The 119207-nt window shown below is 47.7% G+C and overlaps 1 protein-coding gene across 3 annotated transcripts; it reads left to right on the forward strand.

Annotated features, from left to right (window-relative positions):
* Positions 1-47637: 47637 nt before the first annotated feature.
* On the forward strand, positions 47638-109019 carry KIRREL2 (kirre like nephrin family adhesion molecule 2). Of its 3 annotated transcripts, none has more exons than XM_053398375.1 (15): positions 47638-48135; positions 86133-86282; positions 86445-86594; positions 89188-89345; positions 91366-91516; positions 92547-92652; positions 93865-94013; positions 96730-96857; positions 97325-97451; positions 97865-97965; positions 100913-101111; positions 101879-101989; positions 103053-103162; positions 106163-106246; positions 108102-109019. In XM_053398375.1, exons 1-15 carry the CDS (start codon positions 48066-48068, stop codon positions 108543-108545), a joined length of 2238 nt encoding a protein of 745 aa, XP_053254350.1. In that variant the 5' UTR covers positions 47638-48065; the 3' UTR covers positions 108546-109019. The 3 variants fall into 3 exon arrangements, with proteins under 3 accessions (XP_053254350.1, XP_053254351.1, XP_053254352.1); XM_053398376.1 differs by having other exon boundaries at positions 101882-101989; XM_053398377.1 differs by lacking the exon at positions 106163-106246.
* Positions 109020-119207: the final 10188 nt, after the last annotated feature.

Raw genomic sequence — 119207 nt, forward strand, 5'->3', positions numbered from 1 at the left:
CCCTTCTCCTTGTGCCCTCCATCTTTCCCAACATCAGGGTCTTTTCCAGGGAGTCTTCTCTTCTCAGGAGGTGGCCAAAGTATTGGAGCCTCAGCTTCACGATCTGTCCTTCTAGTGAGCACTCAGGGCTGATTTCCTTAAAAATGGAGAGGTTTGATCTTCTTGCAGTCCATGGGACTCTCAAGAGTCTCCTCCAGCACCATAATTCAAAAGCATCAATTCTTTGGCGATCAGCCTTCTTTATGGTCCAGCTCTCACTTCCATACATCACTAGCTTTAACTATACAGACCTTTCAGCTCCTTTAAAGGTAAAGGTACCCCTGCCCATACGGGCCAGTCTTGACAGACTCTAGGGTTGTGCGCTCATCTCACTCTAGAGGCTGGGAGCCAGCGCTGTCCGCAGACACTTCTGGGTCACGTGGCCAGCGTGACGAAGCTGCTCCGGCGAACCAGCACCAGAGCAGCACATGGAAACGCCGTTTACCTTCCCGCTATAAAGCGGTACCTATTTATCTACTTGCACTTAAGGGTGCTTTCAAACTGCTAGGTGGGCAGGAGCTGGGACCGAACGACGGGAGCTCACCCCGCCGCGGGGATTCGAACTGCGGACCATGCAATCGGCAAGTCCTAGGCACTGAGGTTTTACCCACAGCACCACCCGCGTCCCTATATAAAAGCTCCTTTACCAGGATGTTATTATCCTTCTGCTTGCAGTGGCTAAAAGTAATGCTCTCTCACTTTCACATGAATAGGTGCGATGATCACAGATCGTTAAAAGTTCAAGGGTTTGCTGTGTGAATACCTGGGCACATTCAAATCCTCCCAAAGTCAGGCCAGCTCTTACCAGCAGAGGGCAGCAGCATCACACACACTCTGCGACAAGGAGGGCGCTCAGCACCCTGGAAACAGCAAGCCTGTTTAGGGACGAGGCAAGTTCTGCAAACATGGTCAAAGTCAAAAGGACAGAGAAAGCCACCGGCATCTGTGAAAGTTACCGAAGCAAAGGTAAAAGGGATAACCTGATTTGGGGACTGCCATCCAAAAACGTTTCGCCCTGACAAGTGACCACTAGCAACAGACACCTTGCCAGGGACAAAGGGTCCTGTTTTCCTTGGCAGCACCTGCGCTGACCAGAGGCTGTGCGTGCACAAATGCCCATTTGCATTGGGCGCGCCTTGGCGCAGATTGCCTGCACGCCCCACTCCGTGCTATCAGGCAGTGTGTGTGCCAGTTCACGACCAATGTATGCGATCTGCATTGCAGCACAGGCATAATCTCAGGTATAATAGCAATCAGAGCGGGTTGCAGGAAGAGCAATGGCACCAGGTCATCCTGCAGCGCACCACATTAGTATGTTGGGCCATGCGCCTTGCTGCCGCTCTCGTTCACATTGGACCTACAAGAGCCACTTGTAAAGGCGCTGGCCTTTGGCTTGTCATCCCAGGCTCCCTCAGCCAAGTGTCCTCAGAGACAGCAGATTTGGCACTCGGTGGAAGGGACATATATTTTATAGGGGTCTCTTGGCAGGTGGCCTTCAGTCACAGCACAGGAACACAGGAAGCTGCCTTACAGAGAGTCAGATCAACAGAGCGGACAGCCAAAGAGGAGAGTGGCTCGGGAGGAATAACCATACTGCTGCCTCCGAGCATCTGCCGCCTGAAGCAATTGCCTCGCTCTGCCCAATGATAGGGTTGGCCCTGCCTAGCTAAGCAGAGGTGGGGAATATAGGGGGCTGCCTTGTACAGACAACATCTAGCCCAGTTTTGTCTACCCTAACTGGCAACAGCCCTCCAGGTTTTTTAGACAGGACATTCCCAGCCCTACCTGGTATCGAACCTGGGACCTTCTACTGCAGAGCCACAACCCTCCCTTTCATGTCTTCAGCAGAATGTGAGCTGGTTTGTCCTCCAGCTGCATGGATTCTGCCAGTTTGATGGTGTCAGAGCACTCTGCGCATGAGTTGGGCTTAGACAGAGACAGGGGTTTTCTAGCACTGTCCTTGCTCCTGCTTCAGCATAACTTATGGAAAAGCCTATGCACACACACTATGGACCCTCATGGAGGCTTTGTATGCACCATTGGGGGGGCTGCCCTTTTCAGGGGGTTTGCAGGGGGTTTGTGCACCCGCATGCTTTTACGTGGACATCCTCCTTCAAAAGCTGAAAACGCTCTTCCCTCTAGGCCCACTGATCATTAAAGAGGGTTCTTGCAGAAGGGAATATGCCCTGTTTCCAAAACGCTTTAGCAGAGCACACCAGGCATCCAGCTCCATAGAAGTCTTCAGGGATGCCTCAGTACATTTTGCTGCCCGAGGAGAAGAGCAAAAATAGTGCCTCCCTCACCTCCAAACTCCAGATACAGAAGTCAATCAGACTCACAGCTGATTCTACTGAATCCTACTGGGATAGCTCAGTCAGTAGGGCATGAGACTCTTAATCTCAGGGTTGTGGGTTTGAGCCCCATGTGGGGCAAAAGATTTCCTGCATTGCAGGGGGTTGGACTAGATGATCCTAGTGGTCCCTTCCAATGCTGCAATTCTGTGATTCTTATTTCAACTGTGGGGATGGAAGGACATCCTCAACCACACAGGAGGGCAGCAGGCTAGCTTAGGGGGCACAGGGCAGGCTGAGTGGCAAACAGAGAGAGCCCTGTCCTCCAACAGAGGGGGATGGATACAGGGCTTGGGGAGAGCGACCATTGCTCTTTGACACACACACAAGCATTTAATGCAGGAGACATTGTCAGAGCTCTAGGACACACATTCCATCCAGGCAAAAGGACTCAAGGCAGGTGCACAAATCAGCACTAATGGTAGAGTCATCTCTGCCCTGTTGCCATTCCTTGCTCTGCCGTCTCAAATAGTGAATTGTCCATCATGGGAAGAGGAGTGGAAAGGGGTTGGTTTATTGCAACGACCCTGGTGGCTTCCTGGTGTGTAGAGAGGCCTACAATCGAATAGGACCCTGCCAGAGACAAATGCCTGACTGGCATGTTCTCTCCCTCCTGGTCGTTCATTTGGGAGCTTCAAAAGCTTTCTTCGGCCCAAACATCACAGCGACCGATGCCAACCGACACCGACACACTTAGGGATCTGCAGAGTTTGCACATCATGCATGACAGACCTCAGCAACTCGGCATTTTGACTGATCTACTTTATTTACATATAAACACACATGAAGCACTGTAACATGGCTCCCTCTCTCTCTAGCGCCAGACAGCAAAGAGAATGAACAAAGGACAATAGTCCCACTTCACGGAACACAGTAACACAAACATGCTGTCTCCGTCACTTCCCACTTGGTGGAGTCAAAACATATACAGTCATGTGATAGACAACAATCCCATGACTGCAATCATGGAGCAGGAATTCTAACAGGAAGAAGGTTATGTTCCTCCTGCATGGGCACATCATAGAATTCTACAGTTGGAAGGTACCCCAAGGGTCATCTAGTCCAACCCCCTGCAATGCCGGAATCCTGACCCCAGCCATCCCTGGATGGGCTCGAACTACCAACCTTTTGGTTACGAACCAGGTGCCCTGACCCACTGCCACCAGCTTAGGGACTCCAATGACGTGCTTTAATTTTTCTCCCGTCCCAAATAAGACTGAATAGCATCCATTACAGCAGACAGTGAAAAGCTGCACTCTGGAACCTTTGAAGGATAAGAGCTAAACCAGCTCCCCACCCCCAATGACCACAATTTCCTGGGGGTGGGGGTGAGGAGGACAGGTCTTGCCATTAGACCAAGAGCCCAGTCCGTTGCCATTTGTATTACAGTACTTAAGGAGGAGGCCTCAGCAATGAGAACTGATCTTGTTGCTATCTGCATTGCCAAACACCTCCATCGGTTTGCACCTTGAGCTTGTTGATTCATGAAAGAAACATGAGCCAGCTGTGTGATGCAGCTGCTTAAAAAGCTAATGCAATCATAGGCTGCCTACTCCTACTCAGAATCACAGAGTGCCAGACTGCAAACCCAAGTTGCACACTGCTTAAAACTGGTGCCCAGAAATGGACACAGTATTCCAGAAGTGGCCTGACCAACACAGAACAGAGCAGAACATTAAACTCTTGCCACACATTAGTCATCTCTAGGGCATACAGCAGATGTTTTCAACCTTTTGGGGCCCATGGCTCCCTTGATCAACTACCTTCTTTCTGTGGGGCTCAGGAGCCCAGTTATGTCACCCCTTGCCTGCAGAGCTGGCAGTCCCTCACCCCTTTTTGAACCTTCTCAGTGTTCCCTCAGCCGCCTCTCCTCTCCCTTCTCCTTGGGAGTCCTCTGAGCAGCTGTAGCTGCTGCCCCCGGTCTCTGAGTTGCCTCCCTGCCCCAGAGAAGGTGCCTCCTCATGCTGCCCCACAGGGGCCTGAGAAGCACCCCTGGCCAGCACCAGAGACACCATTCACCTAGGGAGCTTGTAGCAGGGGTTGCTGCAACAGACAGTTATGCAATCCTTTGGGAGGCAGAGATGCGAGAGGGCATCAGAGGAGGGAGGGAAGAAAAGAGGGAGAGGTCAGTGTTGCCCGCAGCACCCCAGACCACCATTCTAGGCACCCCAGGGTGCAACAGCACACTGGTTGAAAAACTCTGGCATAAAGTGTGGGGTGGGAAGCCTGTGGCCCAGGAGCCAAACACAGCCATCCTATTTGGTTATTGGGACTCTCCCCAGCCTACAACAATTCCTCAGCCACACACTCTCCTCAGGCCGCACCATTGACCAAGCCTGGTTCCCGCCATCCTTGAATGTTTTTGCCTGGCTGGAATGTGTTTCGAAATGCTCTTTTCCTACCTGGGTGGAGAATACAGAGAGACAAGTGTAGAAAATAGCCTACTAGATAAAAGTAAAAATTGCATGAGTTGCACCACTCACTTTTGCTTCTGCCCACCACCACTGGCATGTGGCCCCCGCAAATGTTGCCCAGAAGGTAATGTGGCCCTTGGTCTGGAAAAAGAAGAAGTTCCCTACTCTCCTGGTGTAGAACAAGAAGTAGGGCCATGATTTTGCCCCACCTCCAATGTCCTTGTTCTCTGTTCCTCCCACGGCTATATCTAGAACCAATGAGTGGAAAATGCAAGGAAGCAGATTTCAGCTAAAGGTCCCATCTGCACTATACATTTCATAGAATTGTAGAGTTGGAACCTAACAATAAGAACTGTGGAACAGACTGTCTCAGGAGGTGATAGGCTTTCCTCTGGAGATACGATATCTCAGGGATGCTTCAGTTGCATCTTGCACTGCAGATCCTGCATTTAACAGGGGGTGGATCTACACACGGGGGGGGGGATGCTATAAATAAGTCAGAAATTAAACCATTAAAACAAAAGAAAAAAATGCTATGGGAAATCGCAAAGAAATTTTGTTTGCTCTCCAGCGCCATCTGGTGTTGCATGTTTATAACGCATTCAAAACACTGCCTTTTGATGAATGTAGCTGAGTCCCCAATTGAACTAGACAGCCTTCATGGTCTCTTCCAATTCTTAACGATTCTGTGATAGCCCACCTTTTCTCAAGGTCATGTTAATGGTTCTCCCCTCACCCCATTTATCCTCACAACATCCCTGTAAGGTAGGGCCCAATGGCTGAGAGGTCGTGGCCAGTCCAGGGTTGCAACCAATGAGCTTCATGGGATAAATTGAACGTTGGTCTCTCCAATCCTCATTGGACGCTCCGACCACTAGACCACGCTGCCTCTGTTTCCTCACGGTGGAGCAGCTCTGCCCAACTTCTGGCCCCACCATAGTAAAGGACGGCCCACGAACCACGCAACGTAGCCTTGCCAGGCACTCGCAGACTCCCGCTGCCATGGTTTTCGCAGCCCTGGGCAGGCATCCAAAACCAGCAGTTTATTGGGCTCCTGGAGGGCTTATTGCGGGGTGAGTTGCACGGTGCTTGAAAGGTCACAAGTTAGCTTGGCAAGGCATTATCCAGGAACTGTGGAGGAACTGCTCTTTCTTGTCGCTAGGAAAGAAAATTTATATGGAAAAAAATCCAAATCATCTCTCTCTTCTCCCCCCCCCCCAGCAAATAAGTAATGAAACAGAACTAATACCCCAGCAGGTGTTTCTTTATAGGATTAATGGGTGATTATTAATTTCTGCAGCACTTCATGGGATTCAGAGCTCTTTGTATCTCATTTCATCCTCAAAACAACCCAGTGAGAGGATTTTCCCAGCGCCGCAACACTTACGTGCTGCGTGGAACTGGGCTGAGATTTGGTTCGGCCAATCCCGTGTGTAAACCTAGCACAGTCCATCTCGGCACACTCACCAGTGAGGCGCATGGCCAGTCAGACTTGACTGACAGAATCAGGGCTGGCACAAGACATTTCTGCTGTCCGAAGCATCGTCCGGCTGGCACCCAAACCCACCCCTCGTACGACCGATGCCAGTGGCAGGTGAGCCCAGGGGCAAAAGTGGATGTCTGTTTTTACTTTGTAAAATAGGCACAGATCAATTCTGTCGCTTAGGGTAGTCTGAGAAGGCTCCCATAGATATAAGCTGCAGGAAGGTAGAGGTGAGAAACCGTGATGAGCCCAGGAACAACATTCCCTTCTGAGCAACTTTCTTGGGCGGGACATGATAGTGGTGGGCGGAGCCCAATGAAAAAGTGGGTGGAGCAACACATACAATTTTCACCTTTGGACAAGCGGCTAGTTTCTCCACACATTCTCACCCTCCTTATCTATCCTTCACCTAAACCAAACAAGAGGCCTTATCAGAGGTCAAGGATACATTTCACCAAGCAAAATACTCAAGATACCAAGCAAGGTTGGCAGGGGAAGGGGCCTGGAAAGTTTGGAGGGCCAGGAAGTAAGCATTGGAGGGCCGCATCCGTTCTCACTGCCTGAGGGTCTGCAGCCCTGCCCAATTCTTTCAATAGTCTTGCTGCATCCTTTCAATGTAGTACTACTTTCTAAAGTTGCCTCTATCCATATCATTTAACATATGGATACCTGATGCGAATAAATATTGGCTTCTTTTTTGGCGATACCTCTTTCTTTCTTTCTTTCTTTCTTTCTTTCTTTCTTTCTTTCTATCATATCCCACTTTTTTAATATCCCACTTTAGAGACTCAGTTTCCCTCAAAGAATCCTGGGAGATGTAGTTTGTTAAGGGTGCTGGGTGTTGTTAGGAGAAGCCCTATTCCCCTCCCAGCTCTACAGTTCCCACAGTCGTTTAAACAACCAGTCCTCCTTCACAGGGAACCCTGAGAACTGTAGCTCTGCGAACGAACGTAACAAACTACAGCTCCCAGGATTCTCCCGGAGCAAGCCATAACTGTTTAAAGTGGTATCATAGCACATTATACGTATGGTGTGGAAATGGCCTAGTAGGCTGGGCTGGCTGAAACCTCTTGACGCGGCAACCTTCGAGGGAACCCTCCTCCTCCTCCCTTGCTCAAAGACCTCAGCCTGGCTGTTTATCCATGTCCTACTTTTGATGGGCTGTGTGCGCAGATCTGATGAGTTAGTGCATTTTCCATACGGCTGCCAGGGAGGAGGGGGTGCGCACTGGGGATACAGCGGCAGGCCACACTTTGCTCCTCCAGCAACCTCAGCCGCAGGGAGGGACCCTCCCCTCATGCACACGAAACTGGGCGCCCGGACAGATTTGCATGCGCGTTGCGCTGTGCCAAGCTCTACCCGGCAGAGGGTAGCAACAGGCCCTCCATGCCCCGGCTGCGGCGTGCACGCACGGATGAGCATAATGGAGCAACATATGCCCTTGCAAGCAGCTGAGGGTCTAATCCGCCGGCAGAGAAGGGTTTAAAGCCTTGCCGGTTTAAACCTCCCGACCGTGTGAAAATCCCACCTCGCTCACAGATGGGGAACGGGAGATCATGGGGCGGCATGCGCCGTTCTGCATCTGCAGCCGGAGAAGATGCTCCGCTCAGGTTGGTTGTTGCTTCTACCAGCGGAGCGGGGCTGCCTACAAACAACCCCTTCAAAGCACAGTCGGAGCAAATCCTTTCCCTCAAAGAATTCTGGGCGCTGTAGTTCACACGTAGCAGAGTTACAATTCTGAGCAGCCCTTGACAGACTACAGGGCCCAGAATTCTTTGAGGGGTGAAATGGGCTTTGACTGTGCTTCAAAGGGATGGCGTGTGCGCGGCCTGATTCTTTCGAGACTTCAAAGCGGGGTTTGTTCCAGGGATGGATCCAGGACCATATCTGCGAAACATCTCCCCGTACTTGAGGAGAAAAAGGTGCCCGCTTCAATATCAATAGGCAGCAGGAAATCCTAACCCCTTCTCCCAAAAGTGGGGCGTTCATCTCTTTCAGAGAATTTCAAACACACTCCCAGTGGTGGACCTATATATGGGGGCCCTGAAGCTTCAACTGTAATGGGGGTCCCTTCACAACCAGCAAGAAGGTCTGGGCAACCACTGTTATCTTCTTCAGTGGGGTTGTTCCACGACAGATCACCGCAATATTATTATTTTTTTAAAATGTAACTACCACATCTCGGATTTTGATTACAATTCCTGCACTGGATTATCTCCTATTACATGAAGCACATTTAACAAAATAGTCTTTATTCCGGTTTCTCTAGCAACATATTCATATGCAGTTTCATCCTACGAGAGCTTCCTCGCGATGCCATTTTCCAGAGACATAGCGCATAAAGAATTGGCGCTCTCTTCAGCGGAGCAGCCAACTTAACCGTGACACTTTTATCTTTACAACATCTGTGCTACGGATTCTCAGACTTTGGGGTTGTTGAAATATATACAGCCCAAAATTAATCAACTTGAGTCGTGCGGCTCAAATTGGGTCTACTAGACCCAATTTTGGGGAAGCCTACCAGACCCAATTTTGAGGGGTCTACTAGACCCATTTTTAAGCAACGTGGACTAAGGCAATGTGGGGCCCTTCCAGGATTAGGGGCCCCCAAAGCTTAAACGTCATTCGTTTCATAGTAGATTCACTCCTGCACACGCCTCACCCCTGTACCCAAACTCTGAAGCCTGCTCACCAACTGTTTTGGGTTTTTCCCTTCTTTTTTGCCCTGCATTAGCCTAGCTCCTTTCTCTTCCCCCTGCTCCATATATACTCTCCCTCTCCACAGTTTTCCTCATACTAACAATAACAGAGTCTGTGTTGACCCAACATTGCCTCTCTTCTCTCTCTCTACACACACACACACACTGCCCAGTCCCTCCTCCCTTCTCCTTTTCTAATTAACTCAGGAGCTATTTGGCAATTAAAGAGCTCTTGTTAATGAGATAACAGGATTAGCTAGGGGGACACCATCCACCCACTCGCCCACCCCCACCTCCTTGGCAAAGGTTCGGCGAACACCTGCCAAGATTAGATGGAAGAAGCAGAGCAGGGCGGGGGGGAGGTATTGGTCTGGCCCATTCTTGGTTCCCCCCACCCAAGACTTTGGTTGGGCTCTTGTCCAAGATGAGACTATGGAAAGGAGCTGAGCTCTGGGCAAATACCATGGCATTCCCAAGCAGACACAATCCCGTTGCCCCAAAATAGCGGGGTTGATAATGAACTGCTTGTTCAGAAGCCCTTAGCTGGAATCTGATACAAAGGAGAAGGGGTTCGTTGAAGAATAAGGAACATAGGAAGCTGACAGATATCAAGTCAAGCTATTGGTCCATCTAGCTCCATATTGTCAACACTGGCTGGCAGCATCTCTCCAGGGGTTCAGACAGAGGTATTTTTAGAGATTCTGGGGACTGAACCCTTTGCACACGTACTAGTGCTCTGCTGCCAAGCTGTCTCTTCCCACCCGCCAAAGGCCTTGCTATAGTTGTCATAATCTCCACCTCTCTTGAAGTTACATTTCTGAGTAGAAGGTGTGTAGTGCTTAGAGGGTCAGAACCAGTGGTCAGGGATGATGGGAGTTGTAGTCCCAAAACATCTGGAGGGCCGAGTTTGCCTATGTCTGGACCAGTCACTGCCTCTCAGCCCAAACTGCCTTGCAGGGTTGTTGTGGAAGAAGGAGAACCACATATGTTTTATTGAGCTCCTGTCGGGAAATGGTGCGTTATAAATGCAGCAACAAATAATTTTTTTACAGAACTAGGCAACATTGTGTAGAAACGTGCATAGATTTGGTGGCATTCACATGAAAATGCGTACAGAATTCCATGCAGGCTTTGGGAAGAAAATTGCAAATGCGGTCAGGGCATGCAAAGTGGAGTGCATAGGGGCACTGCCACTCCTAAGGATGGGGTAGGACAGGGCAGAGTTTAGGGCAGGGTGGCACTGTGGTCTGGGTGGCGCTGTGGTCGATCAGAAGGTTGGCAGTTCGAATCTCTGTGACGGGGTGAGCTTCCGTTGTTTGGTCCCTGCTCCTGCCAACCTAGTAGTTCGAAAGCACAGCAGCACAAGTAGATAAATAGGTACAGCTCCGGCGGGAAGGTAAATGGCGTTTCCGTGTGCTGCTCTGGTTCACCAGAAGCGGCTTAGTCATGCTGGCCATATGACCCGGAAGCTGTACACCTGCTCCCTTGGCCAATAAAGCGAGATGAGTGCCACAACCCCAGAGTCGGCCATGACTGCACCTAATGGTCAGGGGTCTCTTTATATTTATCTTTATGGGATGTTCCCCTGCCCCATCCCAGCCCTGGCAAGCAGCAGCTCCCCACAGCCAGGAGGACAGCACAACAGCAGCATCTCCCTCGTACACCACAACTATCCAAACATATGCAGCAATGGGACAAACTCCTCCGTTACTCAATGGCTTGAACATCTTACTGCCCTTTCTGTGGCTGAACATATATCTTATAACTGTTAATCTCATTTGGAAAGCTATTAGGTCATAAAGACTGCCAATATATATGTTCAAATTAGAATTTATGGGTAAGGTGAACTGCCATTGGCTGCAAACATGCTATACATTCAAATCACATTCCCCATGCCGACAGATCCTGGGAACTGTAGTTTGTGAAGGGTGCAGGGAATTGTAGTTCTTTGGATAAAACTACCATTCTCAGAATTATTTGGGGAAGCACATGTGCTTTGTACATGCAGCTGTTTTCTTTCTGCTGTTTTTGCAATAAAGAAATGGGGCAAATTGAGCTTAAGACTGAAAAAACCGAGAAACTGGGTGAAACTGAAATTGACAGATTTCATCCATTCCTAGGAAAAGGGCTTCCACAGCATCCTCCTTAAGCACACCTCCTTATTTTCATCGATAAAACGCTGGAGAGCATGCAACGCTAGCGCTACAAATCTTTGCTGCAGCTCATGGTTGGAGAAGGGAGATCTTAAGCACAAGTCGGGTTTAGATGTCACCATGCGAAGCTCACGTCTTGGCTTAGCTCAGCATGTTGTTGTTTAGTCGTTTAGTCGTGTCCGACTCTGTGTGACCCCATGGATCAGAGCACGCCAGGCACTTCTGTCTTCCACTGCCTCCCGCAGTTTGGTCAAACTCATGCTGGTAGCTTCGAGAACATTATCCAACCATCTCGTCCTCTGTCGTCCCCTTCTCCTTGTGCCCTCCATCTTTCCCAACATCAGGGTCTTTTCCAGGGAGTCTTCTCTTTTCAGGAGGTGGCTAAAGTATTAGAGCCTCAGCTTCAGGATCTGTCCACGATCTGTTCCAGTGACCACTCAGGGCTGATTTCCTTAAGAATGGATAGGTTTGATCTTCTTGCAGTCCATGGGACTCTCAAGAGTCTCCTCCAGCACCATAATTCAAAAGCATCAATTCTTTGGCGATCAGCCTTCTTTATGGTCCAGCTTTCCCTTCCATACATCACTACTGGGAAAACCATAGCTTTTACTATACGGACCTCAGCATAGTGAGGATGTAAAGAAAAGGGGAGGAGCATGAACCCGCAGTCGCAGAAAACGAGAGTTTGGCTCACCATGACATGTGAACCAGGCTAAAGAATACGAGGCAGGATTGTGCGGGTGGAGGCAGGATTGTGAGGAAGCTAACATGACAAATGTGTGCACCAGAAAAACCAGGCCTGAACGGCCCATTTGCAATTAAGGATTTCAGACAATTCCAATGAACACAGAAGCAGGAGCAGCAATCGCAGGTTTGCCCCATGCCCAGAACGGAAATCAATCCAGCAAATACGATCAATATTTGCTGCTGTTGATTTCAGCCCGCAAAATAATATGTAATTGATTACGTACCCTCCACACACACACACACACATTTGCATGGTGTTTCCTTTGCACTGAAATGAATGGGGGGTAGAGTTTTGACCACATACGTTATGCACTTTACTTAAATTTGCATTTGCTTTGCTGAGCTTCACAATTGCATTTCCTTGATTGCACAAAACATTTTTTAAAAAATATGTATTTTAATGCAAATGACAATATGTCAAACCATTTTTCCTTCAGGCTGGGATCAATGTCTGGATAAAAGTGAGGCTTCTCCCTCTAGTCAAACAAAGCCCGCATCCCAGCCTCCCCACACTGAAGCCCTAGATAAGATATGAGCCCAGAGGGGATCTTAAAATTGCAACTGCTCTCCAGCTTCTCCCACACATCCTCGTGGGAAGGATTCCGGGCAGGTGCTGCATGCAGTGATGTGACTTGAGCCTGCAAAACTCTCTCTGGCTCCTCGAGAAGAATTTAAAAGGCATCTCCTATCATCTGCATAGTTCCTCAGATAAAAGAGCCCGGCTTGTGTAATGGACAATAAAGTGAGTTGCCTTTTATCCTCAGTCAATTCCAGGGGATTAGCGTTCCCTGAACATCTGCATTAAACACTTCCTGGATCCAGGGCACAGTCAGTGAATGGCTGCTGCAGCTTTGAGAGCTCCCCCGCTGTCTCCGCCCTCCAGACTGGCCCCACCGTGGAGGAAACGGTGCGTTTGCCGCTAATGCTCTCAGCTCCACAGGTGGCGCAGCCGCAACCCAGCGGTTGAGCAGTTCCTGCTGCCCTTCGAAACTGGTTGGGTGGAAGGCAGGGAGCCCAACAGTAGGGGGAGCTGGAGAGTCAATGGCAAGAATCAGAGCCCAGAGCCTGCCTGACGTCTAGCCCCCAAAGGCTTGGGTACCGTACCCAGATGGGCCTCAGCACAAGGCATGCCTCTGAAATGCTCAGGTCCTTTGATTACACATGGAAGGACAACTCTTCAGCCAATAACTCTATTATCATTGTGAAATCCTTGACATCTCCAGGTGGGCTGGGAGAGTCCTCTGCCCAGAACCCTGCAGAGCCGTTGCCACTCAATGTAGACAATATTGAGTTAGATGGAGCAATATATATTGGTATAAGGCAGCTTCCTAGGTTCCTAAATACAAGGAAGAAAAGAAAATAATCTCACGAAATGCTCTTCTAATGTATCCTCTCTTTTTGAAGGATGGGGAAGAGGCGGTGAATATGATTTTTGAACGCATCCATGAGCAGGTTTTGAACTTGGTTGAATTTCCTTATCCGCTGACTGTTTCCCCAGTCGCAGCCACCCACAGACACATTGAAATTCAGACTATTCAGGTGCATTTGGAGATAACATTATGTAATGTTGGGCAAGGGGATTGCTCTTGATGGCAGAAGAGCCTGGGCTCAGAGTAGGCAACAGCTGCTCTCAAAGTAAGCCGGGGCTTAATTTGAACCCGGGTTCAACAAAGGCTCGCTCTCTGCAGCTTGAAAATTCAGCTCCGGGAGCTTCTCAGCTCTGGTGTGTAAGGAATGGGAGCACAAGGAGCTGCCTTGGAGGAGTAATTAGATTCAGTTTGCATTTAGAGGTGAACCTACTTAATTTGCACTTTCTGAAACATTATACCAATTGAAACACAGCCTTCTTGCAAAATGTCCACTTACCTGAAATTTTCAGTGCTGTTCTCCAGTCAAGTAATGAGTGCAAAAATGCATGTGTTGGGGTATAGTGTGCATAGAAATGCATATATTAGTGAAAATCCCTATAACCATTGTCATCTTCAAAATAATGTACAATAATGCATGATATCAGGGGAAAGTGTTTTGCAAAGGATGTTCATATTAGCACTAAAATGCAGGTGAATTTTCATGTGGGATTTAATATATATATATCAGGAACTGATGTGGAAATGCAGTGAGCTGCATTTCAAACTGGAAAAAGGAGAAACTGAAAGAATGTGAAACTGAAATTTTGCCCATCCCTACCTTATACCAAGTTAGACCACTTTCCCATTTAACTCAGAACTGTCTGCACTGAACGGAAGGTGTTCTCCCAGATTTCAGACAGGATTCTATTCCAGCCTTGACTAGGGGAATCAGAAAGTGGAACTTGGGACCTTTTGCACGGAAAGTGTGTATTTTACTATCAAGTTACAAAGTAACAAAGACAAGAGTGCCTCAGGGCATGTGTTGAGTTCATTTCCCTCGTCATTGACTCATCTCCACACATCATGGATCAGAAGGGAGAGCTTCTGTCTCAGGAGATTCTAGACCCCCTCACCTTTCTCCTGTCACCTGGGTCTAGTAAAGGGGGATTACAGTCGCACCTTGGTTATCGAACGCCTTAGTTGCTGAACAAATCGGCTCCCAAACACTGCAAACTCGGAAGTAAGTGTTTGTGAATGTTTTTTGGAAGCCGAATTTCTGACACGACTTTCCGCTTGAGTACAGGAAGCTCCCGTGGCCAATCGGAAACTGCACCTTGGTTATTGAACGGTTTTGGGAGTCAAACGGACTCCTGGAACGAATTAAGTTCGATAACCAAGGTACGACTGTAACTTCACCATGAACACTGCACTCTGGAGATCAGGGACTCCTGCAGATGCCAACTTCTCAGGAGGTCCAGATTGTACAATGTAGGAATCAGGTCTTTAGTGTCATTGTGCCTAGCCTTTGGAATCCCCTCCCCTTAAATATCAGAAAGGGACCATCTCTGTTGTCTTTTAAGCACCTGTGGAACCTCATCCAGCAAGCCTTTTAAGCATAGCCTCCAACATGCTGCAGAGGAAAACCAGGACGTGCATCTTTCGGGGCTGAACTCTCACGGGAGAAAGGTGACTCGCAAGAGAGCACGGCCCCCCAAAATGCACGTCTTTTGGGGCCAATCTCTCATGGACCCAAGGATAGGATAGAAAAGTGAGCCAGTTGACCCCTGCCAAGTCCTTATAAGCCCACTTATATATAATGAGCAAAACTTTAAGAGCATTTTCAAGCCTGACAATTCATACATTCTTTAAAGTGGTCAGCAAACCTTTTCAGCAGGGTGCCGGTCCACTGTCCCACAGACCTTGGGGGGGCGGACTAAATTTTTGGAGAAATAAAATGAACGAATTCCTATGCCCCACAAATAAACCAGAGATGCATTTTAAATAAAAGCACACATTCTACTCATGTAAAAACACCCTGATTCCCGGACTGTCAGCAGGCCAGATTTAGAAGGCAATTGGGCCGGATCCAGCCCCCAGGCCTTAGTTTGCCTACCCATGCTTTAAACTGTATTCACACGGCCACCCCATAACGTAAGTTCTCTGGGTGGCTCAAGATACAAACATAACAATCGCCGTATTATACAAAACCATTAAACCTGTTAAAAATTAAACTACACATTATAAAACTAAGAAGACCGTACCGTAAACTGTAAATAATTTTAAAGGTTTCTGAACTTCTTTTACACTGCTGCATACATATTGGGAAAGAGGAAGTCATTTGCGAAAATTTCCTAAGAGCGTTTCTAGGGCTTAGTTGGAGCATCTTTGATCCTTACAGGAGTGCACAGACTTCCAAGTCACACAGATCCCTTCATCAGGCCAGCCCCCTTCCTGACGAAGAGCTTTGCGTTACTCCGAAGCGTGCGTGTCCGTCTTTAACGACGGTGCGATGGCGAAAAATGATATTATTCTCTGGAGCTCGCGCAGCAGCTTCTGCCTCTATCAGGACAGATGACAGAAATGCACTAAAAATGAGCGTAGGGAGCAGGTAGACAAAATTCCCGTGTACCATCTCAGCTTTCCAACGGATGGGAAAATTCCAATAAATGAAAGGAGGCTTCCGTTGAGAAGCGGGGTGAAGCAGAAGTTCGGGGGGGGAGAGAGGCAACGGTTGTAATATCCCTTCCCCTCCTCCCCCCCCCACCCGCACCGCCAACATGTCAGGAGGGAGTAAACACGGCAGAAACAGATGGTGCTTTTGTGACCTTGGTGGGGGATAATGGTGGGGCTGCTGGGAGCGCGGGGGAGGGGACTGTGTCAGGCAGGATTAATAGACTATGCAGGAATGTCCAAACCACACTTTTAATGAACTCCGATAAAGATTTAATGAAGCAAAACACAGAGAGACAATAAGGGTCTCCGACCCCAGTGGGGGTGCAGGGGTCTCCATGGTGAAAAGAGCACCCTCCTGCCTCAGCAGAGATACACAAAGCCTGAGGGAGGCCTCACACTTGGTTATAGATTAAACCAACTGCCAGGCTTTAGACTGGGAAGGAGGAGAGGGGGAAGGTGGGTGGAAGAGGATAGCCAGGGATTAGATGGATGGATAGATGATAAGATGATAGATGATAGATAGATATAGATAGATAGATAGATAGATAGATAGATAGATAGATGATAGATAGATAGATAGATAGATAGATAGATAGATAGATAGATAGATGATAGATAGATAGATGATATAGATAGAGAGGGCTTTTTTCTATTAAAAAATGTTTAGGGGTACTCTCATTTTCCTACTCATATTGAAATACTGCCCCTCAATGAGGCCAAACTTAGATTCACAAAATATTTAGGGGTATGTGTACCCCTGCGTCCCCCCAGGAAAAAAGCACTAGTTAGATAGACAGACAGAAGATAGATAGATATAGATGATAGATAGATGATAGATAGATAGATAGATAGATAGATGATAGATAGATAGATAGATAGATAGATGATAGATGATAGATAGATGATAGAGATAGATAGATAGATAGATAGATAGATAGATAGATAGATAGAGATAGATAGATAGATGATAGATAGATAGATAGATAGATAGATAGATAGATAGATAGATAGATGATAGATAGATATAGATAGATAGATAGATAGATAGATAGATAGATAGATGATAGATAGATAGATAGATAGATGATAGATGATAGATAGATGATAGAGATAGATAGATAGATAGATAGATAGAGATAGATAGATAGATAGATAGATAGATAGATGATAGATAGATAGATAGATAGATAGATAGATAGATGATAGATGATAGATAGATGATAGATAGATGATAGATATAGATAGATAGATGATAGATAGATAGATAGATAGATAGATAGATAGATAGATGATAGATAGATAGATAGATGATAGATAGATAGATGATAGATAGATATAGATAGATAGATAGATATAGATAGATAGATAGATAGATAGATAGATAGATAGATGATAGATAGATGATAGATAGATAGATAGATGATAGATAGATAGATAGATAGATAGATAGATAGATAGATAATAGATAGATAGATGATAGATAGATAGATAGATAGATAGATAGATAGATAGATAGATGATAGATAGATAGATAGATGATAGAGATTTCACACAGGATGGCGGTTCCCCCTGCCCTCACGATCCACAATCCCCAAATTTCCTGATTATTATTTTTTTAAGTACATTCCTAGCATTTGTAAAAACCTGAGCTATCCTTTACTTATTTCTTTCCTATCCCGTCTTTATCCCAATACAGGACCCATAGCATGAACTTAAAACCAATACAGCTCAAAGCACAGATATGAGACAAAATGTGCAGAAACAATTCCTCTCATTTTTTCAGTGCAAATTTAGCCTGCTTTCTCCCCCTCCCCCCCTCCCCAGTTTCAGTTATTTGCTTTGCACCCACCCCCGGAAAAAATCCCACCCCTGGAAAAATTCCTGCAGTTGCCTGTGGATGGATGGATAGCTGGATTGTACCGTCTTCGCTCTGGATCAATATGGGCTTTATTTCAAATTCCTCATTGCTTTAAACACATGTAGGGAAGGGGCAGGGAGTGCCAGCCAATTCCATTGAGATTAAGCCAGTATTTACTCAAAACAGCTTGAACTTAAAATTCTCCACCTCACCTTTCTCTCCAAGGAAAATAAATATGGACCACCAATGGACGTCCAGACAGTAAGAGGGATTATAGCTATTAGGTTTCCTCTTTCTCTTTTTTCTAGTTTAAGGAAGCAGGGCCCAGAACAAACTGATATCAACTGAGTCTGTCTTGCATTCTGGTTGATGAAGACTCTAGTGTAGCTTGCAAGCTGGCGCTTTCTAATTTCAGATGACATTGGGGTGATAAGCAGGTGATTATATAACTAGCTTATTCTGAATGAATTAAGTCTAGCTGACTTCAATGGGCATATACAGTAGGACAGGGGGTCAGCAAACTTTTTCAGCAGGGGGCCGGTCCACTGTCCCTCAAACCTTGCGGGGGGCCGGACTATATTTTTTGGGGAAAATAAACGAATTCCTATGCCCCACAAATAACCCAGAGATGCATTTTTAATAAAAGCACACATTCTACTCATGTAAAAACACACTGATTCCCAGACCGTCCGTGGGCCAGATTTAGAAGGTGATTGGGCCAGATCTGGCCCCTGGGCCTTAGTTTGCCTACCCATGGAGTAGGATTTCAAGAGAGGGATGGGGGTTTTGTAGCCCTGCAGGTGTTGAGATCCAAACTCGTATCCACCCTGGCCAGCATGCCTCATGGTCAGAGGATTGTAAGAATTGTAGTCCAATACAATTTGAGGGATTGTAGCCTCAATCTTGGACCATAAAGAATGCTGATCGCCGAAGAATTGATGCTTTTGAATTATGGTGCTGGAGGAGACTCTTGAGAGTCCCACGGACTGCAAGAAGATCAAACCTATCCATTCTTAAGGAAATCAGCCCTGAGTGCTCACTGGAAGGACAGATCCTGAAGCTGAAGCTCCAATACTTTGGCCACCTCATGAGAAGAGAAGACTCCCTGGAAAAGACCCTGATGTTGGGAAAGATGGAGGGCACAAGGAGAAGGGGACGACAGAGGACGAGATGGTTGGGTGGTGTTCTCAAAGCTACCAGCATGACTTTGACCAAACTGCGGGAGGCAGTGGAGGACAGAAGTGCCTGGTGTGGTCTGGTCCATGGGGTCACGAAGAGTCGGACACGACTAAACGACTAAACAACAAGCCTCAATCTGTGTTTCAGGTCCAACAATTGCCTTCATATTTGTGTGGGAAAGTACGTTCTCGGGTGACAGCTTGGACAGAGTGCCGCACAGTTGGCACTGGGATGATCTGCTTGCAAACTATTTTAGTGACCCCCTTTAAAATGGGAGGCTTGGGGGGGAGGGGTACCCCGAAAGATAAGATACAAAATGCATCATATAAAGTAAGTAAATACTGAATTACAGAACATCAGCAGCTCCACTAACGGAAAAAAACATTGGGAATCATCAATCGGCTGGCATTAATGAGGTACTAAAAACGAAGGCATTTTGCCAACTGGGTAGCAATCTGCTCATTTCGCCACTTTTTCGAGGGAAAATGACTTGGAGCCATCAGGGACACATATTCAAACAAACCACTTTGATGTGAATTAATTTCCCAATTCTTAGAGCAGTAAATGAATACTCAGCCAAGGAGTAAAAAGGTGGGAGGTTTTTGTTCTGCCTTCTTCAAAGCAGGCTCACAGGTAAAGCAGGGAATGTGGAATCCTACCTGTGCCAACTTTGAGAAGTAGGTCCCTCTGGATTCGGTAGGAAGGTATTCTCAGTTAAGAGGGTCTATAGCAGGGATGGGGAACCTGTGGCCTTCCACATGCTGCTGGGCTCCAACTGCCAGCCAGCATGGCCATTGGTCAGGGATGATGGGAGTTGTAGTGCGAGAACATCTGGATGGCTAGTCACAGGTTCCCCAGCCCTGCTTTGATGTGTGAGCTACGTTGTGGGCTACACAAACAGTGTAGATTGTTCTGATCATATCCTACAAGCAGTTGAGAGCTACCTTCTGGGAGATACAGTATGTTTGTGCTCTTTAAAGTTAAAGGTAAAGGGACCCCTGGCCATTAGGTCCAGTCGTGGCCGACTCTAAGGTTGTGGCACTCATCTCGCTTTATTGGCCGAAGGAGCCGGCGTACAGCTTCCGGGTCATGTGGCCAGCATGACTAAGCCGCTTCTGGCAAACCAGAGCAGCTCACGGAAACGCCGTTTACCTTCCTGCCAGAGTGGTACCTGTTTATCTACTTGCACTTTGACGTGCTTTCGAACTGCTAGGTTGGCAGGAGCAGGGACCGAGCAACGGGAGCTCACCCCGTTGCGGGGATTCGAACCTCCGACCTTCTGATCGGCAAGCCCTAGGCTCTGTGGTTTAACCCACAGCGCCACCCACCTTAGAAGTTAGAAGAAAGCAAAATGAAACATCTCATATATATTACAAGACTAAGAATCTGAATAACCATCCTCTTTAGCAGAGAAATCAAATGCAGATCCTTGCAAGTCTGCCAGCCCAGAGGAAGGAGATGAACCGAATGACACATTGAGCAACTCTCACTGACGGCATTTTGACAAGGCTACAATAGGGACATTGTAAGGCGGGGGAGGGGGGCTAATCTGTGGCACTCCAGATGTTGTTGGACTCCAGCTCTCGCCAGCCAATGGTCAGGGGATGAAGGGCGGTGTGTAGCCCACACGATCTGAAGGGACACGGGTTCCCCATCCCAAGGGACAAGATACCTGACATCTAATTTACATTAGTGGCTGTGGCTATGGGAACCAGGGAGTGGCAGCTATTCTGCATTAGTCAGGCTACAACCCCAGACCCTCCAAGTGTCCCTATTTTCCAGGGACGTCCGTGATTTGGAGAAGCCATCCCGGTTTCTGATTTGATCCAAGAATGTCCCACTTTTCCTTAGGGCATCCCTATTTTCATTGGAGAAATGTTGGAGGGTGTAGTAGGATGTCCCTATTTTTATCAGATAATTATTGGAGGGTATGGAGTTATCCAAACGCCAAGCCATCTGAAGGCAATCCTCTATAGGGAAGGGGTTTTTTAATGTTTTATTGTGTTTTTTATATGTTGGAAGCTGCCCAGAGTGGCTGGGGCAATGCAGTAAGATGTGTGGGGTATAAATAGTAAAATCAGCATTATGGAATAGGACGTCCTTATTTGCATTGGAGAAATGTTGGAGGGTATGCAACCCTACACACACTCACCCAGGGAAAACCTCTATTGAACATTGCTCGAGTTTCACATGAACAAATATGCATAGGATTGCACTGGGTGAGTATCAAAAAGCCTGACCTTGAATATTTGGTTATGGACCACAGAACTGTTGAAAAGGGAAGGTTTTCCATTTCAAAAAAATTTCTGCTGTTTTTGTGCCAAACCATGGCGCAGATTCAGCTTCTGGCCTGCTGCAACTTGACTCTCCTATTAATAGATCCTCTGGACCCTCCCTCGCCCCTCTCTGGTGTCAAGTTCATAGCAGCGAAGTTAGAAAGAGGAGGTAATTGTGGCGGGTGTGAGGTGGTGAATCATGTTGCTGCTAAAGAGTAACCAAGGTGACTCACTGCATGGCTACATTGCTGCCTCTCAGCCTCAGTTCCCCATTTGTAAAATGGGAACAATCTTGGTCTAGCTGACCGGCCTATTGTGAGGCTGGAGGAGACAGAAGGATGCCCTTATCCAAACAGAGCAATGTATGTTTATTTTAAAATGCACCTCCCTTAATATCCCCCCCGCTCCCTTTTACTTCGTTAAATTTCACCTTGTGCAGAAACGTGTAAAGGTGTATTGTTGTTGTTTAAGGAAATAAATCTATATCTCCGTTAGACGTGGTCCTTCCTGTTGGCTTCAGTCCCTAGGTTTTTGCTGAGGAGGTTGTTCTGAATGTTTATAGCATTGTGGGGTGGCTGTGCTCAGCCTAATGAGTCACAAGCTGTGGAGACTCAGCATAAAATGACGAGCATGATCACACCTCTGAGTATTATCCGTGAGTGGGTGGCTGAGCTGCTGTGATGTCACCGTGTGGGCCTGTGCTAAGGGGAGGTTCACAATTTCTGGCTGACATTGGCCCACCTACTCTGATGTCACAGAGGACTTAGTCAGCCGTGGGACAGGCAATTGGCACGATGAGGAGAATCTAAATGCCTTGCCTTGAAAAACCTTCGTATAAAGAGAGCTCACAACTTCTCTAGGCAGTTTCTTCTCTCGGGGGGGGGGTGCTACTTAAGATCTCCCTAGTATTTAGTGTAAGTGTTATGTTTCTCATGAATTCATCCTTATTTGTACTCATGATAGTACCAGAAGTGATTATACAAACTTTGGAAACAACCTCAATTTCAAAACTTTCAGAGCAGACATTCTGATTCTTTCCCAGTCAGTAGAAGTCGAGTAGCTTCCTCCTGAAATCCTATAACTTTTCATACTACAAATGTTCCAGGTTAGAATCATAGAGTTAGAAGAGATCCTGAGGATCATCTAGTCCAACCCCCTGCAATGCAGGAACATGCAGCTGTCCCATACGGGGACCAAACTTGCAACCTTGGTGTTGTCAGTACCATGCTCTGAGCAACTGTTGAGCTGTAGCAGAAAAGTGCCCCTCCAGATGGGTTGCAAACGTGATCCGTGTGGGAAGCACATTCGCAACCCGCAGCTTTTGCAACCCACGTCTGCGGATGTGCGGGTTGCGATTCGGCGTTTCTGCGCATGCGCAACCACCAAAACCCAGAAGTAACCCATTCCGGTACTTCCAGGTTTCGGCAGTCCGCAACCTGAAAAAATGCAACCTGAAGCAGCTGTAACCCGAGGTATGACTGTAGTGCAATAACCTTGGGTTATATAACATGATAATTATTAAAGCAGGAAAGTGTTTGGATGCCCCAGTAAAAATCCACCACCAATGTGCTATTATTACCTCAATGGCATGTTGCAGAATACACCTGGGGGGAAACCCACCACCAGTCTGGAGGGGACCCTCAATCAGGGAAGTGCATTGCTTGACGAGTAAATGCAGCCCCCAGGTCTGGCCTGAGACACTTGGCTGCCTGAGGTGAAGGGCAAGATGGCTCCCCCCAACTTCCAGGTACAGAAGTCAGCTGCCTGGAAGATGGACCTCAGTTCAACACTGGCAGCAAGACAGCAGCCTTCACTGCATTTGAAGGCAGCAAGCTGGCTTAGGTGACTATTCCCTACCCGGCAGCATCTGCTGTTGCTTCACTCTGTCTAATGGCTGGACCGGACTTAAGGACCAGGACAGTCTTACCCATAGGCTCTAAGGGTGCGGGGCACCCAGGCCCCGGGCTCTCAGGGGCGTCAGGCCGAGAGTCCGGGGCCCGAGAGTTGAGTCCAGGGAAGAGCCTACCAAGAGCTTGGGGGTGACCGAGCCAGCGAGATGCTGAGGTGGCTGGCCAGCTCCACCCTCCTGCGTGCCTGGGACTGGGCAACCTGAGGGGGGTGCCGGGTGGATCTTTGCACCCCGGCGCTGCACATGCTTAAGACAGCTCTGTTAAGGACCATAGGACGTTGCCTTATATCTGTCCAAGTTAGATGACTTGTGCATCTTTTTTGCCCAATATTGCCTACTCTAAGTAATGGTGGGTTGTACCCAATGTCAGTCCTACTCTGAGCAGACCCATTGAAATGAATGGGCATGCCTAACCTAGACCGCATTCACACCTTACATTTAAAGCCAATTTAAATGGTCATGACTTTCCCCAAAGAAATCAGGAGTTTGTTAAGAGTGCTGAGAGTAGTCAGGAGGCCCCGCTATCCCCCCCACAGAGCTACAATTCCCAGAGTTCCCTGTGAAACGTGATTGGCTGTTAAACCACTCTGAGCTCACTCTGTAGCTATGTGAGGGGAATAGTGGGGTCTCCTAATTACTCTCAACGGTCTTAACAAACGGCAGCTCCCCGAATCCTTTGGGGGAAATCATGACTCTTTAAAGTGGTATCATAGTGCTTTAAATGCATGGCCTTGGGTCTTTTAATTTTCATGTCTGAATATAACTCTGTGTCTGAATATTACAGTAAGAGCTGTTCAGCAGTGGAACAGACTCCCACGAGAGGTGGTGGACTCTCCTTCCTTGGAGGTAGACAAACCCCAAAGTTGTTGGGCTTATTTTTTTACCACACCAAAAAACCAGAGTTTTTCGATTGACTTGCCTAAGATCCAGGACAAAGCACACACACACACACACACACACACACACACACGGACATCAATTCCACCTTGGAAATCCCAGTAATGTCAGCCCTAGCCATCAGTCATGGATGTTTTAGCTGAGATTCCTGCAATGCAGGAGATTGGCCTAAGATTCGGTGATTCTATGATAACTTCATTGGGTACAACTCTGTGCTTCTCCAGAATCTTAGGCAGGGAACGGTCTTTCACCTCATGTTCTACCTGGTCTTTCCAACAGGAGATGCCGAGGACTGAACCTGGGACCTTCGGTATGAAAAGCCCCAGCTCTGCCACTTAGCTTGGGCCCCAGACAAGCAGCAAAGCCAGAGGGCTTTTCTTTTACCAGGTCCCCAGCAACCTGCCCTTCATAGCTGCTAGGCTGCCTTCGACTCCTGGGGTCACACAAGTTGCGTCGCCCTGACCTAAATCCACATTCCGAGGAAGCAGGGCCCTTTTTGCACCTGAGTGGAAAAATCAATATCTCGCACATAAACAATAAACACGCACACAAAGAGAGATTTGTTTGTGTGTTGTTGTTTTTTAAGAAAAGGCAAATAGAGACGCAGGCTGGAGGCATGGAAAACAGTGCACCCTCTGGAATCGGCTGTCGCATGAAGCAACTGTTTCCCAATGCCTCACGATAAGCTTTGCAGCCCTGCCAGGCAGGTAAAAGGCCATCCCTAAGGTATAGGCCATTCAAAACAAATAGAGCATAAGCAGCCACAAAAAGAAAAATCCAAGCCAGACACTAGTATCATGTTCAGGAGAAGAGAGGGAGGAAGAGGGCTTTGGTGCCTTTAAAGAGTTGTAGAAAACATGGCATTTCACCAGGTGTGAGATTTTTGGGGGGTGCAGGGGTACAAAAATGGAGCATCTACTAGAACCCCTCTTTTACATAATGCTTAAAATAAAAGCTATTACGTTTGAGTTAGCTGAGATAAGCAGAGATACAAAGCAAAAAAGAACCGTACTGCAGTGGTTTGCCGAGTTGTCCTACTAGTCTCAGGTTCAAAAGGCCACTCGGCAAGCAAAGCTCAGAAGGTGACATTCGGCCGGTCCCTCTCCCACTCTCTCCCAACCTAGCCTGCTCCCTCACAAAGTTGTTGTGAGAATAAAACGGAGAGGGGGCAATCTTACACACTAGGAGCAGGCAGAATTTTGTTGCCCCACTCCCAAGGTTCATACGCAGCCAGGGGTGCCAACCTGAATAAAATATTGGGGGGTCCCAAGTAAGCAGTTCGAAAGCACGTCAAAGTGCAAGTAGATAAATAGGTACTGCTCTGGTGGGAAGGTAAACGGCGTTTCCGTGCGCTGCTCTGGTTCGCCAGAAGCGGCTTAGTCATGCTGGCCACATGACCCGGAAGCTGTACACCAGCTCCCTCGGCCTACAGAGCGAGAAGAGCATGCAACCCCAGAGTCATCCGCGACTGGATCTAACGGTCAGGGGTACCTTTATCTTTAAGTAAAGATAAACAGATAAAGATAAAGATCACATGATCGATCACAAGGCACTGCGGCACATGCACACCATTTGAATGGCAATGGACATCGACTTTAAGAGGTCCCTGCCCCCCTCAGTTTTGGGGGGTGGCTGAACAGACCTTGGCTCCTAGGATTTGACTCCTGTTTATGCAGCCATAGGGGAGTGGTCAGGAGATGCATGCTATTGGGTATGGCTGGAGCTGTTGGTGACAACAACACAAACAACTTAACAGGCTGTACAATGGTACCTCAGGTTAAGAACTTAATTCGTTCTGGAGGTCCATTCTTAATCCGAAACTGTTCTTAACCTGAAGCACCACTTTAGCTAATGGGGCCTCCTGCTGCCACCGTGCCGCCGCTGCACGATTTCTGTTCTCATCCTGAAGCAAAGTTCTTAACCCGAGGTACTATTTCTGGGTTAGCGGGGTCTGTAACCTGAAGCGCCTGTAACCTGAAGCATCTGTAGCCCGAGGTACCACTGTATGTAACTATATAAATTCTTTTAAAATGTGATTCAACATATCATATCAAAATATATGGTTCTATAGACCAACTTACCATATCAACGAAACATTTTAATAAGTTGGTCTATAGAACCATATATTTTGAGATGATGTGTTGAATCGCATTTAAAAAGAATTTACATAGTTACATGCAGCCTGTTACATTGTTTGTGTTGTTATCAGTTTTGTATTTACGTGACAAAGGGTTTGGTAGTGTTTTGGAGCTGTTGATGAGCAGTGCCAGAACAGGCAGTGGGAGTGGCCTGGGCTACTGAATAGGTGGGACACCCACTTCCCCGCTGCCCCATCAAACCCCCTTCCCCCTTTTCAGTTGATTTAGGGGGTTTTTTAAACATAATTTGGATGACACTGCACTAAAAATTGCCATGATCCGTTGCTGATCTTCCTCTCTACTCTTTCTGTTCACTGATTGTAAATAATTTAAAATACCACACACACAAAAATGCCATAGATTGATATACAGAGCACACATATAGACTCACAAATGCACACAAATGTGCATACATTTGTACACATGCTGAGAGCGGACCTCCCTATTTGATCTAGTCCTGTCTTCTGAGGCAGTGAATAACAGGTATTTGGAGGTTTGGGGGAATGCGAACTTGGCAGAGAGGCAGTAAAATTCATGAGTGGAGCAAATTTGGCGACAAGGTGGCTCGGTCACCCACGTGGTCCACCCAGAAGGTCCCTGACAGCTGCAGGCAGCCTACAAATTGCCCGTATGTTTTGCCTGCTTCCTTGAACTCCGTAGAGGAAAACATGGCTCTATATGTAATTAATAATAGCAAACCAGCTTATTTCCTTTCCCGGGACACATCTTTCTTTATTTAATCTTTCCCAACCTCAATCCAGCCCTCCAATATTCAGCTATGCTGAATATATATGCATCCATCTCTAGACAGACAGACCAGGGCCTATAATGTGAGCTGAATCGTGGCCCCTCTCTCTCTTATTTTTTTGTTTCCCCAAATTTATTGTGTCCATAATCAATACATCCCATAATTTATACCCCCAAGCTGTCTCTTTTTTTGTAGTCGTGTTCGATTTCCATCACTGAGTTATGAGCATCTGTGCTTCTAACAGCATATTTTGTGCAAACTTTTTACCGGAGTAAGTGATGTTCTCTTCATGAATAGATCCCAGCAACAGGGTCAGTGGCTGGAATCCCAACCTTTAAATCTTAAAGGTACAGGAAAGGTTGAAGGACTTGGGTATGCTTAGCCTGGAGGAGAGGGAGGGAGGAATACATTTTGCATTTAGACACTACAAATAGTAGTGACCCTATACATCTGGGATAAGGAAGCTCAGGCAAAGGCTTCGCTATCTAGCCCTCAGGACTCTCCCCAGACATCCCAGACATGGCCCCTCTCCCCAGGGTTGGCCCAAGACATTTTGGCACCTGAGGTGAACCACAAAATGCACCCCCCCTACACACACACACAACAGGGAAGAAGGGGTGAGTGAAGATCTACATTGAGAAAAAGGAGGGGAATCAAATCCTGGGATAGCTCAGTTGGTAGAGCATGAGACTCTCAGTCTTGGGGCTGTGTGTTCGAGCCCCACATTGGGTAAAAGATTCCTACATTGCAGGGGGGCTGGGCAAGATGAGCCTCACCGTCTCTAAGGAAAAAGGTAAAGGTAAAGGACCCCGGACGGTTAAGTCCAGTCAAAGGCGACTATGGGGTTGCAGGATTCATCTCACTTTCAGGCCAAGGGAGCCAGCATTTGTCCACAGACAGCCTTCCGGGTCATGTGGCCAGCATGACTAAACCGCCACTGGCTCATGAAGGACCATGACGAGTACCAGAGCGCACGGAAATGCTGTTTGCCTTCCTGCCACAGTGGTACCTATTTATCTACTTGCACTGGTGTGGTTTCAAACTGCTAGGTTGGCAGGAGCTTGGACAGAGCAATGGGAGCTCACCCCGTTGTGGAGTTTCGAACCGCTGACCTTCTGATCAGCAAGCCCAAGAGGCTCGGTGGTTTAGACCACAGCACCACCCGCGTCCCCTTCCAGCTCTATGGTTCAATGAACAGTTGAAGTGTGAATCAGAGGCTGTTGTAGGGTGAGGAGGAGGGCCTGCTCTGAATCATACTGAGCCCAGGAGATCCCGGAGGGCAGCCTCCACAATTTCCTCCATAGGGGTAGGATGAGAGCAGCCACACCTATTTGCCAAGAGGACGCTGTATAGGGGGGCTGCCAGGTAGTGGCAGCTCCATTCTCAGAGGAGAATGGCCCCCACAGATCCTGCCACCTGGGGTGGTGGCCTCACCTTGCCTCATGAGTGGGCCAGCCCTGCCTCTGCCTAAGCCAGACCCCTCACCAGCGCCGCGTCGCATCCTCCCTGACTGGAATGTGGACGTTCTTCTTGCTTACCTGGGTTGAGGATAGAGAGGGTCGTGTGAATGTTTGCAGAATGCAGCCTACAATAGAAAATGTAAAGTAAATGTAAATGTAAAGTAGAATTTACATTTGTTGCTCCAGCCACTTTTTCCTTTGGGCCCCACCCACTGCTGGAATGTGGCCCCCAGAAGGTTACGCAGAAGTGAAAGTGGCCCTCAGCCCAAAAAGGTTTCCCAGTGCCTACTATGGCTCCTTACATCTTAAGCCAGTGGTTCTCACAGGGTGTGGCAGGAGAGGGTGCCAGGAAGATTCAAGGACAATCCATATTATATTTTGGGATTGACTCAAGGTCTTATGTAGCTGCTATGTTTTATATTATCTGGATGCCCCGTGATCATATTATAAAGTAGTTGCGTTCTGCGTTCTGTCTTTTTGGTTTTCCAATGGATTTATTATGAGTAAAAAGTTGAGAGTGCCGTGAGCAAATTTTTATTCCGAAAGTGTAGTTTGAGAAGCGCTAGCTTAAACTTACGGCTTCTTGAACTTCCCTCAGCAACAGAATAGAGCTGCGTGTTTCCTTTTCTTTCCGGCATCCCTCTAAATATTTCAAAACTGGCAATACACCCTCCCTTTAATTTTCTTGTCTGTGGGCTGAACATGCCCACTTCTTTCGGTCTGCCCTCTTTGGCATGTATCTTCTAGACTTTTGACCATCCTCCTCATCACTCATCTTCTGTGAGATGGTCCCAGCGGCAGCTTCCCCCGCAGCTGATAAAGTGCAGTAGTGCAGAATTGGAAGTGGGGTGTGGGAAGATTATCTCAGCGAAGGAAAGCTACAACCGTAGGAGACGGTAAAGGGAAGGTTCCACTATGCTTGCACCTTTGGGGCTGAGCTCCTGCACTGATCCTGCTACTCCACTGCATGCTTTCTATTTAGATTACAGTGATCAGCATGGGGAGGGAACCGGAGGACTAGTTAACATATTCAGCAAGATTAATTGGTTAAATTTTTAGTGGACTGTACCCCTATTAACATGAGTTTGACCAAACTGCGAGAGGCAGTGGAAGACAGAAGTGCCTGGCGTGCTCTGGTCCATGGGGTCACAAAGAGTCGGACATGGCTAAACGACTAAACAACAACAACAACAAACCCCTATTAAGCACAGATAAATCTGTCAATTTCAGTTCTTTCAGTTTCAACTTTTTTCCACACTTAAACGCAGTTCTCCACATTGACACAATGATTTGTTGTTTACTTATTTTTTTAAAAAAAAATCTTATCTAAACCCATCAACATTTTAGTGAAAATTTCTCCTTAAAAAGCCCACATTTTTGTACACAATATAATGCCTTTTTCATGAACATTATTTTCATGAACATATGAATTGCTATGCATGCTTTTCCCTAACTTGTGCGTTATGGCATGTCTTTTATTTTTAAACATTTATTTCCTCCTTGATTGTAACAAAACCTCTGTGGGTTGTTTTGTACGCATTGTTCGGGCGGAGAACTGCTTTGCAACATTAGGAGAAGTGTGAATTCTGAAGGAAAGCTGTGCTTCAATTTGCATACTGGTTCCAGAAGTGCAAATTAGTGACTTCCTTGCCAAAATGCAAACAAAGCCGAATGTCCCCATCTTTAACCCCATAGGCTGCGATGGCATGTTTAAATACTCCCTGCACATTAAAAGCTAGCATGTCAGGGGGGCAGGCTTGCTACTTCAAGGGCAAACAGCAACTTGGGGTGGGGTGGGTGGGTCGTTTCTGCAAGAAAAAGGTACAGGGAAAGAAAGTTATGCCCCCTCTCCAGCACCACATTCCCGAACCAGATGAAAAGCCGTGTTCATTTTTAATCAGAGAGAGAAAATAGAATCCCAAGTGCAGGATTCAATGGCATCTAACCTTCTTCCTGACATGCTATTTTTCTATGCTTAAGGATGTTTGTTTGCTTGCTTGCTTGCTTGCTTGCTTGCTTGCTTGCTTGCTTGCTTGCTTGTATGGGGGGGACTTTTCAAACACGGACCCTTCCTCAACTGCAGCCTGATGTGATGCAGAGACAGCCCGCTTAATTGTGCTTTATAGATGAACTGCCTCCGACACTCCGAATGCCTGATGTCTGGAAGTGCCTTTAGTAGTCCAGAGAGGCAGCCTCTCTCTTCCCCACCCACTCTCCTCCCCCTTCTTCCCCTTGATCAGACAGAGCCCGGGGAATTTACCAAGCAGCAGGAATAAGCACATTGGCCTGGATCCCTGGAAACGCCACTAGACCGAGGAGTGAGTTAAGTTCCTCACAGTGGGAGCCCACTAGCCCAGGAAGAACAACTGTGAGGCTTCCAGAGGGTTGCAATGAACCAACCCCTCCATTCCTATCTTAGACATTTCTTTTACACACACATACACACACACAAATAGAGAGAGAGAGAGAACTTTCCTTTTGTTTTATAATTGGCAGGCTGTGCATTAAAGTTGTCTTAAACTTTTCCACAACATACGATTCCTTCCTTCCCCCAATCCTGATTTGCACATGCCTGTCTTGTAGATGGCACATAGAAAGCAAGGACTTGACATTTTTTTGCAGGGGTGGGGGACACATGCTACAGCGCCTAGCACATTTATGTGCAGCAATAACAACTGCAGTAAAGCTGCCCGTAAGCCGCCATTAGGGCTTGTTTGAGCCTAAAATGTCTGGTTGTAAATTAAGAAGAAAGGAAGAGGGAGAAGCTATCTGGGCCATGCTGAACACTCAGAACAGAGCATTGCTAACACAGCTTGGGAACCATTCATCAAACTGCACAGCAGTATTTCTGCAACGTAAGTTCCTGAGCAAGTTACACCAGTCGCCTGTCTCAGGCCACTTCCAAACCGCCTCCTTGTTGAGCACTCATCCTGATTTGCTTGCGAAAAGTTTGCAGGGAGGTTAGACGGCAACAGGTATTTGTTAAACATTCATTCAGATTTGTTTGCGGAGAGTTTAGACGGCGTTGCATAAAATGCAGGTTCAGGTTGCAATTAAGGCAAATCCACCCTTTCTGAAACAGGATGTGAACTTGAAACAACCGTCTGAAATTTGCACCCCTTTGAATTTTGCAGTTCAGCCAAGCAACATGTACAAAAATGCCTAAGCTGGGGTAAACTGTGCATAGAAACACACAAAAAGTAAAAAAGTGTGTTATTTTCAGTCCCATTGCATTGCCAATATGTGTCCGTTAGGCAAAACTGCATACAAAATTGAGCGTTTTGGGAGAAATTTGTACAAAAAGGCTGGTTAGGACTTCTTTTTAAACTGACATGGAAATGAGAAATGGAGGGAAACCAAAATTGACAGATTTGCCTCCCTCTCACTTCAAAGCAAGTGTTAGCCCACATTCCCCCACTGCCTCCCCCCCCCCAGCACTTTCCTTAAAGTTCCCATCCTGAATTTGCCAGTTATATGACTGAAATTAACTACAGTCTGGAAGCACTCAGAGAAGAGGTTGCTGGGACCGAGACGATTCCAGGACCTTCACTCCCCTGCCTCTGTTTCCAAATTCAAAACCATCCATCAGCCTCTGGCTCCCACATTGATACAATAATTTCCCCCCACAGCTCAGGAATGGCATATTGCACAATTCTCATGAATAGAAGTAATAAAGCCAAGCCGACGAGCACCGTCCCCTCCTTTATCTCAAACCCCCCTCCCCGCCCTGTGGATCCCCAGCAAAGATGGCTGCTTAGACCGTGGAGGAGGAGAAACCCCATCTGGAGCGGCCTGCAACATGCCATCGCCAACAGAGAGGACAACTCTTGCCAGGCTGTTCCCGTATGGGAAGCAGATGGGTGACCGGCCACGTACACCGTCCATCATCCGGCCTGTCACGGCTCTATGGAAGCACTCGACAGGGAGCAGGCCACAGGCAAAGGTAACAAGGAGGGGAGCAGAGTGCACACTGGAACAGGGCAAAGGAGACAGCAGAGAAAGGGGGACGCTGTAAACAAGCTGAGCTATGCAACTCGTGTCCGCTCCTACCCTCTCCCCCTCCTTACAGCTTTCCTGCCCAGTAGGAATCAAAACACGTTGGAGGTAGTCTTAGGACGGCCACTTGCACACAAGGACAAGGAAAGAATTCAATTCGTTTTGCATTTTAAGGTAAACTCACCTAATTTGCACAGTATGGAACAATGCTAGAACCAAGAAGCAGCCCGCTTCAAAATTCGCACATCTCTGAATTTTGCAATGCAGTTCTCTAGCCGAGTAATGTGCCAAAAAAACACATATACTGGGGTAAAGGAATGCCTATATTAACAATAAAAGCATGCAAAAATTCATTATATGAGTGGGGAGCAACCTGCTTTGCAGCTTAGGCAAAATTGCATACAACATGTGTGTGTTAGGAGATATTCACACCAAAATACTGGTCAGGACTTTTTCTTTTTTAAAAAAGAAAAAAGAAAAAGCAAACTAATGTGGAAGTGTAGAGAAAGGAACTGAAAATCAGAAACATGAGAAACTGACATTGTTAGATTCACCCATCCTGATTTTCATGTCACCAAAAAAGAAGACGCCGATTTTCATAACATTTGCATATGCTAAGTTATACGGAGAACTAAAAATCTAGAAATCAAGTTAGACTTTAGAGAGAAACCCCAAGCATCTCACTAGCATGGAAAAGGCTACAGTCAGGTGAGTTGTACACCTGCTCAGCCTGTTGTCCAGGTGCTAAATGTGGTTAGGCAACTTCAAGAACCCTCATGTTCTCCTTTCTTATGGTTTGCTATCTTCAAAATTGACATGGACCCAGGGCTGGCCCAAGACATTTGGCACCTGAGGTGAACCATAAAATGGCACCCAGCTCCCCACTGGGGAAGAAGGGGTTAGTGAAGATGTGCATCAGAAACAAGGGGGGGAATAAAGAGCTACTTCGGGATCTGCTGCCCCTGTGGATCCTGCCGGCTGAGGCAATCGCCTCACCTTGCCTCACAAATGGGCCGGCCCTACTTGGTCCCATCAGCCCATCACGATAAAGGGTTCCTTCAAACAGAGGACTGACCTCTGGAAAGTAGGGCATGTGGCCACCCTAACCAGCCTCACCATTAGGCCGAGTGAGGTGACGGCCTCAGGCAGCTGATTTTAGACATTACAAAAAGGTAACAAATTGTTCGTTGGTTATTATTAGGGCATTTTTCCTGACGGGGAGAGCGAGAGACGCTAATGAGATTTTGAGCCTCAGGTGTCAAAGGACTTGGCTGGCCTTGGGTACTGGGCACCTTGACTTTGCGTCCTGCTCCCACCCAAAACATGCAGGCAGAGGCTCTTACTTGTAAGTAAGAATTAGATCTTTATTTGGGCAAGTAACAACACAGTCCCAACATGACACTTGGGGTGGGGGGGTGCCGTTTGCTGCTCTGTGTCAAGCAGAAAACTGTCTTGGACTGGCCCTGGGCAAACCAGTTGGCTTTTTTCAACAGGCCGCATTGTGAGAGCATAAGCAAGTCCACATGTTTCACTTTAAGAAGAAAAAGGGAAAGAACAGCGTACTGCTCATTGCATTTCAAGCTGGTGTAAACATATCACATCTAACCCCTTTGAAAGATGTAAATTCACAAGGTATGGACTTCAGAAATGATGCTGTGCATCAAGGATACAAGAATGGCAAAGCGGCTGGGTAGCTACAGGTGACCATTTGGCTGCATATGTACGTCTGATGCGTGGGAAAATCCTCCTTATCACTCTTCTGAATGTTTAAATTTTATTATAATTTTAATGCTTGCAATGCTAGCTCACTTTGTTTATACTGATACTGTGTATATGGATACCATTTATGTGTTTGCTTTTTAAATGTAAATCACCTGCATTGTTCTGTTGTGCGCACACACACATACACACACACACACACAAATACATGCAACTCAATGTGTAAAACAACTAACCATGAATTGGTACTTTCCCCCCCACCCTTGTTTAATCACCCAGCCTCTCCTTCCCCTCATTCAACAGCACTGCTTATCATTTCAAGTTCCCCCGCAGAAACTTATCCAGGTTAATTAAATAAAAAAAGGCCTGAGCCTCTTGTGGTTTTTACACAATTATTATCCTGCCAACTTGAGAAGGCAGTACAGATGTCCAAGCAAAACCACTTCCTGGGGTACTTTGTCTATCTCCGTGAGCCCTCAGCCTCCTCCAGAACCAAACCTGCACGAAGCACAGATATCAACTCTTGCAATGGAAAAAATCTCCTCTCCCGTGAGACTCTCAGGTTATTATTGTCTGGAAAAATTGAGCTTTAATTAGCCATTCGTTAGCATGCTGTTTATTTTTCTTGTGTTCGTACTCCCGTCTCCCTTCTACAGCTGCTGTCCAGGACAGAACCCCAACCCCATTCATGGCACTGAGGATACCTCCCAGTGGAGATAATTATTGCCTTGGCTCTACCTGCTTCCTTCCATGAGCTCACCCAGCAATCCCATTAGGCCCCTCGTGGTGCTGGCACATAAACACAGGCACGTGTATGTGGGCAGGAGCAATTTAGTTAACACACTTTTACATCTTAGAGGGTTCTTTAGGGCCATTTGGGCAGCCTGGTGGCCCAGGTCATTCCATTCCAGCACGTGAGATGTAAAGTTCAACTCACTTTCTCTGGATTTATGGTGGCCAGTTACCAAAAAAGAAAAGGAAAGAGCGGTTGCATTATCATTAGCAGCAGCATCCACCCCCCCCAAAAAAAAAAACAGTGGGGGGTGTAGCAAAAAAAAAAAAAGAAGGCAGCAATTTGCTTTACATGGTGGTTTGCATCACCAAAAAAGGAAGACAGCAATTTGCATATAAAACAGTAATTGATATGTATAGCTGCCAATTTAGAAACAATGACTATAATTTAAATAGAAATGCAATACCTCTAACCATAGTGGGCAAGACAGCAGGTGCCTTGCATGCAGGCTTAATCTGCTGACCAAGTGCTGCAAACTGGGGGTGGGCAACTTCAAAGCGCCTGCTCTTTCTCTGGTTCCTTATCTTTAAAGCAGACTCGGGACTGCTAGGCAGTCCTCGGACTGCTCTCCAAATTAAAGGGCTGCTCTCTGTAAAGTAGGACACCGAACTACCCTAACTGTATGAGAGCCACTGAGCAGAATCCAGTTCCCTTCAGTGCATTTGCTGGGTGATGGAAATACAAGCGGCAAGGGGGGGGGCATTTTCAGGGGAGAAGCAGTAGCTGGGAGTGGCTTCACCCTTCCCCTACATGTGATTTCCCTTCCCCCACCACCATCACAATGTGTTCTCCCCCTCGCCATCCTCCCCACGAGCTTACTTTTTATCTTTGAGCCAGCTAGGGTGGAGGGGGAGTTACAAGCCAGTAGAGGCTGGGTCACTAGGGCACTGCCCCATCAAACTCAGTCTGCTCCCAGCCAGCCCCTACCTGCCTGCCTTCTTACTTGCAACCAGTCCGAGGTGTGGCATTGCCTGTGTGCTTCCGTCTCTTTGCTCTCAGTGTTGCCCTTCTAGAACTCAGCATCAAGGAGGAGGAGGGCAAACCTAGAATTACTTGGCTCTGCTCATTCCACCTACTATTGGCTCCCCCTACTGCTGCCCCAGGGACGCGGGTGGCGCTGTGGGTTAAACCACAGAGCCTAGGACTTGCCGATCAGAAGGTTGGCAGTTCGATTCCCCATGACGGGGTGAGCTCCCGGTGCTTGGTCCCTGCTCCTGCCAACCTAGCAGTTCGAAAGCACGTCAAAGTGCAAGTAGATAAATAGCTACTGCTCCAGCCGGAAGGTAAACGGCGTTTCCGTGCGCTGCTCTGGTTCGCCAGAAGCGGCTTAGTCATGCTGGCCACATGACCCAGAAGCTGTACGCCTGCTCCCTCAGCCAATAAAGTGAGATGAGCGCCGCAAATCCAGAGTCGACCACAACTGGACCTAATGGTCAGGGGTCCCTTTACCTTTTTTACTGCTGCCCCACCCTGCCTTCTGCCCTACTAGTCCCAAGGGGGGTGTTATTGGGTTGTTGTTTTCATTCTGATTATATATTTTGTGGTTTTATATTTTGATTTTGTTCTGTGAACCACCCTGAGACCTCCAGTATAGGGTGGTATGATGATGATGATGATGATGATGATGATGATGATGATGATGATGATGATAGGCACCAGTCACCACTAGGTACATCCCACTCACATTCAGTTTATTCAGTCTATATGAGGTAGAAACCAATGCCTGCTGATTTTAGCATACAGTTCTACCCCAAGGTAGGGAATTAATGTCAATTTGATTTCTGCACCATTCATATCGGTCATCTAGCACACTTCACCAAGCTGACATTGTCACTATCTTGTGCACAAGACCTCCAACATCACGCAAAAGCTATGCATGTTGATTTGGCAACGTGTGACTCCCCCTTTCAGGCTATCTGTTTGTGCACATTCCCTGCTAAATATATACACAGCATTTACTGACCCTCTTACCCAAATTCCTAGGCTGGCTTTATTGCATCGCTGACACTTGATGGTTGACACCTACTTACTTTTCAACAAGTCTACAGGAACAGAGGAAATTACTGGGAGCAGAGCTGGAGGAGACAGGCTTTTAAGGAATTCGCAGTGTGCAATCCGCTGTAAGTTTGCCCAAAGTGTGTTGTATTTTCTTCAGTGGGGCTTATTAAGTATGTTCCGTGTTGCAGCCACACAGAGAAAAAAAGGTGAGAAAATGCATTTTGCAGCTGGCTACAGATCACTGAAGCAAATCACGTCAGGCAGGAGAGCAGAAGGGTGGGGAGTGGTGGTTCCCCACATTGTAAATGCTTCTGCACATGTTTTAGCACATGTTTTGATCATCATGGGGTTAGCAAGCATCAAACGTCAAATCTATTGGAAGGGGAGGTGAGAGTGGCTAAGGGCAATGATTGTAGGGCAGGGTCTCCAGCCCTGAAGCAGAAGGAAGAAGCTTGCTCCTATGGGACAGTTATCAAGGCTTGGATAACTGCTTTAGTCTTAAAACTTTGATGTGTTGTTGTTTTATTGGTTGTAAGTACGCCATTCTCTTTTTAGCATATTGTAAAATGCCCTGTGGTTTTCGATGAAGGGTGGCCCATAAAGGAAACAAAATTAAATTAATAAACCATTAGCAAAAGACTCAACCTGGTTTAGACTCAGATATTACCTAAATCAGGGATGCCGATCAGAAGGTCGGTGGTTCGAATCCCCGCGACAGGGTGAGCTCCAGTTGCTCGGTCCCTGCTCCTGCCAACCTAGCAATTCGAAAGCGCATCAAAGTGCAAGTAGATAAATAGGTACTGCTCCAGCGGGAAGGTAAACGGCATTTCCGTGCGCTGCTCTGGTTCGCAAGAAGCAGCTTAGTCATGCTGGCCACATGACCCGGAAGCTGTACGCCGGCTCCCTCGGCCAGTAAAGCGAGATGAGCACCGCAACCCCAGAGTCAGTCACAACTGGACCTAATGGTCAGGCGTCCCTTTACCTTTACCTTATTACCTAAATCAGGACTCAGCCCTGCAACATGAGAGCCTGTGTGGGGTAATAGTCAAAGTGTCAGACTAGGGCAGGGGCAAAAACTGGGTTCAAATCCCCACTCAGCCATGAAGGGTGTCCTTGGGTCAGTCACTGAATCTCAGCCCAACCAACCACATGCAGGATTATTACATAGGGGATATAAAAGGAAGACAATGTGTGTTGCCATGAGGGCCTTGGAGACAAGGCGGAATGTGAAGCATAATAACAAAAATCATGCACACCATACAATTAAAGAGAAAAGAATCCCAGGAACTGTAGTATGCTAAGGGTGCTTGGAACCTCTTTGAGGGGTAAACTACAGTTCCCAGGATTCTGGGGGAGGCAGAAGATGTACACAAGACAAAAACAGGGACGTGGGTGGCGCTGTGGTCTAAACCACTGAGCCTCTTGGGCTTGCCAATCAGAAGGTCAGCAGTTTGAATCCCAGCAATGGGGTGCGCTGCCATTGCTCTGTCCCAGCTCCTGCCAACCAGCAGTTCGAAAGCACGCAAGTAGATAAATAGGTACCGCTGTGGCGGGAAGGTAAATGGTGTTTCTGTAACAGTATCCCGTTGTGCCAGAAGCAGTTTAGTCATGCTAGCCACATGACCCAGAAAGCTGTCTGTGGGCAAACGCCAGCTCCCTTGGCCTGAAAGCGAGATGAGTGCCACAACCCCATAGTCACCTTTGACTGGACTTAACCATCCAGGGTCCCTTTTACCTTTACCTTACAAGACAAAAAACCTCAAGAGCATAGGGAGAGCATCATTACCTCCCCACGTAGAGCAGCCAGAACAGGCTCTCATTCATCCAGGATTTGGTGGTATTGCTTCTGGGTCAAAGAGTAGAATGAAACTCTGAGAAAGAGCTGCATCTCTCTTGAAAACCTGAGCTGGCTGTGACAGAAGGGATACTCTGACACTCCTTCCCCCAACCCTTCCAGCATCCCAACTGTCCCACCTGAGAAGGCAAACAGCTGCTATGTGATGGCACTCTGAATGTAGGCTGTTTTGCATCCTTCTTGGGAAACTCCTTTGAGCAGCAGAGAGAAAGAGAGAGAATGGGTGGGAATGCATGTTCTCTGAGCGACAACAGCTTCTCTGAACATCACACACCCCTCTTCTCAGGGATGGGGAGAGAGCATTGAATTGTTGTGGGGGTTTTTAAAAAGTGGGGGACGGGACATTCAACCTTCCCAGCTCATTCATCCCCTGGGACTCCCTGCTGCGATTATCTGTGAAAGGGCCTGTGAGTGCCAACTGCCAACCGGCGCTTGGCAGGCCAGTCAATAAGGAGAGCCCCGCGCATGAACAAGTGGCGAGACTCAAGCAGCTTTGGGTATCTCGCAGGCCCAGGAAGGGCCCCTGGTCCCCACCGGTGGCACTTGAGCTCTGTTTCTCACCAGCTTCCTCCTCTCCCACCTGCCTCGAGTTCGCCCACCCGCCCTGCTCAGCTCCTTCTCGCCCTGCCAAAATGGAAAGGGGGACTCTATCAATTGGCAGAGGCATCAGAAAAAGCTGTCGGAATTCCCAGGCCCAGCGAGAGGCGAGAGCCGAGCACAGGCCTCGTCTCCCTTGGTTACGCGGCCTGCTGTGTCCCTATTGAGGGAGCAGCAGAAGGGGCGGTGGTGTGTGGCGGGGCTGTTGTTGTTGTTGTGTGTGTCTGTGTGTTTTCTTCCTGAGGGGGGAAGAGAGAGAGAAAAGACAAAACTTGAGAGGGATGTGTGAAAAAGCCAAAGCCGCTCCCCTCCTCGCCAACTTTGTTTGAAGGCATCTCTTCGAACACACACACCCCCGTCCCCCGTCTGAAGCCATGGCAGTGGCGGCAGAAGAGGAGGCGGAGGCGGCTGGGAGCGCAGCCACACACTGTCGGCCGGCTATGGCAACATGTGGCTGCGCTCCCACCGCATCCTCGGCCGCTCGCTCCGCAGTCCAGCTGCCGTCAAACAGCCGCCACTCAGTGGAGTGCTGGAATTGGGGGGCCAAGAGAGTGGTGATGGGGGGGGACGACAGGCTCCAATAGACAGAAGGTGCTGCTGGGGTGGAGAGTAAGGGGCTTGGGAACCACAACACCTGGGTGCCATGCCACTTTCAAGCACCCGTCTTTACTAGTCATGCCCTCAATAGATCATATTTTGCCTTTGGGAAAAATGTTGGGAGGTGCCTTTTTCTATATATATATTTTAAAGGGACGTAGGCATCAATATTGACAATTCTATGGGGTTCAGTCCTATTCTCTGGGTTTCTAGATGTTAAATACCTGACTGGGGATACAAACACAAGGTCCTGGAGCAGAGGAAACACCACAGAGCACCTGCTGAGGCCCACACCCTTGCATAGGGCATGATGGCAAGGGGGGGGGAAACCTTTTTCAGACCCTGAGGGTCATCTAGTCCAACCCCCATGTGTTTGTGTTGCTGCTAGAAGTGCTATTGGCTCCATTGTGAAATCCAGATGTTTTGCTTAAGGGTTCCTAAGGGGTTTTATTGCTGTTGCTGAAAATGAAACCACTATGATCGACAAAGAGTCTTGTAGTGTCTTAAAGACAAACAGATTTCTTCTGGTACAATGGTACCTCGGGTTAAGAACTTAATTCGTTCCGGAGGTCTGTTCTTAACCTGAAACTGTTCTTAACCTGAAGCACCACTTTAGCTAATGGGGCCTCCCGCTGCCACTGCACTGCCGAAGCACAATTTCTGTTCTCATCCTGAAGCAAAGTTCTTAACCCGAGGTAATATTTCTGGGTTAGCGGAGTCTGTAACCTGAAGCGTCTGTAACCCGAGGTACCACTATACATGTTTTTGCTGGTTCGGACTCCACTTGGGTCAAATTAACGGGGTGCAGAATGTTGATGGGAAACCTGTGGGCTCCAAATGTTTTCGGACTCCAGCACCCATCACCCCCAATCTGCATGGCCAGCGGTCAGGGATTTTGTGAGATGTAATTGAACGATGGAGGAGGCGTGTGGCACAAGTCCTCCATTCCTGGAAAAGAAAGAAACAAAGAAAATATTAGCTGTGAGGTCAGTGGGAAATTAAATTCAAGAAATAAAGTGCTAATTGTACTAAAGCTATTTTTTTCTCTCTCTCCCTACACCCATTTCTCTCTGCATATCTTCAAGTATGGATAATATTTCAGGCATCTGATGTCGACCATGAAAGCTTATGCTATAGTAATGCTCAGGGTTGGAACCTGCATTGTTAGTTGAAGACAATGGGACAAGTTGACTTAAGTCCCATTGGTTTCTGTAGGAACGAAGCAACCAACTTATAGTGCAGGGTTTGCCAACCTTTTGGGGTCTGTGGGCAGGTTTGCAAATTGGGGGAACTGTTGTGAGCATCACACACACACACACACCCTCACAACCAAGCACAGACTACAGCTGATTCTACAGGCTACAATAAAACTATTCTTTCAAGCCTAATTTCAGAGGGCAGTGGGGACCAGGGAGAGACATGGTGGGTGCAAATGCTCCTCCAGACACCCCATTGTGGACCCTTGGATATTGCCATCCTATACATGTATATTCAAAAATATGGTTAGGCAACCTATGGCCCAGGGGCCGGATATGGTGCAATCGCCATCAGCATGTTTTTACATGAGTAGAATGTGTCCTTTTATTTAAAATGCATCTCTGGGTTATTTGTAGGGCATAGGAATTCGTTCATTTTTTATTTTATTTTTCAAAATATAGTCCAGGCCCCCACAAGGTCTGAGGGACAGTGGACCAGCCCCCTGCTGAAAAAGTTTGTTGACCCCTGCTCAAAAACAATCCCCACTAAGTTCAGCAGCACATAGCGCAAATTAACCAAGTAACCAGGTCCAAACCGTCCTTAATCCTGGTCTGAATCCATTCCTTTAAGGGGCTGCATGACTCTCTGCAAACCCTGTTGCAACAGACGAGCAGAGCTAATGTGTCTCGAAAACACTGTAACCATGAAGGCAGAGCAGGACAGGCTTTTGTAGAGTAAAGGACTGTCTGATTTGATGCTTGATGTTAGAATATGCGTTACAAATACACAAGCGTCTTTATTTTTCACCTGTGAAATATTGAGGAGCTTGTGAAAGTAGTGTCAAGAGCAAGGACTTCTGGTTTCTAATACTCCCATCTCTGGAGGAGGGTTATTGGGGTGAAATCAGCAAATGCATTAAAAATTGGATTTATATCACCACCATAAAGTTGGGCACTTGAGCTAGAAGCCTGAGGTCACTATAGGGACCTCTACATGTGCTTCCTGTATATGCAACATTATCCCGAATATTCTGCTATATAGCATGCCACCGCCTTTTCACTTGTATCCTTGAAGGGAGATTAAAATGCATTGTACTACCACAAAAGCGTACAGCCCCAAGGCTTGCTACAGCAAAACAACATGAGGGCGGGAAGGCGCATGCGCTCTGATTGGCTGAGTTTGAACCACGCAGAAGTGTGGGGTAGTGGTTAGAGTGAAACCAGGGTTCAAATCCCAGCTCAGTTATAAAGCTCACTGGGTGACCTTACCTCGTAGGGTTGTTGTGAAGGTAAACATGCAGAGGAGGAGAACCATGCATACCACGTTGAGGCCCTTGTGGAAAAATTGAAATAGAATCATGGAGGTGGAAGGGACCACGAGGGCCATCTAGTCCAACCCCCTGCAATGCAGGAATCTTTTGGCCAATGTGGGGCTCAAACCCATGTCCCTGAGATAAAGAGCCTCCTGCTCTACTGACCGAGCCAGAAGTAGTGCAGTTACTCTGAACAAACCCCTGGAGTTGTATGTGCCACAGTCTGCTTTTGCTGATGTAAACACGGGCAAGAATCCAAAGCTTCCATTCATGGGGTCTGATGCTTCTCCCAGGCCCTGCCTCTGCCGAGAGCACAATCATTCCCCCTCCCATACAGATGCCAATTTCCACCCCCCTCTTTAATCCCCAAATCTTCAGAATATTCTTTTCAAATCCTCTTGGAGGGGATTTTCAGCGGGTGCTTTGCTTAGTGTCTTGAAGCTCCCCTCCCCCAGGCCAGCTGCAACGCTCGCCCAGAATCCTGCTTACACGTGTACAAAAACACACACATGTACTACTGGTGCACGCGCGCGCGCACACACCAATTGCAAACACAGCATCGCAGGAGAATTTCTGCCACCACACCTCGGCCGGTTTCTGCTGGTGATGGTCTGTGTGTCAGCAGGGCTTGGCCTCAGCGTGGCAGACCGACACATGTGGAGATTTAGAGGGAAAGACGCTGGAGCATATTTTCCAGGGCTGAGCCTTCAGCCAATCTTCCTGGCCCGCTTAAATCTCCACCTCAGAAATATATATATGTATAAAGCAGCAGAAATCGCTTTAAATCTCCCCCTCCCACTCTTTGATCAGCAATCTGCTTCCCATTCGCTGAGCTTCACTCAGGGGACTAACCTGTGACATGGAATTATTCCCACTAGTGGCTTGGAAAGAGGAACCTGAAAGCGGAGAGGGATATGTGGGTTGTTCCCAGCACTTTAAAGCTCTCGGGCTTTGGACAAAGAGGAGCGGGGCCTCAGGCAGCAGAATGGCTCTCTCCTTTTGAGAGGCTAGTGGGCTCAGTGGATCGAGGCGTGGATAGCAGAACCAGAAATCCTGGGTTCTAATGTGTGGGGCTGGAGCCAATTGCATGGAGTTACATCTTCAGATCTGAAAGGCTCCCATAATTCCATGTTGTAAACTGTCATATCTCCCCCCCTAAAGAGTAAATAAAATGAGACCTGCTTCAGGATAGGACAGATGAAACGAAAAGCCCTGACCAGTGCAGCAGTGAATGCCATTATTGTGACATGGGGTGGGGGGGAGAGAAGCAAGCTCTGCGAGTCCCTTCACCCTACCCCAGCCCCCAGCTGCCTGTTGCACACACTTCCAAGAGATAATTGGGAACAGATGCTAGCGGGAAAGGCGTGTGCTAAAGAAGGGAGGGGGTGTCCGCAGTCTAACGGCATCTTAGTTCTCTGCTGCAGAAGGGCATCCCACCCGGGAACCAGCAAAAAAAAAAAGGTCAGCGGAGGGGCAGCCTCAATAATTTTGTCCTCCTAAACAGAGAGTATTGGAAACAGACATAGAGGGAAAGGAGGCCTAGGCCTGGACTGATGGATTCAAAACTCTGTGGTGATGCAGCCAGAGTTGTAGAGTTGGAAAGGATCACGAGGATCGATCATCTAATCCAACCCTCTGCAAAGCACAAATCTTTTTTGCCCAATGTGGGGCTCAAACTCAGGACCCTGAGATTAAGAGTCTCGTGCTCTTCCAACTGAGCTATCCAGCTGCTGCAGATGATAGGGCAGCGGAGGCTGGAACTATTAAAGCAAACTGGGCACTGCCCAACCAACCTCTGCCTCCGCTCAGCCAGATCTCACCTGCCTACTTACTCACATATATCTAGACTAGGAAGTGGCGCTGCCAGCTTCCTCTTCCTTAGTGCCAGTGCTGCCCTTGTAGGAAACAGGGAAGCCATGAAGTTCACCTTGGGCCAGGCATTTTCTCTCAGCCTGTCGCCGGGGGGGGGGACGAGGAAGGGGAGGCTCAGGTGAGATCCTTGAAGGAAAGTTGGGATAGAATTGTAGTGATTTTTAAATAATAATAATAATAATAATAATAATAATAATAATAATAATAATAATAATTTATTATTTGTACCCCGCCCATCCAGCTGGGTTTCCCCAGCCACTCTGGGCGGCTTCCAACAAAGATTACAACTACATTAAAATGCCACACATTAAAAAATTCCCTAAACAGAGCTGCCTTCAGATGTTTTCTGAATGTCAGGTAGTTGTTTATCTCTTTGACATCTGATGGGAGGGCGTTCCACAGGACGGGCGCCACTACCGAGAAGACCCTCTGCCTGGTTCCCTGTAGCTTTGCTTCTCTCAGTGAGGGAACCGCCAGAAGGGCCTCAGCGCTGGACCTCAGCGTCTGGGCACAACAATGGGGGTGGAGACGCTCCTTCAGGTATACTGGGCCAAGGCGATTTAGGGCTTTAAAGGTCAGCACCAACACTTTGAATAGAGCTCGGGAACATACTGGGAGCCAATGTAGGTCTTTCAGGACAGGTGTTATATGGTCTCAGCGGCCGCTCCTAGTCACCAATCGAGCTGCTGCATTCTGGATTAGTTGTAGTTTCCGGGTCACCTTCAAAGGTAGCCCCACATAGGACTGTATTATGCAGCCTACCTGCCTCTCACTTCTTCCTGGTCAGTCACAGGCCTTACCTGTGAACCTTTTTTTCCCACCTTCTCACTGAACCACAGAGCCAGCCCCTTACAGGATGTGGAAGATGCATTTAGCAGGTCCATCCAAATGATTCAATCTCACTTATAGGTCAGAACAGAGCAGACCTATCAGATGTGCTGATCAAACCTCCTACATCTCGTAGGTCAACAATCCCTGCTGCTCACACCAAGAAACATGGCTGTGCTCGCAAGGAATGCAGGGACGCTGCAGTGCCAATTCACATCATCCCATGCGATCACCACATCAAAAAGAACAGAGTTGCTTATTTTGGCAGTGTGGCATAACCTGTCTTGCAAATGCAGAAATGCAGCCCATCCTAACTCTACATGCCTTTCACTCACAGCAGGTGACAGAACAGTCACAAAGCCATGCCAGTTGACACCTTTTTTTCTACCTCAAACCATTAGCATAAATCAGCCTGTCTTTTCTCATATTGTGCAGAATTCCAAGCGCACGGGGAGCTACCTTTGAAAATGCCCCGCATGTGCACATATATTAATGGTAGCATTGCAGGATCAAAAGCAGAAGAAAGCTATTTTTGAGACTGAATATATTTTCTAATCGGTGTAGGGTTTGTAGTCAAACTACGGGCACAGGAAACGAAGAGATAGTAATCATGGTAAACATGATGCAAAAATGCCTCTGACTCCCCCCCCCCCCTTCTCTCCCAGGTCATCCCCCACCCACTCATAATCATACACTGCCCATCAACCAAAAATCAAGAAAGCCAACCACTGGTGCAGCCAAGCTCAGAACTGTTCGCACTGACTGGCAGGGTTTCAGGCAGAGCTCCTTCCCAACTTTATCTGGAGGTGCAGAGATTGAACCTTGGATTTCCCGCTGTAGCCTTTCTGTAATCTCTTTCATTACAGAAAGTATTTTGCAGGATTACCATAGGTCCAGGCCCGGTCCAGGTTGCATGAAGTCATGGCGGTGTGCATTTTCCTCACCAAAGAGTAACCGCAACTCCGAACATCTGGGATCAATGAAAAAGCCCAAGCCGCTCTGCCTCAGCCTCACCCCTCTCCCATCTTCAGTATGGGGAGAATACCGACCCATTCTGCAGCGCTGTTGTAAGGATGGTTGAGATCAGGCATACAAAGTTCTCTGAGCCGTCTCAAAGCACATTCCTATCCACCGCATTCAGGATTGCAGCCTGGTAGTGCAATCATATACTTGTCTACTTCAATGGGATTTAAGGTAAAGGTAAAGGTACCCCTGACCGTTATGTCCAGTTGCGGACGACTCTGGGGTTGTGCGCTCATCTCACTCTATAGGCCAAGGGAGCTGGCGTACAGCTTCCAGGTCACGTGGCCAGCATGACTAAGCTGCTTCTGGTGAACCAGAATGCCGTTTACCTTCCCGCAAGAGCGGTACCTATTTATCTACTTGCACTGGTGTGCTTTCGAGCTGCTAGGTTGGCAGGAGCTGTGACGAGCAACGGGAGCTCACCCCGTCATGGGGATTCGAACCACCGACCTTCTGGTCGGCAATTAGACAAGCCCCTCCAGCCTACGATTTAAACTATGGTTTTGCTTAGGCCTGCCTAGGACAGTTTAAGGAGGGAGCTAGGTTATGTGCAAAAGGGGACAGGCAGAGTCTCTTGGGGGCAAGCAAGGCCCGGTCAGAAAGCTGCCTTGATGCATGTAGTTGTTGCATCAGATTGTTGTGCAGCGTGCTTTCCCACCCCAGGGCCTTGCTGTTCAGCCCCCGCTATTTCTCGCCTTTCTCTTTCCCTGCAAAGCGGGTCAGCAGATCATCCCACCAGCACCCCCAACACAAATAAATAATGCAACTTCCACACTTTTCAGCATAGGAGCCCAGAACAGGCAAAATATTAGAGGGGAGATTGGATTTCAACAAAATAAAAAAATACCTTTTTCCAGGGTAGGGGAGAGAAATCAGGAAAACAAATACTTTCCCCACCACCACCCCAGAGAAAAATGCAATTTAACGAGGTTTTATATGGAAGGTGTTTGGAATATGAGAAGGCACCACTACATCCTTTCTGGGACTATCAGATGCTGGCATTCTCAAGATCCTTTTAAATATTAAAAAAGGACAATTAGCAACACACACACACAGCCTTTAATTTAACACTCAGTATATGATGTGCCCCATTGTGATACACGATGCGTTGGACGAGGTGCGTTTGCTAGCGTGCTGCACACCCTTCCGCAGGCAGCAGCTGTCTCCTCCCCCTCACACTCCCCACCGCACCCACTAAGCTCGGACCTTTTCACCCACGGGGGTGGGTGGGGAGGCGGGGAGGGGAGGCGAGGGGGGGCGATGCGCGAGCTGGTTCACCCATGCCCGCCCGCCCGCGAGCGAGCGAGCGAGCGAACCAGCAAGCCAGCCACCGCTAGCCAGCGAGCGGTTTCTGAATGCGAGCGTGTGATATATATTTTTTTTTCTTAATGAGTGCAGCTTCCCAGGCAGCCAATCCGGAGCCGCGGTGGGCGTGGCCATGCTCTACCCTTGCTGAATGAGCAGGAGCTCCCTGGAGGTGGACGGCTACAGTGTGGAAGTAGCTGGGGAGCTGGCGAGTCCTGCAGGAGGGGCAGGAGAGCGCGAGGAAGGCAGGAAGGGAGAAGGGAGAAAGTGGTCCGGTCCCTCCCCGCTTTCCTTTCCTTTTTTATTTTAAGGAGATGAGCTTCGGGATTTTCCTTGCAACTTCAAAAATCCCTCCTCCTCCCCCAACATCCTCCACTTTTGCTTTAAACCATCCCAGTCCCAGGCACCAAGGTCACGGTAGACGCCCCCTCTCTTAAAAGCAGGAAAGAACCCGCAACTGTTGGAATCCTCCAGACCCGGGTCAGCCTCGCTGAGGAATTCGAAGGCGGACACGGGAGAAGGGCGGTCGTGTGAAAGGGAGGCTCCTGCAGTGAGACCCATCCCCGCTGAAGCGCCCATTCCCACCAGCACCCACCCTCGATGCCACCCACCATGAGGACGGCGCTCCTGCTGACCTGGACCGTATCCCTGAGTTACTTTGCAGACCCAGGTATGAACTGCAACTGCTTTATATTTGTCAAACTTCCTTCTGATGGAGACGCGTGGGGTGTGTGTGAGGGGGGAGGAATCTCCCAGTCTGCCAGCCTTAAGGGGACCCCCCCCTAAAAAAGACACCCCACCCACTGACGCTAAACTTAAGACTTAAAAAAAAATTGAACTGGTCCAACTCTTTCACGAAAGATACCAGGCTATATATTATTAGGATTGGGACCGGGCTGAGAGTGCGGGGAGGTTGCTCTGTTTCTGGCTACAAGGGGGGGGGGACAAGGAGCAGTGCCTCAGGACACCTGGGTTCTATTCCTGACTCTGGGGGAGATCATGGGGCTTAATGGTTTGAGCAGAGGAACGGAGGCGGCCGGCTGGGACCTTCCTTGAGGAATGGGTTGGGACTCGGAACTGCTGGGGCGGGTGTTTTTTCTTTCCTGGGGTGGGTGGGGGGCTCATCCGGACTGTGCCAGTGATTCTTGAGTACGCATGTATGTATGACCTTGAGGAGAAGTCGCCTTTGTACCACTGCCTTTGCCGCTCCCTCTTATCTGCGGGGGTGAACTTAAGCAAATAACCTCTGGTGCAGCCAGCAACGAAGTGAGTGGGTCCTTCCCCCCTTCTATGGGGGGGGGTATTACCCCCCACACACCCTCGTTAAAACCACGCGTTGCAGTGTCATCTCAGGGAGGGATTATTATTTTTTGCGCGCGGGGTATGTGTGTGAGAATAATTATTCTAATTTTTCCCTGTGGGAGTAGGAGGGCGACCATCGCCCTGCCTGATTCCCTGAAGTCTTCTTCTCCGCGGGGGCGTGCTTGGGGTTAGGGTTGATCTTTGAGTTCCCTTCCACCCGCAGACTCCCTCTCGTGGTTAACCTTGAACGGCTAAATCTCAAGCGAGCTCGGTTCGCACGCCGACCAGCGCCCCCCTCCCACCCACTCCCCCTTCCCTCCCCCACAGTGCTGCAACCCCAGCACCCACACCTCGTTGTCATTCAGGTGCGGCTTTATTATTTAGCAAGCATACGCGATCAGTCTTGAAGGGGGCGGGGGGGGGGAGGAAGAGGAGCGCGGAACCTCTGAACTCCCCCCTCCCCTTCTGAATCTGGGTAAGCCTCGCCTGGCACTGGTGTGCTTCTCCCCATCCCACCCCCATCCCGCAGCACCTTTACTTTTAATATGATTTAATTTCTCCCCCTCCCCTTCCTGTCTTGTAATTTCTACCAGAGGTTCAGGTTTTGGGGGGGGGGGTGTTTCAGGAGGCCTGGCAAGTTCAATGCTAACCCTTCTCTATTCAGAAGTCCTATTGAGTTCATTGGACGCTTGCGCCCAGGTAAGCGGAATTTAGGATAAATTCCAGAAATACCAAACTCTGGTTATTGTGGATGCGTAAGTGGAAACTTGGGGGGGGGCCCTCTGCAGATGCCCAGAGTTGTGCCTCTCGCCTCTCACCTCCCTCAACTGGCATTGGTGTCTAGGGAAAGAGTTCTGTGATTGAGTCATGTAGGGAATGTGGGAAGGTGGTTGGCTAGTTAACCTGCCAATCAGCTTCAGTCTCTGGATATGAGATTTCTTTGCCTAGATTTGGGGTCAGCCCCTCCATAGGCTGCACCCCCTACATGCACAGGAGCAGGCCTAGCTGGAGACTTCATATGCATCATATACATTTAAAGCAATCCCCCCCCCCAAAAAAAGAATTTTGGGAATTGTAGTTTTAAGAGTCCTGTGAATTGTAGCTCTGGATGAGTAAACTACAGCTGCCAGTGTGGTCTTTGGGTGGTGGAAATGTGCTTTAAATGTATGGTGTTTAGGCAGCCTATGGCATGTTGGAGCCTGAGGTGGGAGGGGGGCAGAATCCAAAGAGCACTCTTCTCTCCACACCCTGTCCCCACTGGCATGTAGCGCCATGCGCTGGGAAAGTTTGCATGTGCACACACACACACACCCCATGGAAAGAAGCAGGTTCTGCATATTAAGATATAGCATGGTTCCATCTCAGTGGGGTTTGTGCGGTGCAGCGGACAGGCCTGGTGGATTGTGGGTTAGGCATCTGCCTGCGTTCTGCTGTGCCTCCCTTAAGGGCATCATACACACACACACACACACACACACACACCCCTCTCCCATTGGCCTGCTGCAACATGGGAAGCCTGCCTCCAAGCAGGGCACCCCAGGGTCATCCTGGCAGTGGGTCACTGGGAGGAGCCACCTGGGCCAGTGGGCAGCTGTGGTTGTGCCTCCTCCAATGTAGAAATGAAATCCTGTTAAATGGCTCTGCTGTTCGGCCAGGACGAGCTCTCCTCCAGTCGCAGTGCAGTGATGGGGGAAGGTGCACCTGCTGAACTTCTCCCTGACAGCTCTTAAAGGCACAGGAGCAGTTTCATTTGGAGAGGACCAGAAGCTGCCTTATGCAGAATTGCACCAATGGTCTGCCTATAAGCTCAGTATGGTCCATACCAACCCTGGCAGCGCCTCTCCAGGGTTTCGGACAGCGGCCTCTCCCAGTCCTAGCTAGAGATGCTGAGGACTGAACCCAGGGCCTCATGAGTACAAAGCAAAAACGGGACTCTACCACCGATGCAAGGAGTTGAATGTGTCTTCCTTTGGGCCTGGCAACCCTCCGGAGTTGGCCGGGTTCTCTTGGCTCATCTGCTGTCAGATGCCTTCAGTGGCAGCGATGGGAGTGCAGAGCGGCGCCCCCAGGGCAGGGTTTGGGGGTGTCGGGGATGCGTGGGTTGCGGAGGTGTCGAGGGGATAAGTGAGTTCACACTTGCACGCCTGGCTTAGCCTCTGCCCCCTGGCTACAAGTTCCCTTTGCAGTAACGCTAATGATTCCTGAGTGGTTGTGGCGCTCTTTTCCCCCCATGGCGCCTGCTCTTCGCTGGCGTTGAATCAACCTCTGCACAAGGGTGGGGAGGGAGCCGGGGACGGGGGGGCAGTGTCTAATGATGATGTGTCTTGAGCCAGCAGCCAGAGGCAGCAGCCGGAACATGGGAGACTAAGATTCAGGGCGGGGGAGTTTAAGGACAGAAACAGGATTTCAAACGGTCGCGTTAGGGCAGCTGAACACTTCTCCCTAGAAAATGAATTTCCCTGTGGCACTAATGCATGGGGTGGAAAGTTAACAGCCACTGCAGTCCTTGCACTGTGATTTATGACGGGGAACCTGTGAGCATCCCCTGATGCCGTACTACAACTCCCAACACCCCCTGACCATTGGCCATACTGGCCATGGGCCAATGCATATAAGCACCTGGGGGATACTTACTCCATGCACAAGATGGTCTCACCGGTGATGCTAGAGAACACCAGCCTATTGTAACTGGGGCCTTCAACATCCAAGCCAAGGCTCTCTTATCTGGGCTGCCTCAGGAGGACTCTGCGGCTGCCATGGGACTGTCTTGGAGACCCTGTAGGCATCCAGATGTTGGCAGATGATCATTGGTTATGCTGACTGGAGCTGATGGGAGTTGGAGTTCAACAACAGCTGGAAGACCACAGCTTCCTCCTCATCTCTTTACCAACAGAATTTGGTTCAGTTAACTTTAAAAACAAAAAAACCACATCCCTACTGTTCCTGTCTTCATTTCCCACAACAGGTTCGGTGTTTGCAGGAGACCGAGGAAGCAACCTGCAAAGTAGGTTGTTGTCTGTGATGGTGTGTGCAGTGATGCACTTAATTTCCAAGGAGCTGTTTTTCGTTTCCCCCCACTCATTCTCTGACATTGCAATGTCCTTATAAACTCCGACTTTTTTTCCAGCGCTGGAACCTCTCTTTAACATGGATCTCCAACACGGAACCCCTTTCTAGGTCTGATGTCCTCCTTTGCCGCATTTTTTTCTCCCCCCTTAATCTCTTTCACCTTCTCTAAAGGCAAAAGTCCCTCAGTTGCTTCCCCCCAAGCCCCAGATAAAACAAAGGCTCCATCACTGACACAACCCAGTACACCAGGGATGGCCATGTTGGACTACAACTCCCATCATCCCTGACCGTCAGCCATGCTGGCTGGGGTTGATGGGCGTCGGAGTCCTAACCCGCATCACACCATTTGAAGGCTATTGGTCTTTGTCAATGTTTGTTGGTTTGTCCCATACTTCCTGCCTTCATCAAGGACCTACCACATATCTGGACCAACACTAAGTACTACATTTGGCAAAAGATCCTAAGAAATGTTTGGAGGAAATCTTGTTTTCAGCCCAGGGACCACTTTCCTCAGAGGCAACCTTTCAGGGGCCACTTGGCCGAGGTGGGCACTCAAAGGAAGACACAGAGCAAGGCTGGTCAGGGGTGTGGCCTTGAGTGGGTGGGTGTGGCTGTGAAGGGCAAAGGGGCGTGGCCTGAGGAATAGTCCTATATGTGGACAGAGGCCTTGAGGATGATGTTTGAGTTTCTCCTCTATTTTATGGTGTACTTTTTTGTCAAGGGTAACAATGGGTTGGTGAGATCAGGTTCAAGGGGGGTACAAAAATCGCAACTCTCCACTCTGCTTGGGAGTGGCTAGGTGCCCACCCACCTGTTTGCACATTCTCCTTGCCAAGGGTTCAAGGGACAAGCAGGGGACGCCCATACAGCTCGTTGCCAAGGGCACAAGGGAGCCTAGGTATGCTTCTGCTCTTGGTTCCCATAAGGACCTGGCTATGGCTTTGCAGTTGTGACCTCCACGCTCCCCTTCATTGTAGGGGAAGGTCTGTCATTGCGGAGACTGTGCCTTTTGCAGGAGCTGCTTTTCTCTCCATCAAGGAACCCCTGGCAAGCTGCTGTGGAACCCCAGAGTTCTTTGGAATATATTTTGAAAAGCACTGTTCTATTTTAGTAACATAGAATAAGGCAGACTCTTCCCCCCCCCGACACACGCACACACACTTTCCCTCTTTTTCTTTAGTTTAAACAAAGCTTTCAAAGAGCACACAATTCTCCACCAAGCCAAAGGTGTTCCAAGCTGGCAAAAAAAAAAAAATGGTATTGTGCGTCCCTGTTCTGTCCTTGCTTTAAAAAAAAAAAGCATCTGATCTGAAATAGTCGTAATGAACCTGCTATTGTCAAACATTCACAGCTTCTGCCCATCTAAGGCTGCTTTTCTCTCTTCCCGCCCCCCCTCCCCTCCTTCCTCTGTGCTTCAGGGTTCTGTTTGGTGTTCCAGCAGCACAAATAAATAAATAAATGCATTTCCAGCTGGCTCCCAGAATTCTAGAAAAAGGGATAATTTTCCCTCTTAAACCTTCAAAAAAAATTATTTTTATTTTTTTTTAAAAAAAAATGCAGCCATCTCATTGAGAAGCTGTGTGACTGAAATTTGGCAGGAGCAAAAGCTGGCCTGGGGGATGTGCCTTCTGTTGTCTCTGTGGAAATCCACTCAAATTTGCAGTGATCTCAAGTTGGCAAAGTTGCAACGAGTGCATTTATCTGAATACTAATGCTGAGCCTTGCCTGTATTAAGTTATGCAAATGACTACCCCCTCCGCCTATCAGTGACACAGAGCTGGGAGGTGGGGTGGGTGGGAGGAATGGCTGGTCGGCAGCCCCCAGCAGTGGTGGGGGTGGGGTGGGAGAGGAGGAGGAGGAGGAGGAGGAGGAGGAAGAAGAGAAGGCTGCCTTGGTAAGGCTGACAAAACAATTATAACTGATGCATTGATCAACTAAAAATAAGCCTTGCCGTAATTCAAGGTGATCTTTAGAGTATCTCGGAGGAAACTTAACATGGTGCGGCTTCTTTCCCCCTCTCTGGGTGAAATGACAAATCGTTGAAGTGCTGGGAAACCTGCTTAGCCAGAGAGCTGCAGAGAGCGGGCAGGAGGGGTGGAGTGGGGGCCACGTGGTCGTCCACATGCCGTCAGACGCCAACTTCCGAACCATTGGGCATGCTGGCTTGAGCCAGCAGGAATGGAAGGGCTTCAGGTTGGCCGTATCTGGTATGCACAATGCATGCATATACAGTGGTAGCTCGGGTTACATACGCTTCAGGTTACATACGCTTCAGGTTACACACAGTCTTTCTCAACCTGTGGGTCCCCAGATGTTGTTGGACTACAACTCCCATCACCCCAAACTAGAAAGCCCAGAGCTCAGGGATGATGGGAGTTGTAGTCCAACAACATCTGGGGACCCACAGGTTGAGAACCACTGGTACAGAATCCGCTAACCCAGAAATAATACCTCGGGTTAAGAACTTTGCTTCAGGATGAGAACAGAAATTGCGTGGTGGCAGCAGGAGGCCCCATTAGCTAAAGTGGTGCTTCAGGTTAAGAACAGTTTCAGGTTAAGAACGGACATCCGGAATGAATTAAGTTCTTAACCCGAGGTACCTCTGTATATATATTTGCATACATTAAACTTCTGCAGGTCAAAGGGGCAAAAATGCATAGTTAAATCTAGTCCTATGATCCACTGGAAAACACCAAGTCCTTCAAGCCTTCGCCATTTCACCAGGCCCTGTCTGCAAACATTTAAGCCGGTCTTTTTAACCCTATGGGGTTAAGCACACTTTTATACTTTAAAAAGAAGAAGTGATTTTTCCCATGAGGCTGAATCCGTCACTCGTTACCTGTTTCCACACTTGCACAAGACGGGTTACGGGAATTGGAAAATGGACACCATCCTGTCCGTAGTTTGGGCCATAAGAACTGAACAAATGCACTGAATGATGGGTTGCATCTAGAGCCCATGGGCTTAACAAGAAGAGAGAGAGACTTCTATGCTGATGTGTTCTTTGTTGTGGAATGCTATTTGCTTCAATCACTTTGCATCTGTCCTGGGTTCATGTTGCAAAATAAAGTATTCCATGCATGTACAGACCACCACATATAGAAAAGTGTTAATAAGTTAAGTTTGGCACGGCACCAGGCAATTTGTCCCTGGCTGTTGGTGACCCAGCCGCTTAGGGGGAATCAGTGGCAGTTCTCGTCTTGCCCCTCGGCACACAAAGAAACTTGAGTATTGGAAAACCATGCTTTGCAGGAGCTTTTTGCTGGTGGGCACAGCTTGCGTTCTCCCATTTTGCTTCTCTGTTGGTTCAAGCAGGTAAAAAAAAAGCTACAGGTATGTGAGGGTTAGCGCAGGGCTGGGTATTTGTGACACCTGGCCCTCCAAATGCTCTTAGACTCCATATCCCATCAGCCCTAGGCCAAAGGTCAGGGATGAAGGGAGTCGGAGTCCAACAATAGGTTTTCCGGCCCTGAGCTAGCATCAAATTCCATCCAGAATCCTGGACTGTGGTTTGTTTTGCTAGCCAGCCTTGAACCACGATTTGCTGGCTTTACTGGTCATGGTTCATCAGGGCAAAATGCGAAGGTTTGCCCTTTTGCAGTGCCTTTATAAAGTAAGGGATAAAAGTGGGAGCCTTGAGCCTCATGCACCAGCCCATAGATCAGCAGTTCTCAACCTGTGGGTCCCCAGATGTTGTTGGACTACAACTCCCACCATCCCTGAGCTCTGGCCTTGCTAGCTAGGGGTGATGGGAGTTGTAGTTCAACAACATCTGGGGACCCACAGGTTAAGAAAGGCTGCCATAGATCATGTGCATTGTGTAAACCAGGGTTTCCCAAACGTGGATCTCCAGCTGTTTTTTGACTATAACGCCCATCATCTCTAGCTAGCAGGACCATTGGTCAGGGATGTTGGGAATTGTAGTCCCCAAACATCTGGAGACCCAAGTTTGGGAAACCCTGGTGTGAGCCAAGCTAGTTAGCTGGACAGTGTGTCCAAACACAGCCAGTGCTTGGCTGAGGATCCCCATTGCGCCTTTCCCCAAACCTTGGTGTTTTCTATGGATTATTCTGTTTACAGTTTTTGGTTTGTGTCCACCAGCCTGTTGCATTGGCACAAACCGGGGCGGGGGGTGACGGGGAGGAGGAGAAGAGTCTATAGATTTGAAAAAAGGACGCATGAAAACAAATGAACAGCTCAGTCCCATAATGAATGGGGCATAAAAGTGCCTATCTCTCCATCTCCTGTAAATACTGGCATGCTTTGTGGATGTGAGGCTGCTTACACTGTATGAAGTGGCAGTTGCTATTAAACAAAATAAAGCTCTTATTTTCTCGCGTCTCATCTTCTGTCACGAAGTAATTGTCTGCTCCCTTAATTTCCTGCGGCAGTAAACATTTTGGATTGATTTTTCCTCTCTTTTTTTAACACGTCTGGAGAGATGCTTTAAGATAGCCATTGATTATTACCAGTGAAAATTGTTGGAGGAAATAGGGAAAATTGAATTTTCTCGGGGAGAAAAGACACAGAAGCCTTCAAAAACTGCAGTTATTACATGCTTGATGGCCACTAGATAGATTGGCAGGCTCCCAAAGATTTTGTCACTGCTGAACATATTTCATGGGGAAGAGAGGATTCAAAGAGCCGTGTGACTCTTCTCCTGCAGTTATTGCTCCTTCCAGAGCCAGGACTTAACTTGATGTATTGGTTTCGCCCTAGAACCTGGGGGTTTTTGTGCTTTTTTACTGCCAGAGCCCAGCCCCAGAACACGTGGAGCTGTAGAATAATGGATGTATCTGCTGTAAAATGAGGACGCTGTTCTCAAGACATTGTTTTCTCCTCTTGCCATGGTGGGGCAGGGCTGTGGTTCAGTGGTAGAGCATGCACCACCTATGCAGATGGTCCAGATTCAATCCCCAGCATCTCCAGGTAGAACTGGGAGAAACACTGGTCTGAAATCCTGGAGAGCCACCAACAGGGTAGACAGTACTGAGCTTGATGAAGCAATTCTGTAACAAGCCAGTTCATCTGTTGTTGAATTCAGGCTCCCATCAGCCCCATTCAGCATGAGCAATGGGTCAAGGTTGAAGGAGGCTGTAGTCTGGAAGACCATGTCATATCTGCAAGAGAAGTGGAACACAATGATCTGCCCCATAAGCTGGCTTCCATGGTGGTAGACAGCCTGCTGCCATCCAGATGTTGTGGACTGCAACACTCGTTCTCCAGGGTTATTGGCCAGACTGGCTATGCCTCATGGGAGTTGCAGTCCACAACTAGAGGCCACCGTGTCTGGCCGCCCCAATGTCCAATACAGTGGTACCTCGGGTTACATACACTTCAGGTTACAGACTCCATTAACCCAGAAATAGTGCTTCAGGTTAAAAACTTTGCTTCAGGATGAGAACAGAAATTGTGCTCCGGTGGCACAGCAGCAGCAGGAGGCCCCATTAGCTAAAGTGGTGCTTCAGGTTAAGAACAGTTTCAGGTTAAGAACGGACCTCTGGAACGAATTAAGTACTTAACCCGAGGTACCACTGTACATTGTTCAGCTGTGGTTTGTTACATGTTACGCACCTCAAGGACCTTCAGACAGCTTGAACAAGAGCAGAATCAGCTTTTGTCCTTTTGTGTTTACACCCTCCGCTTGTAGTGGTGCAATGCTCTCTCTTTCTTGGTGTGTCATAATGGGTATGAGTCCAGAACAACCTGGGATTTGGCTGCCACTGCAAAAATCAGTGTTTTGATTCCCTATGTTCTGTAGCACTTGGCCCACATGCAGCTTTGGTACTATATAAATTTTCTAGACCTCATGGTTGTGGTATGAAGTTGGGAAATGTGCAGCTGATGTTTGCTGAAGGCCTTGAAAACCAGAAGACTGAACTGGGTGGGGAACCCCAGAAACCCATCTCCCTATGGGCATAGCCAAGATTTATTTTGGGGGGCAGGTATTGTTAGAGGCAGGCAGAACCGAGTTATCTGTGATACAAGTGGTCAATTAAGTATTTTTATTTATTTGCTTGATTTAGGGGGGCAGCTGCCCCCCTGGCTACACCCATGCAGCTTCCCACTCCATAGGTGGGGTTTTTTGTTTTTCATTAAAGGTAAGTGTAGCTTCAATGCATCCATAAATTAGGACAATCTTTACAGGATGTTATCGTGGCTTAATAAGCCAATAATCTATTAATGCCTGTGCATTCAGCTCCTTCTTTCCCCCCATTGTAGCACAAGGAACCTAACCAGGACCTTTTCCGGTTTGTCCTGAACTGGAAACCTGTGGTTACCAAATTCAGAACAAAGCTGGATATGAATCCATGGGGCTAGTTCCTTTACATCCTGTCTTTTTTGGAACAAACTTCGCAAACCCTTTTTAGTTAAGAGTCTTCCTGATTTAATCACAGTTGGTCCAAAGGTAAGAGAGCACAGGGGCTCTGTTGGGGAATAGGCTAGGTAATATTTCAGCTAACAAACCTGAGATATTGTCCATACCGCACAAAGTCTCCAGCTGTAACTGTATCGCTTCACGAACACTATCTCAAGTGCAAAAACGCGTACAAAAAAATGATGGCCGGGACTGATGGAAGCTGGGCTTCGACAACATCTGGAAGGCAGCAGGTTTGGGAAGCCTGCTTTTCTGTTACGGTAACCCTGGAGAAACAATATAAACTTTCAGAAGTGCCCATCTGTGATCTTCCAGTTGTGGTTGGACGACCATTGGCCATGCTGCCTGAGGCTGATGAGAAGTGGAGTCTGGCAACATCTGGTGGGTCACAGGATTCCCGCCCCTGGTCTTCCTTGCTTCCCCTTCTGCCTGGAACTGCTTCCCCAAACACCTTTGTGGTGCTGTTTCTCTCTTCCGCCTACCCTTCAAATCCTTCATCAAAGGCCAGCTTCTCTGGGACGCATTTAGCCCAGCCTCTTCCCTTAGTCCTCACCCCCTACTGCAGATATAGCCTATGCAGTGGCCTCCAGATGCTAGTGGCTTACAACTCCCATTATCCTTCAGCATTGGCCAGGCTGATGGGAGATGGAGTTCCGCAACTGTATTATATCATTTCCCACCCCACCTTTGCCTACTCTCCACCTGTTATGTACTGAAATTCTCACCCTGGGCCAGCAGGTGGATGCTGTAGATAGTTTTCACTCAGGTCCACATATGCAAATAAGGAATTGAAAGTGACGTTCAGTGATTGGATAGTTACAGAAAGTTGTTACTGTTGCCTTGTAGTTGAGCTCTGTATAAGCAGGTTGGCTGAACCCTTCAGTTCAGTTTTGTTCTGGCCTGTGAATAAACAAGAGCTGTTTGAAGAATCGCTGTGTCGTCTGATATGTTCACCCACAACTTAACACCACCTTTCAGCAGTATCTGGAGGGTCACCACATTTGCTGCCCCCCTGCATTATGACAACGAGGCTCCCCTTTTTCAGTCACAAAAATAAAATAATAATAATAATAATAATAATAATAATAATAATAATAATAATAAATTTATTATTTATACCCCACCCATCTGGCTGGGGTTCCCCAACCACTCTGGGCGGCTGCGAACAGAATAAAAAAAGATAAAACATCAGACATTAAAAACTTCCCTAAACAGGGCTGCCTTCAGATGTCTTCTACAAGTCAGGTAGTTGTTTATTACCTTTACATCTGATGGGAGGGCATTCCACAGGCCAGGTGCCACTACTGAGAAGGCCCTCTGCCTGGTTCCCTGTAACCTCACTTCTTACAGTGAGGGAACTGCCAGAAGGCCCTTGGAGCTGGACCTCAGTTAAAACCCTTCTCAACAGAATAAAAACAAACAGACAAGTGGAGCGTTGGGTGCCACAATTTAGGGAGGGGGTTGCCAAGCTGGAACTTGTGCAGAGCAGGGCAACCAAGATCATCAAGGATCTGGAAACCAAGCCTTATGAGGAATGGTTGAAGGAGGTGGGTTAGTTTGGCCTGGAAAAGAAGAGACCCAAGTGGGCTGTCACATGGGAGAGGAAACAAGCTTGTTTTCTCTGCTCTGGAGGGGAGGACTCAGACCAATGGATTTAAGTTACAAGAAAGTAGATTCGGACTAAACACCAGAGCTCTTTGACAGTGAAGCAGACTCTATCAGAAGGTGGTGGACTCTCCTCCTTTAGAGGTTTCTAAGCAGAGGTTGGATGGCCATCTGTCATGGATGCTTTAGCTGAGATTCCTGATTGCACTGGGTTAGACTAGGTGAATTCTATGATTCTCTATTCTGTTTCTGGGTCTGTCATTTGTTCTGCTTCTAATGTTCAGGTGGGAGTAGCGGTGCTTGCATTGCCAAAACAGTGCCATGCAAGAGGGAGGTATGGGCAGGCTTGTGGGAACCACAGAATTTGTAGAAATACCCCCCAAATCAGAAAAAAATTGATGGCTGGGGGAAAACAGAAGGGGGAGGCGAACCCCAAAACAGACCAGTTGTAGACTACATGTGTGCAGCGGCCACAGAATTCTGGCAGGGTCAGAGGGGGAATGGGATGGAATATCCTGGAGGGGGAATGTGGCTGGCTGGCTGGAACAGGATCACTCCGCACTGCAACACTTTGTTGCTGGTCCTACTTGTAGGTATTCAATTTGCCTCCCCAACACACCCAGCAAGCCCACGTTTGGATTGGATTTGGATTTGGATTTGATATCAAATGGCATTGGTGGTGCTGTCATGATTCGTGAAGCTACGTAACTCATTAAGACACTGTTGTCTGCCATATTTTTGAAGTGTATATCCTTTAAAGACCGGGTACATGAATCACGAGAGCCGCATTTAAAGTGCAGTGCTGGTTGCGCATGATCTGCGGAGGGAGCGCATCAGAATGTGCCAGATAATTCCCCAGGTGGTTAGTGACATCTATATGCAAATATAGATGGATGTACATCCTGCAATCTGTTACATGCCACTGCCTCTTGGCAAAAGAAAAAAGAAAAAAAGAAAAATCCTTCATATACAAGGTAAAATGAAATGTGTCTGTATCATCCCAGTGCCTGAGACTTGTGGGGCAGACCATAGTGCTATCATAGGGTGAGGCTATGTAGGACACCATGGGGCTGCCAACATAAGAGATCTAACTCATAGATCTCTTGAATAATTTGCAGCAGATGAGCAAGATAATTGACTTCCCACTGTAATAACAAAAATAAGGGTCCCCCCCCCCAAACAAGGCAGCTGAGATTAAGAAAGCTTGGATTGTGGGGAAAACCAGGAGAAAACATGACTGACCTCTATTCTGGTACCTGAAACAAATTCCTGAGAATGTTCTCCAGGGGAATTCTGTTCCATAAACCTGAAGGTACATGTCTCACCAACACCCACTGCCAGCTGCTGTTTTCCACCTGGTTCCAGCTGGTGAATCTCTAGATTCCGGTGACAAATGAAGTAGATCACACAAGCCTGGTGTCTGCTTGCCCAAGTTACAGAAGACTTGCAGCCAAAATCTAGGCAGGGCCCGGGGAAGTGGTCCAGCAGGAAAAGGGCAAAGGTGACGATGTAAAGATGCAGGAATATGACAAACAACGAGGCTTTCCAGGTTTTCTCTCACGTTTTGGGCAAATTTTCCACCATGGAAAAATGAGGATCTGGGGGAAGCACTGGGAAAGAGGAGCATATTCTCTCTTTCATACCACTGTTCAAAAGCAACAGCTAGTATTTTGAAATAATATTGCTGCAAAACACCCAGGCCCAAGATTCAAATAGGTAGCAATATAAGGCTGGTTCATGGTCTTGATAGTGATGCTCACTGGCCTCAGGCCCTGAGAATGGGCTTCCCAAACTGGATACTGGGCAACCTTAACTGCACATGTTCAGAAGTCTCTGGGACAGCAAGGGAGCAGTGGAGGGATTGTGAAAAGACATGACAGGAGGCTTGGCAGTGTTCCTGATCCACGCTAGCTTTTGCCTTGAATGCAGCTCTCTTCCCACTTTCCAACTCGTGTGTCAAATGAGGGTGGCTGCTTGCACATTGCTGATAAAGACTCAATGCATCGCCAGAAAGACTGTTTTTGCATGCCATGTGCATTTGTTTGTTAATGTTAACTGCATCGATCTGCTAATTCATATGGATGGAGGCAAATTTAGAAATAACTACTATAATTTAAATCAGGGGTGGGGAACGTTTTTCGGTCTGAGTCATAGGCAGCCTTCTGGGGACCAGCCACTTGGTAGTTGTGGGCAGCAAAAGTGGGCAGAGCAATGGATGCAAATGTTCTCCTTGTATGGTAGGCTAGTTTCTGCACATACTCATGTTCCCCTCTCTCTTCGTCTACCCAGGCAAGCAAGAGGCATTAGCAGAATTTGAGGAAACATTCCAGGCAGGCAAAAAAAATTTAAGGGAGGTGTAAAGCAGGGCTAGCAAAAGGGTGTGGCCCGAGGAGAGTGGGGTGGTGGTCCAGGAAGACTCCTGGGGCCATGTTTGGCCCCTAGGCCTAAGGTTCACAACCCCTGATTTAAATAGAAATATGGCACATCTCCTCCAAGTGGGGAGGAAGAACTGACCTATGCAGTCTGCTGTCCTACACATTTTGCTGTCCTGGTGTTTCAAGGTCTCTGCTTTCCCACAGCTCAGTTGGTTAGAGCATGGTGCTGATAATGCCAAGGTTGCAAGTTCAATCCCCGTATGGGACAGCTGCATATTCCTACATTGCAAGGGGTTGGACTAGATGATCCTCAGGGTCCCTTCCAACTCTAATATTATTCTTGCCATTATTCATCTTTCAACCGGGCTTCAGCCAGACAGCTCTTCAGATAGGCATGGGAAACCTTTAGGCCACCAAACATTGCCAAACTACAACTCCCATCATCCCAGGCCGTTGGCTACGTTTGCAAGGACTGATGGGAGTTGTAGTTCGGCAACCTCTGGAGGGCCAAAGGTTCCCCACTCCTGAAATAGAGGGTTGTCCCTCTGCAAAGCAGGGCTGATGGCCAACCGACTTCAAACAGCTTTGGGAAAAGCCCTAGCAATGTTGAAGAAGTGTTAGGGTGAGGCTGCTGCCCCTCTCTTTCCCTCTCTCCACCCGGCCAGCTCAGGCTCACCTTGGTCCAGAACATTAACCAGACAGAAAAGCCCTTAAATTTGGCATGTGGCTCTGTGCTAATCTGCTCAGGAGTCCCTTATCGGGCCTCACAGCCACTTAGGCATTTCCAAAAAGGAGACGGCGCAGCCGACTTGCACTTTGTCACATCTTGAACACTTGTTGTAGCAGAAAGGGGAGAAGGTGAAAGAATTGGCAGGAGCTGCACCAAATGAATTGTCTGCCTCTCTCCCTTTCCTTTTGGGTTTTTTTTGGGGGGGGGAATGTCTGCTGGGCAGAACTGGTGGGGGATTCCTGGGCAGCAGTTTCACGGTTCCTCAACCCAACCAGCCACCATCAATTAGTGAGAAATGAAATTGCATTTTAAAGTTATGCACAGAAAGGAGAAGGGTTGGTGGAAAACTCGTGGCAGAGTGCATTGTTCTGGTTGTGCTTTCATCACTTTTGAGTCCACCAAGGCGTTGGGTGGCTGTCCGTCCTTTTATTCTACAAATGATATCTCTGGTAGGCTGCATCCTGCTCCTTTTCAGGGTGTGCGTGTCTCCTGGGGGGAAAACTACAGCATCCTCTGCGGGGCTTCTCTGTAAGGGCAGGAAGCTGGGAAACCAACCTATTGTACACCTGACTGCTGCTGGTCGTGGTTTTTTTAAAAAAAATTGAATGTAAAAGAAATCATTCTGGAAAGGTTTCTTTAAAAACAAAAGAAAGATAAAAGGGAAGACTCCCCTTAAAGACAAGATCAACAGATGCACCTGTTTCAGGCACAATGGCTGCCAGCCTCCGTTCTTGAATTCAAGCCCAGAGGAAGATATCAGAACACAATGGGGTGAAATTTGATTCAGTGCGAACCTCCCCGATTTGTACTTTCTGAAACAATAGATGAGCTGAAATGCAGCTATGCTTTGAAATCCACACCTCTCCAAAATTTGCAGCGCAGTTCTTCAGCCAAGTAATGAGTACAAAAATGCATATACGTGAGACCAAATATGCATAAAAATGCATATATTAGTGGGAAATGCCTAAAAACGTGGTGGGGGGAATATGGATAAATTTGGCATTAAAATGCCGGTGAATTTTCTGGAGGGCTTTTAAATAAAAATCAGAAACGGATGTGGAAATGACAAGAACTGAACCTGAGACTGGGAAAATGAGAAACCGAGAGACGTTGAAAATGGCAGATTCTCCCATCCATCCTCCTATGAGGTTTTTCCATATCGGGAAGCAGCTGCAGCTTAGGAAGCTGCAGAGCACAAGGCAAATGTTTAATGGAAAGAAAAGTACACCACACCAACCAGAGCGATAAAGGACGTTCAAACCTTTCTTGGCTGTGAATGAGGAAGCAGCAGCAGAAGCCTCTTTCACAGGAGCAGAAAACTTTCAAGTAGTTGGAAGAACGGTTTTGACACAGCTCATGCAAAGGAACGGAAGTATCCAGTATGCAGCACTAATTCATAGGGAAGAAAGTGGTCTGCTGCAGAGGACATGCAAACAGTGTTCTGGAGCTCTTTACACCATTCTTGGGGCCAGCCTCAACAAATGTGTCATAAGTCACAGGGCTCATCTACACTCACTTGCCCTGACACTTCCCTCTGGGAAAACCCAATTTTTACTGCAAATGTCAAATGGGTTTTCTCCTGGTTGATGTTTGCTCTAATTTAGCTCTAAAGAGCAGGTTTTCCTGGGAAAAGTGGAGCGGCAAAGGCAAAACTTAACAGACCCTCCGGGTGTCCTTATTTTCCAGGGACAGTCCCAGATTTACAGAAGCCATCTCGGTTTCTGATTGATCCTGGAATGTCCCTCTTTTCCTTAGGACAGCCCTATTTCCACCAGAGAAATGTTGGAGGGTTGTGAGTCAAGCTGAGAAACCACTCAGACCCAAGCTTCCTTGGCATGAGACAAGCCCTTATTCAATCTTAAACACACGGTTATTATTAATATAGGACGTCCGGGATGGAGAACCTGTTTCTCTCCACATATTTCTGGGCTCCAACTCCCATCCGCTGCATTCTGCATGGGCCACGACCACTGAAGAGGATAGGAGTTTTATTCCACCATCCTCTGGAGGGCCACAGGTTCCCCATCCCTGACACAAACACATAATGGGTGGTGTTTGCTGTGAGCCCTACTCAGAGTAGGCCCCTTCAAGTTAACAAACTTGACTAATTTAGGTAGGTTTGTTCATCTCAGCAGGTCTATTCTGAGTAGAACTTAGTTCTACTGCAACCCAGAATTCCTATTCCAGTTTTCAGATGAATATTATTTCCCAAAGGAGTTGGTATCAATAAAACAAAGTTCCAGACGAGAGCCATCTCCCTGCCTTACGGCTTACAGACTAAAAAAAGACAGCCAGGGCAGGAGAGCAGAGGGAACAGGGACATCCGTTTTGACAATGCCAGGACAAAGTCGTGAGTTATAAACAGACATGCACATCCAGCTGTGGCCAAGCTGGTTTTGTCTTGCTTGGGCAGGGGTTGTGCAACTAACCCAGGAGCCCTTAGTCCCTGGGATGATGGCAGAGGCCAGAGTGTGCTTTCTTCCAGCTCTACAATCCAAGGGCTATCCATACAGATATATCTTAAAAGGAGATGCCCTCTTGGCTTACTAACACACTTGCTTCAGAAGTACAGGGCAGTTGATTGCACGGTCAAGGGATGTAGCAGGTGGAGAAGAGAACCGTAGAATTGTAGAGTTTGAAGGAATCCTGAGCATAGTCTAGTCCAGTGTTTCCCAAACTTGGGTCTCCAGCTGTTTTTGGACTACAATTCCCATCATCCCTGACCACTGGTCTTGCTAGGGATGATGGGAGTTGTTGTCCCAGAACAACTGGAGACCCAAGTTTGGGAAACACTGATCTAATGCAACCCCTTGCAATGTGGGAATATTCAGCTATCCCATACTGGGATTGAACCTGCAACCTTGGTGTTATCAGCACCTGACTCTAACCAATTGCGCTATCCATCTGCAATAGCAGTGGAGGCTGGTCCATTAGGATAGATGAGGCCTTCTCCACCAAAGATCATCTGCCCTCAGCCAGATATCACCTCCCTGCCTTCTTACTTCTTACTTTGCGTCACTTTCTCCAGCCTGAGGGCCTCCAGCTCCCATCAGCCTATGGTCAGGGATGAAGGAAGCTGTAGTCCAATTACATCTGGAAGGCAACAGGCCAGGGGAGGCTGTAAACAAGTTGGAGCGTATGTCCTATGGCAAGAATAGACAGCCTATGTACCTCCAGAGGTTGCTGGATTTCTCCTCCATCAGCCCCAGCTAGTATGATCAATGATCAGGGATGATATGAGTTGTCATGGAACAACATCTAAAGAGCCACATGTTCCCCACCTCTAGGAACATAGAAAGCGGCCTTATCCTGAGTCAGGCCATTGGTCCATCTAGCTCAGTACTGTCTACACCAGGGGGGCCCAAAAATGCGTGAGGGCCGACCATTTTGCCTGACATTATTTGATTGTTCCCCCAAAGTTTTTGACTTTTTTTTAGGATTGAAGTCAATGCAGGGTCTCACAATCCTTACAAAATGGAATAGCGGAAACTAGGTTCATAGCAGAAACTAGGTTCACAGGCAGAACAGAGAGCCAAACAATGGGCTGCTGCAGAATTCCCCTCTCGCTTCGCCTTGCCTGCTTCGTCTGCATCGCGCCTGCACACTGAGATCCTGAGCAGCACCACCCAAGCGACCAAACACGCAGTACCACCGCCGGAGACGGACCAATCTCAGCCCGCCCTGCCCACCTCTAACCTTCCTTGGTGGAGCGTTGGCTCCAGGGAAGAGCAGGCGGGTGCTCGGGGGCCGCAACAGATTGATTTTTCAAAATTGCCTGTGGGGCCGGTTTAAACCAGGCCCCAGGCCGCAAATGGTCCCTGGGCCAGACTTTGGACATGCCTGGTCTACACTGACTGGCAGTGGCATTCCAGGGTTTCCGACTGGAGATATTTCCAACCCTACCTGGAGATCCCAGGGACTGAAGCTAGGACCTTCTGCATACAAAGCAGATGCTCTACCACCGAGCTATGGACCTTCCATGTTTTGCCCCATGTTGGGCACAAGGTTCCTGCATTTCATGGGGTTGGACTAGATCAGTGTTGGCCAAACTTGGCCCTCCAGCAATTTTTGGACTACAACTCCCATCATCCCTAGCTAACAGGACCAGTGGTCAAGGGATGATGGGAATTGTAGTCCCAAAAGAGCTGGAGGGCCAAGTTTGGCCATCACTGGACTAGATGATCCTCATGGTCCCTTCCAACTCTATGATTCCCCTACAATCTGCCCAAGGGGTTCCTAGATTTGATTTTGGTTTAGCCTGAAGCTACTGGGGACAGTGTGAGGGCACCAGGGCCTGGGAAGACTCACAGAGCAGATAGTGGCGGCTTATATTAACGTGGCGCCGTCCCCAAACTTTGTGTGCGTTTGTGGCAACAGAGGGGGTAAGCAGATGTGCCTGGTGGATTTCCACAGGCCCTGTAATTCAGGGCAGAGGGGGAGGAGACCAAAGGAGTGGCCAGCTTTACAGAGACAAATGCACAAAATTAACATCTGTTGGCTTCTGGGAATGACCTAATTTCTGGCGGTTGAGCTGGTGCCAGGCAGCTATGGCAACATACTGCAGGGGTGTGCAAAGCTCAATGCCAGGCCTGTCAGCGTGAAGGGCTGGTAAAATGAGAGAGGTGTGTGCTTGTCACCACGATTTGTTCACATTGGTAGCACAGATGAAGGTGCCTACGCTCACTCCCTTCACCAAAGTTGGTTCTGAGGAGCTTGAACAAGAGCCAATGGGTTTCCATTGCTGTAAAAGCATCCTCCATACCAGGCATAGGCAAACTCGGCCCTCCAGATGTTTTTGAGACTACAATTCCCATCATCCCGGACCACTGGTCCTGTTAGCTAGGGATGATGGGAGTTGTAGTCCCAAAACATCTGGAGGGCCGAGTTTGCCTATGCCTGCTCCATACTCTCCGCCAATAACTAGGGGGAGATAGGAAATACCTATCACAACTTCACGACACATCAGCCTCTTCCCCACCCCCCGAGGAGTTGTTCATGTGCCTTATTTAATTTATTTTAACTTGTTAAATTTGTTAGCCACGCCACGCCCCCCCTCGCAGTGCAACCCAAAGAGACGTACAGCAACCAATAAATGGCATGCTTTAAAACCACCAGAAAACAAAACACAATGCTGTACAGTCATACCTTGGATCCCAAACGCCTTGCAAGTCAAACATTTCAGCTCCCGAATGCCGCAACCCCGGAAGTGAGTGTTCCGGTTTATGAACGCTCTTTGGAACCCGGAAGTCCGACGCAGCTTCCGATTGGCTGCAGGAGCTTCCTGCAGCCAATCAGAAGCCGCGGTTTGGTTTCCGAACATTTTGTTTGTTTGTTTTTTAAAGATATTTATTAAAATTTTACAGACAATAGAAAATTACAGAATAAAAAAGAAAAAGAAAGAGAAAGAGAAAAAAATACAAAAATGCCAAGAAAAATACAAAATACATGAAAAAATAATAAAAAACAGAATTAAAAACAAATCAACCTTTTCACATCTTATATTTCAATTACTTGTTTCCTGACCTCCTCACACCACCCTTTTTTGTATTCCAACTCACATAGTTAATTCAGCAAATCCTTACCCACTTTGTTTATATCTTAATTATATATCTTAACATATTATTACTTTATATTTCCATCTAATTATCAATCCTTTTTTACATATTCTTTTAACTTTGTTGCTAAAGCCATCTCATTTCAATCCTACATCATTTTAACATTCATTAATTTTACAATGTTTCTGCAAATAGTCTTTAAATTTCTTCCAATCTTCTTCCACCAACTCTTCTCCCTGGTCTCGGATTCTGCCAGTCATTTCCACCAATTCCATATAGTCTATCACTTTCATCTGCCATTCTTCCAAGGTGGGTAGATCTTGTGTCTTCCAATACTTTGCGATAAGTATTCTTGCTGCTATTATTGCATACATAAAGAGAGTTCTGTCCTTCTTTGGCACCAATTGGCCGACCATGCCCAGGAGAAAGGCCTCTGGTTTCTTCAGGAAGGTATATTTAAATACCTTTTTCATTTCATTATAGATCATTTCCCAGAAAGCCTTAATCTTTGGGCACGTCCACCAAAGGTGAAAGAAAGTACCTTCGTTTTCTTTACACTTCCAACACTTATTATCGGGCAAATGGTATATTTTAGCAAGCTTGACTGGTGTCATGTACCACCTGTATATCATTTTCATAATATTCTCTCTTAAGGCATTACATGCCGTGAATTTCATACTTGTGGTCCACAACTGTTCCCAGTCAGCAAACATTGTTATGTCCAACATCTTGTGCCCATTTTATCATAGCAGATTTAACCGTTTCATCCTGAGTATTCCATTTCAGCAACAAGTTATACATTCTTGATAATGTCTTAGTTTTGGGATCTAACAGTTCTGTTTCCAATTTTGATTTTTCTACCTGGAAGCCAATTTTTTTGTCCAAGTTATAAACCTCCCTTATTTGATAATAATGAAGCCAATCTTGTACTTTATCTTTTAGTTTCTCAAAACTCTGCAGTTTCAGTTTGTCACCGGTTTCCGAACATTTTGGAAGTCGAACGGACTTCCGGAACGGATTCCGTTCGACTTCCAAGGTACCACTGTAAATGTAATAAAAACCTTAAAAAGCAGAAAAAGTCAAAAGGAATGGGCCAATCATAAAAACGTAGAACTGGAAAGGACCCCAGGGGTCATCTAGTCCAACCCCCTGCAATGCAATAATCTCAGCTAAAGCATCCATGGCAGGTGGCCATCCAACCTCTGCTTAAAATGTGGCCTGCAAGGCTGCAACTCAGTGGTAGAGCATCTCCTTTGCATGGAAAAAATCCCTGAGTCCATCCACAGGTAAAGGTGAGAACGCCCTCTGCCAGAACCCCTGGAGAGCTGCTGCCAGCCAGTGTAGACAGTACTGAGCTAGATGGACCAATGGTCTGACTCAATTTAAGGCAGCTTCTTATTTGTGTGACGTGTGCTATTAACATGTTTTAATCTACATAGAGGGAAAGGCTGTGATGGGCATCACGTCAATCAGGCCCTGCATCCTGCAGTGGCCAGATTCCCTTCTCCCAAAGTAACACAGGCAGCTGCTTTCTACTGGTTCAGACCCCTGGCTTATCTAGCTCAGTTCTGTCTACACGGACTGGCAGCAACTGTCTGGGATTTCAGGGTTGGGAGATGCTGGGGACTGAAGCTGAGGCCTTCTGCATGCAGAGCAGATGCTCCCTCCCCCCACCCCCGGGCTCCAGCCCTCCCCTAAGCACAGGTGTGTGGAAAGTTACCAAGTTCCCGGCGGGCAGAAGCCGAGGTCTTTTGAGAGGGTGCCCAAGCAAGGGGCACACATGGGTCAGAAGTCCTGGCAGAGCTGCTGAGCATGAGGGGCACCCAGACCAGACAGCCTGGAGGTGGCTGGATGGCGGAACTGATGGGAATTGAATGAGGCTGTGATACAAAGCGCCTATTGTCCGCCTGCCGACTTGCGCACTCACAAGCTGCCAGCTCTGGCTGAATTCCCCCAAGCCCACCCCCCACTCACAGGACAGAAAGATGGGATTTGTGCCACACACACACACACACACACACACACACACACACACGGCTTTCCCCTCTTTTTGCCCTGTGTTCTCCCTCCAGGCTCGCTTCTGAAAAGCATTCTTATTGAGCAAGAACCGATTATTGGCTTTCGATCACCGCTGTTGAGCCAAAATCCCACCTCAGGGAGACCAAGCTGCCACCACAACCTCCTTTCTGCTTCCCATCATAGAGGAGAGCCAAGGCTCTCTGGAGCTGTAGGGGGTTGAGCACCTGTTTTGCACCCAAAAAGCCCCAGCTTCAATCTCTCCATTGCCAGGTAGGGCCGGGGGAAACCCTGGAGAGCCACTACCAGCCAGTCAGGTGGACCACTAGTCAGAATAAGGTCACTTCCTGTATTTCTATCAACCCCAGTTAGCGCATTTGGACGACCATTTGGCTGGATGACTTTCGGAAGTGGTCCTGGGAGGACGACTCCACCTGTTACCCCATTTGCTAGCAAATTCTCTCCAATTCCTACTGGATCCTTGTGGAATGGCTCTGGAAAAGTTATATACAGTGGTACCTCAGGTCACAGACACTTCAGGTTACAGACTCCGCTAACCCAGAAATAGTACCTCAGGTTAAGAACTTTGCTTCAGGATAAGAACAGAAATCGTGCTCCGGCAGCGGCAGGCCCCATTAGCTAAAGTGGTACCTCAGGTTAAGAACAGTTTCAGGTTAAGAACAGACCTCCAGAACAAATTAAGTTCTTAACCGAAGGTACCACTGTATACCCTCCAACCTTTCTCTGATGAAAATAGAGACATCCTATTCCATGATGATAGTAAGAATAATTTTATTATTTATAGCCCGCCCATCTGACTGGGTTGCCCCAGCCACGCTGGGTGGCTTCCAACATATATAAAACCATAATAAAACATGAAGCATTAAAAAACTTCCCTATACAGGGCTGCCTTCAGGTGTGTTCTAAAGGTTGTGTAGTTACTTATCTCCTTGGCTTGGCTTGGGGGTTGCGTAACTCCGTACCCTCCAACATTTCTCCACTGAAAATGGGGACACCCTAAGGGAAAGCGGGACATTCTGGGATAAATCAGAAACTGGGAAGGCTTCTGTAAATTTAGAACTGTCCCTGGAAAATAGGGACACTCGTAGGGTCTGGTCATTGACACCTATTGTCTGCTCCCCACTGCTTCTCTCATCCTTGAGTTTTTATGCCGCCCAATTAAAAGCACTGGGGTTCTTTTAACCGACAGATGAAGCAACTTTCCATTTTATTTTTCATTGCCGCTCAGTCTCAAACACCTTTTCCAAATCTCTGCCACTGCAATGCCTCTTAATGCATAGTCTGCTCTGCCAGTTGCTATCGGCTAGCCGAGCATCACAAAAACATCCCAAACCCAAAGCGCAACGCCAGCCAATTTTTTTGCCTGTTTGTGGGGGGAACGGGACGCCCTCTGTTCTGTGTTCTGCACTCTGCGGTTGGGGGGAGAAGGTGGATTCACTGCTAGCTTTAGAGCCGAGGGGCCAGGAAGTCTGCTGTGGGGCGCAGCTGGGCCTTCCACACAAGGTTCATGCTACCCAGGTTTGTATCCAGCTTGGCGCTGCCACGGTCTCCTGCCTACTCTAATTGGCTCCCGGAGGTGAATTTGTTCCTGGACCCGGTGGTTTTCCGGCTTCTGTTCTTCTGGGCAAACTTTTTTGCTGGGGAGGAGGAGCCGCACACCTCCCTGGTGATCCTGCCCTATTTCCGTGGGGGTGGACAAGGAGCCTGGCAAGAGCTATTTGTGCTATCTGGGCGGCTTTCATCTCCCTTCCCCCTGCAGCTCTGGCACAATGGACCGCCGATTTCACGCCTATTAGCAGGCAGGAATGCAGCGGTTCGCCTCTGCCTCTGTGTAGCTTCAAAAAGGATTTGCCGTGAAGCGTGGAAATACAACGCAGAGGCGGCCCTGGGCCCGAGGCGGGGAGGGTGCGGTGGGAGGAGGGCGAACGGAGCCAACAAGTGGGGAGAGGGGAGGTGGAATATGCAGGGCAGTGTTTTCTAAGTGGAACACGGGAGTCGCACCTCCCGGCAGGCCCTGGCAATGGCAACCATATGAAGAGCCGTGGATCCGGGGCAGGACACATGCCTTGCTTGCAGAAGGTCCCAGAGTCAATCCCCTGCATCTTTAGGCAGGGTTTGGGAAAAAACTATGGAGAACTTCTGCCAGTCCCTGTAGCCCAAAGGCAGGACAATTTTTTCAGAGCCTAAGACTCATATTCCCTTCTACAGTGGTACCTCGGATTACATACGCTTCAGGTTACATACGCTTCGGGTTACAGACTCTGCTAACCTAGAAATAGTACCTCGGGTTAAGAACTTTGCTTCAGGATGAGAACAGAAATTGTGCTCCAGCGGCAGCAGGAGGCCCCATTAACTAAAGTGGTCTTCAGGTTAAGAATAGTTTCAGGTTAAGAACGGACCTCCGGAACAAATTAAGTTCTTAACCAGAGGTACCACTGTATTATGCCACCTGCTCATGGGACCATGAGTAGTCTCCACTCAACAGTGCTGCATTCACACCCTACATTTAAAGTAGTGCCGTAGCACTTTAAACAGTCACAGTTTCTCCCAAAGAATTCTGGGAAGTGTAATTTGTTAACAGGTGCTGAGTGTGGTTAGGAGACCACCTCCCTTTTGCCCCCCCAGAGCTACAGTTCCTCCTGCCCTTGAGTAGGCTTGTCAGCTTTTGACCCACCTCTGTATCTTTTAACAGCCATTTGATTGGCAGCAATTAAGCAGGTGGTTGAGCTTTATCTCCAGTCTATGAAATTCCTTTAGAGCTGATGACTCTATGGCACATCCAGTACAAGAAGTTGGCAACCCTCTATTCTCATTCTCTCTCTCTCTCTCTCTCTCTCTCTCTCTCTCTCTCTCTCTCTCTCTCATTTCAAGTACAACAGTTCTGACAAAGGGTTGTATTGAATGCTAGTTCTGCTCAGAGTAGACTGATTTGAATGAACAAGACTTAAGATAGAGTCATGATTTTCAATGGGTCTACTCTGAGTAAGACTTGGTTGGCTACAACCCCGTATCTGGTTTAGGGGATCCTGAAAAAGCATCCCTAGGTGTATTTGCCAGATGTTTGTGGGTGCTATGCTGCCCTCTCTGACCCAGGGGCAGCAGAATTGTGATATCGGGTGAAGAACCTGCCACTCTTAAATGTTGTTGAACTACAACTCCCATCATCCCTGATCATTACCTATCCTGGCTGCGGCTCATGGGAGTTGGCCCAACAACATCAGGAGAGCCAGAGGTTCCCCATCCATGATGTAAGCTGTTTCAGGACTGGCAAAAAGCGGGGTGGGGGGCACATAAGAAGAAATGTTAGCTAGAGATGCTGACGAAGTTCTCAAGTTAAAGAAGCAACTCTAAGGACTTGTGAAAACCTACCTTAAATGAGAGCTGAACTTGTAAAGTCCCCCTCTCTGTTCTTCTTGGGCTCAGATTAAAATCGAAACCAAAGAAGAATTCATGGCTTCCCCTGGCCCATTCCTGCTAAGCTTTCCTTCCCCCAAAGCTACCCATAAAGGTACCCATTAGGTCCAGACGTGACCGTCTCTGGGTTTGCGGCGCTCATCTCGCTTTATTGGCCGAGGGAACCAGCGTACAGCTTCCGGGTCTTGTGGCCAGCATGACTAAGCCGCTTCTGGCGAACCAGAGCAGCGCATGGAAACGCTGTTTAGCTTCCCGCCAGAGCGGTGTCTATTTATCTACTTGCACTTTGACGTGTTTTCGAACTGCTAGGTTGGCAGGAGCTGGGACCGAGCAACAGGAGCTCACCCTGTCACGGGGATTCGAACCGCCAACCTTCTGATCGGCAAGTCCTAGGCTCTGTGGTTTAACCCACAGCGCCACCCGCATCCACCCACTCTAAAATACATTCCCTTCCCATTCCCTGAAGCTATGGCAGCAGCAGTGAAGGTGTGAAAGGGGGGGGTAAAAGAAGGGAGGTGTGTTTTGGGTGTTGGTGGGGGGCTAGCCAGCTGGCTTTTGAGGGAGAGTATTTTTTCTGAACTCTCAGATTTGCTTGGGGAAATTACCTGAGTGTTTCTGATTGTCACCTTCCCCAGGAAAAAAAATTTTTGGGATAGTTTCCAGGTGAATGTAAGGCAGGTTTTTGGAGAGTTCACCCATTTCTAATCTTGGCTGCAGTGGTATCTTTTTGTGTATGGAGACGGCTCTCATAACAAAGGGACGTCTCCTAGCCAGATGACAGCCGTTTCTGTCTCTCCTCGCAGTCTATTCCTGCGGTGTTGACAACTTCTAATGCTAAAGCATTCCTTGCCTTGGTCTCTCCCTTCCAGAGCTGACAACAGAGCCCAGGCATCCTGACGCTTGATCTTTTCCCTCACCCCCAACCTCAGGGACGCAGGAAAAACAATTCTACTTACAAAGTGCAGTTACGAAGTACAATCCGGAAACTGCAGCTAGTGCAGAATGCTGCAGCACAATTGCTGACAGGAGTGAAGATTTGTCAGCATATAAGACCTGAGCTCAGAGAGCTGCACTGGTTGCTGATGTTGCAAGGTGTTAATGTTAGCATATACAGACCTTAAAAACAGGGGACCAGTTTACCTACGAAATCACCCCACATGTGCCCACTCGACTGCTTCGATCGTTTGAATTGGCACTATTACAGGTGCGACTCAATACCCATTTATGAGAATTCGATCATTTAGTGTGGCAGCAGCTGAACTTTGGAACTCCCTGCCACTTGAAATCAAGCAAGCGCCGTCATTGTACTCTTTCCATCCCCTGCTGAAAACATTCTTGTTTGGGCAAGCCTACCCAGGTGCTTAGAAAGTTGAAGTGATTTGAATCTGTTTTAGTATTTTAACTTTCGTACGTGGTTGTGCATTTCTCTCGAATTTACTGTTTTATCTCTTTGTAAACCACCTTGAGGTTTCTCACAGTCAAGTGGGGTATACCTTTTTGTGAAATAAATAAATAAGCACGTGTCTCACAAAGTCACACGGTGCACTCCTTGTTTAAGATGGAGCACAGATCAGACAAATCATAGTGTTTACATCTTAAAAGTTTCTAGATATCATGGTTCCTGGAATAAACAATCCCTGTTTAAAATGTGTAATGAATGTAAAACATGTCCCCGTAACCCTGTTCCATGCAGGGAACCTAGGAGTGGGCGGTTGCTATGGGCTGTTTTTGGATGTGGAGTTATGGGATGTTTTCAATTTACATATTGGTGAACTTTGCAATCCCTTTGGTTCTGATGTACGCCGGTTAATTGTGGAATTGTTTATCTTTAGCGTTAGGTTGTAGCGGTGGTATTAGACTCTTTATTAGGTGTTATCGCGCTTCTGTATTTAGACTGCTTGTTTTGGTCCTGAACATCTTTGCGCACAGATGTTTTTTGTGGGAATTGTGATATATATATATAAATAAATTGGCTATGAGCAGGCTATGAGTAGACCAGGCGCCCCCTCTCAGTGGGTAACAGTGAAGGCCTATGAGTAGATGAGGGCCAGGGATGAACTATGAGTAGACCAGGCTCCCACTCCTTGTGGGTGGCAGGGACATTGGCAAAGGGGGCAGGGCTGGCACACTCATCCCCGCCTCCACTTCAACGTGATGGGAATTGTGTGACTAACGGGATGCCCAAAGAGGACTATAGCTTTGTAGCTCTTTACCACCACCCCCCTCCATCCCAAACCTACGCACAATTTTGAACTCTGTCTTAGCAACATGGGGAGCTGCCTAAATGAGACCAACAGCCCATCTAACTCAATATTGTCTGCACAGACTGGCAACGGCTTTCAGGCTGTCCCCCAACCCTACCTGGCGATGCTGGGGATTGAACCTGGAACCTCCTGCATACCTAGAATCAAAAAATCATGGAACTGTAGAGTTGGAAGGGACCGTGAGTCATCTAGTCCAACCCCCGCAATGCAGAAAAATGCAGCTGTCCCTTACGGGGATCGAACCTGCAACCTTGGCATTATCAGCAGCATCCTCTAACCAACTGAGCTATCCAGGCTGGTAATGCTACAGCAAAGCAGATGCTCTATCCCTGAGCTATGGCCCTGCCGGCTAGCCCCATGCTCTCACAACTATCCTAAAAGAAAGAAATGGTGTCACGTCCTTTAAAGGTGATCGGGTTGCTTGGAAGTCTCCAGTCTTGGGCACTGGAGAGTTAGTGGCTCATTCTGGCTCAAGGAAGGGAATCTCCCTATTCACCAACCATGAATGTTCTTCCCTGCCTGACACTGCACTCCGGTTTCTGCCGCTTCCCCTCTCGCCAGCCCCTTTGCCTGCTATTTACAAACGGCATCTGCCGGCACCCCAACAGCCGTGGGGAGCATGGCAAAAAGGAAAGGCGTTTGCCAGAACTGGAGTCCAGCAGTGGTGCCGCCCCCCCCCCAACCAGCAAAAGGGCACGAAGCGAAGTGATGGTTTCGGGAGGGTGGTAAGGTCAGGAGGAGAGCTCATCCACCCTGCCGCTCAGATGGAGTCACACTGCCCTACATGAGGCTCCCTTGCAATGGTGCAATGCTTTCGAATGTCACCAGATGGGAGCCCATATGGAGTCCCCCTTGTGGGATTGTGGCAGGAGTGTCCCCTGCAGCTGTGTGTGTGTGTTCAGGAAGCGTGTGTGTGTGTGTGTGTGTGTGTGAGAGAGAGAGAGAGAGAGAGAGAGAGAGAGAGAGAGAGAGAGAGAAGGAGGGAGGTGAATGAATGAATTTGCCAGGCTATTAAACAGTGTCTGCTCCAGATATTTGGGCAGTCCCATTGGGCAAGATGACCTCATCAGGGTCCCTGAATGTGCCCATCACCTCGCTGCTCTCCCCACTGCCCACTCACTCACTAATAATAATAATAATAATAATAATAATAATTTATACCTTGCCCATCTGGCTGGGCTTCCCCAGCCACTCTGGGCGGCTTCCAACAAAATATCAAAATACAGTAATGCATCAAACATTTAAAGCTTCCCTAAACAGGGCTGCCTTCAGATGTCTCCCTCTGGATCTGAACTGCACCCAAAGGAGAAGGCAAGGCAAGCTGCTTGCACCCTTGGGGTTTGTATCCAGTTCCAATCAGAGTACACCCATTGAAATGAACAGACTTTTGTTAGTCAAGTCCATTGATTTCAAGGGATCTGCTCAGAGTAGGATTGACTTTGGATACAACCCTCGCATACCCTACAACATTTCTCCGATGAAAATAGGGACATCCTCTTTCATTATTCTTATTCTTATTATTTTATTAATACCTCACCCATTTGACTGGGTTGCCCCAGCCGCTCTGGGTGGCTTCCAACATATATAAAAACATAATAAAACATTAAACATTAAAAAACTTCCCTCTGCAGGGCTTCCTTCAGATGTCTTCTAATAGTTATCTCCTTGCTCGGGGGTCGCATAATTCCACTGAAAATAGAGATGTCCTAGGGAAAAGTGGGACATTCCAGGAGTTTTTCCAGACCAAGGGCCATATTCTTCTCTTAGCAACCTTCCAAGGGCCACATGCCAGTGGTGGGCAGGGCCAGAGGCAAAAGGGAGAGCAGCAACAGATGCCAATTTTACCTTTCAGCATGTGGCTAATTCCCCCACATACATGTACCTCTCTTCCTCTGGGACACCTTTCAGCCAGGAAAAAACACTCAAGGAACATGCAAAGCACAGCCATTGAAGGGTGCAGCCTGGGGAGAGTTATGAGGGCCAGGCAGAGAGACCTGGAGGGCCACATTCAGCCCCCCCTGAGCCTGAGGTTCTCCACCTCTCTCAGGGGTATGTTCTCACTTTCTATTATTATTATTATTTAACCTCACTTTTTATTATTTCCCTGGTGGCCCCATCCAATCCAGAGGAGCAGGTGTGAGAAGTGAGTTGCGATGGAAGAAGAAAATGTGCCCCATTTGTGCCTGGGGGGGCTCAGGAGGGAACACGCACAAACACACCCCGTAAAAATAGGTTTGGTCCTTTCACTGTTTCATCGCTTTAAGAACTGTTTTGTAAGTGAGGTGTTGGAGATCAAAAAGTGTTCTCCCTTGGGTGGTGAGTGAGATGAAACAGAGCTGTACAGAGGGCCCTTCTCTTCCTTGCTGTAAACACACACCCACACACCAACACACACACAGTTTTAGAAAATGGTTGGGCAGTCGGCGCTCAGGCGTTCAGGTTGGTACCAGGCTTGGTGGCCCTGCTCCAGCCGGCATCAGATCCCCTATTCCCCTGGGGTGGTTGGACCAGCCTGCCTTTCTGACTCTCTCCCAGCCCTTTGTCTCTGGCTCCATCTCCATGTCTCAGCCCTCTTGACCCTCTTGAGAGGATTATCGTGCTATTCAGACCCTCGTTTAGTGGGTAAACTTTTAAACAATAGGACAAAGGCCTGGCGTTATTGGATTGCAGTTAAGCAGGCTTTAGAGAGGAGATAAGAGTCTCAAGATGGAGGGATCTGTGTGCCAATAAAGGCTCTTTCAGCCTCGGAGATCTTAACAGTCTCCCAGTGGCCGAAAGGGTGGAAGGCGCGGGGGGGGGGGGCAAAAGCTGGGTGCTGGAACAACTAGATATGCTTCAGCAGGGAGTGTGTGCATGCAAACCATCAACATTAATTTTATTTCTTTATTTAAAAGCATTCAGAAACACATTAACCAGGGTTCAATCTTATGGGTTCGGGGGAGCCCAGGCAGAAAGGCGCATCTTTACCATATGTTTGAAGCAGCGGGCAGACGCTGCTTCATGTATAGAAGGGGAAATACTATTGCAGGTCACCCCAATCTCCAAGCATTGCAAGATTCCAGGGGTTCCAGGCAGACTGACCCAAGGTCCATGTTTCCTTTTGGAAAATGAGGTACAGCAGAGACTGCAGTGTCTTCATGATATATGGTTTATTGACACATATATACAACCTGAGCCGACGGTGGAGGAGTTCCCAGCATTACACTCCCAAGAGGATTGTTTCCTCCGTAGGCACAACTTAGGATCCAGATGGACATCAGCCATCATGCCCTGGCTCCATTCTGCTTCCCTGTTGCATAACAAGCTCCTAACTCACATCTTTGGAGCTTTGTGTTGTCCTAATGGCCCATCCCCAGGCTATCACCTCACCCAGGAGGCCAGCCTGGCATAATTAGCCCTTGACACATGCTGATTCCAAAGGACTAGCATCGTCTAGCACACAGCTTTATCCATATGGGTCTGGTCTAGTGCGCATGAGTCTAATACTCAGGGTCTAGCTATTTCCTGGTTTTAACACTCCAAGCATTGATTAAATTCTAACGGCTATTAGGGAAGTTTTTAATGTTTGATGTTGTTGCTTTTGTATTATTGTTATTGGTGTTCTGTTGGGAGCTGCCCAGAGTGGCTGGGGAAACCCAGCCAGATGGGCAGGGTATAAATAAATTATTATTATTATTATTATTATTATTATTATTATTAGTCCCAGGAATTTAGGGTGTCTAGCAGGCACCAACTCACAACAATACATTTCCATTCAATCTATTTATTTACTTATATATCTCATCTTTCCACCCCTCCCCATCATATGGGTTCCCCCACAACACACCCATTTTATTCCCATAGCAGCCCTGTCAGGTAGACCAGGTGGAACAAGAATGATTCGTCCAAGATGATCTAAGTGCCTATGTGTTTGAACCTGGGTCTCTCCACAGTCCTAATCTGACACTCACGCCACAGTAAGAAGGAAGCAGAATGAAAAGGCTGTTTCTGCAGTCTCAAAACCCAAATTTTAAGGCTGATTCACACATCCCTATGTGTCACTCATTTATTACCCTGAACAGCTTTAGGGCCTTTCAGATCCCTCATATCCCAGCCTGATCACTGAGACCATCCATAGAAGCAAGGCTGGTTTTCCCCTGAGTTAGTGAGGCTCATTTGACATTGGCACAAAACTGAGCCTTTCAAGTCACAGTCTCCAGTCCTGTGGAAGCTTTTTCCAATAGAGATTCAGGAGACGTCTTCCAGATTAACCTTTAAACGTTTGCTGAAAACGTCTCTGTGCTACCAGGCTTATGCAGATAATAAAGACAAAATATTATCTGCAATAGTTAGCTGGTGGTCTGCTAACTACATAATTTTACGTTTCTCTGAAGTTTATCACCATATGTGTGTGTGCGCGTATCTGCTTTGTGTGCTTTTTAAGTGAAACTGCAGTATACGTGTAATTCTTACAAATGGGTGAATGTGTTGAACGTTACCTCTAGCAATACAGTGGTATCTCGGGTTACAGATGCTTCACGTTACAGACGCTTCAGGTTACAGACTCCGATAACCCAGAAGTAGTACCTCGGGTTAAGCACTTTGCTTCAGGATGAGAACAGAAATCATGCGGCTATGGCGCGGTGGCAGCAGGAGGCCCCATTAACTAAAGTGGTACCTCAGGTTAAGAACAGCTTCAGGTTAAGAACGGACCTCTGGAACGAATTAAGTTCTTAACCAGAGGTACCGCTGTAGTAAGGATCTGTTTTATAGTGTCTGAACCACACCAGGATGTTGCAACCATTGGAAGATAAGAAGCTGCCCTATGCAGAGTCAGGCCATGGGCTCACCTTGCTCAGTAACTGCCTACACTTGATGCAGGAAGTCCACTGCCACAGCATCCCTGACATTTGGCCGTTCAGCCTCTGCTTAAAAACCTCTCGTCCACTACCTCCTGAAGCAGGCTCTTCCAAGGTCCCACAATTTGTCCCCTGAGCAAGCTCTTCTCTCTCTCTCTCTCTCTCTCTCTCTCTCTCTCTCTCTCTCTTGATCTGAGGACAGCAATGTCCCTCGAAAGAACACCGGCTTGAAATGCATTTTCTACAGACAAGCAAGTGTTAGGTTTTTCTCATTAGTCCCCCGACTAATGAATGATCAGTCCTCCTGACTCCTGGATAGGCCTAATCTCAGGGTTGCACAAGTTCACTCTGCAGTAAGCAAGCGAGCTTTATATGGATCAGCAGTCTCTGGGGAAACTTCTCTAAAATATCTATTTAAGCATCTCTTGTTTCTTTAATGGTCAATTGAGCAGGAAACCACGAGCTATTCAACGGAGCATGACATCCTTAGCAAGCAAACCTAGCAAATCCCCTTTGGGGATCTTTACACACAGAGAGTTGTGAAAAAGGATACCCCCCCACCCCCCAATACGTAAGTGGGATAGCATAGGAACAATAAGCAGAGGCCCTGCTGCATCGGACCAAAGGATCAGACCACCATCTAGTCTTGCCTCTTTTTCTCGCTATTTTCATATGCCTATGGGAAAATGAGGGCAATATCTCTGGAGGTAAAGTGTAGAAATCTTTGTCCTCTGTGCATTTGTATAATCCTATTTTATTATTTACTTGTTGCAACGTTTCCATCCTGTCTTTCCTCAAAGGAATTCAAGGCATCATGTCTGGTTTTTCTGCTCTCTGTTGTGACCTTCACGACTACCTTGTGAGGTAGGATAACCGGGGAAACTTGCCCCTGTGCACACACTGCACCTTTGAAGCCCATTTGAAGCCCATTGTTTCCCTCAAAGAATTCTGGGCACTGCAGTTTGTTGCTGGGAACCATAACTCTGTGAGGGGCATACGACAATGCCCAGATTTATTTAAGAGAAAGGAAGTGCTTTGACAGTAAAGGTCTCAGGTGTACGCAGCCTTAGAGCGGACCAAGTGAGCTTTATGGCCGAGTGGGGATTTGAACCCTGTTCTCGCCCAGGTCCTAGCCCAGCACTTTCACTACTATCCCACATTGGCTCAATCTAAAAGCTGTGGGTTAAACCAAAGAGCCTAGGACTTGCCGATCAGAAGGTCGGCGGTTCGAATCCCCGCGACGGGGTGAGCTCCCGTTGCTCGGTCCCTGCTCCTGCCAACCTAGCAGTTGGAAAGCACGTCAAAGTGCAAGTAGATAAATAGGTACCGCTCCGGCGGGAAGGTAAACAGCATTTCCATGCGCTGCTCTGGTTCGCCAGAAGCGGCTTAGTCCTGCTGGCCACATGACCCGGAAGCTGTACGCCGGCTCCCTCAGCCAATAAAGCAAGATGAGCGCCGCAACCCTAGAGTCGGCCACGACTGGACCTAATGGTCAGGGGTCCCTTTACCTTTACCTATCCTCCACCGCAGCTGAAGGTAACTTAAGGGAGGCAGTGTGGCACACCTTGAACTATCCACAAGCATCTTCCTGCCCACTGCTCTCCTGCCATCCACAATCTGCCCAGCGGTGGTTCCAGCAAGACATGATACCATTCACCTCTTTACCCTGGCCGTCGAAAACCGGAGAATTGATTCTGGCATCTGCCCAGCGATGTGTTGCGTGGATTATTGATTTTGGGGTTATGGACAGGTTGGTGTTACTTTTACTGTTTTAACTGCATTTTTATATGCTGTGATCCTCCCTGGGACCTTCTGGCGAAGCAGGGGCGGCTGGTACCCAAGAGGGACTGGGGTGCGCAAGGCAGGGAGGTCATCAGTAGGGGGAGCTAGAGCAACTAATTCTAGGTTTGTCCTCCTCCCTGCTGAGTTCCACTTGGGCCATTCTAAGGAGGAGGAATCATAGGCTTGTAGAGTTGGAGCGGACCACAAGTCTCATCCAGTCCAATTCCCTGTGATGAAGGAATCCTGCCAACAGCCGCCTCAAGGTGGCTAACCCTGGCTTAAGTCACCTCATTGACTCCAAAGGAAAAAAAGTTCACCCAACTTAGTCTGGATCCAACCAAATAAGAAAGAAGTCATCTACCCACCACAATCAAAATTTAAAGTGTAGTCCAAAGTGAAGAGAGAGATAAGTAATCCCTTACATTGGGCTCATTATACACACACATCTTTGTTACATTTCAAACCGCGATAGTAAACGAGTCTCAGTCCCTGGCATCTCCAGGTTGGGCTCCGAATGTGCCCTGCCTGAAACCTTGGAGAGCTGCGTAAGTCAGTGTAGACAATGCTGAGCTAGATAGACCAATGGGATAGCTCAGTCGGTAAAGCATGTGTCTCTTAATCTCAGGGTTGTGAGTTCAAGCCCCAGGCTGGGCAAAAGTATCCTGCATTGGAGGGGGTTGGACTAGATGACCCTCGTGGTCCCTTCCAGCTCTACAATTCCATTTCTCTATATAGCTGGTTGCTAATTAACACAGAAAAAAGCTCTGCAAGTGATCCAGTTTTCACATCACAGACACATGGGTCACCTCCAGAATGCTAGAATTTTGCAGAGGAGATTGAAGCGCATTCTGGAAATCTTGGTATCCCAGATTAAAGTGCTCTGTTGCCCTACTGCAACAAATCCACTATTATTTTTATTTTTTTTTTAAAAAAACACCTTTTTGCAGTTAGGAAAGTGTTGGGGAAATGCACTGGGGAGGGTGGAATGTGCATATGATGAACACCGTACCAGCAAATCAGGATGAAAGCTCATTGTCGTACAACTTCCCTGCCAATGGATTGGAACGAATGCGCGATAAAAAGACTATGCACCGCCTACCCTTTGCATAAGCTTTGTGCAAGCAAATGAGGGTGAAAGCTGAGTCTTCAGGTCCCCGGGAGGAGCCCGTGGTCTCTGGGGCAGCAGCATGGATCTGTTCCACTGTCTGCGCGAAGGCAGGGAGTGGAGATCATCCACGGCTGCCTAGGCACATGTACGATCCTTGAAATCCATTTGCGTAATAGCCCCTGATAAGACATGACACTCTGGCTGCATGAACATGTTCAGGATTTTAAAGGACATGCACAGGTGGAAAAACAGTCCTTGGTCCTATGCAAAGCTGCTCTGGGAATTTTATTGAAGCATTTCTCAAATAAACAAAATAGCAAAATAAATGAAAGGGGACTGTTTTGTTTCTTTGTTTAAACAGTTTATGTACTGGTTGGAAGAGTAAGGATTGTACACTGGCAGACAAAGGTGGGGGTGGGGGGCGGTCCGCCCAGATGCCATCCGGGGGGGTGACATCGTGGCCACGCCCCCCTGGGATGCGTGCCAGCCACGCCCCCGGATGTACGCCACTTCCGGTGCTAGAGTAAGTAGCTTCACCATTGGGATTGTATCCATGTTTTACTCGAGTCAACCCATTAAAATGAATGGATCTAAGTTAGTGATGTCCATTACTTTCAGTGGGTTTACTCTTAAGTATGATTAAGATTGGACAGAACCCCAAGCACACATCTGACAATGTGTATGCGCTATGCCTTTAAAGCACCATTCTTTCCCTCAAAGAATTCTGGACATTGTAGTTTGTTAAAGGTTTCTGGAAATTGTTGCTCTGTGAAGGGTAAACTACAGTGCCCAGAATTCTCTGAGGGAAACAATGTGTTCCAAATGTGCCTTAAAGGTATAGTGTCTACACAGCCTCATAACATAATAAATAAAGATTCAATGGGGGGGAGACCCCACCCTTTAAAAACCCTACATTACAGAACATTATAGTTAACTGCTGAACAGGATGTCAGAATAAACCATTGCACATGAAGAACTACAAGCAATACAACGGAAATTCCACATTTTGAAGCAACAGCTAAACAAAATATCCTCCTAATACATTCATGACAAATGAAAAACAACTGCAAAGCAGGCAATAAAGAAAAACCTACATTGTTTTATTGGGATTGACAGTATAATGGGATATACTGATTTATTCCCACATAATCTGGGCGTTTCCTGCATTCTTATTGACCCCCAGATCCTTCCTCCACCCAAAACAAATATAGCACCCCAGAGGGTACAGTGATTTACTTGCTTGCGCACGTGTGTGTGTCTGCACACACACACACACGCCACCTCTAAAGTTTCTTTTAATGCATTTGCCTAGAGCCAGGGGAAGGGAGAGCAAAAGAAAGCTGTTTGACGGTGGGAACACAAAGTGGAAACAGAGGCTTCCTTGGCTGAAGGGCATGTGCAGAGCACACCAAACCAGCACCTCAGCAGTCTGTGGCGCGGAGATAAGGCAGTGCCAGGGACCCGGGGGCTCCTGCGGCGCCTCAAAAAATTGAAACTCTCCTCTATCAGCTTTCCCTCCCTGCTCTCCTGCTTCACAAACCCCCCTCTCACTCCTCCCAGGTCTCCTCAGTGCGTTTGTGGCTTTTGCTGCTTCTCCCACAAAAGGAAAGAGACGGAAGAATTTACCAACAGGAGGAGGAATATTTTTGGGACATGCACTCACCTCAGCTGGGGTACAGGTTTTTTCCCAGGGAGGAGGGTAAACAGGCACAGATCTCCCACATCACTAGTAGGCATGTGCAATTCTGTCGATTTCAGCTCCTCTCCATTTCCCCTTCTTCCGTTCTCTGCCTTTCCACATCACTGTGTGTGTGTGTGTGTGTGTGTGTGTGTGTGTGTGTGTGTGTGTGTGTGTTGGGGGTGAATTTCACCTAAAATGCACAATTTCATGTACAATTTTGCCTGATGTACACACGTTTGCAAAGCAATCTCCCCAACCCAGACACATTTCCCCACTCTGTTTTCATTCCTCTGTGCCCTGCACACGTTACCCTCCTACATGTGTTTTCGCAGACGTTTCTGGGCTGGGAGAACCACGCCACAAGATTTGGAGGAGCTCAGGTCTCGACGGAAGGCTGTGTTTTGGCTCACGTGTTGTTTCAGAAAGCACAAGCGTGGGAGGTTCATCTTTGAACACAAACTGAACTATGAATCTCTCCCTAATTGCTTGACCTTAACCACCTTGGTACTGTTGTTCTTTCTTCCTCAGGGTTGGCAGCCTATTTCTTCCAACAGCCCATGGACCAGGTGATTGTGTCCGGACAGTCCGTGACGCTGGCTTGCGTAGTGATGGGCTACCGAGGCATGGTGCAGTGGACCAAGGACGGGCTGGCCTTGGGGGGAGAAAGAGACCTGCCAGGTACGCTCGCCGTGGTACTGGTACTGGGAGGGAAGCGGGTACAGTAGCGATTAGTCGCTGTAGTAAACCTGTACGACTCCAGGGGGCGCTGCGGGTGCCTCTTTCCATCCTAGGTTCTGCAAACTTACCTTATGTGATAACCTGCTTTTCTCCTCGCTGCAGGCTGGTCACGCTACTCCATTGTTGGAGATGCATCTGCTGGGCAGCATAACCTGAGGATTGACTACGCCGAACTGGATGATGATGCCATCTATGAATGCCAGGCCACTCAGGCCGCCCTGCGATCGCAGAGGGCCAAGCTGACCGTACTCAGTGAGTTCTCTTCACACACACCCCACTTCATTCCTCGGACCACTGACACGATTCCCCAACTTCACCCTCTTTTTGAGGCGGCCCCATCCTTGACCAGAGTTGCTCAGGCTCTAGCGTGCTTAAAATCCAGTTTTTCAAAACCGTTCTTTCTCCCCCCAATAATGATAATGATAATAAGGGCTCTACTTGTATTCTTAGCAGGCTGTGTGCTTTGTGCATTGAAATAGTAGTAGTAGTAGTAGTAGTAGTAGTAATAATAATAATAATAATAATAATAATAATAATAATAATAATAATAATAATAATAATTTATTACTTATACCACGCCCATCTGGCTGGGTTTCCCCAGCCTCTCTGGGCGGCTTCCAACCGAATGTTAAAAACACAATACAGCATTAAACAGTAAAAACTTCCCTAAACAGGGCTGCCTTCAGATGTCTTTTAAAAGTCAGATAGTTGTTTATTTCCTTGACATCTGGTGGGAGGGCGTTCCACAGGGTAGGCACCACTACCGAAAAGGCCCTCTGCCTGGTTCCATGTAACCTTGCAGTGAGGGAACCGCCAGAAGGCACTCGGAGCTGGACCTCGGTGTCCAGGCTGAATGATGGGGGTGGAGACGCTCCTTCAGGTATACTGGACCAAGGCCGTTTAGGGCTTTAAAGGTCAGCACCAATACTTTGAATTGTGCTCAGAAACATACTGGGAACCAATGTAGGTCTTTCAGGACCGGTGTTATGAGGTCTCGGCAGCCACTCCCAGTAACCAGTCTAGCTGCCGCATTCTGGATTAGTTGTAGCTTCCAGATCCCCTTCAAAGGTAGCCCCACGTAGAGCGCATTGCAGTAGTCCAAGCGGGAGATAACTAGAGCATGCACCCCTCTGGCGAGACAGTCTGCGGGCAGCTAGGGTGTCACCCTATGTACCAGATGGAGCTGGTAAACAGCTGCCCTGGACACAGAATTGACCTGTGCCTCCATGGACAGATGTGAGACCAAAATGACTCCCAGGCTGTGCACCTGGCCCGTCTGGGGCACAGTTACCCCATTCAGAACCAGGGAGAAGACAATCCTAGTTAATATATAACGAGAGTCTAAAATTCCTGCATCCAGTTCTGGCTTCTTGGATCTCGTACTGGCAAAGCCTTCCTGGCTTTTCTGCTAATCTATCTATGTGTCTTGGCAGCATAAATGGAGCTGGAGGATACGTTGTTGTGACAGCCCATCAGCTGCGCCGCTGCCCAGTCCGAATCCTGTACTCTTTTAGTTGCTGGGAAGTAGGGTTGAACAAATGGGTCATTTTCCGTTTCTCTCATTTTACCCAATCTGGAATTTAGCCCCCCACATTTCTGCAGCAATTTGAGATTATTATTTTTTGACAAAAACAAAAATCCCACCCTCATGAAAATTCACCAATTTCAGTGTGGATTTCTCCTAACAGCTGCCGTTTTGACAAACATACACATTTCTGCAAGCAAGGTCCCCTAATATAATGCATTTTTGTACAATACTTTCATATCCATTCATAGACATGCTTTACCCTAATCTAGGCATTTTTGTACGCATGGCTTGACTGCATTGCAAAATTCAGAGCTGTGCGAACTTTAAAGGGCAACTGTGCCTCAGTTCATTGGCTCGTTTGGAAATGGCAAATTAGGTAGCTTTGCCTTTAAATGTGAGATGAATTGAATTTCTTCCCCATCCCTATGGAGTACTCAAGACGTCTCTCCACTAGTTAGGAATTCCTGACTCACTGGTTTTTTAGCACACCTTCCTGTGTCTTGGCTGAATCAGAAATATACTTTTACGCTGGCTCACTCTCCTATGTGCGGTGAAGAGTTGGCGTGCATCTGTCCCATTACCACCAATGTGCCCACCTGGGGATTGAACCTGGGACCTTCTGCATTCAAAGCATGTGTCCTACCACTGAGCTACACCCCTTCGCTGCTATCAAAGGCCTAGATCTCAGTGCCATTTTAATGCCAGCTTTGCGGACAAACTCATGCTTCGCATGCATAGTTCCTTGTTCTATCCCCACCATCTCACATTTAAAGGATCTGGCAAGCAGGTGATGGGAAAGACTTTCCACCTGTCAAAGTTGGCTTGTCGCAGGTGTGGGCAGGTAAGGATCCAGCCCACCAGCTGCGTTCAGCAGCCCACCCCAGCTCTATATTAAAGATGCACCCAAGGACCAGCTACTGCAGCCAAAACTTTGCTGCAATCCTATCTGGCTTTGCTCACACCTGGCAGTGCTGCTCCCTCTGTAGACCTCAGCTAATGGTTTTCTGGAGAAAGGACCCACATACATGATAAGCTGGTTTTGCTGCGTATCCCCTGAAGAATGGGGGCCAGCCAGAAAAATCTGCTGGCAGGAAGCTGCTGGCTGTTGTGCAGTAAACGATTAAGTGCTTCACTTCTCCCTCTTTACAAAATCTGGCTCTGATGGAAACTCTCTCCTGCTGCTTCTGCCCTGCCCAGAGTGTTTTTGGTGGTTTTTTTCTGGAGAAGCTTGTGTGGCCCAGTCCTCTTGCACCTGGGAGTGTGCCCCCTTACCAGATAACACAGCTAACTTATCTTCTCCATGTCTCTTCTTCCAAGTCCCTCCCAATGACCCCGAGATCCAGAACGGTCCCATCGTGCATGTGATATCCAACATCCCCTACAACTTGTCGTGCCGTGCTGCTGGGGCCAAGCCAGCTGCCGAAATCAGCTGGTACCGAGATGGGCAACGCCAGGAGTCTGCCGTCTACTCCAAGGTGAGACTTTGCTGAGCGTTGGAAAGAACTAGACAGGCAGAGGAGGGTGATCAAAAGTAGGACAGCGAGTCTGAGATCTATCTGGGTAAGCCTGGCGTAAGGTCCAGCACCCTCCCTTCGTCCAACACAATCTGGGTTGTCAGGCTGACTTATCCTTTCGCCTAGTGCTGCTGTTGCCGAACGACAAGTCGGTCCATAATAAAAGCAGGCTCCTCCACAATTTAATTGTGAGTGACAGGACTGACCTAGTGTGTATTACCGAGACCTCAGTGGACAAACTGGGAAGGCCAAATCTCTCCCAAGCTCTTAGTGGTGCAAAAACACAGGTTGTCACTGTCACTCATTGTAAATCCATCCTTCTTGTTATTTCTCCGTTATTTTTCACTGAGAAGCTAATGTCATGTTTTAGGGGTTGTTCTGAGCATTAGGGTTAGGATTAGGGTCCCAGAGATGAAACAATAGCCCTCACTGCCCAATAAAAAAGGTAAAAGGTAAAGGACCCCTGGACGGTTAAGTCAAAGGCGACTATGGGGTTCGGCGCTCATCTCGCTTTCAGGCCAAAGGAGCCAGCGTTTGTCCACAGACAGCTTTCTAGGTTGTGTGGCCAGCATGACTAAATGGTGTCTGGCCCAGCAATTAAAAACAAAGATTGATTTGTTTTTAATTGTTTTTTATTTTTTCATGTATTTTGTATTTTTCTTTGCATTTTTGTATTTTTTTCTTTTTCTTTTTCTTTTTCTTTTTTTATTCTGTAATTCTCTATTGTCTGTAAAATTTTAATAAATATATTTAATAAATAAATAAATAAATGGTGTCTGGCCCAACAGGACACTGTGATGAGTGCCAGAGCGCATGAAAACACTGTTTACCTTTCTGCTGCAGGGGTACCTATTTATCTACTTGCACTGATGTGCTTTCAAACTGCTAGGTTGGCAGGAGCTGGGACAGAGCAACGGGAGCTCACTCCGTCACAGAGATTTGAATAGCCAAGCTTCCGATCAGCAAGCCCAGGAGGCTCAGTGGTTTAGACCACAGCTCCACCTGCATCCCTGTTATTGCCCAATAGCCCCCCTGCGTGAGGAGTGCTGGTGAACCCACAGTCGATTGTGCTTGGGGACTTCAACCGCCACACCAAGCCTGCCTTATCTGGGCTGGCTCAGGACTTTGTGACCATATCAAGCAGGGAACTATCTCAGCATACCAGGCATGGGGAGCCTGTGACCCTCCAGATGTTCAGTGAATCATAGAATTGTAGAATTGGGTGGGACCACAAGGGTCATCTCGTCCAACCCCCTGCAATGCAAAAATCTTTCACTCAACGTGGGGCTCAAAGCCACAACCCTGAAAGCAAGAGTCTCATGCTCTACCAGCAAGGTTGGATTACAACTCCCAGCATTGGTAATGCCGGCTGAGGCTGATGGGAGTTGTAGTCCAATGGCCACTGGAGGACCGCAGATTCCTCAGTCCAGCTTCCTCAGTTAAGCCACCACCACTTTGAATCGTGCTTGGGAACAGACCAAAGCCCAGCAAAGTTATTTCAATATAGGCAAGACGCATTGCACAGCAGCGAACTTAGCTCCAACATTCAGTGTACATTTGAACAAGGAGACACAACCAATCCCGGCGTTCTATGAAATGTAGCTGATGATATACAAGCTTTCAACCACTGGTTGTTGTATTCACACATTCACAAATGGTAATGTTAGACCTGCCTGCCCTGAGGGCAGGAAGAAGCAAGGGAGCCTAGGCCACAAAGCACGCATGCCACCAGCTCCCCATTGGCCAGAGAGGACACTGTTGCTCTACATTTGATATATAATGGAATCATTTTAGGGTTTTAAAATGGTAAATCTCCTTGGGTGCCTTGGCGGACAGGCAGTATACGAATAAATGAATACTAGATGCAGGCTAGAAAAAAGAAGTGTGTGTGTGTGTGTGTGTGTGTAGAGGCCCTGTCTCCAGACAGTGGCTATCCAAGGAAATATTCAACATGGAAACCCTTCTTCTTCCTCTCCTGCAGGCCCTCATGGACGACGGCAAGCGAGAAGTGGCTGTCAGCACCCTCCTCTTGACCCCCAGCAGCAGGGACATGGGCAGCTCGTTCACCTGCCGAGTCAGCAACCCAGCAGCCCCAGCCGGCAAGCAGACCACGGTCACCCTCAATGTGCAATGTGAGCCCAGAGGGCATGGGCCTGCCAGGACGGGGTGGGACTCTCTGATAGCGCATCTGCCTTCCACGCAGAAGTTCCTGGGTTCAATCTCCCGGCAACTTCAGTTGTGGCTGGGCGTTTTCCCTGCCTGGAGAGGTGCTGCCAGTCAGTGTAGGCAATACTGAGTTGGTGGTCTGAGTCAGTATGAGGGAGGCAGCTTCCTATGTTGAAGGAGAATTGGGAAGAGAGGAAACGGAGCTGTTTCACATGGCAGGATGGCTTTGTGGTGCAATAAACATGGCCACATTCACACCGTAAATTTAAAACGCTACGATGCCATTTTAAACAACCACGTCTTTCCCCAAGGAATCCTGGGAAATGTGGTTTGTTAAGGGTGCTGAGAGTTGCCAAAAGAGATTCCAGTTCCCCTCACAGAGCTACAATTCCCAAAGGGGTTGAGCAATCCCCTTTCCCAGGGAACACTCTGAATTGTGTGTAGTTCTGTGAAGGGAATGGGGCCTACTAACAACTCTCAGGATCGTTGATAAAGTACAGTTTAAAGTGCGGTGATACCGCTTTGAATGCATAGCCCAGAGGGGCCTAGGTCGCTGTGAGTGATTCGAACGAAATAAGAGCTTGGAGCCGCCCCTGGAGTCCTTATGTCCTGCAGAAGCAGTGCTCTTGGTACCTTGCTGTGGCTTGGGGCTTCTGAAAGCACAAAAACCTGGAGCAGCAAGCTATGTGGAATCCTAGCTACTTGCCTTGGCAGCAGCCTAACTGACTGTACCCAGGTGGAACAGCTAATAGACATTGCATAGGTTGACAGTAAGGGAGCCAGGCAGATGCAGCGATGGATGGTAAAAGATCCAAGCTGATGCTAGCTATAGGTACAAACTTTGGTACCCATTTCACAATTGGGATAAAGGCCTCTGGGAGAAACAAGGCATAAACCTTACCTTTTGGGGATCCCTTCGCCAGGTCACTGGGGCCTTTACACTAAAGGAAATAAATGTTCAGGATTTTCATCCGTTCCTCTCTCTCCGTCTTGCAGATCCACCGGTTGTCATGCTCTCGGTGCAGCCACAAACTGTGGCCGAGGGTGGCAAAGTGAGCTTTCTCTGCACGGCCACCTCCAACCCCGAAGTGACAGGATACAGGTAAGGGCTAGAAAGAGGAGACAGCCTGCCCATCAGAGATCATGCAGCAGCAATGGTGTGACTGGGATGCCCTCTAATGGCAACACTAGAGATGGCACGCTGGTTGACGCTTGCCGGTTAGCAAGACAGCAAAGTGTATTTGCTTTCTTTTGCTGTGGTTCTTGCCCTTTCCTCACCCTTCTTCACCTTTCAAAGGAAGACAAGAGCCCTGGGGAATCAGGCCAGAAGTCCATCTAGTCCAACATCCTGTTTCCTTCAGTGGCCAGCCAGATGCCTTCTGGAAGCCCAAATGCAGGACATGAGAGCAATTTGGCCCTCTGCCGCCTTCTTAGGCACTGGTGTTACTGCATAGCCATCATGACTAGTACCCACTGACAGTCTAACCCTCCAAGCATCTGCCTAATCCCCCTTTTAAACCTCCTAAGTTGGTTGCCATCTCCAAATCTTGTGGCAGAGAGTTCTACAGTTCAACTCTGCCCTGTGTGAGGAAGTCATTTCTTTTATCCATTCTGAATCTCCTGCCTTTCTGCTTCATTGGATGGGCCACAGGAAGGGAGAGGAACTTCGGTTCACTTTCCCCACCCAGCGCATGATTTTATATATCTCTCTCAAGTCGCTCCTTATGCACCTGCTTTCTAAATAAAAGATCCCCCAGCATTGTATGGCATACCACACAGGGCAGGAGTGGGGAATATTTTTGGGGTCCATTGGGTCAGACATCTTCTCTTCCTACAATGGGCCAACTTTGATGAACCAACCACCTGACATCGTATTGACTTTGGGTGATTGACAAGTGGGTTGTCGCACCCTGCTGTCCAAGGTGAACCGCCGAGGTGAGCAGAGATCCTGCACAAAGCAGGAGTGAACTCTCCACACATCAGGGGGTTCAATCCTGCTTTGTGCAGGGTTCGGGCACTGGGAACTGGCTGCTGCACCTGAAGTAAGCAGGATTGAACTCCCCACATGTCAGCGGATGTAGGGATGGTTCAATCCTGCTCTCTGAAGCTGCACCCCCACCTGCCCTGCACCTGATGTCACATATGATGGGCATGGTTTTAGGGGGGGAAATGGCCTTGTGGTCCAAAATGGGAAGGCCTTGCAACCCACATTTGGCCCATGAGCTGGAACATCCCTGGCCCTGACGTAGGGGAACCTTTCCTCATAAAGGACCCCTTGAGCCAATCTCTCCTAAGACCGCACATCTCTTCACAGGTGGGCGAAAGGAGGTGTGCCTATTCCAGAGGCCAATGGCGACAGCTACGAGGCAACAGTTGACCAGTCCTTCTTCACAGAGCCTGTGTCGTGTGAGGTGTCCAATGCTGTGGGCAGCACCAATGTCAGCACGCTGGTGGATGTGCATTGTAAGTAAAGAAGGCGGCTCCAGATCCCGAGATAAGGGGGGGCATAGCTCAGTGGCAGAGAACACACTTGGCACCCAGAAAATCCCAGGGTCAGCCCCCGCCATCTTCCCTTAAAAGAATAAAGAAGTAGAGCAATGGGAAAGACCCCTCTAGGAGACCTGAGAATGCCAGAGAAAGTCCAAGTGAAAAACACTGAGCGGGGTGGATAAATTACCAGACTCTGGGGTCACCAGTGTGACAACTGCAAGTGCCCACCAGTATCTCCTAAGTCTCAGTCAATACGCCCTCAAAAATCCACAATGTGTAAAAGACATTTGCTGTTGCTGCTCCATTTCTGCTTGAACTTGCTTGGCCGCTCCAACATGGCCTCCACAGCAGCCATTTTGTGTCACAATGCCACATGCACAACAGTAGCCATTTTGCTCCCACGACACTTTCTCAAAAGGCCAAAGCATGCCCACTGTCCCGAGAACATTGGTGACCTGGCCTGGCCTTGTGGAAGGCAGCTTTCAATGTGCCTAAAATGGAGTTTGGCAGAGGGTCTCCCAAGGTTTACTCTGCTTATGGGTAATGTAATTAGGGTATGTAACTGTGATATGTTCAGATAATGGACTGGCAGGCTCTTGCCTCAGACAGTCCCTTGCCATCCTGTTTGGCTAGTGTAGGTCATGACAGGAATCCTTGGAATTACATTCAGGATGGGTGAACAACCTCTGTTTGCCTTTGAAACGATGGAGAGGTGTGTTGCAAGCAATCGCTTTTGAGTGCTCTCACAAACATTGGAAGGTTTTTTGAGTACTTGGAAATATTACGGGTGGTTGGTGGGGAACAACTATTATTCCCACCTCTCTCTGCTCCAGCAAAAAGCCTTGTTCCAGCAAAAACAGATGCTCTAGGGGGAGGGGGAAGCCCACTTTGCAAGGGGTTAAGCTTTTGCACACAGACAGCAACCATTATTTTGTGATCAGCCCTGCTAGAAGTGCCCCTATGCAAGCTATTGGAGACATCATTTCCTTCAGTTTGCAAATAGGTCCTTTGATGGACTTGACCTTGGCTCAGAGTGTGACAACCTTGCTCAGAATGGGCTGTGTCTGCTTCAACCCTGTTCACAAAAATTCGAGCAGGAACGCTCATAGATTAGTCAGACACTAGCTCTAAATTTTCACCCCAACCCTAATTTACAAGGTCAATGTGCTTCTTTTTTTTAAAAAAAAAAGATATTTATTAAGTTTCCCAATTTTTTATACAAACAAAAAAACAAACAAAAAGATTTAAAAAAAACACATATAGTTCATAAAGCATACTTTTCAATAACAAATTTCTCTGACCTCCTCATACCTCCCCTTCTTGTATTCCATTTAAGATTATTTGTTCAGCAAATCCTTAACTTAAAGCATTACAGCTTATCATATCACCTTATTTTCCAAACCCTTTTTTCCCCATCCATATTCCTTTAAATCATTACAGCTAGAAACCACTCAATTTCAATCCAACACCATTCAGCATTCCTTAATTTTACAATATTTCTGTAAGTAGTCCTTAAATTTTTTCCAATCTTCTTCTGCCGACTCTTCTCCCTGGTCACGGATTCTGCTCGTCATTTCTGCCAATCCCTTACAGTCAATCAATTTCATCTGCCATTCTTCCAGAGTGGGTAGATCTTGCGTCTTCCAATACTTTGCGATGAGTATTCTTGCTGCTGTTGTAGCATACATGAAAAAAGTTCTGTCTTTCTTTGGCACCACTTGGCCGGCCATGCCCAAGAGAAAGGCCTCTGGTTTCTTCAAGAAGGTATATTTAAATACCTTTTTCAATTCATTATATATCATTTCCCAGAAAGCCTTAATCCTGGGGCACGTCCACCAAAGGTGAAAGAATGTACCTTCATTTTCCTTACATTTCCAGAGTATTCCATTTCAACAGCAAGTTATACATTTTTGACAAAGTCTTAGTTTTGGATTCTAACAACTCTGTTTCCAATTTAGATTTTTCCACCTGGAAACCAACTCTCTTGTCTAAGTTGTAAACCTCCATTATCTGGTAATAATGCAGCCAATCTCGCACTTTATCTTTCAGTTTCTCAAAACTCTGCAATTTCAGTCTATCCCCTTCTTGTTCCAAAATTTCCCAGTATTTTGGCCATTTGGCCTCCATGTTAAGTTTTCTCTGAGCCTTAGCCTCCATTGGTGACAACCACCTTGGAGTTTTATTTTCCAATAGATCCTTATACGTTAAACAGTGCTCTCCTGACAATATGGTTTTTGAAAGATTTGTGTGCTTAATCTTGTCGTACCACAAATATGCACGCCACCCAAATACATTGTTAAAACCTTCAAGATCCAAAATGTCTGTGTTCTCAAGAAGAAGCCAGTCTTTCAACCAGCAGAATGCTGCTGATTAATAATAGAGTTTAAAGTCTGGCAGGGCAAATCCACCTCTTTCCTTTATATCAGTTAGTATCTTAAATTTTATTCTAGGTTTCTTGCCCTGCCAGACAAATTTAGAAATGTCTTTCTGCCACTTCTTGAAACAGTCCATTTTGTCCAGAACAAGGTCAATGTGCTTCTTATACCCTCTTGCCATGATTCTTACAAAACCTCCAGAAGGTAGTTACTTCCAGTATCATTATTCCCATATTGCAGATAGGGAGACTGAGGCTGAAGGTCAGTCGCTCCATTCAACTAACTCTCGGCAACCCCTTTCTTTCTGGCTGCAGTCGGACCCCGCCTCGTCTCTCAGCCAAAGCCCCTGACAGTGGACATTGGTGCAGATGCCTCTTTCACCTGTACCTGGACTGGGAATCCGCCTCTCACCCTGGCCTGGACCAAGAAAGGGTCTAGTGTGGTAAGTGCAGCATCAGCCCCCTGTTCAGATTTTTATTATAACAACAACGAGAAACAAATATGAAATAGAAAGCGTCTAATATGGCGAGTGATTTACACCAGGAGCCCATGCGCTCTGAATTTGCTTGCATCTTTCAAATCATACCAATTTCCCTTTCCCCCCAAAAGTTGGGAGTTAAAAAAATAAATAGCTCTGGGATTGTAATTTGCAAATTACACAAATTTTGGAAGAAGATAAGAAATAGATCTCGGAGGCCCACCTGCCACTGCTTCACTTGCCTATAAACACAGAAGGCAAGAGAGTGAAGGATGCCCCACCCACTTTGCCTCTGGCCCCGCCCATCGCCAGCATGCAGCCCCCAACAAGTTACCCCCAGGGACTGGGGTCAGGAGAGAGACTCCCCACCCCTGGTGGAAAGATTCCTTTGGTCCTAAGAGAGCCACGACCAGAACTCCTTGTACCAACAGGTACTGAGCAACGGCAACACTCTGCATCTCAAGGCGGTGACGCAGGAAGACGCCGGAGTTTATGTGTGCAAAGCCATTGTGCCACGCATTGGAGTGGCGGAGAAGGAAGTGACCCTGGCTGTGAACGGTGAGGGGCCTGGCCTTGCGTCGGGACCGGGTGGCGGGTGTGGCAAGACTGTTAAAGGGAGCAGAGCAAAGACGGGATAGGATTGCAGCTTGCCTTGGGGACTATAAGAAGCTGGCTTAGCTTTGACCACTGTCCTTCTCGTTCCTACCTGGAAAAGCCAGAGATGGAACCATGGATCTTTCTGCTCTGCATGCATGGCAGATGCTTTACCATTGAGCTGTATGCCCCCCTTCCCTGTGAAAGATGGGAGGGAGCCTTGATGAAATCTGCAAGCCTCTATACCTGAGATGCTCTCTTTTTAACCAAATCATAGCCAGCTCCTGTAGCCTTCTAAAACAGCAACTAAGGGATGGGGAGGGGAGAAAGGGCCTCTTCTGTTTTGAACACTGCCCTGATTGTGTCCTCCTTTCCAGGTCCGCCCATTATCAGCGCAGAACCAAGCCAGCAGACTGCAGTGGGGACCAAGGCACGGCTGGAGTGCTTAGTGGGGAGCGTCCCACCTCCCGATAGGATAGTAAGTACTTCAGTCAACTAGCCTTTCCAGACCTGCTGTTCCTTGTCCCTTAACCCGTGTGTACTTCAGTATACCTGAAGGAGCATCTCCACCCCAATCGTTCATCCCAGACACTGAGGTCCAGCTCCAAGGGCCTTCTGGTGGCTCCCACACTGCGAGAAGTGAAGCCACAGGGAACCCGGCAGAGAGCCTTCTCAGTAGTGGCACCCGCCCTGTGGAACGCCCTTCCATGTCAAGGAAATGTCAAGGAAATACAGTGGTACCTCGGGTTAAGTACTTAATTTGTTCCGGAGGTCTGTTCTTAACCTGAAACTGTTCTTAACCTGAAGCACCACTTTAGCTAATGGGGCCTCCCACTGCTGCCGCTGCGCTGCCGGAGCATGATTTCTGTTCTCATCCTGAAGCAAAGTTCTTAACCTGAAGCACTATTTCTGGGTTAGCGGAGTCTGTAACCTGAAGCATATGTAACCTGAAGCGTATGTAACCTGAGGTAGCACTGTAAACAACTACTTGACTTTTAGAAAACATCTGAAGGCAGCCCTGTTTAGGGAAGTTTTTAATGTCTGATGTTTTATCGTTTTTTAAAATATTATTATTATCATTAATTCTGTTCCCCAGAGTCGCTGGGGAAGCCCAGCCAGATGGGCGCATTATAAATAATGAATTATTATTATAAATTATTATAGCAGCACTTTGCAAGCTCAGGAATTCATCATCCTAGAAATCTCAACTTTTAAATCAAGAAGTACGCAGGTTTCTAGCCCTCTGGAAGTACATAATATTACATAGGCACAGTGGTTATTGGATAGCTGTTCTTAAAACATGTGTGCATTCTTTCCTGCCCATCTTGGGGCAAGCTCTGGCAGCTTCCACTATAGTTCCAAGTTGAATTTCACTATTTCTTTATTATACAAGTATCTTCATCCTACCTTTCAGCTGGAAAAAGGGGGAGGGAAGTGATGGTCAGGACTGCTTATAACAAATTTGACACGAGCGCATTATAAAAATGAAAACACATCAAATCAGGGACAAGCTGCAGCAGACAAAGCTGCTGTTAAAAATAAGGATTGGTTCACTGAGCTCTTCAACTCGTGCTCTACAACAGAGTTATGGTCGTTCCCCAACCAAAACTGCTTGCGATATCCCAAATGCAGTTATGCTGCAGCTTCAGGGTTGCTCTGAGCTGAGACACATTCTGAGCAAGCTCTCCATCGGAGGGTGTGGGGCTCCGCCAGACACAGCATTGCCCTTTGCCCCCTTCAGCAGTGGCAGAATGAATTGTGCAAAATAAGCAGCTCAGTGTGCAAAAGTTGCTTAATCTGCAGGATTTATATGGGTCACTGAATTCAGCGTTTCTTGGCCCAGAATCCTAATGTTCCTATCCCAAAGCACACAGCGTTCTGGCCTTTTAATTTCTCCTTGACCAACTAGAGGAGATCCATGGGGTTTTTTATTTTTGCGTTTTGTCCAGTTCAGATTAGAGTTGCAGGGCTTTGTGGGGAACTTTGGGGCTTCCAGTTGTTGCTGAACTGCAACTCCCATCATCCCTGGCTATTGACCATGCCTACTGGGGCTGATGGGAGTTATAGTTCAGGAACGTGCTGTTGTTGTTTTTTCTGGCAGAAATCTCCCTCCACCTGCTAAAAAAAAACAACCTACTACCTAATGAGTCAAAACATAGATGCCGTGGTTGCTCTCGGGCAAATGGCTTAAGGGGAGGGGTGCGGTGTTCACCTGAGAGAACAGCGCGGAGGGGGAAGGGTTAAACCCCCTCCTCCAGTCCCAGCCTGAATGAAGATCCCATATGTGTTTCCACCTGCCTCCAGATGGCAGATTGCCACCCCCACCCAATCCCAGATCAAAGGTTTTTGAGAGGCTGGTGGGTTTTTAGAAAAGGGGGTGTGGGGAACCCTGCATTCTTGAAAGTCAGTGAAGGATACAACTTGGATACACCAAGCAGAGCAAAGGTTTATTGACTTTGTTCCCACCACGCCGAGAAATCCTCAGAGGGCCTAGCGCTCCCCTTGCAGCTTTAAATCACTACACAAGGTGCCTATTAACATCTGGAGAGCTATTTGTGGGTCGTGACTGACTGTGCAGTTCTGGTGATTTCCCAGCCCCCTTCCACTCAAGAGGCAGAGATCAAACAGATCTGCAGCAGCCTGGACAAAATAAGCAGATTTTTGTGTGTGGTCTATTTTTCTACATTGCACACAAGAATCTGAAAGATTCTTGCATGGTGATTTTGGTGCACCATGAGTTGTTAGTTTATGTTTTGGTTTGTTTTTACATGGTGCAAACGATCCTATTTTTTCCATAGTGTTTTTTTGCACGATGCACGTGATCAGCCAGCCACAAGGTGGAGGAAATGCCACATGGAGTTGTGTTTCTAAAGAGTGTGCATGTGACAACTGTCACACGCGCACTGGCTCTGGGTCAAAACCCTCTTAGCACACTTGAGTCTCCCATCTGCCTACCAATGGCATAAGGATACATTCCAAAGTCCAGGAGCTCTCCATGACAACCACCATTGCCATGACCTTTCTAAGGTGTACAGCAAATAATGAATATATGACAAATGCAAACAGTATAGCCACAAGCCAGCTCTCCTAGCACACCCACCCTCCTGTTTTGCTTAGCATCCAGCCTGATAAAATCTTCTGGCAGACTCAAAAGTTTGCTCACTAGTTTGTAACATTTTGGTTGAGCATAATGGGGAATTGTGCAAAATAAAAAGGTAGCCGTTTGACCCGTTGGCCTTGCAAGCTGATGTAACCTCCCTCTCCCTCTGCTTGGCTTATTTGGTGGATATCTCTCTTGCTTATTTGACATGCAGTGTTTGCAGGTAGCTCTCCCTTAGGTCCAGGTGTTGCGCCCCTGCCCGCCTCCGTCCCAATGCCCCACTGCTGTTCATAGCCTTGATCCTCTCCCTTTCCCCTCGTCGCAGGCCTGGGCATGGGGCGAACGGGTGCTGGATGCTGGCTCGCTGGATCGCTTCACCGTGGACACAGTGGTGACGGACCAAGGGGTGCTCTCGGCCTTGCTGATCGACCCGACCCACGACTCCGACTTTGCCCTGCCCTACAACTGCACGGCCTGGAACCGCTTTGGTGCCCGCTCTGCGGCAGTCAGCTTGCGCCGCCAAGGTGAGGCTCCCATCTTTGGCCAGGAAGCCTGGGGCAGGGAGGGAAGACCTGCAGCCCTCCAGATGCTGGCAGACTCAAAATCCCATCAGCCACAGCCAGCATGGCAGGGACGATGGGAGTTGTAGTCCAATGGCATCTGGAGGGCCACATTTATATTCCTCCAGGTTCTTTGAACCTTAATTTCTGCTTATCTTTTAATGGGGGTGGGATTCCATTGCATTTGCTTTTTTTATACATACTATAGGTGAGGACCTTAGGTTGTTTTTCCTCTTGTCCTTCCACTTATTTTTAACATTTGCTTCTCCAAGTTGCTTTGAGCTCACCTTTCTGGAAAAAGTGATGATATGATGATGATCATTATTTCCCACAATGCCCCTAGCATGGCACTGCCCAGAGTATATCAGACTAGAAAAATAAAATTGTGGGGAATCCCAGAGCAGGCAGTATGGGTGAGCCCTTAGAAGCTGCCTGAGGATGCCAAGTGCTGACCCAGGCCCTCCCCCTACTAGGCCACCTAGTGTCAAATTCAGAGCAGGGAGATCGGAGTTCAAATCATAGCCACAAACCTCCTGTGGGCAAATCGCTGTCTCTCAGCAGCCACAGAGTAGTTGCAGTGACAACATGGGATAATAAACCCTTGTAAATTGCTCTGAATTCCTTCAAGATAGGGCAGGGCTATCTAATACGACAAATAGAAAGAGTGTGTGTGTGTGTGTGTGTGTGTGTGTGTGTGTGTGTGTGTGAATAACCCATCTTATTCCCATCAGAAGTCCTGTCCGTCCTAATTTTGGGTGCTTTGGCTGCCTCCGGCGTTGCTGCTCTCCTTCTCCTGGTGGTCTTCTTCTCTCTCTGCTACCGGCGCAAGCGCTGTGGGAAAGGTGAGGATCCCCGCAGCCCCCTCTCCCCCCTCCGCTTGCTTTGTAGGTCGTTCCAGACTTGAAGTGCACCTGGAAGACTAAAGAGAGCCTGTGGAGGGTGCATTGTGTTTGAAGGAGGTGACACGAGCCGGAATAGCACAGCAGGGAAGAGAAGGGAGGCTGGGAGGTCATGTCCCAGCAGGAGGCATTACTGGAGAGGAGGGACCATTGCTCAGCACACCTGTTCAGAGCACATGCCTCACCTGGAGAAACTTCTTTCTCCAGTGTCTCCCAATTCAAAAGGGGCTCCAAGACCTGTGTTTGGAGATCTGGCACTGCCAAGCAGAGTAAGCAAGACCATACCAGATGATAGATAGATAGATAGATAGATAGATAGATAGATAGATAGATGATAGATAGATAGATAGATGATAGATAGATAGACAGATAGACAGATAACAAGCAATTCAGTAACATTTCAAGTTTAACAACCAATCACTCCACCTACGACTTCCCCTCTCTCCCTCCATAGTTCTCCCATAATTTCAATTTATGTTGCATATTATAGTTACTCTATACCTTCACCTTATCACAGAATTAAAACAGAAAGGTCGCCCCCCCACACACTGCTGTTCTTACTCAAATCCTATCTACATGGGCATCTAGGAGCACATGCTGGAAAATGTTAAATTTGTGCCACTAAACAGTAGATTAAAGGGCTCTGATGCCCTAATGTGAGAAATCCACTTTAAAAAAAAAGAAAGAAACAGACTAACTGCAGTTCAGAAACAGGTTCAGGACAGGTTTGGGGGCAGGATTCTCTCCCAGCCCTACCTTGAGGTGCTTGGGATTGAACCTGGAATCTCCTGCAGTGTTGCACCACTCAGCCATGCTGCCCTGTATAAAGGAACAGACATTTAAGGAAGCACAGTGGAGCCTAAGGTATCTCCTCCTGTGATACCTTCATGTGTGCGTCCATCCAAAAGCTCAAGTTCTATGACACAAAGAAGGTCATCTTTGTGTGGAGCTGCAGGCAAGGAAGGCCAAATTCATGCCTGTATCTGTCACTCTGCCTTTTCTGCAGCCAAGCGGGGAACACAGCTCTCCAAGGCAGACATCCTGGTACAGATCACGACCAGTGAGAGCAGCCCCAGCCGGCCGAGTGAGACCGAAGACGATGCCAAGGAGCCCATGGTGAGTAGAGACGGTGTCTTGATGCGCTGCCCAATGACTCAAAAGGTACTTAATATACATGAAAGCACTCTCTGGAGGTCCTCTCTTGCTAGCCTATGAAACAGAGGTGTGGAGCCCATCACCCTCCAGATGTTCTGGGACCCCAAGGGTTGTTGCCAACTAACTTCTAATCAGAGTAGACCCATTTAAATTCATGGACCAAAGCTAGTCATGTTCATTTACTGCAATGGGTCTCTCCGAATGGGACTGTGCAACTCCTCAGCCCCACCCAACACAGCCAGTTAGGGCCAGAGATGATGGAAGTTATCATTGAGGTTGAATCCTGACAATACAGAAGTACTGTTTGGGGGGGTAGAAGTGGGGGACTCCCTGGTCCTGAATGAGATAACTGTGCCCCTGACTCACAGCTTTCCATGGAGGCGCAGGTCAGTTCTGTGTCCAGGGCAGCTGTCAACCAGCTCCATCTGTTTACCAGCTCCATCTCAGCCTCCATACACAGGCTGAGACCCTACCTGCCTGCAGACTGTATCGCCAGAGTGGTGCATGCTCTAGTTATCTCTCGCTTGGACTACTGCAATGCACTCTACATGGGGCTACCTTTGAAGGTGACCTGGAAACTACAATTAATCCAGAATGCGGCAGCTAGACTGGTGATTGGGAGTGGCCGCTGAGACCATATAATGCCAGTCCTGAAAGACCTACATTGGTTCCCAGTATGTTTCTGAGCACAATTCAAAGTGTTGGCGCCGACCTTTAAAGCCCTAAACGGCCTTGGCCCAGTATACCTGAAGGAGCGTCTCCACCCCCATCATTCAGCCCGGACACAGAGGTCCAGCGCCAAGGGCCTTCTGGTGGTTCCCTAACTGTGAGAAGTGAGGTTACAGGGAACCAGGCAGAGGGCCTTCTCAGTAGTGGTGCCCACCCTGTGGAATGCCCTCCCATCAGATGTCAAGGAAATAAACAACTATCTGACTTTTAAAAGACATCTGAAGGCAGCCCTGTTTAGGGAAGTTTTTAATGTTTAATGCTGTAATGTGTTTTTAACATTCGGTTGGGAGCCACCCTGAGTGGCTGGGGAAACCCAGCCAGTTGGGCAGGGTATAAATAAATTATTATTATTATTATTATTATTATTATTATTATTATTATTATTATTATTATTATTAATTTATTATCACTACTACTACTTCAATGCACAAAGCACACAGCCTGCTAAGAATACAAGTAGAGCCCTTCCAGAGTCCAGCATCCTTTTCCCACTTGTGGGCAAGCAGATGTTTCCGGAAAACCCACAAGCCTCCCGTATTTGGTATTCAGAAGTGCAAGTGGGGCATACAACAAAATGTTGCATGGTGGAGTGCTGGGATAGCTTAGTCATTAGAGCATGAGACTCTTAATCTCTGGGTCATGGGTTTGAGCACCAAGGTGGGCAAAAGATTCCTACATTGTAGGGGGTTGGACTAGATGACCCTTGTGGTCCCCTCCAGTTCTACAAGTCTACGATTCTGTGCTCTTCAGGGTGTCTGGCCTGCCAGCCATGCACCTTCCCAATATATCCCATTCCCCCTACCAACCTGGTTTTCCATTTTTCTCCCCACTCCATTAGTTAGTGAAGTCTGGGCCCTCTTTTTTAATGCTCAGTCCTCACTGGGTTGTTAGAGGGTTTCGCTGACCACCAAGAACTGGCACCCAGGTATACATAGGCTGCGACATGGCCTCTGAACATGGAGGCTACATTGCTCCTCTCGTGGTACCAATTTGTTCTACCCTCCATGAATTTTTGCCTAACTCTTCTAAAAGGCCATCTAAGCTAGCAGCCATCCTTGCATACTGATAATTAACCAAGACTTGAGCACTGCAATGCGCTCTTTGTGGGGCTACCCTTGTGTCTGGTCTGGAACCTCCAGCTGGTGCAAAATGCGGCAACTAGACCATTGATTGGGACAGGCTACCTACCACCAGCACATGCTTCAAGCTTATACTGGCTGCCCATGTGTTACTGGGACAAGTTCAGGGTTCCTGTATTAATTTGCAAGGCCCTTAACAACTTGGGTCAAGGCTATCTTAAGGACTGATCCTTTATATCCTGGCCTGACCACTGAGATCCTTCGAGGAGTCTCTGTTGGGGTCCCCCATAACTTAACTACTAGAAGCCCTGAATTCAGTGTTGAGGGCCCAAGTCCATTATATAATAATGCTCATAATATTTATAACTCCCACGGGCACCTTTCTTGCACTTCACACACATGACAAAAGACTTCCTTGTTTCAGCAGGCATGTTGGAGTAGGGATTGGCTTTATGGCAAACTTTAATGTTTTGTTGTCCCATTTTCTATGGATTGTTTTTAAGCACACGGCACTTAGAAATGCAAACAATGACTTAAATAAATAAATGTGCCATGTCTATTAATTTCAGCAGTCTAAACCAGTGATTGCCAACCTTGGGCCTCCAGCTGTTGCTGGACTACAGCTCCCATGATCCCTAGCTAGCAGGATGGTCAGGGATGAGGGGAACTGTAGTCCAAAAACAACTGAGAAACACTGGTTTAAACCACCCATTGTGTCCTTGATCAATTTCATCAGGCATCCATGCCCAAGTTCTAGTAGGATGAGAGAGAAGATCTCTCTCCACCCTTTCCATACCATTCAAAACTCAGTAATAATTTGTCTTCCCCCAGCCCCACCTCCCTTAGACTGGTCACTGATAGGACAGGAGGGTTTGGGCTGTTAGCCAGAGGTGGGGGTCTTCCCTTGAGCTTAAAACAATGTACTTCTGCCAGCCTCATTGTTTCTCTGAGCCTGCAGATTATGCCCCTGAAATTAGGCCTGTGAGGGAATGGCCCTCACAGCCTGAATGATAAAGAGAAGACAAGAGGAGGTGCTGTCATGGATCTCCACTGTCTTGCCTCGCCTGGTCCTAGGGGACCTAAAGAACTCAAGCCAGGACAAGGAGGGCATTTTCTATAGACTGCTCATCTTTCCCCCTTCATCTCCCTCCAGGCCACAAGCAGTGAGTCTCCAGCTACATCCCACACTGAGCACAGTGAGATCCTGGAGGATGACGAAGGGAGCCAAGAGCTGAAGGTGAGCTCAGCTGGGACTTTGGGAGGCTGACCGCTCTGCCTACCGTACAAGAGCCCTACGTCAGGGTTGGCCAGCCAGTGGCTTCCAGATGTTCTTGGCTCCATCTCCCATCATCATCCCTGACTGTTGGCCAGGCTGGAAGGGGCTGATAACATCTGGAGTCCAAACATCTGGAGGGCCACAGGTTCACCACCACTGCCCTAAGTATACCTTTCTGAACCTCTCAAAGACCAAAGAGTCACACGAACATTTAACAGTGCCTTCCTAATCCATACCAAAAGCTTGTCCCATTTTCTAGCTATCTGTCTCCTCCAATAAGGGCATGAGAGTAATAGCCATCTCCTCCTCCTTTACAAAAAATGTTTAATCATTTAAAATACTTCTTCACCACCACCAAAGATTTCAAAACATAAATACAACATAAAAACCAACAAATAAACCATAGATTCTTAAATAAACAAATAAAATATTGTTATATTCAGCCAAGCAGAGGCAGGTGAAAACCGTTTTTAAAAGAAGTGAGAAACGAAGTAAGGCAAAATTCCACCTAAAATGCACAGGACTTGACAAGATTGTAATACGGGCACCAAATGTGCCTATTTGGAGAGGGCATTCCAGAGTGTGGGTGCCACTGCAGAAAAGGCCCTCTTCTTTTTTGTAAATACATAAGGCAACTCAGTTAAAGGCAGGTCCCAGTAGTTGAAATTTAGCTCCCCAGCTGTAGAAAGGGACAGGCCAGTAGCTCTCTTGGGTGCTATGGTTAAGCAACAAAATCACATCAGTGATTATTATGATTATTTGTCGTAATTGTAAATGGCCCTTACCCCAAAAGAACCCCTGGCCAATGTACAACAAAGGATAAATGACAGAACTGCACCAATGATTTAAAAAACATAGTTAAAATTTTGTGGCAAAACCCAGTTAAAAAACAGTCATTTGACAATTGGCAGTAATCCTAAATTGGTGGTATACAATTGTACCTTGGAACTCGAACGCCTTGGCTCCCGAACAAATCGGCTCCTGAACGATCGAGATCCAGAAGTGAGTTTTCCAGTTTTCAAACAATTTTCGGAAGCTGAACGTCCAGCGTGGCTTCCGCGGCTCTGGGAATTTTTAAGCCACTCTGGGAATTTTTAGCTCTCTGAAGAATCTCCAAACAGCTCTTGACACCCTTAACAAACCGCAGTTCCCAGGATTCTTTGGGGGAAACCATGGCTGTTAAAAGGGGTCTAACTCTGCTTGGAAGTGGCCAGAGGTGGTTTCAACCTGGGTCTCCTGAGTTCCAACCACTACTCCTCACTGTCAATTCTCTCTCAGATTCTTTGCATATAATTTTTATTACCTTTTCTGTTTTACCATTGAAAATACTCATTTTACATCCTTAAGATATCAATGACTTCCATTCTTCTCTTGCCATGGTTCATTTTACATATCATAAATCCCTGCACATTTTACAAAAGCAATACCATTCAGTATTGCATTACTGCATCCATCAAAACTTATTTACACTGCTGAATTTATCTTAATGCTGCCAGCGTTTTCAGCTGTACACAATTCTTTCCCATATACAGTGGTACCTCAGGTTACATATGCTTCACATTACATACTCCACTAACCCAGAAATAGCGCTTCAGGTTAAGAACTTTGCTTCAGGTTGAGAACAGAAATCGTGCTCCGGCAGCGCGGCAGCAGCAGGAGGTCCCATTAACTAAAGTGGTGCATCAGGTTAAGTATGGACCTCCAGAACGAATTAAGTACTTAACCCGAGGTACCACTGTATTCAGATTCTTTGGGGCACATCCTGACATTTGCTTCCCTGGCATACCAATACAGATACATATTTTTTCTTCCATAGGATCCCACCAATGGCTACTACAAGGTGCGCGCCCACGAGGAACCAAGTTTGGTTAGCAGCTTCTCGGAGTACACGCCAGCCCCCCGCCCATTGTTCGGGGCGACCTCTCTCTACCCTTCCACGGGGCCAGTTCAGCCCAAGCTGTACGAATATGCTCACCGCTATACCCTGGGCACGCCCGGCTCCCGCTCAGCCTACGACCCCCATGAGCGTCTTTTCCCCCAGGAGAACATCTACAGTGGGACGGCCTACCTCACCGCCCCCTATAGCCGGGCCTTCACCAGCTATGTCAAACCAAGCAGCTACGAGAAAGCGGAGAGCGGCTACGGGCAGTCGGACCAGGCCAGCAAAGTCTCGGGTTGCTCTCGCTTCTCCTACACGTCCTTGTCCCAACAGTCTGACTATGGGCGCCCCGCTCACCAGCGCATGCAGACCCACGTATGACTCGTGCCCGTCCCCTGCCAAATGCCGGTCACCTCCGGAGAAAGAGAAAAGGGAACGGGCTCTGCTCACTTGTGGCTAACGGACTCAGAACTGCCAGGGTGATAGACTTGCGACCCTCATTTTCCTCCTGAGGGTGCCCAATTCTCCTTGTGTGTATATCGATGGGGTGGGGTGGGGACGGCGGCAGGTAGCTGGCTTGGCAGCCAAGATGGCCGACAGCCCTCTCGCCATCTTCTGACAGGGACCAAGCCCATCTCCCTCGGGCAGCAAGGAAACCAACAACCTGCCTGCCTTCGCGCCAGGACGTGAAGAGTGGGTTTGAAAATGGTGGAAAGCGCACTGCCTTGGCTGAAACAGAGGACAGACTTTCCGGGGAATCTGTCTTGGCTTGTAAGAATCCGGATTCAAAATGGCGGGCACGGTTGTCTGTCAGACAAAAGCAATGGCATAAGAAGCTAGTGGGTGCTGAAAACGGTGCCAGGACAGTGACGGGACTATGTGATGCTTGTTCTCTCTCCTCACCCTGAAACAGAGCTGCCTCAAGGGCAAATCCCCTGCCATCAAGGCAAGATTCTCCACCAGCCGCATGATTCTGGGAAATCTCCAAGCATGGGCCCCTCCCTAGTGCTTGCCTTTTAATTTTTTCCTGGCTTGATGCTGTGGTTTAAATCATTCCCCCTGCCCACCTCTTTAGCTGGGGTGTCTTCTAGACTCCCGCCCATCCCCTTTAATTAAAGACAAGCAAATAAACCAGGCACTGCACTTCGAACAAGATGGCACCTGCACTGCACCGGACCGACAGGGAGGTGGCGATAGTGCTCAACGTTTATTCCATTTTAAGACTTGCCAGGACTCTCTTTAGGCACATTTAAAATGACAGGTTGATGCTGAGGATTAAAATCCAATTATTAAAAAAGCCAATGATGGGATGTGGGAGGATATAGGAAGCCAAAAGCCAATGGAATCTGTTGATTTCATTTGTGGGATTCTTTTTCTTTTCTTTTTAATAAGTTATTCCTTGTTATTACTTTTTGCCTTAAGTGTATTTCTCTGCTATTGATGGTTCTGACATTTTTGTTTCGATCTTTCCAGAATCGCTTGGGAGTGGTTTAGGTTTGGGGGGGGGGGTATTTCCCCCTGTTTTGCTTGTTTTTGCATTTTTATTATTATTAGACTGGGATTTCACACTAGCACACAATGGTCACGCCTGTTTGAGTGCGTTGCGTAAGACGAGGGGGAGTTGTAAATGTATTGCCTACTGCAGAATTCAAATATTTATATTTAATTTAAAAAGCAGGACGGAGTTATGCTTTTGTTATTTTAGCCTTAGAATGCTAGGTAGCAGGACAGAGCACAAATACACACCAGAGGAATTCTGGGAACAGAGGAAGCTGCCTTGTACCAGGTCAGACTGGCTGGTAGGGAAAAATGTATGTTACCCATACACATTCCAGCATATATTTGCAACCTATGAGATCTGGAGCCTTTCCTTTTAAAACTCAAAATCTGAAGGAAAAGGTGGGGAACCGTTGGCCCTCCAGATGTTGATGGTGTTAAGTTGTGGGTGAACATATCAGACGACACAGCGATTCTTCAAACAGCTCTTGTTTATTCACAGGCCAGAACAGAACTGGACTGAAGGGTTCAGCCAGCCTACTTATATAGAGCTCCAATACAACGTAACTGTAACAATTTTCTAAAACTATCCAATCACTGAATGTCACTTTCGATCCCTTATTTGCATAACTATCTACAGTATCCCCCTGCTGGCCCAGGGTGAGAACTTCAGAACATAACAGATGGACTATAATTAAAGGTCACAGGTTGCCCACCTCTGCCTTAGATTCTCCAAAAGCGGTACCCAATACTCTCTTCTGCACTTCCATGGAACTGAAGCAGAGCCACAGCTCTGACCCAATGCAACATTGAACATGACTCCTGCACATTTGACCCTTTTACAGAAGAACAGATTTCAGCAGCATTGGTAAAATCCCCTGTTGTGCAATAAACACTGAAGGTGCTGAACCCTTTTTCTCCTCCACAATGGGGGCTTCCCCCTAGCATCTCTGACATAGCACAAGACCCTTTGGGGAGAGACAGCATCTCAGGTTCCAGCCCTGGCGGCATCTGCTACAAAAACCAAGTAGCAGGCGGGTATGCAAAGGCCAAGTAAAGGGTTTTATTTAAAAAGGTAAAGGTACCCCTGAGCGTTAGGTCCAGTTGCAGACAACTCTGGGGTTGTGCGCTCATCTCGCTCTATAGGCCGAGGGAGCCGGTGTTTGCCCACAGACAGCTTCCAGGTCATGTGGCCAGCATGACTAAGCTGCTTCTGGCGAAACAGAGCAGTGCACGGAAACGCCGTTTACCTTCCCGCCGGAGCAGTACCTATTTATCTACTTGCACTTTGATGTGCTTTCAAACAGGAGCTGGGACTTAACAACGGGAGCTCACCCCTTCACGGGGATTTGAACTGCTGACCTTCTGATCGGAAAGCCCTAGGCTCTGTGGTTTAGACCACAGTGCCACCCGTGTGAGAAGTAATTTACACTTCTCAAACCGTTACACAACCCGAAATGCATCCTTCAAATTCCGTACGTCTCCAAATTTTGCAATGCAGTTTTCCCACCAAATCATGTGAACAGAAATCATACATCAGGGGAAAGTTTGCAGGCAGAATACACAGATTAGGGGAAACTACATATGAAAAATGCATTATTTTAGGAGAAGTTGCTTCTGTATATTAATCAAAACTGCGTACAAAAAATGTGTTTATTAGGAGAAATCCGCTGACAAATTTTCCTGAGGATTTGGGAGGGGGAGAGTTTTCACAAATCACTATGGAATTGTGACAAACTGAATTTAAGACTAGGAAAATGAGAAATTGAGCCTCGTCTATCCCTAAGTTACACCGGATGAGAAGTGCTTTATTTTGGGGGAAGGGGTGCACACGTTCAGTGGCAGCACACAAGCACTGCATGCAGAAGACCTCAGGTGCAATAGCTGGTTGCAGGTGAAGGACACATGCTGGAGACTCCAGTCAGAGTGGATAATACCAGACGAACAAACAGTTTTACTTGATGTATAAGACAGGTTCCTATGTTACACACACACAACACAGTGAGTGAAAGAGATTTGCTTGCCACACCAAACACTTCCTGTTTCAGCATTTCTTTTTCCACTTCAGCGATATTTCACAGGTTTTCCGCTGTGGCATTGCTGCTTTTGAAACCAGATGAGTGGGCGGGTATCTCACCGGCTGGGGGGCGGGAAATGACTGTGTGTGTGAAATCAGTGAATATCTCTGCTTCTCATGAGTGTTACATTAGCCACATGCTTGTGTTGTTTAAAGAGCATCGTCATTTTTATCCTTACTATATTTTAAATTGTCTGCTAAAAGTAGTGCTCCTCTTTGCTGCTGGTATATAACTTGCAGGGAATGGCAGCCTTTCCCACCACCACCTCCCCGCACACACAAAAATGTGTGGTGCTGTGGCAGGGAGTGTGAGATAGTTTTGGGAAAACATCATCCCAAATGGGTGTTGTGGAAGATACTAGCATTGATAGTTGTGTTCCTCACTGCCAGAGGCAGTACCCTTAAGAATACAGTGGTACCTTGGGTTACATACGCTTCAGGTTACATGCGCTTCAGGTTACAGACTCCACTAACCCAGAAATAGTACCTCGGGTTAAGAATTTTGCTTCAGGATGAGAACAGAAATCATGCTCCGGCGGCGCGGCGGCAGCAGGAGGCCCCATTAGCTAAAGTGGTGCTTCAGGTTAAGAACAGTTTCAGGTTAAGAACAGACATCCGGAACAAATTAAGTACTTAACCCGAGGTACCACTGTACAGTTGATGGGGAGAGTGTTGTTCTGCTGAGGTCCTGCTTGCAGGCTCCTGTTATTATTGTTGTTCTTGATGATGATGATGATGATGATGATGATGATGATGATGATGATATTATTTACTTTCACTTCAGGTTAAATGAACCTTGAGTCCCTTCCATAGAACTCTACAATTCTATGATTCTATGATGTATGTACACACTGGTCAGCACATGAGGTTCCCAACTGTCCAGAAAAACAGCAGCCTGGCCTTTTCCTTTGTCATTTAGCAGCAGCTTGAAGTACAGAAATAAGCAAGAACATTCCACAACCCGGAGATAACAAGCGATATCACTTGCTAATTCGTGGTACATAATCATTATTTATTTTTGTTGCCAGTCTTCTTAACCTTGTGCCAGCAGGGTGCATTGTGCCTTCAAGGTTAGAAGAGGGCAGCTCCCTGCCCCAAGGAGCCTACCATCTAACATTGCACAAAGAGCAAACAGGGGAAAAGAGTAATCAGAAAAGCAATAGGCGATTATTTCCATTACATCAGCTTAGACAAGTTGAGTTACAGTAAGGTATGGAAACGAGGAGGCTTGTCTATTGTTCCTCTTATGTTTCCTTTTGTTATGCAAGGAAGTCCTGTAGCTCAGTAGCAGAGCATCTGCTTTGTATGCAGAAGGCTCAAGCCAAAGCAGCTTTGTGTAGGGCTGGGGAGGAAGGACTCCTGATCTGAAATCCTGGAGAGCAGCTGCCAGTCAGTGTTGACAATACTGAGTTAGATGGACCAATGGTCTGAGTCAGGAATACAGAAAGCTGACTATTTTGTTGTTGAAGTTCACATCCTACCCTTTCAACTCCCAAGAGTTCTCAGGAGGGCAAACAAATTAAACGAATAAAAACCAAAAGCACACAATAATAAAAACGCACAAAAGCGAAGCAGCACCAAAAGCCAATGGAAATTTGTGAACAGCAGCTTTACTTCACTGTTTTAAAAATGCAGACCACAAAAGCTGCAGCTTGAAGGCACAGCTACACAGACCAGTTGCGCAAGTTGCCCACTCTGCAGCCATGTGTTTGAGATGCTACGAGGCGTGATATAATCCTAAATCTTAGCAAGTCAGCTTCCCTCCACCAGCTGGCTTTGACTGCCTAGAAAGAAAACACAAGCACCGCAACTGAGACAGACCCATTCTGTAAGCTTATAGGATGCAGAATTAGCTCTACACAACCTATGCAAGTTACAAAAAATAATACGCATTTATTATTATAGCATTGCATTAATAAAATGCCATTGATTTATTCGACCACTTGCTGTTAGGTACCGCATGGGCAAATGCACAGGCAGGACTTTTTCACGTGACCAGCAGACGCAGCACACAGCTGTGGCAAATAAGTTTCCAACACTTGCTGTGTGCTTTTGGCAAGTGCCGTTGCTGTGTGTTACTTAAGTGAAAGGAGCGCTCGTGTAGCTCTTTTTAGAAAGTAGCAAACACCAGCAAAACTGCCTCCCTGCCTGAGATGCACATAACCACTCTCCCATTTTGAGGGCCCTCTTTTTACATTCCTATGATAACGCTTTAAAAGAAAAAGAAAAAGTGGTGTGTTCTCCGCAGCACCACCAGGTTGCCAGCGTTCTCCACACAAGGGTGTCTCTGCGGAGTTGTAACTGACGGATCTTTCCCCATCACGCCCCACCAGAAGGAAAACTTCACCTTATTTTTATTTCTTATCTGGCAGGGGGGTGGGGGTGTTGTTGTTGCTGCTGTTGTTGTTAAGGCACTGGAGTCCTGCCAGAAAAGAAGTTGGCAACTTTGCACTCCGATCTTCTTTGATTCCCCTCCCCTCCGTTATAAACAGAGGACAGGATATTGCTCGCTCTACTCCCACGGGCACAAATGTCGCGCAGAGAGAAAAGTGCAGCATTTATCATCTGGAAAGATTCTGGTTCGCCCCTGGAGGGCTTCTTCCACAACAGCTGGCAGACTTCACTCATCCTACTGGGGGTGCGTCATGCAATATCAAGCCATCATCAGTAGAGGGCTGCCAGTGGTGTCTCTAGAGCAGGGATAGGCAACCTAAGGCCCAGGGGCCGGATGCGGCCCAATCGCTTTCTCAATCCGGCCTGTGGACGGTCTGGGAATCAGTGTGTTTGTACATGAGTAGAATGTGTGCTTTTATTTAAAATGCATCTCTGGGTTATTTGTGGGGCATAGGAATTGGTTCCTATTATTTTTCAAAATATAGTCCGGCCCACCACATGGTCTGAGGAAGGCATGGCCAAACTCGGCCCTCCAGATGTTTGGGGACTACAATTCCCATCATCCCTGACCACTGATCCTGTTAGCTAGGGATGATGGGAGTCGTAGTCCCAAAACAACTGGAGGGCTGAGTTTGGCAATGCCTGGTCTGATGGATGGTGGACTGGCCCACAGCTGAAAAAGGTTGCTGACCCCTGCTCTAGAGCGGCAGGAAGGGCCAACAGGCAGCCTGGTTAAAAGAGGTCAGCAGGTTAATGTGACCTTCAGCAGCCCCAGCATGTGTCCTCTGAGGGCTGGTATGCAGATGGCCCAGCCAAATTCTGCTGTAAGCAATGAATCGCCATGGAAGTGTGTCATATAGATGGTTATCTCATGCATGTTCCAGGAAGCCAATGGATTGTGCCCAGCCTGCTTCTTGAAGGATCTAATGAAAAGCCCAATTGTTCCTCAAGTGCTCTTCTTACTTGATGACCTCACACTCACCCAAGCCTGTGTTTCATAACCATGAAGCTCTTAGTTCAGACACTGGGGTGAACTTTCCTCAGCCTGAGGGCCACATTTCCTCGTGGGCAAGCTTTCAGGGGCCGCATACCCTCCAACATTTTCTCCAATGAAAATAGGGACATCCTATTCCATCATCATCATCATTATTATTATTATTATTATCATTATCATTATCATTATACCTCACTCATTTGACTGGGTTGTTCCAGCCACTCTGGATGGCTTCCAACATATATAAAAATATAAGAAAACATGAAACATTAAAAAAAACTTCCCTATACAGGGCTGCCTTCAAATGGCTCAGGGATTAAATAACTCCATACCCTCATTTATCTGATGAAAATAGGGACATCCTAATGCAAGGCAGGACATTCTGAGATCCAATCAGAAACTGAGACGGCTGAAGGAGCTTCTCCACCCCCATCAGACACTGAGGTCCAGAGCCGAGGGCCTTCTGGCAGTTCCCTCACTGCGAGAAGTGAGGTTACAGGGAACCAGGCAGAGGGCCTTCTCAGTACTGGCACCTGCCCTGTGGAAAGCCCTCCCATCAGATGTCAAGGAAATAAACAACTACCTGACTTTTAGAAAACATCTGAAGGCAGCCCTGTTTAGGGAAGTTTTTAATGTTTGATGTTTTTAATATTCTGTTGGGAGTCGCCCACAGTGACTGGGGAGTCCCGGCCAGGTGGGCGGGGTATAAGTAATTTCTTATTCTTATTCTTATATTATTAAAATCTGGGACTGCCCCTGGAAAATAGGTCTACCTGGAGGGTCTGCATCCCAGTGGTAGATATGGTCAGTGGCAAAACATGGGTGGTAGATGTGCCACTAAGCTACTTTCTAAATACACAAGAGTCATAGGTTCCTAGAACTCTGCCCCCCCTCAAAAAACCCATCTCAAGCCTGACAAGCAAGAGCCATTACCGGAGTTCGAAGATACACTCCAGTCAGGCCAAAGGGCTCAAGGAGGGTGCAAAGCAGGGCAAATGGGGTGTGGCCTAGGGAACATGGCCTGGAGAGAGTCCCAAAGGTAGAGAGGGCCTTGTTGGGTTGTTTTCAGCCCCCAGGCCAGAGGTTCCCTACCTCTGACATAGTGTTGTGAAGGGTGTTTCTCCAGCCACTGGCTTCTCCTCCTCCCTGTTCCAGGCTTCTCCTGCCCTTACTATTATAGTCAGCACGACCTTGACAGAAAGATTGCAGAACCCGTTTAAATCAGCTGTACTCAGCTTCCCAGAAGAAATAACCCAAACATCAGAAACCTTCTTGAACCTTCTTGTATTAAACAGAATAGGAAAGATCTCTACACATCAGATCAGTACTTTCTGTACTAAAAAATGCAAACTGACAAATACATGGGGTGGCATTCAAGTAAGTTATACGCCAAGTAGATCCACTGAAATTAATAAGCAGGGCTAAATTGGTTCTGTTCTTTTCCGTGGGGCAGCTCGTGTGCAAAACATGGTTGACTACCTCCTCTTGTTTTTAAGTATGGCATTTATAGCCCATTTCACAACTTCATAGCACCATTTATTCCCTTGCACTCCATATATAAGGTGGTAAATTTGCATGTGTGAATCTGCGATCATTCAGGTGTGGATGACTTGTCCAAAAGGACACTGATATTGTCAATTTTTAAGCAAATTTAGAAAGGAATGCCAATGCGATGTTGACTGCACAAGTTGGTCTCACCAGCTTTACAAGCAAAGATTAACCATGTTTGGGCCAATCTTTGGAGGGCACCAGGTTGGCAAAGGATGCTATATATTTTTTCAGCTGCTGGATAGATAATTAGATAGATAAGAGAGGGCCAAAGCAGTGTTGCCAGCTCACAAGGTAGAAAGCTCAGTTGTGCCAATGGGGCAGCAACTTCTAATCCTTCTATCCCTGAATGTGTCATCTTCACTCCCTGCTGTAAAAAGCAAGAATCTCTGGAATGGGGTGGAGATGGATGACAGGAGATAGGGGAGAAAGGTCAGCTTCTCTGCCCACTGCCGTTTCAGGGAATTTAAAGACACAAGGTTGCAACGCGAAATCATGCACGTGACCAGCAAATTTCATAGGTTTTGGCCCTTCCTAGCTAAACCCTGCTTCCTGCATGTAAAAACACTCCAAAAGGACAGCTTCTTTCAGAAGAGGAAGGATGGTATTTCATATTCAGTAGTGAACTTTCCTTCATTCAAGGTTTTGGATGGCCATCCATCAGGCATTCTTCAGCTGTGATTCCTGCATTGCAGGGGGCTGGACTTTTGCAGCCTCTTCCAACTCTGCAACCTCCACCAGCCCCCCAACCAGGTGATCTGTGCTGCTTGAGTTGACACTGCTCAACACCTGCTTGATAATGTGCCTGTATTGGGGTGTGTGCACATGCAAACAAACACACGGGATGCAAGGATTTTTCCTTGATGCTGATGAAAAACCCAGAAGGGCAATCTGTAGCTCCTGTGCTGAACACAGGGACATCCTCAACGGGTGAGAGCAACAAGCTGTGATTTAGCAAACCATCCAGCCTCACCCTGCCAGTCATGCAAGGCAAGAGAGAGAGAGAGAGAGAGAGAGAGAGAGGTCCTCTTCCTTCTCTCAGCTGCCTTAATTGCATTTGCTGCACTAGCATGCTAGCTGGTTGCCATTGGTTGCAGCAGTCTCCTGGCCCTGGCTGCAGCTCTCCATAATGTGTTCTGCTTAACACTGCCGGGCATCATAACAAGAGTGGAGAGCAGCTGGGTCCCTGCTCTGCGAGTGTTTGTTCACAGAGTGTGTCAGTGTCACAAGGCTGAGATGAGGTGATGCGATGTGGTTGTAACTGAATGCCAGAGGGCACTTTCCCTCCCTGAAAGAATTACGTCTTGATTTGGGGCATGGAGGACTTCTGCTTCCTCATCCTTCCTGTGCCGGCTTCACATCCCAGCTCGCCATCAAGGGAGCAAGAGGGTTCCCAGTTTTTCAGATGTCAGTGAAAAGCCGAAGTTTTTAACTAGGGATGCTTGAGAACTTCAATCTGCACAAATCCTGACAAATCAGAATGGGCAAAAGATCACTATTGCGCTCACGATCCTGTTTGCAGGATTCTCATAGGCATCTGGCTGGCTGGCTGCTGTGAGAACGGGATGCTGGCCTTGACAGGCCAATGGGTCAGATCCTGATGTTTTTACAAGAGTAGCTATGCTTTGCATTTCACTCCAAGTGCATCTTAGGAGGAAATAATATAAAAGCGTGACTTTCGGAGATGCTACAGAAATGCACATGACAAAAGGCATTCAAAAGTAGGTGTTTAAATATGAACTTTTGTGCAGGTTTTTTCCTTTTTTTAAAAAAAGTGCCAATTAGCACAGAAACAGGACAGAATGGGTATGGAACAAACACAGGCAAGAGTGGCTCCGACAGGAAGTTTTCCAGTATGAAGCACCAGAGGAGAGGAAGGAAGGAAGGAAGAGAGCTCCACCAGACTCATCCTCAGCCCAATAATGCCATGTTTACTGGACCAAGATGGTAACACCAATGTAGGGCTGGGCAGATTTTCAAAGCATGGAGAGAAAAGAGATCCAGCACCTGCAGATCAAGCAGCTGTTAAGAGGCAGTGGTCAGTCCAATGAAACCAGCCATTCTTTGTCCATTTGATCTCTCTCATTACTCAAAAATAAAGAGCAGCTAAATGTGCAAGTGGCCTCTTTTTAAAAGGCAGCGCTGTGGGGCTGGTGGCAAACACCTACTTGAGATAGCCAGAGACAGCCGGTACGTCTCGCTCACTTACGCAGGATGTCACACGAGGCTGCCCTGAGCAAGGGGCCAACATCCCTGCATGAACAGGCCACAGAGACAAGGTGTGGCCGACTTAGCAGCAGCAAAAGCTCCCACATGAGGGGTCTCTGGAGCATAGGGGCACCATTTTCAAACCCAGGGGCCATATTCCCTACAGGGCAGGGAGCTAGATGCCAAGCAGTGGGCAAGGCCAGAAGGGAAAGTGAGCGAACGGAATGTGATGTTCTCCTTCATGCAGCAAGCTTCTTGCGGTCAGGAGCAGAAGCGGGTGAAAGTTTGCGCACCCACTCATATATCATCTCTCTAGCATTATCAG

Source organism: Podarcis raffonei, chromosome 8 (genome assembly GCF_027172205.1).
Source record: "Podarcis raffonei isolate rPodRaf1 chromosome 8, rPodRaf1.pri, whole genome shotgun sequence".
NCBI lineage: Eukaryota > Metazoa > Chordata > Lepidosauria > Squamata > Lacertidae > Podarcis > Podarcis raffonei.

Bases quoted from the DNA above. Each gene is read 5' to 3' on its own strand.
- KIRREL2 (XM_053398375.1), top strand. From the start codon at position 48,066: ATGCCACCCACCATGAGGACGGCGCTCCTGCTGACCTGGACCGTATCC. The intron at 89,346-91,365 runs GTGAGACTTTGC...CCTCTCCTGCAG, and splicing joins AGTCTGCCGTCTACTCCAAG to GCCCTCATGGACGACGGCAA. The intron at 94,014-96,729 runs GTAAGTAAAGAA...TTCTGGCTGCAG, and splicing joins CACGCTGGTGGATGTGCATT to TCGGACCCCGCCTCGTCTCT.